Here is a 122,788-nt window from a genome sequence, read left to right as displayed (position 1 = left end):
TGTCTGGTATAGATTCAGGAACTGTGGTTACTATGTGAAACTTATTTAGTATTTGGTTCAGGGCTGTTTTATCTCTCCTGGGTAAAGCCCCTTACTTCCAGGAAGAGAAATCTTAATGCTACAGTACACACGTGGATATATTACTGATAGACAGTCACGGGGCCAGGTTTTCATTTGAAGTGATGAAAAATGATTACGAAGACACATAAAAATGACCACAAAGAGACGCAGAATGAACACAAAGAAACGCCATATGACATAAGACAATGATAAAATGATCAGGACCTGCTGTCTCATCATCTGTCCGTGAGTAAGGCCCTCTCCTGCTTCAACACTCAGCTCCACTCCTTTTCCTCTTTGGTGTGGAGGAGCCGACCTCTGCCCTATGCCTCACAGCAAAGTTGTTAAAAACTGAGGTGGATTTCTCTTTTCCATTTTTTTCCGTGTAGATTTTCTGAGCAGAGCCCCCAGAGACAGACTTATTTCCCGGCTCAGGTCTTAACTCAGAGTTTCTGAAGTTTCTGGTGGACTTTTCCCTCCCTTCCTCTGTGGATGGGGCCTTCATTTTGGCTCTGTAATTGCTTTGATGTAATTAAAGCTCAATTTGAGCAGAGTCTAGTCAGTGTGGTCAGGGGATTTACAAAGATTATGAAGGACAAAGACAAAGATAAATGTTCTTTTTGCTCTGCATTTCATATGAACTGTGAGTTTTTCTGTTATGTTTTATTGTCAGTGGGGACGTAAGTGGCATTTTCAGACTGTTGACAGAGCTACACAAACAGCCACATCTACTCAGTATGACAAAGGGAAATTAAAAGGTGCTGATATCAGTGTACAGCCCCGGTAGGCTCAGGACAGATTGCTGAATGATAGTGGTCGGATTAGACGGTGCATTTACAAGGCTCCAGTTTAGCTCAGCAGCTGCATGAAGGAAATGGTTTTATAGTTAGAGCAGCCCGTGATGAGGCAGTGGTCCAGTCTGCAAGGATCTGAGGGTCCAAGTCCAGAGTCATGCACATTTTGGCCTATATCACTAACCCACAACGTGCAGTGTTGTGACATTAAAATAGCATCAACAATGGGATTGTGGGTCGTAAGGAAAGAGAAAAATAAAAGAGCTTGATTGTATTATCTTTATAATACAAGAGGCCATAATTTAAAGTCTTCAGGACACATCAGAGGCTACGAGTCGCTATTAGAAAGTGACGATGCACACACACCTCAGCACTGACCTGGAAGAAAAATAAAATGTTTTATTATGATTCTTTATCATCATTATTACTCATATAAAAGTTTTTTTTATTCTCGTTTTCTTTGCTTTATTCACCTCAAGGACGAAGGAGTTTATTAGTTCCTGACTTCAGCAGCAAATTCTCACTTCATGTTTTATGTTCTGTCTGATAAAAAAATGTTCTTTTAAAAAGACTCGTGTAAAATGTACCACTTCTTATGCAACAACAAAGAATGAGGTGGAGGATGGTGAATGTAGTTCAGCTTTCAGGTGGGCAGGTTGGATAAAAATGAGGTTAAGTGTGTCTGTAACCCGTGCTGCTGTCAAATTCAGAGCTGGGCTGCTTTTCACTTTACTGGACAGAAAGGGTAAAATGTTTTTTAGTTTGTTATGAGTACCTTGAAATCTTTGAAAGTATTTTTTTGTACTATTTATAGTATTATTTAGGCTCCAAGACCCTGATTGGGAAATTTTCACAGCACAGCACTTTTGTTTTTGCTGCCATTTTCATGAGTTGAAATTAAAGATCTAAGCTTTCTCTTCACAAATGTGTTAAAATCCTTGTTAGTGACCGTTTCACCTTTGTCAAGATAATCCGTCCGGCTCACACGTGTGACACAGCGTGATTATTTCACAGCCTCGGGCCGGTCAGCCGTGGTCGCGCCTTAGATCCTAACTATCACCAGCCTCAGTCAGATAAAGGATCAGTGACTCAGACAAGCTGGATTTACATATCTGCCCCTGCACCCTCCCTGCTACAAGGGGATGGAGAGCGGGGATGGCAGGTTAATAAGGGGGATGGCAATCCCTGTCACCCCCCCTCAAATCGCCTCCTGTCTGCATGACAAGTGGAGAATGATAATGGCGGTATTAAGAATTGGTTGTAGACATGCTTTAAGAGGACTTTTGGTCTTTAAACATGCTCATAGGGGGTTTTGTACTTAAAGTGAATGTACTTAAAGATTTAACTGTGAAAAAGACACGAACAAAGAACCGACTGTTGATTCTCCAGGATGAATATAAACCTTAGAAATAATATTAAGTTGCTATTTTTCACTTTGAAGACACAAGACAAGACTCAAATATGGCTCCTTCACTGTTCTTTAATATTAAAACAGCCAAAAAATACAACAAGCTTCTTTTTTATTAATCCCGCATTCACAATACCCCCCCCCCCCCCAATCAAGTTAAACTCACAGTACAAACCCCAACAGAGACAATAACCATGACTTCACACACTGATACTTTAAATTGGACTCAGATGGTACGAAGCACAGACGTCGGGGCGCATGTTGATTTCTTAGCAGATAAATGTGGGATGGTGTTGCATCAGCAGCTGCTCGGTACAAGATGCAAAGAGCTCCATGTTTCATCTTTAAATGAATTATGAGAGGGAAGCTGTATCCAAGGATACCAAAGACGTTGGCATGGCAACCGATTGCTAGCCTAGAGTTGGGGGATTATCACCAGAGTTCATACCATCTCTTGTAGCTCCGGTTGTCCCCTGTTTTTGCTCGTGTTTGCTAATAGCAGTTATGAAAATGAAACTCCAGACACTGGACACAAGTCGTCCCCCCCTCAGCACAGAGGACATTCATCACTGTGATTAATGGCACTCGAGAGCGGCCGGCAGCAATCGCCTGGATCACACTCTTACCCATAATCACAGTGAAGAGCACTCCGAGGCTCTGCGTTGCCATAACACTTAGGATGCCTTTTAGTGCAATGCTTTATGGGAGTGTTTCCAAAAATGCACGGTGCAGCAAAAAACACATTTTCAGCAGCTGGAGATGCACAGACCCGACTGCAAAGTGAAGAGCAATTGCACTTGTAATAATTCACCCAGAACGGCGGTTAGACAAATTTTCAATTAACGACATTTTTACATTGAGGTGAGTCCATTACAGCAGAAATTATATATCATATCATCATGGAAACGGCAACGGACCTGCTGCAGATTTCTTTTCCCCTTGTTCCATTTTGAGGAAAAGGCCTGAACTGTGAGTAGCTAGTAGCCATTCATCAATAATCTCATTTAAATTCCTGCAACCGCGGAGCGACAAAGTTTGTGAAACTAGACAAACTTTAGTTTCAGAAGTAAATAAAAAAATAACGACAACAACAAAAACATTGAAATCAATATATTGATCTAGAATTGGTTAATGTGATTTTCATAATGCTAGTATGTAAACCTCCACACTGTAACACTATGTATGATCAGTTTCCTGATACTTTCAGACAGATGACTGTTGTGTTGCATCTTTACTACAAAGAACACGATGCTTAAGAATCTTATTTTGCCTTTTTGGGGAAAATATTAACTGTAAATTTAAATATAGATTCAATTAAATTAGATGTGCAGTGTCTGCAGGCCCCAACAACCTCCAGGAATAAGGTATGGCAGCCTGTACGTAGCCTGACAGGCAAAACCCAGGGCATTAAAAGCCTACACCCCTCACACCCCCTCCACCCTCAATGGAAATCATGTCCCTGCTTCAGGAAACAGAACAGAAATACCACTTCTTCAGAAAAAAAAGAAATAAATGATAAATATCTACTTTTAGAAATAAATAAATACAAAAATAAATTGGTTGGTTACACATGTTGTACTACGACGCTGTTGATATTAGGCCATAAAACGACAGTGAGGAGGATATGAAGGTGCCATAACAGTAACAATAAGCCACAAAACTGTCCTTGATGTCAGAAATGAGGAAGTTTTAGAGGAACAATGACGCCTGTGCATTTTTAATGGTTTCATCCCACTGACAGAGCAGATTAGGGCAATTTGCATGAAAACAGCATTTCTCAATACTTAGAGAAAGAGCTTGTAATTGATATAAAAGAATCCATTTAATAATAGGCAAACAACCCGTAGTGACAGGTGGTTTTAACCTGTCAATAGAACTCAAGGCTGACTCTGTTGTCTGTGGCAGAATATCAAATGTAGTTGACAGAGGCAAACACCAGGTAGGCTATGAAACCAGGTTTTAAGGGTCTGTAACACGAACTAGAACCACCTGCTGAATGCTGCTGGGCTCAAAGTCAAAAGCATCTGTCGTTCAAATACTGTGTTTCAGAAATTTGGTGCTAATTTCACTCAGTTTTTTGTCGTGGATGCTGCTGTAAGAAGTGTGAAACTCCAAACTCCACCTCCGCCAAACCTTACCCATATTTTGTAGAATTTAAATGTCTTGCCGTCACACAAAAGTGAAGAATTTGCTCAGCTCTGTTGGGGTGATAACCTCTCTAATCGACCGCTGTTAGATTGTTTGCTACCAAGCGCCCCCTACAGGTAAAAACTGCATTATGATATTAGACATTAGAGCTGACCGCAGGAGCTTAATTCTACTGAGGTGATGAGCAATGGAAACGAGTCTGATATGTTGATCAGAAGCTTGTTTTGTCCATCAAACATTGTGCTACAGGTATATAAAACACACACACACGCACACACACACTCAAACCAGTCTACCAGGAGCACAGATGCTCATAAACACACAAACAAACCGACACACGGTCCAGCGATAACCTCTCACTCGTCGTCATGCTGCTGGTTGAGCAACGATGATGCATCAAGCAGACAACCTCTGAAATAACCAATCAGGGAGTGAGTCAGCTGAATCCGGCTGCGTTTTGACAGGAAGTGTCCCTCGTCTGGATAAATCTGAAAAATAAATAAATAAATTCTTAAAAAATGCAAGGGATGAATAAGTAGAGAAGAAGATACAAAACACACAAGATCCTTTTTTTTTGCACTTTTCAGTGTTTTCATCTCAAACAAACTTTTCAAGTCCATCTCATGGTCCACTTACTTGCTCCGTCTTCATCAGCATATTAAGTATTTAACTGCAGACTTGAAATATCCAAAAGGTTTTAACACAACAACAGAGGAGCGTTTATCTGCAGAATAAGACCACGTGATGCGTTCAGGAGCATTTGTCAAATTCGTGTGTTGGTTTCAGATTCTTTCTCTGTGTCAAAGAAAAGACTGAAAATATCAACTTCTGCCGACACTATGACAAATAACCCTCATTTTCAGTCTGATGGCCGCCTGTTTTTGAGGCTATTCAGCCAGGTGTGAAATAAGGTTTTATGAGCTCAAGGATGGTAAAATTGATTTCGAGCCAAAGAGGAATGTCAGCCTTCAGGTAAAGTGAAAACCCATGAAAACCAGATAAACGGGGTCACAGCAATAACATTTCATTTGTGGCCTAAAACTGAATTTGTCAGACATTTGAAACTGTACATTTTCAGATATCTAAAATTTCTTTTTGTTTTCACCATTTTTTCAGTTATTTTTTAGGAAAACGTTAAAAATTGCCCTCGATAAAAAAAAAAAAAAAAAAGTGTTGCTTTAAACATATGGATAAATTTTTAGTTTTTACTTTAGCCAAAAATACTTCAGGCATTGTTTGGCCTCTATAGTACTTTATGAATAATTCAAGACAAGACACTCGCCAGTGTGTCAATCATTACTCACTCATACTGTGCGGCTAAACATTGTTCAAATTCCCAAAACTTTATTTGAAATACTAGAGAAAGATTCAAACATTTTCCAAGATACCAAATCTGTCACAGAGAGTTTTTTGAAAAAGAAAATGGAATATATTTCATTTGACTGACTGGTGCAGCGCTCACTTTAAATATTTCACTCAGTGTAAACATCATACAGCTTTAATGGAGATTTGGAACAAGCTGATACAGAACAGAGAGGAACAAGTTTATTTACAGTCTAATAGTCCAGAAGATTTTCTGTGTCAGAACCGGTCCAGATGTGGACGTAGCATCTGATAATCATGCTGGACCTGGGAATTTACTGGGCCAGAAGAAAACAAGCACGTGGCCAAAGTATGGGCCGGATTAATTTTGCTATCTGGGTTCCTTTAAGGAGAAATAAAGGGGAAAGTGTATGTTAAGGTTATTTTTTAATATTAAGTCTTAAAAAGACTATTTTTGCAGCGCAGTTTGGAACAGAGCTTTTTTTCCAGGTATCGTGATTGTAATTCAGGATTGCTGGCAGTCTTCTGAACATACAACAGTGTATGTACAAGAACTCAATTTACAATTTACAAGGAACCAGTTTCCCAAATCACACATATATGATAACGGATGATAATGTTGTGGTCACATCAAGCAGTATGTCCTTGCGAAATGTGCTTATTTTATGCTTATTTTGTCTCCAGGCCCAGCTGAAGTCATTTTTTGAAGAATAAATGTATTCTGTAGCCGGGCATAGTATTTACCTGCATGGTGTAGTTGGCTCCGATCTTTATTAAGTGTTTGATGAGCTCTGCCGAGTGCTGGAAGTGAATGTTTGCTGCGGAGAATAACAAAACATGCAAGTTAAGTGTCGGCGAGGTTAATTGCACTGTGAAGGTTTAGTGCTCTGCATCAGGAAGAGGCTCATTTCAAAAGGACACAAGCACTGAGTAAGAAGACTCACGCCTACCTTTACTCACACACATTACGGGTTACTATGAAAATGACATCTTATGTAGTATTTTGTGATGAAAGCTGTCAGGAAAATAAATGTTTGTACCGTCGGCAGTCCCATGGGCCAGGAACAGAGTTCCTCCCTGCAGACCTTTCATGTTGGGCAGGACTTTGGACGCCTGGAAACACAGATAAAGACAAAACACTCTATTGCAATCATTTAACATCCCAGAATTAACATTAAAATATAGTAAAAAATAATAATTATGATATATAAGATTATGAAATTGTTAACACTGATGCATGAACGTGTAGGCAGCATTTTACATGTAGCTAAAGTGGTTCCCAACATAGGGGTGAGGCCTCTCCAAAAGGTCACCACATAAATCTGAGTGGTCGTGAGATGGTAAATGGTGAAGGGAAGAAGAAAAAATAAAGTTCATTTGATTCTGTTTTTGTGAAATATTGGATAATTCAGCATCCATCTCACATAAGTGCAGAGTAACTTGCATTTTTCTCTGAAACAAGAAGCCAGATTGCATATTGATTCAAGAGAAGCTGTTAAAGTTGAGGATATCTCAGTCTCACACCCATTATTCAGTTTTTCCCTGCTGGGATTCAAACAGGACGATTTTCCGGCCACAGTCAGTCGCCACACACCAACACCCACACATTTTTATAAACCATTTCTTTCTCTGTGTCTCTTATAGTCTCTGAGAACAGGGCGAGTGATGACATCCTGCTGATTATTGTTTGATCGGATTGTGCCACATATCCTGTCACAAAAATAGCGTCCTCTGGCCCAGTTATAGGCAGCCCATTTAGGAAGGAAAACACACGCTACAAGCTGCACTTCGATGGCATTTGTGTATTTTTTTTCAATTTTTCATGTTTGTGTTTTTCTTTTCCCCGCTGTGGCAAAGGATCTGGAGCGTTGGCTAAAACGCTGGTGGCCACATTTTCTTTTTCATTTTCAACAGTAGGGGACTGTTTTGTTTGTGAGGTGAACCACAGCAGATCACATGGCGTGGAAAGCACCGTGACCACTGTTTAAAAACTTTTGAAGGAATCTAAAATGATAATTTGAGTCACTGCCCTGCAGTATTTTTATTTATTGGCCGTACACAAGCAGCCTCTTTGTTGTATCTCCATTAACATCAGCCAACATCTGGAAGGAAAATTAAAGTGCTTTTCTCATAATTCTGTTGACAAAACATTAGAGCAACTAATCCACATTTACAAACACACAGACTATACAGCTGATACACAGAACCACTTTATAACATGAGGCCTCGATTCAGTGAGACTTACACTTCCTGACAATATCATTATCTACAATATCCATTGTGATTGAATGTTCAGAAATCTGCTTAGAAATCATACAAAAAAGATGCTCCTGATAACTCCAGAACTTGCCTGAAAATCATCGTGTTTTTAAGTTTTCTTCCGTATCAAAAAAAATTCAGTGATGGTTGTCTGAACATCAGTGGGTACGCTGCAAACAGGAGCTGCTAAAGGCTAATTCGGCTACTTTTAATGATGAAAATGTCCCAAAATGTGTCTATCAAGTAGCATGGGAAATATATTGTAATTACCTTTACTCAATTAATTTCTGGATGAATTCAGGACATAAAAGAAATCCCTGGTTTCTGTGATTTCAGAGAGAGTTTTAAAGATTAGATTGTTTTTAATTTCTCTTGGCTGGAGGTGTCCCTATGTGTGGATAGCCCCAAACTCCCAATATCAAGTGCCCTGAGTGGGAAAACAACGACACACACGGGCAAAGTCTTTGGTAATGAAAGTGGATCTCACAGATTTGATGCCAGGTGGGATGAACTGTTGCTCTGCTGCTTTTTTAATTGGCTGACAGCGCATCTGTTTAAAGTAGCTGTTGTTGCCTCATCAATTTTTTATCACCTAGAAACACCACTGTGTATTTTCATGTCTTTTTTTTTCCTTTTTGTTATTGAATCAGACACACTGACGCTCATTCATTAGTTGCCGCGGAGCTGTGTAAGAGAAATTGTGTTTAATTGGCCCCTCAGCATAACTCCCATTTATGCATTCAAACAGTTTCAATCAATAACCGATACTGAACGGTTTGCGTCTCTGTCTTTGTCTAAAACCAAGCTGAGCAGCAGGTGGATGACGGGCAGGAGCAGCTGACCTGGTATCTGTTCTCCTCAGTCGAGGGCGAGCCGAAGTATCTCTCAGAAAACGCTGAAGCTGAAAGACAGAGATCAGAAAACAAACAGACAGTGAGGAAGAAGTGGAGCTTTAGGGGAGAAAACAAATGTTGGAGCTAGAGTCAACACCAGATACTTTATTTTACTTCCTTTACAGTATGCATGCTGTGTTTAAAATGTCTGTTTGAGGCTGAAATCTTCATTGCGTTCTGCTTTTGCTTGAAAAAAAGGAACTACAGGATTTAAAGACACACATCAGTCTATTAAACTCTAATCTCATACAGCAGGAGCTCCTCAGATACACAGAAGCCTCGATACTGGTCCCAGAAATGAAAGCTCTTCATCCTCAAATGCAATAAGCCTTTTTTAACATCCCTGCAGTGTGCAGTAAAGAGGAAGATGATGTGAGGACGTGCACTTTGCTCACCGTACATGGACCAGTCAATGACGGGAGCCTGAGCTGCAGCACATCTGATCAGCCTTTCCGTCGACTTCAGCATCATGAGCGTGAGGAAGCCGCCGTAGTCCTGATGGAGAAGCATTAAAACCGGTTTCATTTGCACCACCAGTCATTTCTGATGGCGAAATATTTTCTTTAGTGAATCTACCACATGTTAAAGAAGAACCTGCACCTACAATATTTCTTAGAGGTGTGTTCCTGCACATTTTTCTCACAGTTGACTTGACTTTTTGTCCTTTGCCAACTTTTACACCCTTCACAGCTGAAAACAACAAACCAAGGCTGTGACCAGGTTTTTGGAGGTTTCTGATCATGCGTTGTAAACAATATCAGTATCAGTACAGTGCACTCATGTCCCAGATTGTGGATTTACTATGATCAAATCCAGGATGAGACTTAACACCAGGATACTGTGTAAACACACTCAGTTTTCCTCTCGTCAGAAATCTCATAAAAATCCTAAAACAGGCTCCTGAAGTTCCCATGTCATTATGAATGGCCTCATAAATTATTGCATGTGTGTTAACAGCAAGTCAAACAGCTGAAGTAAGCCTCATTTAGCATTTCAGCCATCACAGATTTATTCAGAGGGCTGAGAAATCAGGGTGATTAATTCACAGGCCGGCGGACGAACCTCTCCGAAGACTCCGACACGAGTGCGATCGATGAACGGCAGATTCACCAGGTACCTGAGGAACACAGGGGGGAGGGGGTGTTTTCTTTAAATGTAATTTGCAAAAGTTGCAGCTGAAGCTCCAAAGAAGCTTCGATTTACAGATAACTAACAGTGAGGAGGTCAAAGGTTAAAGCTGCAGGGAATTACTGACAACACTCCTGTGATGCCTTGACTGGTCATGTGAGAGAGAGGGTTGCTGGGAAAAGAAATGAGAAAACCTGGTAGATCTCCACGGCACAGTGTGTGTCACTGTCTGCTGCTTGTTGTTTTAATTCTGTGTCAGTGAAGTGGAGGCAGGATAACGACCGAGTGTGATTTTAATTCTCACATAAAACCCAGTTTCCTTGAAAACACTCGACAGTCGGATGATCTGTACACACATGGAATAAACTTTTTTTGCATTTCCTTCAAGGTTTTCACACTGTAACTGATAAAAATCTATATGCATTAAGATGTTCAATCCTACTCAACTCCTCTTTAGCCTAAAATACCTCCTAAATAAACAGATATCAGCACATAACTATTATCTAATTATTTTTTTGATTAATCATTTAGTTTATAAAATGTAAGATGCATTTAATCAAATGTCTTGCCAACCAAAAATATTCAGTTTACTCACATAGAGGATGAAGAAAATTAGCAAATATTCCCATGTGAAAACTTCCGTCGATTGATGAATTGATTAATAAATTCATACATTCGGTTTAAGAAAACAGCAAACTGGCAAACCTGCAATTATTCAGAAATTATGCCAGGTTCTCTAAATTTTTTTTTGTCTCCTTTAATGATGTTATATGCTGCATTAATAAAATGCTGCTTCAGACACGTCCGACTCTGCTGCATTTCTCCACAAAATGGTTCAAAGAAGGCATCTCTGAAATTCTTATCAGCTTCATGGGCAGTCGAAGAAAAACACCCTCAAAACTCCCTTCTTTCCAAATGAATGGAAATCAGAGAGAGATACAGACACCGAGACACAAAGTCGATTCTCACAGAAGTCAATATTACACATGGAGGCTGGGAGGGAGAGGGTGTGAAGGCATATGTTACATACTCAAGAGCTGCTATCTGGTCCTCTGCGTCCACTGTGCCGAGCCTCAGATGGACCTGCTGTAAAATCCTGTGAGGTGACAAAAAGAAGAGAAGATCAGTGGAGACCTGAATGTAGCACAGAATCTAATCTGGAAAAAAAGTACTTTAAGGAAGAAGAGGAACTACAGCTACCAAGAAAATGTTGAATATTTATAGGAGCATTCGTCACCTTTGACCTCTGAACCCCGACCCTCTGCCGTCAAGTCGCGCCACAATGACCTGCTCGGAGCCCACCAGCACCCAGTCCCAATCCAAGCTGAACTCCTCTGTCACCGTCTGGTCTCCTAGCGAACTGCCACTACCAACACACACACCAAAGTACACACTTATTTCATCAACATTTACTGGAGAGGCTCGGAGCCTCTCCTCTGATTGGCTGGCGGTTTTCTGAGCCATCCAATAAAAATGTAAAACACTAAGAGACACCAAATCCTGCAAGGTTGGATGGTGGGCCAAGGTTGGCTGTGATGGGGGCGTGGCACATGGACATCTACCTTTATACAACATGGGACCTTTGAATAATAATCAAATGCTTTGTCTTTTTGTAACTGTGACATGGAGCATTATGATTATGAGTGTTATTGTTGTGCGTTTTATCCAGTTTCAGCTCTGTGTTGAAGGGTGTGGTTATGCCCGCATATAATGAGAACACCTCTGTCTGTTGTGGCCGGCCAGAGGGTGTGCATTATATTCAAGTGACCACTCGGCTCTGGAAGGACACCAGCTCCTGCAGCGTGAGGGGCTGCGGCTGCTGCGATGTGTTAGTTAGGTTATTAAATACAATATACAGCAAAAGTATGCGGACGCCCCCACATTTCATCCATATGTGACTTTTGACATCATGGGCATTAACCTGCTTCCACTCTTCCACAACTGGCTGCAGGGATTTGATTTAATAAAAAGCAAGCAGCACTTTGTGGGCGGACCTCAGTGTGTGTGTGTGGACTCATGCAGTCTTTAGGCTACTTGTCAAATTAGTTTTATCAGCATTTGTATTGCAAACTTTCCTTATCCCCCTACCTTCATATCCAGTTTGTAGACACGCCTACACAAACATGCACTTTAACATAAGTTCCAGATGAATTCAGATTTATGATACTATAGCAGTTTGAGCTCAAATAATAAAGAGAAAGAAGAAAAGTTTTGCATGGTGTGTATACAAAAAGGATTACAGGACATTAAAAATGTAGCTACGGTGTGAAATTTTATGCTAAATTTACATTTTCTCATCTAAAATCCTTTTAGTTTCATTTATTAGCACTGTTGACATGTAAAATGTGTTTGACAGCCTGCAGGTAAAGTCCTTAATGAATTTGGCCTTTGAAGCTCGCAATGCCGCACTGAGTGTAAATGAAAAAAATGTAAATGTAATCAAAGTGGAATGGGCTTACACAATGAGGAGAAGGCCGTAGAGGTAAGATTCAGAGAAGTTGGGAGGATAGATGAGCTTCAGAGGCAGCTCTGTGAGAGGAGAGACAGACACGTTAACTGAAGGACACACAAATCGACACTCGTGTCATTTGTTCTTCAAGTTGCTCAATTATCCGGTGAAGATCACACACAAGCACAGCTGTTAAGTGCAGATGATTTGTACCAAAGTTGTCATTAGTGATGATCCGGATATCAGCCTGAATCGCCCTCTTAGTCTCCAGCGCAGCCCGCAGAGGGAAGTTGTTCTCCAAGATGAAATACGCTGTGAAGTAAGAAATCACATTTATTTATCGCAGTGAGTGGAACAGCTTTTCATTAGCCCCAAATGAAACTTCTTTGTGACTAAAAAGACCAAGCAGAGTCTTAAGAGCACAACTAATACAAGCTACAGGAAACTGAAGCTTTTGTAAATAGATGTGAATTGTGTTGGTCGTCTTTCCAACAGCACTTAGAAATATCACTTAATATCTTTTAAACCTGTCCAATGGGTAAAACCCTGTGGTTAAATATGCATTTCCTAAACTGGAAATGGCGGCCATCTACAAAACAGCAGCAGGACACACAAACTTCTAGTCACATATTTGTAGCTTATATGTTGTTTAATGTGGAAAAGAAGTTTAATTCCCCCTTTTATCACAGTTTTTTTTTCCATATGTGTCCTGATCAGCAGGAAGTAAAATGCCATAGCATGTACTGCAGCGAATGTGAACTGTGAGGTCATGCAGAAATAAAGACAATCTACACAGCAGCTCACATCAAATATTCAGCACTTCATTCAGCAATGCAGGGTCATCGCTGCATTTTTATTTCATAACCACTAATCCACACAGAAGGCAGGTTTCCAATACATGTTCCTTTAAAGAATAATACCGTTCAATTCTTGCTTGTAGCTCAGCATTATTGAGAGTGTCAGTAAATGTCACATTATGAACAGAAAACTTAGATATTTGCTCAAATGAATCAGCACTTTTTCACTGTTTCTTTCCAATTCTTGCACATTTTGAAAAGTGTTTTCCTTCCTAACCAAACATGCACAGGAGCACTGACTGTTAGCTGCTTTATGGAGACAAATAGTGGCCATTAAACGTGTGATAACAAACACATTAAACATCTTGAAATGTACAAATTACCAATGTAGTCAGTGTAGCACAGCATCAAATCCAACAGCTGCTAATGTTTTCATACAAATGAAATAATGACGCTGAATTGCTGCAAACTATTTTCCATCTCATCACATCTGCACAAACTGGTTTCATATATTCAACATAATAAAGATGACTCACAGTCCACGTTGTCAAAACTTAGGAGCAGCAGAGCTGGAACTCCAGGGCCTGCAAATGGAAAGTTTTTATAAATGCAACAGGAGCTTCTGATCAATTCAAACCTAAAATGTTGACTTATTTTTCCAAAACACAAGGCCATCGATAAAAGTAGGCAGAAGAGAAGAGACCCTGAGCAAAAACTGAAGCTGGAGAGGCAGCATTCAGTTTTTGGCACCATATATCAGACTCAACTCACTGAAAAGTTGAGGTCTCGTCCTGCTTTTCAATTTCAAACTGGCTTTGTGTTTCATTCATACCTTGTCCAAAAGCCTTTCATGGCATGTGTAACAGACTTTGTCCCTGAGGGCTTCAATGGTGAGTTGTTATGATCATATCTAATCAGAGTTTGACCAATTTCCTATGCAAACTGGACAAACTTGATAAAGATTAATTGGGAAACAGCTCTCAATATAATATAATATAATATAGTCATGAGTTAAAGTAAAGAGTTTTTTGTCAACACATTGTTGCATTGTTTCCCATTCACAGAACCTAATACCAACCTACTGAATGAGCGACTGACTGCAGAACCTGTAAAATAAAAAGCCTGTAGAATATGTTTCAAAGCTGATAGAAATGGACATAAAACCACAACATCCCATTTTCACCAGAAATAAAAAATTGGTGAAGACTTAGAGCTATTTAATTGGTATTTCCATAACCCTTAAATATACTTTTAACAGCTTGTGAATCCAAAAAAAAAAAAAATCAGTTCTATTCATTGATGTTTCTTGTCAGGCTTTAAAATCTTTTTTTTTTCATCATGCAACTAAAGGAAAATTATTTCATTTGATGTTTCAAGAGTCTTCAAGGATTCTGGAAATATCTTCAGAGCAGCTATAAGTGTCTTCATGTTCTGAAGCCAGGTTTTTATTTTTAATTGAGTCTTTGTGCTGCTTTGTTCAGTGACTCTGAGGTGAAGACATGAGAGGCACAGAGTGGAGTACAGTCTTCCCAAAGTCTGGATGTGCTTTTAAGACTGAAACAACTTTATTCCATCTGGATTTGGTTAATAAATGTGGTGCTTTGTCTTTCTCTCTGACCTTTACAGTGCAGGACGGCGTGCAGAGCATCAGGGTTGGCGTCAGCGTCAAAAAACGTGCACTCCTCCTTTAGCCCGCAGGTGAGACATCGCCGAAGAAACAGGCCAAGGGTGGACACGCTGTCAGAGGACAGAGACAGTGTTTACTGAGCACACACACACACACAAACTATATGCAAAAGTGGAAAATAACAGTTGGAGAAAGACTTTTAACAGACAGCGTGGTTGACCTGTGTGTGTATGAGTGTGTTTTACCTGTATAAGTGTCTCTGTTGTGCAGACTCCTCCGTGCTCAGAAAATATCTGTGTGGAGAAAAGCAGGGCGGCTGAAGTAGGACAAGGTCAAGGATCCATTTTTAATCTGCCTTCACTCGCCAGCCATAAACCCTGCCGCTGCACAAAGCGCTTTAACACAACACAATACATGTTTTCACACATGGACCCTTTTCTCTCTGCATACAGAACAGAGAAGAATTAGTAGCAGTGGGAGAATATTCACTTCCATCTTCTGTTTTTCATTTGAGGCTGCAGCACGATGCGGAGGCACAAAAGTCATTTTTGGAGAATATTATAATCACACCTTGGCAACAAAGTGTCACAGTGAAATAATAGATAAATAATAAATAAAAATAATATGTTTTTTAGTGAGCGATGTCTTCAAAATTGGTTGAAAGACAAAAGAAAAAGTATTAGCAGTAAAAATAACAGCATTAAAACAATATTCAAGGTAACAGTGTCAGAAGTGGTGCTGGGAGTTGTAGTGTTTTCCCATTTATTTCTATTTTAGGTGTTTTCTATTTGTATTTTAAATGAGAAACAAAACTGAAACGTACACAATCTGGTTGGTTTCGTCGTACGCTACGATTTTTGTCACCTCCCAGTCCCCTGACGTCAGGTGGCGGACTTCGTCCTGGTCGCTTCGTAACTGAAAGAGAATCAGTTTGAAGGACTGGAATCAAGAAAATACTGTTTATCACTTAACCTTGGTAGATGTTAAGATGCAAAATGGGGCGCAAGTGACTTATTACAAGGCCATTTTTATGCACTAAGATAAGTAGAGCCAGGGACAGAGACAGGATGAAGAGGAAGGACAGGAGAGTCACCTTCTTGGTGAACATAGTGATGTGGTGGAAGTCTCCCTGACCTCCTTGTTTCACGGGCAGAGTGAGGAAAAACCTACTCCTGTCCTTGGAGAACAGCGGCTCCTGTGTCTGTGGGGAGAAACACAGACTTCAGAGGTGACACACTTTATGCATGAATGAGTTGGGCTGTATTCTGCCTCAATAACAGAACACAGTTCTGTATATAGCTGTGAGGATGATACAGGTCATTTAATATGTTGTGCTTGTGTGAAGACAGTTTGTTAGCAGGAAACAGCACCTTATTGTTGTTGAATAGTGTTATTAGAAAGACGTTTACCTGTCTGGAAAGCCACGTCTCTGAGGAGTCCTCATGTCTCTGAAAGAAAGAGAAGAAAATGAAATCCACTTTTCAACTTCCTCTGGAAGAACATATTAAATCACTTCAGAGATTTTAAAGAAGTGTTGCTCTTCCACCTGAATTTTATTTAAAAGGCAACATGGTTGATATCTTCCTGATCTCATCAGCTTCCAACCCAACACCCACCAAAACACCCACCTGCAGACAGACTCCTAAGGTGGCGTCACACACCGTCAGCAGTGAGGCGTTCTGGGGCCGGTTGAGCCACCGCACAGCGAGGTGAGTATTACTGATCCACTTCACCATGGTGATGTAGAAATCTCTGCAGAGGACGTGCAGAGAGGAAAATCAAACCGGGGGTGCTGTGTGCAGCGAACACTGCTTTCACGTGTGTGTGTGTGTGTGTGTGTTACCTGTGTCTGAGCTGATCGGGAGGCTGCAGCTCCTGAGTGTGTGTCGCTCCGAACAGGTTGACCACAGACAACTTGACTGCAGGGTTTGTCTGACCGGCCTGAGGAAGTAAACTCATGAATTTAAGACAGTCCTTCAAAATAAGAAAACATCTTTGTGAGAAAGTTATTACTATATATATACTGTATCACGATGACATCTGTGTGTGTGCAATAAAAGCAGATTTGTACTGAATAACAGTATAATTTTAGCTACAACCTTGCAGGGACTTAAATCTCCCATGCACAGTAAAAGGTTTGCACCATGTCATGTCTCAGTTTTCATCTTTCATCATCAGGTTTCAAGCACAAAAAAGCAAAGATATATATAATAATGATTTATTTGGAAGATTTTGTCTTATTCATAGCGAAAATACACATTTCCTTGTGAGAAAACTTAGTTTAAAGCCTAATAAATATCCAGTGATTATTCATTTATGATTTAAAATTTTTTCTCTATATATGTTAAACTGTTTGCTTGCATTGAGACACATTTCACATTTTTGCATGTGATTTTGTGCAGTGACTAAAAGTTTAAGGTTAATGTCATTTAACTGGAATTAATTATTTGGAAGTAAACCAATTGAACACTGCTTCCTTTTACTTATAATTAGTCCCAAATTACATTTTCTGTGGGATTCAATTAAAAAAAAAGTGCAGTTTGGTTTTCACCATCTGAAAACACCATGTGAGCTATGGGAGTAATTTTTTGTATTTTCTGGGACACAAAAAACATTTGAAACCGCGGAGAAAATACTTGACCTGACTTCCATTAGTGAACCTGATAATCCACGCAGCACCATGCTGCATAACTCTGCTCTGCTTTCTGTTGAGTGCTGCTGAAATAAATGACCTTCAGAGTATTTCAGGAAGCAGGTCAAGAGCATATTTGGTTTTAGTACATTTTGTACACACAAATCCTGCAGAAACAAGACATTGTGTGTCTTTAAAAAAATAATTATGGCACTATAAAAGCAGAAAAATGCCAACCGGCTGTGTAAGTGTTTTTTTCTTCTTAATTCAATGTAATTTTCTTCTGGTTTCCGAAGCAGCTGAAGCTGAACTGTGAAGGCAGATGATCTCATTCATTTGCTGTAATAACAACATGATTTTAAGACTCATTGTGCAACGTGTGCAACATCAGTAACTGCCCCAGGTCATCCAGAACCCCAAACAAAGACCACAAATCCAAAGCAGAATATAAAGTGAGAGGATGAGAGCGATAGAGATAGAGATAGAGATATTTCAGGTGGTTTTATGCTCACAAAATTCAGCGGCCAGTCTTACCATAGGATACGGGTACTGTAGTCCTCTGGGGTATGTGCTGCCGGTGAACTGGGGCAGAGGCATGTTGGGCACCAGGGTGTCGTCGATGGTGAGGAAAGCCAGACGCTCTCCGTCCGGCGACCACCAGTGAGCCAAGTGTGAGTGCAGAATCTCCTCTGAGGAGAAAAATCAAACCATTTTCTGTCTCAACACTTTGTTTTTCTTCCTTCTCTGCTTCTACAAAGCACAGAGGTGCTAATGGCCCAGGTCAGAAAATAGGACCGTCTACAGTCCTGATCTCTCTGATGCTGTAATATGTTGCCTATTATTTCATGTTGCCTCAAATCGGGTAAAAACATCGGGAAAAGCATTACTTCTGGTTACTCGTATACTTGCTAAAATAGCAAGTATTTTACAATAGGACAATAATACTTATCCTGCTCTTTCCTTCACTGTAAACATCTCCATGTAAATCAAAAAAGGGGAAAACACACATCTCACAGTAAAGAGACAAACAGAAATGATTCTTTAATGTTTCCCATCTGCCCCAGTCTGCCACTCTCCGTACAAACTCTGTGCACTACTGAATTTGTTTACACAGAGACTTAATGTATTGCAGAGGCTTGTTGTTGATTTTTCATCACCACCCTGCTCAGTTTGTCTGCTCTGCTCTGCTGCATTTTAATGTCAAAGACAAATCTTTGAATCATGCCTTGAAACTGTTTCCTCCACCAAAAGATCACAAAATATGTTTCTTTGTGCAGTTCAGAGAAATCTCAAAATCTTCCAAATAGAAACCCCAACATGACTAACTTGCACTAACTCTGCACTCTCGGTGCACACCTGAAGTCCTTGCACTTATTGAATAGATGTAGTACTTAATACATGCACCAAGGTCTTTAGTGTTGTCCCTCACTTTGGTTGAAAGTGTCTGCTAAATGAATAAATGTAAAACTGAAGCTTGATTGAATTTCGTAATTTTAATTTAACTTTTCCATCAGTCAGGAGTAAAAACGTTCTTTTTTTCCCATATTTTCTGCGTCTCCACTTGAAGGAGCTTCTGCCGACACACACCTTCGTACAACCAGTCGGCGAGGCCGTTGAAGATGACTCCCTCCATCCCAGAGGAGGTGATTCTCAGTGAGATGCTCCTCACGTCTGCCTGGTAGTAGATGTTATTCTCAAAGATGTAAATCTGGAGAGAAAGAAGAGAGATTGAGGGTATTGATTGCAAACTTGCACACATGTATAACCCTGGGTTCTTGAATTTCCTTCATTTGATTTTTGCCTTTTTCTCCTTGTCTTTAACTTTCTGCTGCAAAGCGAGTTTCTCTTTTTGATTTCCTCTCTGACGAGATTTTACTTTTTCATATTAAACCCACTGGTTTATCTCACCCTGCAGCAAACGACTGTGTTTGTTCTTTCCCTTCCATCAGTGTTTTAACATTTGCATTTGTAGAAACCAAACAGGATCAGGCCAACACGTCCTGCATGTCAACCAATATCCTGAGTCCACCTGAATTCATTTTGCTCCTGCACGGACAGCATTTTATCTTCTGCTCTCAGTAACAAGCTCTAGGGTACCTGCTGCAAATAGGAAAAAAAATCCATTAAATTGGAAAAATGGCAGTTTAGGAATAATCCTTCAGTATTCTTGGTTAATTCTTCCTGTATTTTCCAGCTAATTTCCTTGAAACCTTCTTCATTGCTCCAGAAGAGAGCCTCTCTTTTAATTGGCTCACCAACCTGTTGTTGCTAGAGCTCCAGAGAGAAGCCTGAGAGAGGAGATGTGAGGGTATATCTTCAGATGGATATAAAAACTTCAAACACACACTTAAAACAGTGTTAAACTGTAAAATATAGGACCTTTAACTGCAAAGGCCTCTGTTGTAAAAACTACTTGTTATTATCAATTTTATTTATTCATTTATGACTGCACATAATTGTCTAGTTCTAGTTTAAACGAAACATCAAAAATATGGAGCTAAATCATATCCGTGTTATAATGAAAGACATTTTTTTCTGTTGAGTCAGATCCTGAAAAGAACCTGTAAAATATAATTTCACACATATTTTCTCAGCTCAGCTAACAGCTCTGCTGCAGGAGTCCTCACGCATGTGTGTAAGAGGAACCCTGAGTGTAATGTAATGTAAAAATCACAGTAGGAATTAGGTCAGTGGCTGAGGAAGCAGACTAACAGAGAGACACAGGCACAGTATGGACGCAGACAGAGTCTATACTCTGAGAACTATCACATCATAGCAGCAGATGTCATGGATCAGATCCATGTGTTGAGACGAAGCAGCTTTAATTCATAAAAACACAAGCGAGGAGAGAGAGAGATTTAAAAAATCAATAGAAAGATGGCTCACGTAAACACACACATGTATACACTCAGCCTTACCAGCTGCTGCCCTTGTCTTCCCCACGCTGCGTGTTGGAGCACCGCGTTCTGAACCTCAGGAGGGTTCAGCTCCCAAACCTCCCTGATAAACACACACAAACACACACAAACACACATATACAGTATATCAACAACCACCATCTGTTTGTGAACACCACCACATGCACGCATCAGAGAGCATTTAAAAACATGAACGAAAAAAAACGGCCGGTAAAGGTGAAGCTGCCTACCTCGTGTAGATGTTGTAAACAATATAGGAAGCCGTGTATGAATATCTGTACATCTGCAACGACAGCACAAACCATCACATAATGCAAATATTGATCTACTGTATTTCTGATAATACCTCGTGCCTACAAGTCCTCGAGCACGAGACAGATCCACACGAGGAAACACAGTCGCTGGAGCAGCTAATAACTAACAACAGCAGGAAAATGACAAAGACAGATAAAGGAAATGGAAACTGGGTTCACGTAAACAGACAGAGAGCAAGAGTCCTGTGTACAACTTGTATCATTACTTATTTTCACACATTAACCACCACTCACCACCTTTCAGCCTTTAGGTGTGTATACATATATTTAGATTTGCAAGACAATTGCTAAAAATGCTCTGAATCCATGTCGGCTTTAAATTGTGTGAAAGAGGATTTATAAAAAGATAATGACTCCAAACCTTCAAATTTCATTTTATTCCCCCAGAAACTAGCTTTAAAGTTGGAAAAGTCAGGTTCAGTTACAGTCAAATCCAAAATTATTCAGACCCCTTTAATTTTTTCACATTTTGTTATGTTGAAGCCTTTTTCCTTCATCAAGCTTTACTCAGTTCCCCATCATGACAAAGTAAAACTGAATTTTAGAAATTTGTGCAAATTTATTAAAAATGAAAAACTGAAACATTGCATTGACAGAATTATTCAGACACCATTTCTCTTGATCATCTTTGAGATGTTTCTGCACCTTGATTGTAGACTGATGAGGGATGTTTTTTTTTTTTTGTTTTGGCAAAAGGCTGCAACATAAATAATACGAAAAAATTGAAGGGGTAAGAATAATTTGGGGTTTAACTATACATATATTCTGTATCAGTCTGTTCCAGCTCTCCATGAAAGCTATATGATGCTGCACCATCCCTTCAAATTTACTGTGCATCATTTTAGACACATTTCACCAAAATGAAGGCTGACATGTTTTGTATTTATAAAAACTTTAGGATATTCCCTTGAATTTAAAATAATTAAACCTGATCATGAACAGAGCTACGTGCATCCTGCACAGCTGACTTCCCTTCACACATGGCGGTGCACTAACTGAAAGAAATTCAATTGAGAGCCTCTAAAAACCACAGCATGTGGTGTTACCTGTGACTCAGGGGGGGATTTCACGTTGCCCCGGCAACAATTAAAACACAAGTGCAATCAATTAAGCCTTAACGTGGAGACGACAAGACGAGTGAAATGTTCAGAAAATATACAGAGAGGTGTTTTTAAAGGTGCACACATCCCACTAGGAGATGGCTTTGACCTGGAAATCGTTACAGGAATACACTACAGGACACATACACGTCCTCCTCCGGTTTCTCAGCTGCTGCAGTGTTTCCAAACCTGAGCCGGGTTTCATCTGTTTGGAAACAAATCTAAAAATCAATGCAAAAACCTTGACTGTGAGGAGAGAAGAAAGCCCTGTGGCGGATGACTGAATGTTTACACATAAAAAAAAAACCTCTGTATATACCGAGAAACCCAATGATACCACAGAGTCAAAACGCACAAGAAGCACAAAAGAAACCACACACATAAAGGTGAACACAAAACAGAAACACAACGGACAAATCCACTCCTGTTCAGTGCAGGTGATGCAATTTGCTTTCAGGGAGAAACAGAGTGTCAGAGTTTAATTTGAAGATGCACACAGTAGGTAAATTCACTTCAGAGAACAAAGGAGCAAAAAATAAAATCAAGCACAAATCACAAATCTGAAGAACAGGGCCAGAGCCTGTGTGAGTGTGTGTGTTTGTGTGTGTGTGTGTGTGTGTGTGCATTCAGATGAGTGAGTGACAGCACCTTTGGGTATTGCACAGGAGCACAATGTAAATGACAGCCTGCCAGCAAGTAAACAAGAGAGAGGAGAAAGGAAGAGCTGGTAATGTTGAGGATGATCCACAGCTCCAGTTGCAGCTCGTGAGTTTGTGAGGAGGCAAATCAAAAGAATTTGACGTGATTGTGATTTATTGTGTTGTGTTGAGGAGGCGTTTTAATTGAAACTCACCTGTTTGACATCGTAAGCGAAGAGTGCGTACTTCAGATCTGCAGAGAGCGAGTACTTTGCCACTTTGAAAGCCACCTAACAAAAAAAAAAAGAAACAGACCACAATGGCCGCAACACCCATAGTTAGACACATAAGAAAACATAAGCGTACTTCAATGCACAGAAACTGGCTCAAACACTAGAAGAAGAAGAAGTAAATGATGAGTAGATAAAGTAAATAAGTTATAGGTTTTGTATAAAGGTAGATTTCTAAGTCTTTTGCAAAAAATGTACAGACATTTTTGCTGCTTCCTACTTCCTGAACAGAAGAGAAGAAAAAAGAGCAAATCTTTGAGGGAAATGATTTATATTTGACAGGTTCTGATTGCTTTTTTTGTCAGCTAACATTGGTCATGCTGCTATTTCTTGCTTTAAAAAGCAGCAGGCAAAAACTAATCTAGCGAATAAAGGCCATAAAACCACGAGAGAGCCACAGCAGTGCTGATATGTCTGGGAGAGGACGCGATGAACAGATATTTTATAGATATTTCAAAAAATGTCCAGAGCCACTTCACCTTAAACCTTAAAAATCACATCCTCTTGTTCAAATCATGGTCAATTTTGCGAATTTAGTCTCTTTTAGAGCCTGAAATTGTCTCTAGGCAGTGAGAGACTGCAGCTGCTCTTTTTTTTGGAAATTTTCGGAGGGGGTCAAACCATTGGCTTCTTAACTCCGAGGCCACCTCTGCCTCTTTTGATTTTGCTCACAGAGTTATTGCAGGGCCTAAAATCCTCACAGAATCCCCTTATGCAACCATTAAAACCTCTGCAAAAATTCCTGCTAAATGACGAGAGGAAAGGCAGGAGAAGAGCCAAAAGAGGTGCTTTACAGAGAAGGTGACAGAGTGAAAATGAAGGGTTTAGGATTTTTCACAGTACATGAGTGTTATGGAGCAGCAGGTTACAACAGGATTATAATAATGCAATTAGAAAACAGCTAAATTTGGCATTGCTGGGTGGATTTGACTGTAACGGCATTTAGAGGATAATGAGATGACATAATTTCATATTCCTGGAAGAAACACGTGGGTAAATGTTCATTTATTTGAGTCGGCCGAAAAACAAATCTGACCATCCAGTGAAATATTATTTCACAAGCACCAGAACGCTCTCCTCCAGGCGAGTTTCGGTGGGGTGAGCTGAAGTGATGACCTCAAAGTTCACCCCGCAGTGAAGACAGCTGAGCGCACAGCCCCCTGAGCAGGATATTATCATATTCTGATTCAGGTAACACAGTGACGAGCCGCTGCCGGCAGCTCTGACATGATTATTTGATTCCTTGCAGCCTCTGGGGATCGAGCCACAGCAGTGAGACGAGGGGAGAATGGCTCTGTCTCTGTGTTATGGATTAGTGTGGAGGCCACTGTCCTACATACAATACACTACACCTCCAACTCTGTGGTCTTTCATGGAGTGTTTTTTTAACATGCAGACACAAGATGCTGTAGACAGTTTATGAGGAGTCATGTTTTTCAGCTAAAATCCCAATAATCAAAGAATAAGTTGTCAGTATTGATCAGTTTTTACAGCAGCGGTGTCAGATCAGGTGGATGCATATGAGCCTTGTGGTATGTGAGCTTGTGCGGCAGGTTTCAGGATGTGTTTTACTTATTTATATTATATGTTTTATATATATTATCATCTTTTATGTAGTGTAGTGGTTATTCAAGCCTGTGTGCACTGTCTGTAACACCAGACTGCAGGACAAATTCCCCTCAGGGACGTTTGGCAGAAACCACACTCCACTCCTACATTTTTTAAATCTAAAATATTAGATTTGTGGTAACAAGTGGAGAAGGCAATAAAACAAAAGCTAACCACAACATCGTCAAAAAAGAAAAAAAAAAAACTTACAAAAGTGTTGTTGCTTAGAATGACTTCCGTCTCGTTCAAGGCAAAGTTGAACTTGATGACGTGACCGTCTCGGTTCCTGTACACCACCTCTGAATCTGAGAGAGGAAAGCAGAAAAAGATGATTGGCTGAGGACGAAAACAGCCAGCAGCTCCTGAAACAGCTCCTGTGCTGCACAGAAAGAGCCACTGAAGTGAACCGCAAGGTGTTAAAAAGTGATCTCACCTACCAACAGCAAAGGTCAAGTTACTGTATGTGGGAATGAGGTTTGTCCAAGAAGAAGATGGAAAGTTAACACCTCAATGACGCCTGTACTTTTACTACTGTGAGATGTAAAAATGTGCAAAGTGTTTGTTAGAAATGCATCAGATAATCTTGTAGATGTATGTTCTGACTGCTGTGTTCATGTTATACACTTTGAAAGCTACTGTATTTACCTGTAAATATTTTAACAACCACTCCAAGACTGTAGGATTTTATATTTCTCTAAAATTTCAAAGTGTCCAGCTCTGAGCTAAAGTATCTGAAAAGTAAATGCCTTTGCTAAAGTTTATCTTTCAAGGTAAAATAGTTTTTATCCCCACAGGAGCAAATCTGCATCATACAATTATAAATCAATTATTACAACCAATGGTGTGATCAGTCCTGAGATGTGACATGAAATCTAATCAAATCAATCTTTATTGGTCACGTACATCTGCATCCAAAGTGAAATGCAACTCTGCCGTGTCAAAGCCAGCAAATCTTGGGAAATTATTGAAATATTGTTGAATAAATGTTGGGAATGTAAAAATGTAAGTATTGGATCAGAGCAGCATTCGTGGCCTCAAAATGTCAGAGTGAAATCAATTAGTTTCATTGGAATTGCTGCAATGTGGAGATTTACCTGCAGAGGTGAAGCATGTCTGCACAGCGCTTTTCATTTAAAGTTGAACTTCTGTGGGTTTTGACATGCAAATTTGTGCCAGTGACCAAATGCAAACTGTTCTGACAGCGCTGACCCTCAAAGTAATGAAGCGGAACAAGGGGAGTATCCACGCTGCTCAGACTGTTAGTGTTGCTGTGGTTTTCATCCTGCTCTGTCGGACAGACAGAAGGTGACGGTCTGACGGCAGCCTCCTGAGAGGAAACGTGTCGATTTGTCGTGTGGTGATTTATCAGCTGTCGGGCGAGCCAGTCGGGTCTAATTAGGCGGAGTAAGTGGAAACACCTGCGTGAATGGCCTTCGCTTCGACAGATCTGGTCATTACTGGTGGTGAAAGGCCAAATACAGCAACACATGACTGACAACCGGCCAATAATGTGCCATGTTAACGATAAGTAAATCCCTGTAACATTTATTCATTGTTTCTAATTGACTGAAACGGTCCTAAAGCAACGATTAACGTGTAACAGCAACATGAAACATGGAGTTGAATCCTGATTTCTAGTATCTACACAGCAAGGGATTCATTGTCTCAATGTGAATATTAAAAGTCCCATGTTGCATAAAGGTGGATGTCATGTTTTTCATGATTATAAAGCAGGTCTAGTGAAAGTAGCAAAGCCTCAGTCCACAGAGAAATGCACACAGCCTGTATTCAGAAAATGAGCCTTAAAACCAGCCGTCAGGACTTCTGGAACTTTGTGATGTCACAACAAAGCAGTCAGCCACGCCCCAAGCCCCACCCACCCAGACCCATCATCCAACCTTGCAGGATTTGGTTTCTCTGAATGTTTATATTTTTATCGGACCACTCAGAAAATAGTCAGCCAATAAGAACAGAGGTTCAGAGTGTGTAAAATATGGGACCTTTAAAATGCCGCCAATCAGCAGGCAAGGTCGGATACATGATGATGAATGTTATTTCTGTGGGTGTCAGCCCCCACCCCCTCGATTTCCATAACATTCAGAGTCTGTCAATTCATCAGTCGTCACTCTGAACTCAGCTGCCTGTCCACAGGGAAGATTTGTAATTCACATAAATAGCCATGCTAGCTGGCACATATCTACACACACACACACACACATTCATGCTTGTCCTGGATCTCTTCTATCACACTTTGGTCATAGCAGCACCTTCCAGACCTGCTGCTGTCACATTACTTCACCTTACGTGTGAGATGTGAAATCTTGCAGCAGATATTGTGGCAGTTTCAAACAAAAGCAGCGTCTCCTGCAGAAACTACAAAGACCCGCTGTCTCAGACATTTGCTGGAAATCATGAAAACGAATGGATTTTTCACTCCAGTAGGATGAACATCGCATTTATATGAAGTCACCAGCTGAAGCAAGAGACTCAAAACTTTTAAAAATGCATTTTTCTTATTTTTCAAATGTTATTATTAATCATTGTAAATATAATATTTTGGGGTTTTAGACTGTTATGTGTGTATTTTCTGACCTTTTATAGACCAACTGATTAATTCCATAGTCAAAAACAATCATCAAATTAATCAATAATAAAAATAATCAGTATTTTGTTACTTAAGTTGTCCTTAACACCACAGGATTACATGCGTTTATGGATGAAATTGTATATTTATTGCAGTGAGTGTACTATATTGAGAACAACAACAACTGCAGGTCATTAAAATATGAAAATACACACAACACATAAAATACAGTGCACAAAATTTAATAGTCCCTTCTTGTACACATGGGAACATTTTTATTTAGTTGTTTTCTTGCTTTCAATGCCCTTTCACTTTAGTTTACACATTTTCCACAAGCAGCAAAGCACCTGATAAACAAGTTAGATAGAAATAAATTTTGGTGCAAGTCAGCCTCCCTTGTTTCAGTTTTTCTACCCATCCTTGACAAACTGAACTAGGAGCAGCTGCGCTCCGCTCCCTCTCCTTCCTGATGAACTCCTACAACTCATTTGGAGAAAATTTGTGGCTGATTGCAGGGGAAGGCAATCACTCACTGCTGCACGAGGAGAGACAGCTCTCAGCCTGACTGTGCTTTAATAAAGACGCAGGAAAAAAAGGAAAACATGGACTCACGTCGTTAGAGGCTGATGGCAAACTTCATGTGGAGAGTGCATCAAATGAAAGAAAAAAAAAGAAACATGACTCAAATTCAGTAGAAACATTTTCTAAAGTGAGTGCCGCCTCAAATTGAGGGGATGTTTTTTATTGCTCAAGGAAAGTATGAAAAGCTGTAATAGACTGGTAGCTCTCTTGAGAATGTTTGATTTTTGACCAGTTTTTGGTCCTTACGTTTCCAAACTTTGTTTCAAAACTTTGAACATCTAGTGGCTCTAAGCTCAATAATTTCAAAGGTCCCATCCAGTCAAAAGGTAGATGTCCATGTGTTTTTTGATTACAAAGCAGGTCTAGTTTCTATATTAATACTGTGAAAGTATCAAAGCCTCAGTCCACAGAGAAATGCACACAGCCTGTATTCAGAAACTGAGCCTCAAAACAAGGCGTCAGGACTTCTGTAGCTTTGTGATGTCACAACAAACAAGCCACGCCCACCTGGACCCACCTTCCAACCTTGTAGGATTTGGTTTCTCTGTGTTTACTCGGGGGAGGAGGGTGTTTTGTATTTGCGGAAGCCGATGAGTCATAGAAGATTTACAGGGGATCTATTGGGGATATATTGTATATGTATTGTTTCCTGTCTCTATATGATTTATTTATTAAACATAGTATGATAAATAATGCATCACTCAGTTTTTCTTATTCATATTATTCATACAGGTCACTGCTAAAGACTGTTGTTCGTAGAAACCTCATCAGCCCAGCAGCCATAACACACTCTGATTTCATACACACACACACACACAACACACAACACACACACTGGCTATCTTTCTCTCTTATGTAAGTACCTGGATGTTTTCTTCACCCGCGGGTTAATCTGATGTAAACAAGCTCTATGTTACATTAACCATACACTAAGAACACACAATATAAACAACGACTCCATGAATAATTCGCTCACATACAGTTCAACGGTGTCCCTATAAATACACAGCATATAGGAATGTCAAATTAGATACAAGCAATGAAACCGTCTCCATATAAAAGCGGTTATATGGCTCCCTTTGTAACATGAAAAATCAGTGTAGCATCCATAATGAGGATGATGATGATGCAAGAAAATCATTTATAAGCAGAGGGAGCAGTGTGGAGCACCGACAGAGCTGCTTCTACACAGCGCTTCACCAAAGCCTGCAGAGACTACGCAGCATGACACACAGTATTTATCTGTTTTTTTTTATTATTCTGAAGTTCCTCTCTGCTGCGGAGCATATTTATCACTGTGGTTTTTCTCTGCTGCAACTATCAGACAATTCTGATCAATCAGCGTGAGCCTGCGACATTGATATCGTCTTATCTTTTGCTTCATTTCATTTTGTGTCTTCTTTTGAGAATAAACATAGAGAACAGCAAATTACAGTCTCAACAGACCAGAACAGAACAAAACCAATCGCAAGATGATCCAAAGAAAAAAAGGAAAATAAATGTCTACACTCCAGCCATAATCTGGACCCGAGAGACACATTTACGAAGTGGCCTCCTCCTCCTTCGATTCCCATGTGAAAACAGCAGTCTATGTTGTCTCTATTATCCATGACCGCTCCACAAAGTGAAGCTGTCATTACTGTAACCATGACAACAAAGATCGTCTAATGTCGAGGAAGTACTTATTTTAACCCAAATCACCATCTTTTCCTAAACCTAACCGAGCCATGACCTTTATTATAGTAACCATGGCAACGAAGTTCGGTACGCCTCTCAGGGTACAGTCCTTGTGTTTATTATTGTAACCATGACAACCAAGGGAAAAAAATGACCTATATGGTTCTTCAGGTTGGAAGACTTACAGGATTGATTATAGGAGGAATAAAAACATCATATATCTGGGATAGTGTACATTCTTTCAAAAAAATCCTTCAGTGATTTGTTAATCTGCAACAACATATCGAATTATTTAATTATTTGTGTGAAATCTTAAAATCTCTTAGAATAATGAACAACAATCTGATATATTTATAATGTATAAATCTATAAATGAGGATGAAATAAAAGGAAATTGGCTGAAATGGAAAATTTAATCCTGCTACGAGATGTTCAGCTGTTGGTAGATGAGATGTATATATAAAAAAAAAGTCATATACTGTTTAGTCCAAACTTTACAATCAAAACGTTGATAAATACTGGCCCGGGTCTGTTTGATTTTATGGTGTCACCCTGCTGCGTTCATGTCACATGGGCCGGTTGGTAGAGATGGGAAATATTCCCATGTTCACGACCTGTGAGCGTTTGCGTCATTTGCACATGTTGTATTGTACGTTTGAGTTGCACATGCTCTAAAACTATGGTTGTATCAATTTTTCTGCCAATACTCCAGATCTGATCCTTCTCAGACAACAGGATGTGAGCGTGATCACATTATTTATTTGCATTCATCCTTTGTGTGTGTGTGTTAGCACAGGAGGAACGTGCCGTGTGCGGTCAGGAAACAGATTTGGGCACTGATGTGTTTGATTGTTTTGCTCTGGTTTTCTGATGGGACTGAGATTAAATATTATCTTGATGATATTCAGGTCTTGTTTGGCAGGAACTGAACTCAAGGAGCTGCAATCTCAGATGTTAATTTTTTTATATTATTTCGTTTATTTTTTTAAGTGTTTGGGCGTGATTTCTGCATCCTGAGGGTATGAGAGGCTCATCATGAATTTCATTGCCTCTTCCTTTGTTTCACTCAATTTATCAACAGTCTGGTGTTTCTTGAAGTACTGTAATAAGAGATCTGATGTAAGTGTCCCTCATGCTATTAAATTAAGGTGGGCAGCTATTGAAGCCTGGCTCGGATGTTAGAGGAGAGAAGAGGAAATGAGTTGGGGGAGCTGTCAAGGAAGCAATTTCCATTACAGACATGTTTGAATTACACCCACTACACCTGCAGGAGGCCCAACAGTAAACTCGGGCCCACACTCTCAGCTTTCATCACACACAGTCGACGTTAGATTTACGCCACACAACATGTCAGACGGTAATTTCCCAACCTCGTCATCAATCTCAACAAAACAGCTAATGGGACGGCTGACCCTGTTGGGCTGAAAAATTCAATATTGTGGTGCTAAAAAACTCACCTCTCACTCTCTTAGGTGACGTAATGCAGCCTCTGTCACACCTGAGCTAAGAGCTACCTGTGATTCCTCAACATTACGGTTAATCAATCATGGCATCATTATTCCATCGGACCTGCATCCAGCATCCAGTGATAAAAAGACACTTTCTTACATTTTGGATTATTTTAATAGATGAGACGTTTCTCTATTGTAAAAATTAATGACTTTTTTAAATATACATCCACCTGACCTGTAGGTTTTGCTCAGCTTATAGGATGCTAAGAAGATTTTCCAGCATTTCTCTCTAAATAGAGTTTACAGGCTACTCGAATGTTGGATTTCTTTTCATCATATAATAATTTCTTATTTATTTTTGACAGAAAATATCTCTAAAATCTGTTGTGCGCTCATGACACACAAATAATCATGCGATCACTGTTTATATAAAATATTGATTATAGCAGCTTTTAACACAACGTACTGTTCAGTTTTTTGTAGTAGAACTGAAACAGCTTTGGTCAGATCAGTCGTGACGCCTGAATCATGTTAAGATCATTCATGTGTCCCCACTTTCAGGGAGTGAAATAAGGTCCTCACAAGCACATGTATACATACATCTGTGTGCATGTGTGTGTGTGTGTGTGTGTGTGTGTGTGTGTGTGTGTGTTAGAGGCCATCCCAACCAGCGCCCATAATGAGAAGCCACAGGCCACAGGACTAGTCATTAGTATTATCTCCCTGTGGAAGGGAAGGACACAGCAGGCAGTGGATCTCTGCCTCATATCCAGAGCAGGGAAGCCATCTCTCACTGTCTCCCTCTCCCTCCACTTCTGTCCTTGTGTCTCTCCTCCCTCCTATTATACCTTCTGTCACTCCCGGCAAATCTCCAGAAAGGTGTTATGGAGAGATTTAGTCATCTATGCCCCTGAATTTACCATTGAAACAATAATTTAGCTGTCATGCTGTCAACAAACCACTATGATTTTCTTTTTTTTTCTGTTCAGCTCTTCAGGCTATAGCTGCTATTTACTTTCTCTCTCTTCCTTCCTCAGATGCAAAAACAATCTGTCACACTGTCAAGGAGCCGGTTAAACAACACGGACAGTTCCGATTCTCCACATTTTGACTCGAACACGAGCGAGAGCATGTTGTACGACGTGGAGGGATGGTGCTCGGTCACAGATCAAGGTTGTGCCGTATCACCTCCGGCAGAGTACATCTTATGTAACATGGGAAGAAAATGTGGCGGGGTGTCAGCAATATGACCTGGAGCAAAGATTGTGGAGGAGAAAGGTCAGTGAACTCAAATAGAGGGATGTGATGGAACAACAACAGAAAAATATGGTTGGAGAGATGTGAATTTACTGCATTTCACTCCACTTTTGGCCACAGTGACTGAGATTCCTTTCACATATAACACATACAGTAAGGAGAAAATTGGGGTTCAGTGTCCTGCTCAAGGACACGCTTACAAAACCCTATAATTAATGGCTGACCGCTCTGCCACCTGAGCTACAGACGACCTCTAACAACCAGATTGGGACTCCGGTGACCGCGGGATGTGGTTGTGTCACTTTCCAGAGACCTGTTGCCCTTCTAGCCATTGTGCTGTCTAACATGCAGCTCTTACCAGATCTACTTGAATGTTGGACGCATTAAATTCACTTGTGGATGTATAAAAATGCAGATATTCACTGATAATTGGCTTGAAGTTAATGTTGAATCATGCATTTCATTTGTTACTGACTTTGTCTTACTCCAGAATAAACAACATCTGTGCATGGAAACTATGGTATGGTTACGGTTAAGGAAAGTCTGCAGTTATTGTGAATGAACTATGGTTAAGATATGATTATAGTCAGTCCACTAAAACTCTTGATAAGGAAATAATTGCAGTTAATGAAAAGGTGAATGTTACATTCGCATTTATTCATTTATCAGATGCTTTGTGGGTCTGTGACTGGGTACGAAGTCCAGTCTGCTGCAGATGTTTTTTCCTGCAGCTTGTACACATTATTCAGGAAATATAGATACAAGATGACGTGAGGTAGTGTAGTAATTAAACAGAGTAAAGCATCTGTTAACACATTTGCATAAACAGCAAGCATGTATTCAAAATGCTATAAGATGATAAAGAATGTTCCCTATTTTTTTTTTGTTCTTTGCTAATTTGCTGACAACTTGTCAACAAGCACTATATCATTATTATTATTATTGTTGTTATTATTATATTGCTTCAATCTGGTTTATCACAGGGTGGGAGGATTCTGACCCTGAGTAACTGTAGGCTGCCCTGCTCTTGATCAACATGACACTGTGAGGCCATCTGTGTTTGGATATGTAGGTCGGCAGGGGTCGCTTCACTTAGCTCATGTGTTTATGTGCTAAAAGAGAAACAAAAGATGAGGGGCTGTATTCATAAACAGAAACTCCTGAAAATAAGGGGTGTGTCAAATCATTTTAGCCTTAAAAGTCGTTCTTAAGTCTGAGAAAAGTTAGAGGCAATCCAATTATGGAACCCCCGAGTGTTAAAATCAAATAAAAAAGGATAAGAGTTAAATTGTGTAGAATATGTAAATGACCACCAATTCCTCAAATAACAAAATACAATATTAAAACTCTATTTGCAATAGTGAAATGTTATTTAATGTTATCTATTTGGATAACATTTTAGATATTATCTGTTTTAGATAACATTGCAATGCAATATTCATTTAATTTTAAAGCTGCTTTAGTCAATATTTTCTATTATAGTAAAATTATAGGATTAAAAAAAGCTGTGAGGACAGACACAGCAGACAGACACAGTTAAAGACCAGCTGGAGACATCATTTAGCAGCTAAAGAGACAGATATTTCCCTCAGGAAGTGGTGGAGACCAAAAAATGAGCTAAAAGAGTGGGAATATACTGGACTTTTCAACACCACTCCAAATCTCCCACTTATTGTGCGTGGTACATAAATGTAGCACTTCATCCAGAAATGGACAAACAGATTCTGGGAGACACACTGAAAATCCAGTTGAATTTAGGTATCGTTTTTGCCAATTTGAAGACCTAATTTTCAGCCTCCACAGAAATTCAAGGCATCAAGCTCGGAGCAAAAAATTACCCTCGACAAGCGCAGTTGTCTCAGTGATAAGAGGGGATAGACGTTAAAACACGCTGTGTTCAAACCAGCTGTCGAATCTGAAACTATTTTGAATTTCTGTAGGCGACAAGAAGCAGCCAGACACGAACAGCTGTTCCATCCAAACTAAACAACACCTGAAAAAAGAGCAAATTTGTTTCATTTTGAGAAGATTAAATACCAAACTGCGTCTTAGCCACCTTCTGGAACTCATATACAGTTCCTCAAACGTCACCTCCCTACTTTCTTCTCAAGGTCGCACTGTTTTGTTTTCCCCTGTTATACCGTCATCGCACATCATCCTCACCTCCTGATTCTCTTCCTGAGCTACATTAAGTTCACCTCCACATCTTTTTCCACACAGACATCAAATACATCAGAGGCGTTTCAGTATCTGAGCTCTTGCTTTTACGTCCCCATCAAACATCAAACTTAAACATCATCAGTGAAGCGTTTATACATGAAAAACTACTTTCACTGGATTCATTTCCAATAGTTTCACTGCACCGAGTTTTGGTGTCTCATTTTCTTCATGTCTCTCTTTGCACAAATATTCCACACACTGGAGGAAATCCATCATGGAGGAGGCATGGAGACCAGTCTCTACACCCACAATAGCCAAAAATCACACAGACTGCAACACAGATAAAAGACAAGGTAGCACCAGAAAAACCATCCATTTCTTTCTTTGCTTCACTTTTCTGCAGAGCTCACCAAGGCTTTTAAAAAAACTTTTTTAATAACGCAATTTAAGACCCTCTCCACGATCAAACCAGTGGGAGCAATGAGGCCTACTGTCATTTATTACGTGTATGAATTTATTGACATTAATATCACATCATCATTTGTCAGTACTCCCCAGCTGTATATAATATAATTCTTGTATAAAGATGATGGATACAGATCTGATGGTGCCACTGAAAAAGGAATCACGATTCACAGATTTTCAACATACCACAAATGTCTGTATATAAATGGACAGAGGAGAGTATGAGCGAGTGTCTCTCTCTGTTCTTCTATTCTTTTTATCACTGTGTGATTTATTTATTTTATTTTTTTGCTGATGTAGAACTCACCACTGATCCAAGAGGCCTCAGGGTCATGAACACTGAACTCTGGTTTATACAGATCTGCAACAGTCAGTCTGGATTTGCTGCTGCCAGGGACCTCCACTGGGAAAAGATACAATCAAATCCACTTTATTTTCACAGATTTATCTCTGAAGAAAAAAGGACAAAGCAAAGAGAAAGTCAAAAGCAAACACTGCGTCGATACGGTGCCTGAAAAGACATCTGAAGATTTGAGATTTTCTGATTAAAGTCAAACAAATAGGAGGAGAGAGGCAGGGAAAAATCATTGGTAAAGATGCAGCGATTATACATATTCATCTGTTTACTTGTGCATGAACGCACATATGACCATCACACAAACACAGACACACCCTGGAGTCGTGTAATTCACGTTTCATTATATTTCACAAGAGATTTCACTGCAGCATGTGACACTGTCATACATGTTCAAATGCATCACAGAGCGACTTTAAATGTATAAATTTAAGCAGAAATTAAAAAAACGATCAAACATTACCACTTACTAATATATAAAACATGATGAAGCATTGAAATGTAAAAACGTTTTTGCAGTGATATTTTGCAGGAGGCCCCCTTCCCAAACAGGGAATTGTGTTTTTCTATAATCTTCACTTCCTCTGTCTCTTGACAGCTGACATACCGGGTGTGAGGACGACCACAGACATGGTGATGAGTGAGCAGACCACCACGATGACCAGCAGAGAAATGGCGATGCCCTTCCAGTTCCTCTGCGGCGGGCTGACGTCCACAAACTCCTGCAGACACACACACACAGAAAAACAAACCATCAACACTGTAATTCTGAATTCATGCTGCAATAACAGTCTCCACTCTACTGATTTCAGGATTTGGGATTTGTTCCCATTAAGGCACAAGAGCATTAATGAGGCTGATGTTGGGTGTTAAGGTCCATCCTGATGGTGGGGGATGAGAACATTCAAACTCTTCCACACCAAACTGGGAAACCGTTTCTGTTTGGATCTGGCTTTGGCTGTAGCTCAGTTCAGCGGCTGCATCCTTTGGAGTGACTAGGCTGTCCCATTGCAAAGGCTCCTTCAAATGCGGCGTGCAGCCTTCTTTTACTGGGCAATGAAGGATCCGACAGGTGGATCCATCACCTATCCCAAGATTCATTGCGCAACAGTGATGAAAACAATATGGCAACAAACAATACCAACAGAGAGCTAACTCTGATGACTTTTTCCTCCAGGAACATGAAGAGTAGAAGTCCTGCATATTGTGTTAGTCCTGTCTCTGAGTTAAGCTTGTTTCAGGCGGGTTTCCATATAACTGCTTGGATGTATCACTCCCGATAGTGTACATATACATCTTTACATGACAAAACATGACAAGCCTGACCTTTTCCTCTGATGTGCCCAACTCCAGTGGCAGAGCCTGGTGTGTTCCCAGTCTCTGATTTACTGCTTGTTTGCAAACAATAAAATAGTCCATCACGAAAAAGCTGAAAGCCTCTGACAAAACAGGCTATTCTTCACAAAGCAGGTATTGACCTTACACTGCTGGCTACTATCATGACGCCACAGATAGGTCACACCTGAGGTCCTGTAACTCCGCCTGCCTCCCCTGCTCCCCTACCTGCATGTTCCCATTAAAATGAAACATGACGTTCAGAAACAGATTCATCATGTAACCTTATCTCTGGCTGTGCATCTGTCCATGTTCACACCAAACCAGAAATCATCTGCTTTGGCTGCTGTGTTTATCATCAGACCACTCCCTATCAGCAGCTGTCTACAACTATAATTAAATTACACTTTAATTATTTACTGTTCACTAGTGCAGTTAATAGCAAAGTTGAACAAGAAAACGATCATCCTCTCAGCAGTAACAGCGAGTTAGCACTGTTTGGTTTCTCAATTTTATTATGAAAGGTCCCATATTGTACAAAGGTAGATGTCCATGTGTTTGTGATTATAAAGCAGGTCTAGGTTCTATATTAATACTGTGAAAGTATCAAAGCCTCAGTCCACAGAGAAATGCACACAGCCTGTATTCAGAAACCGAGCCTTAAAACCAGCCGTCAGGACTTCTGGAACTTTGTGATGTCACAATAAAGCAGTCACCACTCTCAGCCACGCCCCAAGCCCCGCCCACCTTGACCAATCATCCAACCTTGCAGGATTTGGTTTACTGAGTGTTTACCTGAAATCTGCAATATTTTTATTAGATCACTCAGAAAAGAGTCAGCCAATCCAGAGACTCAGATCCTCTCTTCTGATTGGCTGACTGACCTGTTGTTACTAAAGCTCCAGAGAGAAGCCTGAGAGAGGAGATGTAAAACTACACTGAGATGGTTTTTGGAAATAGAAACAAAAGGGTAACAACTTTTTCAAACTAATTGCAACAGAAATCAGAAAACTATGGATTATTTCTACCATTATTGTTCATTGTTTGAACATACATACATGTTTTTATATGACAGAAGCTGTAAAATATGGAATATACATGAAAAATATTCTACCAATGATTCAAACAGACTTGTTAGCATTCGTCTCCAGTATCTAACTACCAGATGGATTGATTTTTGAATTTGCAGTCTGGCTCTTCTTTTAACTGGACAGTGAAAGGAGACAGACTCTGATGCAGCTTACACTCATCCTGTCTCCACAGCGGTGATTATCCCCCATCACAGAAAAGCTTTTGGTTTTACAGGAAAGGGAAACACTTTGGCTTGACGCAAAACATAATTTGAGGTTTTGATTTTTTTTTTTTTTTGCCACCTAGGTGATGCTCTTATTTGCAGCAAAGATAAAAAGTTTGCTTTAAGACTCTTGTACAACAAAAACATTTTTATGTGATGACACTGCCAACCTGGCCAACCCTACTGTCTCAGTCCTGCCACTCTCCATTCACCCACCACATGTCCCCAGACTTTCCTCCCTATCCCAGTCACCTGACTGCCAGAGCCACCTGCTCACCTGTCTGTTATTCCCACTTCCACACCTGTTTTTCCTCTCCCTGATCTACTCCCTGGTGTTTAAGCCAAGCCCTCTTTCTCAGTCAGTTGTCAGCATGTCTGCTGATGTCTCCCTGTGTCTCCCTGTGTGTCTGCTACATGCATGTGGTAGCATGTTGTCTGTCTATGCCTGCCTACCTGTCCATCCATCTGTGTGTTAGCCTGGTCCTCATCATTTTATCTATTAAAGTTCCTCCACTGTACCGGCCTGTATCTGTGCTCCTACCACCTGACACTATTCCAGGTCACATCATGTCTGATCTTTTCACTCTCCCTTCAGCTGTGGATGATGGAAGTTACCCTGAGCCAAGACTTTAATGGTGCTATATGTGAACTTTTACCTCGATTACAACTCATGAAAGCTGACTAGTTGCTCTCTTTTTTTGAGCCATGCACTCTTCAGTGTGATTGTGCTCCATGTGATTAAAAATTGGTGCCGTTACCTGTAGCTGCTATTCATGTTGCATTCACCACTGCTAGATGTGACAAGACCCAATCAGGAGGCAGCTGTCTGAGTGATCATTTCCAAAAGTCTGCACTTCTGCTCATCCAGACTACAATGAAAACTTCAAATGGGTCCAGCAGCATTTCCAAAAGTCTCTGATTTAGGGGCTTGAAAACTCCGGAGCAGTGTGGACACCAGGCGAACACGTGGCAAAAGTGATTTATTTCAGAAAGAGACAACTGCTATTTAAGAAAAAGGATAACTACTGTAGTGCACAGCCTTCGGTTTCAAACACTGACTGCTGAAGAACATCATACAGTATAGAGTATAGTACAGACTTTAGTGTAGATGAGGGATTATTATGATAAAACCGTTTTGAATGAATGTGTCAGACACTGCAGCTAAGAGGCACAAATGTGCCCAGAACAATCTGTATCACATGGACCGCTGGTGAGATGGAAACTGTTTAATTAATGAAGCAGGAAAAACAGATTCTCACACACGCAGACACACACACGCATGCACACACAGACACACACGCAGACACACACGCAGACACACACACTCAATGCATGCAGAGAATTAGCTCCGAGATGCTGAACTAATACTCAGAGAAGTCGATGGCCCAGTGGTGTGCAAAGGATGCTCTACCCACTGCTGTGCATGTGTGTGTGTGTGTGTGTGTGTGTGTGTGTGTGAGAAGCAGGCTTTAGCAGACACAGTTCACTGCAACAGTCTGTTGATCCGACTCACTTCAGTGGAAAGTAAAGCAAGCGGGGAGTTAGAGTGTGTGTATCAGTGTTTGTGTTTGCACGTTTGTGTGTCAGCAGTTGTGTTTGTGAGTGTGTGCTTGAGACAGTGAGAGGGATAAAAACACACACAAAAAAAAAAATCTTTCTATGGGCTCCGATGAGACTGAACAAACCCATTAGACTATGCTTATTTAGTTTAAGACTGAGAATTACAAATACAAGCATTTTTAACTTGGCCGTCACTGGTCTGGCTTAAAAAACTAAACAAATTTAACCAATTTCACTTCAAGAGGCTTCAAACTAAGACTACGAATGGGACAAAAACGTAATTGGAACTGCACATTGAAATTTCTGCTCACAGTCCACAGAAACACAATGGATCCAGGACAAAAAAAAATCTATTTAACTGTATCTGTCCGAACACAAAACATCAGTCTGCACCAACCAATTACAGCCAAACAGCCAGAAAAGTACATTTTCTACAAAAACTCAAAATAAACTGTGCTTTTTTGGAACAAATAGACAGTCCAAACTGGCAGAATATCTGGGCTCCATGGGCAAACAGAAAACAGGAAAGACTTCAGTACAGACTGGTGGACGAAGACAAACCTGGCAACCAAGAGAAAACAGGTAGAGCAGACACTTTCTGCCTCTCTGAGCCAAGTTCCTCACCAAAATAAATCTGTTATAAGTTCTCGGCTCTTTAACTCAATGAGACTAATTGAAAACACAAAATTCAATATTTACCTGAAGGAAGAACTGACACAGAAGCAGCAAAGTGTATCACAGCACAACAACAGGAAAACAACACAGCGAGCTATATAATAAAAAATATAATAACAGTGAAGTAGTAATCCAGTATATAATGTTTAATAATGTTCTGTATAAGGTAAATAGGTGAGTTACAAGGTCATTTTCTACATCCTGCTTTGAATTCTCACCATACAGTATTCTCCTGTCATGCTTTGCAGTGTCCAGACGCAGACTGCACTTCTTCTTCTGTGAGAGATAACGACTTTTATCTGAGCCTCACATCACACAATATGAGATTACACAGCTTCAGTTCTCACACCTGCTCAACACACACAACAGCAAGAACAAAAAAAAAAAAAAAAAAAAAAAGCCTCTGCAAAGGATCAAAATCTGACTTCCTGAGGACAGAAGTCACAACTTTGAGGAGGAAAACTGGAAACTGCTGAGACTGAACTAATACCTGAGAAATCCACTCAGTTTACAGCGAAAAGTGACAAATCCACACAGTTATAATCACTTCTGTTTGAATTCTGTTATTCTCATAAACAAGAAGGAATAAAAAAAGAAAACTGTCATTAATTAAAATTACATGTTTACATTCAACATGAAGCAGAAATACTCCTGAGTTGTCATGAGTTGTTGCCTTCACCTTACTCTACTTTGCTGTATTATATTTTTTCTTATTTTTTTATCATCTCCATAACATAATAATAATAATAATAATCCTGTAATAGTCTATTGGAAGTGAGCAGCATCCAGAAACACAGTTTTCACACTGTCCTTTGGGCTGACTGTCGCCTGTCCACGCAGAGCAGATTTATCTCCTCACAGCTCAACAAACAGGGAACAAACGTGTGATTATTTCTCTCTACCTCATCCTGCTGCGCCTCTTTCGGCTTCTTCTTGGTCGGGTCTTTGGACGCTGTCATTGTAGCCGGGTCACGGTCCTGTTTCTCAGCCTGAATCCAGCCGCTCTCCCCCCGGTAATAACATTCAGACCAGTCGGCGCGTCAATTTAGCAGAAGCAGCGGCAAGCTGGACGGGATCAATACGAGGACGGCTTTCCGGTGTGGCTTTCAAAATAAAGGCCACTTCACAAGCTGTGTTGAGGGTGTTTGTATTTCTTGTAAAAGAAATCAGTAGCCTATTGTAAGTACTGTTTAGTTTCTTAATTGGTTAATTAACTGTCTTGTCTTCGAAATGAATAAAATACTGAATACTGCCCATTATAATTTCCCAGATCCAAAAATGACGTCTTCAGGTGTAGTGTTCTGTCCAATCAACAGTGGGCTTTTATTTTTCTAATTACTACAAACATCCTGTGTCACATTACATCTTTCTGGCTCACTAAGACATCCATTGTCCACATTTTTTGCTGTTAAATTAAGACATAGATCTCTCCATCCCTGCATCCCTCCATCTCTGTAGCACTGTCCATGGTGCTGAAAATTACAGGAGGGGTCATCAGTGTTTTTCTATCTTTGAATGGAAATACTGATGGTACTGTTGCCTTTGAGAATGGTTTATTTATTCATTTGAAGCACACTGTGTCTATAACAGTGCTAGAGTTTTGTGTTTGAGCCCCAACTCATTCATTTCGTTTAGTCGTACACAGGCATGTTTCAAATATTTACTTAAAGTCACTGGGCCAGTATATTAAACAATTAATTAAAACTGTGGCAAGAAATTAAAGCAATCTAAAACTTCAACTCAGTCATTAGTTTAACTAAAAATCATGCATGTGGTTTAATTAGCACTCTGTTTTGCTGACAAATTATGTAACACATGCCTCCACTGAATGAAAAATTACTGCATTATGCCATTAGAATTTGCTCGTGCCTCTAATAGTGAACTGTGCAACCACATTTATGGTACTTTTAACTTAGATATTTTAAAACAATAACACACTGATCATTTTCCAACAGCCCAACAGGCTTCTATGCTAACCACTGCTATTTATAGTTTTCTAGTGAATTAGTGTTAGTAAAGCAGTCTAATATTCTCTTAGGGAGTGATAGTGTGACTGTGTGTAGCTCTTTGTGGTATTTTTACCTCTGATGATGTCACTTTACTATTTCCACTGTATCACTTCAGGGACTAAAAGCCCTTCTGTAACATCTAGTATTAGAATATCACTTGGAAATAAATGATAGGATTATAGCTCTGCATGTCATTGGACCGAGGCTTCATCTGAAATCCCTTCTGAGGAGAATGAGGCGAGACAATCAAGCAGCCCAGTAACCAGCTGGCCTTTCCCGCTGCCAAGTGACTGAATGCAAACTGATAGGTGTCACAGAGAAAGCCCCGAAGACACAAACCCCACCAGCACACACTCACACACACTGTGCCCACTATCCCATCTAAAAATAATGACCACAACAGGAGGGAAAAGAAAAGGCACACACAAACGAAGATGGAGGAGTAGACGCTAAAAGACAAACCAGCCTGCGGCCTGCGAGACCAAATGCTCTCTCGAGGAGTGAGAAATGACAATAACGGCAGCAAATTTACTACTTGAAATATGTAGCAGTGTTTTGAAATAGTGGCTTGTGTTGATGATCCATGCAGCATTGGTTTTGTCGGCTAGTGCACTGTATGAAAAGATCCTTGGCCTTGGGATGCTCAATATTGGTTGGGTTAGTTCTTACATGCTTTTGGTGCAGCACCCTCCAAACTCTTTATGTGGAGTATGTCTTTTACTACAGCCCCAGGCACACCACTCCCACATGTAGAGAAATCCAAAGCTTCACAGGCCTGCTGTGCCACCACATGATTGGACGACCAGTGGAAGGGTTAAGTTAAGGCTCAGGGTTAGGTTTCTGATTGTTATCTCTCTGTTTACAAGTGCAACAGAGAGAATCAAAGCTTTGCTCTACAGCCCAACAAAGCAGTTTTATTCTCCCGGCACACATACAGCATGATAACTGATCAGGTTGTCAGCTGATATGTCTGTTGGGTCTCCGCTCTGATTCACTAGCTTACTCCTCTTCATTGGAAATACATGACATTGTTATAGGTGGCAGTTACACACTGGTGCAGTGAGTGAATCATCTCTGCCAAACAAAGATTAATTAGTGCTTCTGTAATGTTAGAATTATGAGTATTATGAGTAGCATTGTATTATGGGAAGTGTGGAATTCAGTGTTTTTGGAGCCTGACCCACATTAAAAAGTTATGTAATCACTTTTCTCTGATCACTGACCACTTTTATTTTTTTAAATCTGTCTCTTGCAACTTTATGGAAATGCAGGACTAAGTAGTTCCCCCTTAAGACTCTGAGATTTTCCAATAAGTGGTTGCCTACTGCATGTTGCTGTTTCAAAGATCTTACTATGCTATTACAGAAACTAATCCTGACTCACAGCTTTATCTAATTTCACACCTTAAGAAATGAAATACATGTAATATTTTTTTGCAAAATCTAAATCTTATCTGGAAATATTTCATCCTGTACTTATGATCAGAACTTACACAAGGTGTCTCACCTTCAACTGTCATAAAGAGTGCACAAATTAAAATATGCTACTTGTTTTTCACTCAAAAAAAGGCAAGAAATCCAAATTAAGCTGCATCTGAAGAAAACTGGTTTCACAATCATTCCCTCTCTGCTGTCTCTTCTTCTTCACTCATTTTAAATGACTTCATCTTCATCCTCATCCTCTTACTTTGTTTTCTCCAAACCATTATCTCCAACTGCCTTTTAGAGACTAATGCAACTTCAAACTTAGAATTAAGATCTTCAAAGTTCAACTTCAAAGGTTAAGGAATGACACTAATGAGTTACAATCATGAGAGGTGCAGTTTCACAAGTGTGTGTGTGCTTGTTGGAAACTGAATGATGAAGACGGGAGGAGAGGCTCGAGGTCAATGAGCAAGGAGCAAGGCAGTTAAATGGCTGCAGATTGAAAATTCAGAGGAAAGCAGATATATATAGAGAGAAACTGAGGCTGATGGAAGTAGTGGAGGTGGTGAAGAGGGGTTGAGGTGAAAGAGAAAAGCGGCAGGGAAAGAGGAAGACGAAGGAAAAGATCCTCAAAGCTTGTGGCTGGACTATCTTCCCTTCTCCATTAAATATTTAACAGCTGGAATCAGAGACCACATGGAAATGATCTCTCTCTCTGACCTCTGCTGGTATTTGGGAAGTTCACTGATGCCCCCAAGGCAGAAATCTTCTCCACTATCCTTTCAGACCACAAGCTACTTTGTGCATCTGTGTTTGCATGTGCACACACAGTATTAGCTCAACCATTTGTGGTTGTTTGCACTCTCCATGCACGCGTATATTTGTGCAGCAGCCTTCATGCCTTTTTCTGTGTAAAACCCTGCAGACAGTTTTCATGTTTATGCTGCACTGTTCTGAACTCAACTACCATTGTTAATATGGAGACTGCAGAAACAAATTGTGTTTTACTGTCATTGGATAGGAAGTAATCCATTAAGCAAAGTTTTATGGTGTTATTGTTCTCTTTCATGATTTTGTTTCATTTGTGTGTGGTTTTTTTATTAACTATTAAGTAGTTTTAAGCTTTTCGGCCTCCTCCAAAGATTCAAGAACATCTATCACCAATTTAACTAAAGCATTTAACCAGTGGGATTAACACGAAAATGCATCACACAAAAAAAGACTAGAATGTTTCAACCAGCAACAGCGAACACTCCCAGAGGCTGTAAGCAGGCAACACTTTGTTTTAATGGGTCACAAGGCAAAACAATCGAGACCTCTTCCGCTCTGATCTCCCAACTTGTGTGGGTTTCCCTCCTGCTGTCTAATCGGGGACTGATTTACACCTGGGACGCCAGGTGAATGTAATTAACCTGCTGCCAGGATGGAAAGCCACAGGGCTCCAAGTTTGGCACCACTGAGGTTTGGTTGTAAAGTGTTTTTTTTGATAAGGAAAGGATCCTAAGTGGGTTAATTGACCCAGAAGGTTCTAAGGCAAAGTCCTGATAAGAGCAGGTTAAAGTTACAAAATACTGAGGAGAAGTACTTCACTGCTTCTCTTCCTCTCTGTACTACACAAAACAATCCAAATACACATCACTGTTTTACCATAAAACCATGTGCTACTTTAATTAAATGTGGTTGTCTTCCTTTCTATCTTTCAGGGCAATCTGAAGGGGATGAGTGTTTTTTAACTACTTGTATTCAAAATTCAGACTACAAAAGAACCCATTTATTTTCTCTTTTTTGTATATTTGTTTATTTCTAATTATTTTGACATAATGTGGTCTGTCATTTCACCCATTTGAGAAAGAAAAGTATCTGTTTTTCCTCCAGTTTCTCAAAATGAAAACAACTGCAAAAAGCCAACCAAAAATGCATGAGCTATAGCACACCATCTTTTATCTTTTCTCCATCTTCCCAGTTTGTCTTCAAAGTCATACCGGTTATAAAGGAAGGGAATTTACTCAAGGACCAACCTGTATGTAATCACAATAAAAGAAAGAAAAACGCTATACTCAGTCTTTAATGTCCCCTCCTTGAATATTAATTTATATTTCAGAGTGTTTTGCAGCTGAAGGGGCCTGAAACTCTGAACTGTGGGAATGCTTTAAAACCTCCTCAAGGCCTAAAAATCCATTTATAAAATTGTGAAATTGCAAACTGCACAGGCACAAAGACAGTAAGCTGTGAGTGGGAGTGTAGCGCTGCTGGCAGATGAAAGCCATGTACCTGCAAAACATATTAGTCATCTCCATGATGATACATATGGATATTTTCATCTATACACAGGGATTTCATAAGGTTTCCAGAGCTCAGCCATGCATAAATGAAAGAGTGAGCTTTTTAGATCAAGAATAAATAACCAAGAGTGTGTTGTTTTTACATGACAGCTATGAAAGCTGTCAGGACAAAGAGTTGGGCAAACTGGGCTGTCTGATGAATCAAGGCCATACAGAGCTGGGCAGCTTTTAGACACTTTTATAATGCATAGGATGATTTCACTGAAATATACAACTCCATTTTTAGAACTGAATTTGCATAATTTCACCCTTCTCTTTGTGACAGCATTCCTTCAATTTGCCTTAAAGCACATTTTACTTAACATAAAGCTGATGTTGAAATAATGTTGGGAATTTTTATTTTATCATCAGTATAATATTATTTTTATAAAAACAGTCAAACAAGCTAACAAATTGAAATCTAACACACCATGAACCAAGATACTATTCCAGTAGTGTATGAGGAAGAAAAACTGAATCCACTACCTTGACTTAGAAAAAAGTAGGTCAAGGTGTACTGACAGACCAAGAGTGCAGCGCTCATTAACCAGCCTGAGGTCCCGGTTGGGCTTCACCAAGCATCCAAAGACAGAAAAAAAAACCAAGTGCATGTTTTGATCGTGGGCTTTAACTGTATAATGCTTGGCCTAGAGAAATTCCTGAATCATTTTTGTTAAAGTGTTCAAATGAAGATATCCTCGTTAGTTCCAAAGTCTTCCAACGTCCAACCCAACCACTGATGGGTCTCTATTCAACGTAGGTTTGAGACTGGGTCAGACCTAATTTGGCACTGGGTCTTTGTACTCTCTTATCATTGAAAAGGACTGAATCATTTTCTTAAATTCATAATAATAATAAAAAAAGGAATTCCCACAGCCCCCTTGCAATTATGCGAACTGACATGTCATTGAACACAGTGCTGCTCACCTCCTTCTTCAGTTGGGAGTTGGGATGGTTCATTGGTATGGGTATGGGGAGGCAGGGCTGCTGAGCCTGAAGCTGCATCTGTTGGGCCTGGCACCAGGCAGGGGGAGGAACAACTGATTTAGTATTATTAGCTTGCTAAAAGTTTGCCTGCAATGATGAAATGTTAATTATATACGCTTAGCCGAAAAGCAGAAAGAGCGAAAAATCCATTTTGGCTACCCTGCCAAGAACGCTGCTGAAGCTCAGGGGCTGATTTACACCTGGGACGTCCTGTCCTGTTTGTTCTAGTGGCACATTTAATTATATTAAGACAAACACTCATTTTTATAAATTAGCAAAATTAGCATAACCGACTGATTTCCTAAACCTAAACACCAACTCACCTGGAAAACACAAAATGCTATTATCAGTTTCTCCTTCATTGTGCTTAGGAACAAATGTTTGATCGGAACTATAGTTTACAAGGTTGTGTTCTCTGGTGTTCTCTAGAGCGCAGCGCAACACTACACTCCGATTGGTTGCCGCCGAACCGCGTCATAGCTCATTAGCATAAAGTTGTCAGCTTCCTCTGACGCCCGGCCTGTTTCACTATGAGCTAAGCTAACAGGTTAATTTACACCACTCATGGACTACACCCACCTTTCTCAGAGAAATATTTGGTGTCATGTTTTCTCTCTACTTTCTTTCTTTTCTTTTCCTCCATTTTTGGAAGCCCAGTTTCTTTCTGACCGACATGTTTTACCTGCTCCTCACTCGTTATTAATTGCTAGCTAAGTACCGCTTACACTTGGTTTGGGTGTAGGACCGAACCATTTCATGTAAATAGGGGGGGCGACACAGAGGTTCTCTGGATGTTTACTTTTTTGCCAAAAACAAGAAAAGTAAATTAAAAATATTCTATTAATAACGATAAGTTAACAGTTAAATATTGAAAAAATATATATAATATATATATTTTTTAGGGATTCATCCCCCAAGTGCTGGCATGGTGCCCCTGCACTTGGAGCAGCAAGTAACTCAGACCCAAGCATCATTTTCTCAATACTACGGCAGGTGATGAGGTACAGGTGTCAACTTACTATTCAATTTCTGTTGGTCCTGCAGAGTTGGAACAGAATTAGAATATGCTGCCACCTTTTCCTGGAATGATCCACAGGGGGACCTGAAAATGTCAGAGCTCATTACCATGTGGGAAATTTAAGTCAGCTTTTAAGGATCAAGAAAATAGTCCTAGTATTAGTATTAGTAACTAGTTAAATATGATTGGATCTAAATATTTGCTGAAAGTGCTGACAGCTGTGTTTTACAGTTGTGTTGTTTGTGTTTATTGTTGTAAAAATAGATTTAATCTCAATGAGACTTTTTACGTGGTTCAATATGGAATATAATGATAACAATATTAATAATAACGATGATGATGATAATAATAATTTTAAAAAACCATATGATTTCTCCCCGAAATCCAGACAGGTGACTGTAGCTTTCACAGCCTGACACTGATTAATGCTACGAAGAAACGGCGTCTGGTTCTTGTTTTGTTTCGGTCTAATTAGTTTACTTTACCCTAGTTCTTAATGGATGTAAACTACATTATGGCTTTGTCTATTTAGATGAAAACAAAAAGCTGGTTTAGAGGAGTGTTTTCTGGTTTTCCATTGACCAAAATATGCACCATATATGCCCCAAACATCCTGTTTTCGAATCTCACAGAAACACACTCTGCAGCTTATTCCTCACTCATGCCTACAACAAGAGTCTGAGTCCTGACACACTTTGAGTCCCGGAGGGGCTGTTTCTCAGAGCCTCCACTCTTCCTGGAGGCAACAGACACTTGTGGGACTTTATGAAAAATCACATGCATCACTTTTTTTAATGGTCTATCATCTCGTCACAGACAACCTTATGTCAAACATTTGATTATATAATTATGCTTTATTAACTATGTATTACCAAGTTATTGAGTATCTAGCTATGAAAGAAACTTTAGGATCTTTTTGTAAAATATTCAGCCAGTGCTGAAGGCCCACATGTAATAACACAGCACCTTCCTTAAGAACCATAGTGTTATGGTTTCTATGAATAATATCATATTGACACCTCACCTCAAGGTACCTGAGCTCTGGGTCCATCATGTTGACGTCTCTCCGGTCAAAACACTGAAATGCGAAGCATCAAACTTGGGGCAATGGGATGATGCCTCCCTCCAATCCAACTGTTGCACAAACTCAAAAAAGGGCAGTGTTGTCCAAGAAGAATAAAAAATGCATTTGTTCTGCAATGCAATGGAGTAAAAAAAACAACAGTAAGCAAGTAAACGGTAGACTGTTCTCCCTCTCTTGCCACCAGCGTCTGTCTGACTTCTCTCTTCAGAGTAAACAGACGTCTGGCACACACTCACGCACACACACACAAAACCCCCCTGTTCTGATTTTAGGTTACTACATAAAAAATGGTGTCATTCATAAGTGAAATCAGTCAACCCAGTTTCACTTGGCATCATTAGACTGATAATCTAATTCTGTGTCAGGGGGAATTTGTCTGGTGGTGACACTGAGGCCCGACAGGCTGAATTGATTTCTGTGTTAAAAGGACAGTTGGGCTAACGTGGGTTTCAAAGAAGCCTCAAGGAAAAAGTCAAAAGATATTGATTTTTACAAAGTCTTTTTTTTATTCACCAGGACAAACAACCCTATTATCACTACTCTATTGTTTAACATGGGTAACATTAGACCTCAGCATTCTTTCAGACCTTTCATCAGGTAGGTGCATAAACTGTAACTAGATTTACAGCACATTAAAAGTGTCACATTAAAAACAAGTGTGGTTTTACTGTTATAGTGTTCATTACATGAACAAAACAAGCTGCCAACTGTCACATTTGTTATTTTAATGCATCATAAAATGGATAATTCTGCTTTATTACGCGTGTCTTACTGCCATAGGCATTCAGCCTGAATTTGTATTTGATATAATAAAATCCAACAACAGCTGAGCTCTGGGACTACATACAATACAAAGCCAGACAAAGAGACCTGAACAATCAAACACTGATGCCTTTTCCATTAGCGTGTTAGTGTGTGATGTATGTGCTGTATGTGTGAGTGAATTGGTGAATGTGGCTAATATTGTAAAGCACTGTGAGTGGTCGATACAATGAGAAAAGCGCTATGTAAGTGCAGTGCATTTAGCATTTACAGGTTGTAAACAAGCCGGCAATTCAGCCAGATTATCTAAACCTCTTTGTTTAGCGGTAAAACCACAGGTGAGCTTGGAAGCAGTCCCATCATTTCACAGAAAACTGAAGTCAACCTGTCAGCTCTGACAGTTGTTCACAATGAATAGTGTATGTAATAATTTTATCATTGACCCGATATGATTGGCTAACCTGTGGGTCTTTTTAAAGGAACACTCCACCAACTGGACAATTCATTCCTACAATACAGACTCAGGATGGGCAGTTTAAAAATGTATGAAAATCGATGTAGCAGAGTCAGAGATCTCGTTATTGTCGCACTCTTCTTTCCTGTCAAAATGTGGCGGTGCCTACATGAACCACAATGCAACTCAGTGCGGCTGGAGATTCAGGGGTGTTATAACAGCTAATGTAGCCTTGAGTAATTATATTCTCAATCAGGGACGAGGAGCAGCTACAGAGGTCTTTTTCCTTTTCAAACTTGTGGTCTTCAGCTCCAACAAACACTAACTCAAGTGACATCGTTTGAGGCAGACACAAAAGGCTTTATACTACTTTATTTTTATATACGTTATGCAGTGGACTGCTCCAAGACCTGAAAACAGCGAAGCTAAACTACTGATAAACCGGAATAATCCTTTAATTAACACAAACTAATTTGACCTCGTTCTGCCTTGTGTTAGCCTGCTTCAGCTGTGCATTTATGACTTCCCCAAGGTTTTGTTCCTGTGCTGAATATGTGGTAGTATTGCATGCGGAAAAAAAAAGCACTGAACCCTGTGTGCTGTGAAGGCAGTGCATCGTGGTCTATTGAGTCTCCTGTAGCTATTGAACATACAGTCCCTGGTGCATCATAGAGGATCAATAGGGGAGCCCTCTGTCAACAGAACCTCCCATTTCCTGTTGATTTATATTACTGAGATTTCTGATAAGAAACTCCACTGTAGTGGCTGTAAATGTCCAGTCATCTATGTTTGTCCACCACAAAATGCACTTAAAGACAAAGTAGATCCAGAAGTTTTCAGAAGAGGTTTGAGTTTGAAATTGACACTGCATGAGCCTTGAATTTTCCAGTAAGAAGATTAAAAACTGCAACTTTTATGACACCCATGAATCAAGGCATCAGCAAGAAGCAGGAGTGTTGACAGACAGCAAGGAAAAGCCTCGAGGGGGTTCAGTCTGGAGGGAGGGATCCAAACGTGAACATCGACTCTGCCGCGCAGCAGGAGTTCAAAGTCAACTCACACTGCTTAGACAGATTATAGAAATTATAGTAGGTGCTTCTGCGCTGGAGGGGACACAGTGTTTGACTGACGCTGACTGTCACAGTGAAACACAGTCTGAATTAAAGCCCAGGAGCATAGATAACTCTTTGTTAGTAATTTGCCTTGACACTATATCTACAGTTCTTTAACTTGTTTAAGTTTTTGCTAAGATCCTGAAAGGTGTGTAAATCTACTATATATCTACATCTAACAGATGTAATGTGAGGTTTTGCCTGTTTGCTATGAACACATGTATGTTAGGTTTTCAAAAACAGACTCAAACTATTGTTAGATGTAGCAATTATTAAATGTCACCTTTGCAGTTTACATTAGCCAATTTTCTTACTCTTGTACTTACAGTATTAAATGAGTTTTAAATGGATGATTGATTAAGTTGTTTGACTTAAAGTCCTTAGACTGCTTCAAAAACATTTTAAAGTCATCATTTCACTGAAAGGGAAATCTGCATCTACAGTTGGAGCTGTGTGCAGCCACCTCCTTTGGAACTGATGGGAGCCTCCTGCATAACTTGCACGTGACCGAGTTAATAACGGGAAGTGAAATAAATTTTAAGTAAAAATGTTGCTGTAATACTGTATTGTGAAGGGCTGCCTAAAATGTCCTGGTTCTGCAGTGGAAAGTTTATTTTATTGAGTATAATTACATGTTTTCATAGAGATGCCAGAGCCCACCTCAGACCAGTACCGCACCTTATGGTCCCCCACAGCCAGCAAGAAATGGTAAGTCGTGGCCATGACTACACCCCATACTTATGAGGGCTAAAATTAGGATCAAAATGATTTTGAACTTTCAAATCCTTCGAGTTATCCCCCAATTTATCCCCTCCTCTGGCAGCTAGGGGGTGAGCAAGCTGCCTCCTCCAGCAGAGAGGGCGGCCAACTTTCTGTTGTGTGATTTAAGAAAAAAAAGTTCTGTTGAACTGACATAAATTTCAGCCAGACGATCATGTGATCCAGTTATTTTTTGTCAGGTGTACTCAAAACTTTGATGTTACTGTACTAAACTAGAAGTTCTGTGTACAATCCATTTTCAATTATAATAATCAGTTGACACCCAATAATGAGGGGGGAGGTGTCATTACAAAACATAACAGTATGTGTCTGGCTGTAATGGCGCTGTTGGGAAGCAAAGGCATCACATAATTCTTATTATGTGGTTATAAAGGCTGGTTACATGTAGAACAAACTGAAGTTACCTGCTGAAAAAAAGAATTGTATTCATTATATTTCTGGAGCAAAAATCATTATCAATTGTATGTATGCAAAAAGTATAATTATAATATCGTTATTTCTATTTCCTATTTTACATTTATATTCACATGCTGCATGACTCATCAGGATAAAGTAGTTTCCCCCCCAACATCAGGAAGACACCTTCATATGTGGACATCTGCAAATAATGGCAGGAGACTTGGTTGTTTGCTTTTACCATTGAATTTGGTGTGTAAACATCACCCTGTCTCCAGACCCGATGTATCTCAGTGAAGAGAAATGCAGTAGTTTCTCGTTGTGCAGGGCTGTGCAGCCTATGGGCTGCTGCCCTTTCCGCAGCAGTGACCTTGGTTTGGGCAGTTGCATTTCAGAGCAGTCTAACCTGACATTATTCCTCTGTGCCATGTGAGCCACAGTGTGACTCACTGACCCAAAAATAAAACTAAAATATAATGTAAATAAAATATCAAATAAAACCTAAAATCACAATAATGAATGGTATGTAAACATTGAATTTGAAGAGGGAAACCCTTCTTGCTTTTCTATGACTTGTGTAAGGCTGTCCTCTAGTGACAAAGAATAGACTTGCATTCATTTATATGCTAACTACTGCATGCACCATACAAATACAGTCTGTTGTCTGTTATCCAGTCCCTGAGGGGACACAAAAAGCTGCAGACTTCTTGTGAGTTTGTTTGGTTTTGGCAATTCAATTAATTGAAAATGCATGGGAGTAATAATGCCAATATAGTAGCAGTAGTAGTGGAAATTGCAGTACTGTTTACTGTTTAGTTCAGTACAAGTAGCAGTGATAGCTGCATAACAGCTGTTGGAGTAGTAGTTGTCTATATGGATTCTAACTGTTGTATAATTGATTAAAGGAAACAAAAAAGACATGGAAATCTCACTATATACAATGTGGGACCTTTAAAATCTTAGTGACATTGGCTGTAGCAGCAGTTTGTCATGCAGTAATACAAGTACAAGTTAGTACAAGTACTGTGAGACCTTAGAATAGTAGTGTAAATGTAAGCACACACAGTGAACTTATCAGTGAGCGTTAGGTTGAGGTTATGACAGTTCTTCACACTTTTCTGTCACACCGCCTCAGTTTGAAATGACAGTATTCTTGTGTCTTACGTAGCTGGAAACTTGGCAGTGTGATTCTTCATCTCTCACACAGCCTGGCTTTCAGATGACAGTGTAGGCTGTGCAAACAGCTCAGCTCTGCATTTAGGATTTCTCAACAAAAATCTTGTTTGTGTGAATCTGTTCAGGCAGCAGTAACTCAAAGTGCTGCTGTTTGCCTTTGTTAAGTGACATAGCGCACTGAAGCGTTCAGTATGTTTGTGATTATGTTGTTATGCTGTAGCAGCTTTATTGAGTGAGTGGGAGATGTTAAAATTAGCAACTGATGCATATCAGTGTTCAAAGGTCAACATACTAATGACAGGTTTATGAGCCTCTCCAGCACAGTAAATACAGTTATAATGAGGACAGGATTCGTCACCTTCCTCCACCTCTCACGTGCTATTGTGTCCATCTCCACGGTAACAGATGGCAATGACGACACCAGGCTAATGTTAATATTCACTGATTTTGAGTGCGATTGGGAACTGCACAGGCTGGTTAAACTCTGTTATAGTGGCAATCTGTTCAGTTTCACAGGTTTTAGGGTTTGGGAGTTCAGCCCAGAGCAGGTTCCTGAAGCCCAGCTCCTTGCTATTAAAAGCACATTAAAGTTTCAGTTTCGCAATCAGATAAATCCTTTATATCGCAGGTATCCAGCCTCTCTGGTTTGTGACCCCTTACAATGGAGAAGCACGCTGCTTTATGCAAATGAACTTGGTCAACAGATGCCTTAAATGTGCTGCTTCAGTTCATGCCAAAACTGCTTAACTGAGCTGTCTGAGGAGAAATGAATGAATTTTAGTAGCACAATATTATTGTAGCTCAGTAGCATATGAAATCCTTCTAAACTGATGAAAAACATAATTAAAACTGTTAATGTCTTTACTTCAGCAGGTGGCCGGTGCAACACTTGTTCTTTAATTTTGTTCTGGCAGATCTGTGAATCCCTGCACACACACACAAAAAAGGAAAAATCTACCTGCTGTGATGAGAGTCAGTCTTTGTATTCACGGACAGATTCATTGAAAAATGTCGATGTACAAGCTGGATAAACAAAGAGGAAACATACTACATACTCTTGATGGTGAGCTATAAGAATGTCTCGTCATTTTCAAGTGATGCTCGGCGCTCCTACAGCTGACTCACTGCAAACTCTAGAGCATGAACACACTCCCACTCTCCTGACCCTGTGCAAATAGGATTTGAGTGATTATATATATGATAAAAATGTCCTGGATTAACATGTTACTTAGCAACAGCCAGCAACTGAAGATGAGGAGACGGAGAGGGAGTGAAGACCATAATGATGATAAAACAGCCGAAAAAAATCCAAATTAAAGTAAAATGAGCCTCTGTTTATATTTTTTTCTACAACAATGTAATAAATATGCATCAGAATCGAACAAGGATTCTTGTGTAACTCATAGATAAAGTCCAATTTACCAACTTCTCCCAGCTCTGAGGATTAAATTTATATCCCACAACCAACCAGCTGCACATAACAGTGAATCAGGCTCACAGTTAAACTAAATTTTTGGTCTCATGTTTCTTATAAAATCCTCCAGGATGTAAGATTCACATTTGACCTGCCTCCATCTACGCACTCTCCATTACATATTAGAGGAGAGTAGTTCAAATATGATTATTTTAATTCAAAAACTACATTAGAAAGTACTGCCACTGCTGGGAAGGTCTTTATAATATCAATGAATCAGAAGATAAGAGACGCTGCTGAAACAATTCAATCAGCTGATCAACAGAAAATATTGAGATTCACGTCTCCTGTTCCCATTTATCACTGACTTGGTCATAAAAAACAACCCAACTGGACCCAGGGGAACCAGCTGGAACTGGTCTTAGCTCATGCATGTTAGAGATGATATCCAAAAACTGGACACCTTTGCTTATTATGGGTCATGTTGAGAATGAACCGGGCCAGAGGAAGTTTTCTCTGGTCAACTCAGATTTAAGTCACAAATTTGAGGACTTGAGACTTGCTTGACCAGCACTGATAAAAAACCTCGACTTGACTTTGACTTGGTATTCATGACTTTTTTAATTAAATATTTGCATTTTTCTAGATTATGACAAGTCAAATTTTGTTTTTGAAACATGATTGGATGATTTTTATGGTGATGCTAAACCTGGCAATACTAGGATGTGGAAGACCAGCAGAGGCAAATGCACAAGGGAGCTATTACGGGGAGGGACTCGTCCAAAAATACTAAAAGTTGGATTGCAGCAGGAAAGAGAACATGGCATTCTGCAGGTTCCACATAGAGATGTGTAGTAAGACCACTGATACATGGCAGATAACAAAGACAGGCACACAGAAACTGCTGGCATTTACAGCGTAACAGCTGCCTTCTAACAAATTTACAGATGCAACAGACAGACACATTCAAAAATACTGACCAATCAACACACAGGAAACAGAGGAATTAGAAGAGAGACCTTGACACTTGAAAGATACACAACACCCAGAAAGTCAGGTTTTTAGTAACTGGTCAAACTGATGCTGTTAAAGTCGTGGAGTTGAAACAGCTGAGCACAATAATCATTAACATGCCACTGCTCTAGATAAGCAGATGTTGACAGTGAGAAGAGATGCTATCAATGCATATATGCATGGTTAATGTCTGTAGTTAGTACAGATTTCTGCTTTGGCAATGACTATGTTTAGATTTCACGCCTCTGGTGCACCTTCGATTTGAGACTGCACGGAGAGTGAGTTGAGTGACACGCTCTCAAGCCGTCTGGTGGCTGTTTTGTTACAGATTATGAATCAAGGGTGACCACAGCCGCTCCGTTAAGGCCTCTGTCTCACAGGCAGTGAATTTCCCTCAGCTGCTTGTCATCCCAGCAGGTCCTGTGTGGGTGGACAGTCCAACACATCCTGTACGAAAACCTTTATATCCATTGTAAATGCTAATCACAGCTTTTTCTTTCTTTTACTTATTTTTCTTTTAATAGATAAGATACATCTTGAAAGACAAAGTATTTAAGCATGAAATGTTCTTGACCTTAGGACCAGTAGTTTGACGTAATAATTTTCTACTTACAGGCTATTACCAGAGCTTTCTCTGCACCTCTCAGTCTCCATCAGTACATGGAGTTTGTTCATTTGTCACCGTGTTGGTTGTTGGTTTTGACATGAAGGTCTGTACCTGGTAGGTTATACTGTATGACGACGTCTAAACCATGGCAACTGTGAGAACTCGATTCACTCTTCAGGATGTGATTGTAATTAACTCGACTTTTGAGCTAATGTTAGCAAACTTCAGCTAATGCATGACCCCTACTGTTACACCATGCTTTAGTATATACCATTATGCTGTGATTGGCGCTACTGTTGCACTTAGGTGAACATTTTTTTGTCAAAAGAGGTAAATCTTTTTTTTTTTTTAAGAAGAGCCCATAGAAAATGATTCTGTTTGAGCACAGAGGTTTTGGTGTCCTCCTATATTTTATTTCCCCCCTGAAAATACTGCACTGTAATGTCTCTGAACATCACATACATTCATTAAACAATTGCAGATGATGCTGCTAATTTGCTAATAATCCACAAATTTACCAAAACAAATCCACCAAATAATGGAAGTCTATATCTCTCCATCAGCAGCACGTTCATGTTGCATCTCAAGAGGCAGCAGCAAATTTATGAAGCAGCTAAAACCAGGTGGCACATGAGGCTGGATTACTGAGCTATGATTTATGACACAATTAAAACCACCCAGGCTAAACAAGGCAAATGAACACATCCATGGTCATTTTATACTGTTGCCATGTTGTTTTATGTGATTTGTACTAGTTGTAAAGTGACTTCTGGACTGGATAGCTACTGGATAAAGGGGGAAAAGTCAAGCTATTGGAGAAACAACATTAGCAGCATTAGTTTTCATGCATCTGAGAAACTACTTCTTCCTGTGCATGGGCTGTGGCTGTTATCGAAGCTGCCTCCTGCCAGATTACTCCCGTCCTGCTGCTATGGGGCCACAGCAGCACAGGATTGCACGGGATTATGCTTTGGCTGTTCGTCTCGCTGTCTGAGGGATCTGCTCGCAGCTAAGAACCGCTTTGCATAAACCACGAGCAGTAATGAAGCTCTTTAATGTTGGAACAGGAGATGCAGACATCTACTAAACTTTTACTTTTAGACCTTATGGCGGTTCGTTTTAGCCTGCAAGTGCTGAATGATTAAGAAGCTTTTAATCTGCTTTAAAATTTCTCTATAGAATCTATGGATAAAAACACTTAAAAAAAGAAATGACAATGGAAACAAGACTGAACAGGCAAACATGACCTAAATGTCTGTCTCTCAAAAGAAAAAGAAAAAAATACAAGATGACAGACAATATTTTACATCATTAACCCTAGTGTAATCTTGACACTGACTTTGCTTCCCGTCCAACTGCCCTGTGTGTAAAATTTGTATTCATATTTCCAAAATCAACCAATTTTCTTCCTTAAAATGTACTTTAAATGTATATTTCTTTTCCGCTGACCTCATTACAACTCAGGATGTGAAAATTACTGAAGTGGTAACCTTTTACTTTGCTTGTACATTCATTAAATTCATTAAACTATAAACATTGTTATCATACTAAATGAGGTCTCTTAAGGGTTAAAAAAGAGTCAAACACAGATTCTTGTCAGGCACGTTTGCGTCCAGTTTTGGAGGTTCGTCATCATTCACACTTACCAGGGAGAAAAAAACCAGTGGATTCTAACAGAAGTTCAAAAAACTCATTGTTATCCAAATTTATGCAGCAAGGCACACCAAAATGTAATCACATCATCTGCTCCATATGGGTGATTAAGGATGAAGTTTCTACTATGTTCTGGAGTAACTGTCTTCACAACAATGTGTCACAGACGCCAGCATAATGACATAATGTCCCCGTGTCCCCATGACATACCTCAGGTCTCCAAAGACTGTTTCAAGTTTTTCAGAAAAAACAAAAAAACCACAGAATATTATGATTTTCATCAGAGACACAAGAGACTGCGAAAAAAAAAATGTTAATGTCATGAATTAAACAGGGTGTAATCTAGTCCTGCCTCTCTGAAGATAATTAAAAGGTAATAACAAAAAGAAGTGAAGGAGAAAAATTGCATTTTCTCTCATATTTATAACTGCGTGAAGCCATTTAATTGTGTGATAAAGCCTCAAAGAGACAAAGACGACATAACTTTCATTTAAAAACCAAATATCCACCTTTTCAAGTAGATTTGTGGGGCAGTTGCTGCTGACACAACCAGCTCACAGATATGAAAATGATCAGTCTTGATCAAAGAGAGTGTGGCCGCTAAAATAAAGTACTCAGTGCTTAAAGATGCAGTCAAAACTTTGGCAGATCTTAAATATTAATATGCTGGATTTACAATAAAACAAAGGGGATGAAAAACAAATCACATCATGAACAAATCAATCCTACCTTGGTGTCCTTGGCGGGCTGACACTCAATCTGATGAGAGACAGATGCAGTTTGATTCATCTCTGCTCCTCACTTTTACCGAATGCTCCTTTACCTGAAACACTGGATATCAAAATAAAATCCCCCGTCAGTCGCAGACTCCCAGCTGCTCAGTTCTGAAGTTTCCTGCAAGCAGAAACTGATGCCACTGAGCGCTGAAGGCTGCAAACGCTCTTCCTCGTCGTTGCTGAAGCTTCACCCGAGGCGACGCATTCAGATATACAATATGCTTTCCCTCCTTTGTTTCTTTCTCTGGCAGAAAACGCTCTGAATGCCACATTTAAACGCAGTCCCTCCCTCTCCTCTCTTCCCTCTCTCCTTCCCTCAGTAGCGAGTACGTGCTGCTTCATATGCAGCTGACAGACAGTTCATAAACCAGGATGTTTGCCAGTGCCTCCCACATGCGAAGACGTTTCTTGATCAGAATGCAAATTTGCTCGAGGCAAAGATATTGCAGGCGTTTGGTTTTTGTGCTTTTACATTTAAAGCATTCCTTTGACGCTTGTGTTGAAAGCATCTCACAGCAGGGGTCTCGTGTTTGCATGAAAGGTATTTTGACAGGAGGAAACTTCGACCCCTCGTGAACCAACTGCTGTTTGTTTCAACTAGATGTGGAGAATCCTACTTTTTTCTGTTTACATGGTAAATCCACATTATTCAAAATGAGTAGAGATAAAAGAAGAGACGCAGGTGGAAAGAAACATCACTTGCTGCTTTGAGAGAGTGAAAATATTCTCCTTTTTTATCCAGCTGACACTTTTAGGAATTTCATTGTCAAAGATTTTATCATCAGTTTTTATCCTTGATGTCATTTTTACAGTTGATCTTTTGTTTGTCCAGCTTCAACAGCTCGTAACAGCTACACAGGAGAAATTGCAACATACTAAAGTAATGTAATCATATAACAAACAGATTGTTTAATTAACATTTTAATCCGTTTAATTACACATTAAGAATAAGGTTGTCAGTTGTGTTTCCCAGTGCTTTTCTCTTTAGGTCCCCAGTGTTTACAACCTGTCAACTAGAAATTGTGTTTATATACTAAACTGCATTAGTAAATACATTTTGTAGTATGCTGTTGCAGTTTAGTTGTATATAACCATGATTTACATGGTTCCATATAGTCTTATTTACTTCTGCTGTACCTACTGATATTTTACCTGACATTTTAATTGATGTCATTTTACTGCAAAAATGTTGGCTCAGGTTTTAGCAAACATAACTAGACATGACGTTGCTCAAAACGGAGAGAAGCTGTTCTTATTTCTGTTCAAAACTCCTTTATTTCCTTCAGCATTTATGCCCTACAGTTATTTATTGATGTTTGAATTTCCCAGAGCATTCATCCACATTGACCAAGAGAAAATGTCCATTCTTGTGTTGATCATTTTAGAATGGAGAAGGTGCAGTGGATTTACTATCACTTACCAAACACATTACATCGCTTTAATTTGGTGCCATCGGTCATTTTGTAAGAACTAATGACATTTATTTAAAATATTAGATGTCTGTTAGCGTAGTAAAACCCCACATGGGTGGATCATAAATCAGTTCCTGACAGGATGTGAAAGATTTATGATGAAAGTTGTCGTAACTAAGCCTCATATCCATATATATACTTGTCCATGTTAAATCTTCATCCCTCTTCCCAGATTTGCTGTTATACGTTACAGTAAACTGTGGTCCCCATTAAAAATGTATGTCCATGATGCATATTTGATGAGCTGGCTTTTTTCCATGCCACTAATCATATTTATTGTCCAGTATAGGATCGCTCTCACTGAGCATGTGCAGCTTTTAACATTATAAACTCTCACCGGCCAAGTTTCCAGTGGATTTCCATTTTAAGGTTATAAAGTGCTGCAGCCACGCCGGAGGTCAGCTTCCAGCTCATGCTCCTTATGAGTGATACAGTAAATCTAGCAGTCTAGTTCATTGGGATTTTTGGGATATTCTGGTGAAGGTTTGACCACGATGGGTTTAAAAGATGGCGGCGAACTCGTTCTTTTTCACAATACTTTGCTTTACGTCCCAAACTTTCAAAGAGCTTTTCCCTCAGGATGGAAAACAACAGAAAAACAAGCCAATACTGAACCACCACCATATGGGTCGTTTTTTTTTCACACGACCCATACAACTGACTCCTGAAATAGCACCCTCACGGCAGCAGGCGTACCGGACCTTGGTTGTTATAATAGTTATTATAATAAAAATGCAGACTGTTCCGATAGTGGTGTGCTTACCTCTGTTGCCATGGTTACTATAGCAACAGTCATGGCTTCATTAGGTTTAGGAAAAGATGGGGATGTGGTTGAAATAAGTACTTCCTCAACATTAGAATGATCTTTCTTTGACATGGTTACAATAATAACAACGAGTGGTCATTGATAATAGAAACATGTCATTGCTCCATTTCTGACCAAAGAAATAATGTAGAGATTTATTGAGATTCCACCAGACGTCTCTCATGTTTCCTGAATCCCAGTCAAGCAGAAGTAAATAAAGATACAAGAAACCCAAATAGTGAGTAAAAAAGCCACAAATTATTGTCTAACAAGGATCTGTGTGTGATCACAGGTTTGTATTTAAACTAACACTAACTCCTCTCCTTTAATTAGTCTTCATATTTTCACCATATTTATAATTCACCCAATTTGTTTGCTAATTTTTCTTTGCCCATTAGAAAAATTGTTAATTTCATACTGCGGTGATTTTCAGTAAATGATGAAATGTTACTAATCACAGTGGAACATCTTTAATTAGAGAAGCCGTGCCGGAGGCAAAAAGCCCTAAGTAATCAAGACAAACACTCTGTGGTGTGTAATGAGCCTCATGGCCAGTGTGGAGGATTTACAGTCAGTTATATGCACCTTGCTAGTTAATGGAGACGCTTTCACTGTAAATGCCAACACATTTATAACAGTCATGAGGTTTTTGTTGCAACATTTTTCTTCCTACCGTACTGTAATTTAACTGCATATCTATTTGCTGACACAAATGAAGATAAAAATTACTTGAAAAGATGGAAATTTGGTGCCGTTTTAAACAAAATCTTCAACTCATTCTTGAACATTTCCTGCCCTCTGCTCCCCATGTGTCAGCAGATAAGTTACAGGCAGCGAGTTGTTTGCAAAATGCAGTTTTCGTGGGACTTTGAACACCTCGTTCTGCCTTTTCCTCCTCCTCCTTTTTATTTACTGAATTTCAAGTGGAATCGAGTTTCTTCAGAGCACCTTTAAGAAATGAGATTATCAGAAAGCTCTGTGTATTTTATAGCTTTTGCTCTCTGTGCCTGGCAGATATAAAGACGTAAACTTGAAAGATGACACTGGGTGAGGAAGGCCGTCAGAGAGTCGGATGGCCTAATAAAAGAGGACATTAAAGCAAAAAGGAGAGAGGAGATAGAGCACTAAACAATCTCCTTTCAGCTTGATAGTACCTGTGGGTCCTCTACCCAGTTTCAAATGCATTGGTTAATTGGCAGAATACAATAGTGTAATCTTACTCCATGTCCGTAAGTCATCAGGTTATGTAAGTGGATCTATATCCTGAAGGAAGTTGCTACCTCAAGTCTTTTGATGATGGGAGAATGGTTTGCCATGATACTACAGCCACGTTCACATCGATCAAAGCTTGACAGGTCTTTGTTGCCTTATCACAGCTGCGAAACCAAGCTCGGACACTGGTCATTTCTGATTCTAGGTTTTTAATCTCTCCTCTTTCAGAGGAAACTTGTGTGAGTGACTTCACTGAGTTATTGGCTCAAACTTCAAGCTTAACTTGCAGCTAATTTTAGCCAACACTGCAGAGGCAATGTTGCTGCCATCTGTTTCATTGGATAGGGAGGTTGTGGTAAAATATAAATAACCAATAACAACCTGAAGAATACAGTTTTTTTTTTAGCAGAATTGGTCATTTAGTACAAATATCTCTTTCTAACAAATGTATACTTACACATACTGTATGGAAGTAACTACGAGGCCTGCCCTGTGTGGGCTTGATTGACAGCTCAGTTAATCACTCATTAATCCCTTTGTGTTCGTGGCTTTGGAGTGCAGGAAACTGTGCTATTTTTACTAGATGACAACAGGGATCATGTAGAGCTAACATTTAATTAGTGTGTATTGCACAGATGGAAAGGCGACATCAGGATGAAGAAGGGAGTTGAGGTTTGTTGTATTTATTTTCATACATTTTGTCATTAAAATTACTCCAGTGCATAGAGAAAAATAAAAGTAAATAATAAACTTTAAGCTCAATTTAAATATTACAAAGTCATTTTAACTACTGACCCTCCTTGGCCTGAATAGAGGATGGGATGTGGACACAACTGCCTCTCTGTTGGTTGAATTAAAAAATAATTGGCAAAATAGCCAAATTTTATTTAGAAAAGACAAGTAAAAAAACCCACAGAATTAAGAGAACAGGAATGTCAAGACTTTTTGTGGTCACCTAGCATATAAACAAACTCTAAACCATGGCTTCTGTTTTGAAGTTCAAGCTCGTAAATTAGTTTATTTGTCTTCTGTTTTTTGATGTTCATCTCAACCAAAAAGACTAGTTCGTCCTCCAGAGCAGCCGACCTGATTCAAAAGACTTCCCTCTGTCCTTCTCTTCCCGTCATGATCTCCCTGAGCCTCGAGACCCCTGTGATGAGTGTCTCAGTAGGGGATTTCCTGCCCTATTCTCTCTGGGATCCTGGTTTTCAGGTACCCAGCCACGAGGTGGTGGTAGCTGGGGAGGATGCACTGGTTCCACCCCTCCTCTTGGATGCTCAGGGTCAGCAGGGTCTTCGTCTTCTTCTGCTCCATCTGAACTGTGTCTCCTGGGTGCGGGAACTGGTGCTCTCCTGACTCTGAAGCTGGAACCACCAAGACTTTCAGGACCCCTCTCGTCCGAAGCGTGTACTCCCGGAGATAGAGAGTGTGAGTGGTCAGAAGCGTCCGGCTGCACCCCTGCACTCCTAGACTCCTTGATGGTGTTCAACCTCCTCATGGGAACCAGAGAGCGGGACGAAGAGTGGGGCGACAGACCAGAGAAATGGAGACGAGCTGAGAGACGGTCCACCTCACTTGCACCTAATAAAAACACTATTATTTGAATATAGTCCTACCAATGGTAACCTCTCTGTGATTTATTCATCTATGGAGACAAATCAAATTTCTATTAACCTACCAAAACTTCGTCTTCTGACGGCTGACTCCAGATCTCCACCGGCCCGGAGGGAGTAGTACCTTTGAGACTTGGGGATGTTTACTGTAGGCTGGAAGAGGATGAAGAATGAAGGTCAGGCAGGTCGAGGAAAAAGGTGGCAACATCTTTTATATGTCTGCCAAAACAAAAACCCACCATCTCACGGAAACTTCCGGCACGGATGCTGCGCCTGACACTTGCGTGGCGGCGGATTAAAATCTCCCTGGTTTGGCTTTCGTCAGGCAGATTGTACTTGTTGGTGTATCCCATCGTCTGGAGAACATTGGGAGATATTTGGTGAGGGTTGAACAGTTGAGCTTCAATACTGCTCCTTTAAGTTTTTCATACTGTCAACAAGTCCCATGAAAACACCAAAACAATGAATGGATCCTATTAACAAGCATTCTGTGTATTCAAAGCCTGATATATCTTATTCCTCTGAGCCATTGAGCTCCACTGTTTCCAAAGACTATTAAAAACACACCAGTGAGTCACACTGTTGCACTGGGTGACATGTTCCTTCATCATCAGCAACACACACACTAAAGTCGTGCTTCTGAGAATACAAATACAACAAATGCACTATTTCCTCCTGTTGTAGTAATGTTTGCTAAAAACTTTTTGGTAAATTAAAAACACATGTTTTAAAGATAAAACAATATATTTACATATATATTACTTTACAATGAGGCTGAGTGCCACAGACAGGGTAGGGAAGTCACAAAGTGTTGAGAGACAAATTAACACATTGATGATTTTGGTCTTTTCATGGGATTTGTTGACAGTGAGAGAAACATAGAATAATACCAGTCTTATGTTTCAAAAGTTCAGAAATGACAAAGTCCTATAGAAATAAACTTAAAATAACAGAAAATGGGATGTTTGATTGCTCTAAGGCTTTAAAATTATTTTAGCACATTAAAGTTATCACTACTACTTTAACCGAGTGTTTTATTCAAACTTTAGAGAACTGTCAGACTGCAGGTTTCAGGTTAAAGATACCTGAAGAGGATCATTTCCAATAGGAAAAAAAGGCTAGAACCTGTAGTCATGATTGGGAAGAAGTTTTTAAAATGGTATTAAACCAAACTTCACTTTAGTTTCAGACCATTTAAAAGCAAACTCAAAACTCATTTTTGGACAGAGGCAAATGATGAAACACATCACAAACACAGCCCAAGAGAAATACTGTAGAGAATATAAAGTATTCTGGAACATATCCCTTCGTAAAAACGGTTTCTCTGCAGCATTGATAGTACCTTCTGTCGGATCTTGTACATGTTCTTTGAGAGGATGTCGTGCATTTTCCTCACGTCAGCAGCCAGGAACTTCCTCTTCGGTCGAGATGCCTCCTTCATCTCATCACTGATTAGAGGCGAGAGCAATGAACAGTGAATTAGACACTAATGAAGTATAATGCTTTATTATTACTATTGACATTAATGGTTTGCAGTTAGGATGGAAAACAGCATCATCAGCTGGAGCCAAATTAGATTTAGTATAAAGGTTTCATGCATTTACTTGATGGACTCATCCTGATGAGTGAGCAGATACAGTTTCACTTAAAGACTTTGTTTATCAACGCACACACTGATTTAATGCTATAACTTTTGGGTTGCCAGGTTGTGAAGCTATTAGGTATCTGGGTCAAAAACATTTATTCATGACTTACTGACATTTAAAACTAGAGACTTTATGGAGGAAAAACAGCTGTTATTGAAAGTCTTTGGTAATTTTCCACTTTATAGTAAGAAAAGATGTCTTTTTTAATAAACAAGGCTGAAACCCATCAGTCTGTGGAACTTACTGCAGAGAAACAATAGATGGGGCTGCACTAAGGTCTCCCATAGGTGTGTCCAGCAAATCAATGGCACTCTGCAATTCCAGTTTCTTATACAGAGACACAATACTGGACTCAGCCCTGTTGTCTCGAAGCAAGATACGCCTCAAAACACGATCGTTGAACTTCTTAAATCTGACACACAGACAAAAGAATAAAGATTATTAGCATATCAAGATTTGTGTCTGCAGGAAGAGACCTGCTGGTTCACATTACAGGAGGACAGATGGCAAGAAACAATTCTACAAAAGAGAACTTTACTATCATTTCAATCCATTCGCATTAAAATATATCATCAGAGAGAAAATGACACAGCTCCTACTTGTCTTTCCAGTAATAGTGACTCCACTGGCCACACAGGTCCTCAATACCACAAACAACATGCTCCATCACCTGGACAAAATACAGTCAAACACAGGGGTGTAAGAGAAATCACAAAGAAGAGTTGAAAACGGTGCACAGGAGAAAAAGAAATCTGTTGAAGCTGATAGTTACCCTGGTGTGAATCTCTACATTGATGGTGTTCAGGTCTTTGTTGGTCCTTCTGATGTTTAGATACTCTATTATAGGACGAATGCTGATGCCCTGGAGAGAAGAACATTTTTTCTTTGTAAAAAGGGTCTGAGTGATAGTCTTTAAAATGCTTCAGCTATTGAGATGCAAAGCCATGTGACACGTGCAAAGAAGCTGTTTGCTGGAGAGTACGCATAGATAGTTATGAATATGCAAATTCAATTGTTTCATCCTTATTCATCTGACACTATTTATAAGCACTTGTAATTAGTGGTAGGCATGACATTCAAGAACAGAAGGGGCTTTAAGTCAGTAAAAAATATTCTCCTGTATTTAATGAAATGCATATATAAAAAGAAAATACATATATCAGTGTACACTGTGCTTTACTTTATGTCTTTGGTTTGTTTTTATTTGGGCCTTTTAAATCCACAATCTACATAATATACCACACAATAATAATAGAGAGCACAAGGTGAATATGGACTGTGCAGACAAATGGCCCACCTGTATGAAAACTGTGAATATAATCATGGCAATTGAAGCTGTGACAAACAGGTTCCTTCTGTTGATGTTATCAGGCAAGGTGAAGACCAGGGCGAAGCAGATTGCCCCTCGCAGGCCTCCATAGGCGAGTCCAAACTGGTCCTTGAAATTTAACTGGATGGTCCGGAAGGGGTTGATGATCTGGGTCAACACCAGAATTCCTGCAGGAAGGAAAAAGACTTAAAAACCTGTTTGACTGATGAAAGTGTTGGACTTAGAGCAGGAAGGGGGAGAGAGCTCAGTCATGATCTCCCTGATGAACTGAAGCTCTCACCCAGTCCTCTCCAGACGAAGGCAAAGACCAGCGTAAACAGGATGTAGGCCCAGTTCCACTCATGTTCAGTCGTTATTGTAACAACACCCAGGAAGAAGAAGATGAGGGTTTCAGAGATGGTGGCCATCATCTTCACAACGTGGCGAATGGTGGTGCAGGATCTCTGAGATACATTCTCCTCCACGTAGTACTTCATGGTTATGGCACATGTGATAATGCTGCAGGGAGGGGAAAAACAAAAAGTGTGAGACTCAGCTTTTGCAATGTAGAGGTTTGTTTTTAACCCTGCAGCTGAACTGAAATAGTAGTCGTAGTACAGACCCCTCCTCTTGTGGCAGTTAGGAGGTAGTGCAGGTTTAAATGATCAGATTTGTTTTCACCTAATTTAAAGGAAAAATACTTTTAAGATTCAATAACTAAGTGATAATTACTTGTGCAAAATATTAATGAAGAAAAAATTAGTTTGTTCTGTTTTACTTTGTGAATATTATTGGATAATAATCTCTCTCTCTCTCTCTCTCTATATATATATATATATATATATATATATATATGCCTTTTACTTGCCTTTTACTTGCAATGGAGTATTTTTATGGTATTGATACTTTTACTTAAGTAGAGGATTTGAATACTTCTTCCATCACTTTCTGTCAGATGCACGTTAGTCAGTGTTTCCTCACTCAGCTGTGTGGACTGATCTGGGTTTGGTCTTCACTTACGCCAGGACGCTGGAGATGGCAAACAGCTCTGCCACCAGGTACGCCAGGTAGCTGTACATGAAGACAAAGAGGGGCTCGATCTGACGCACGTTGTGGGTGAAACGTGTGGTGAACGCAGCCACGAATCCGAACAGAAGGCCAAAAAGTACACCGCCGGCAGCCACCACGAAGAACCGGGCCACTCCCAGGAACACATCGCTGGATTCAACGATGGGCAGGTCTGCCAAGAAGGAAAACATGCTGTAAAGTACCTGAGGAGAGAAAGACAGAATACAGATGATCTGATAAAAAGTCTACCACAGATATTTCCATATACTTACTGCATTTTTTTATGCTAAATAACACACAGACAGTAAACTGGAAATCTCAGGTGGCTGTTGTCAAGCAAGTTGAGCCACTCCAATACTTGATAATCTCCTCTGATTGAACCACTGTTAGGACTGTTTAACGTATGTTTTGGTCAGGCTGCCGATCATGCACCAACCTGACTTGACAAAGGCGCTCAATTAGTAAAACCCACATGTTTTAATCACACCTATCCTTTGGCATTTCACTTGACAGTTTGCGAAGGTAGACAATCAGTGCCAGGAGGTGTTGAGTGAAACTTGCCTCTCAAGTGAAACTCAGCCAAAGCAAAGGCGGACTCAATAAGGTTGACGTTCCCATTTAACAATGGGGAACTGGCCAAACTAGACCGAGGGGAAAACTGCAGGGGCACACAGTTCTGTCATCCCCTCAGGCATTGCTGGCTTTTTCACAAATTCACAGTGGTGAGAAATTAGCAATTTACTCATGTAATGTTGCACCCTGATGGAGTCAGATATGAGCACATAGACATGTTATACATATTTTTAGATTCACTGTGACTTGTACTTCAAGAGGATGAGATTATCTCTGATGTCCAAGCTGGATAAAAAATCCATAAAGCCACTTAAAAATTATAGAAAAAATGCTCCTTAACTTGCCTCAATATCATCACATTTTTTACTTATCTTGAGTACTGTCAGAATCAAGTTAATCCAGTGACAGTTGAGCTAATTCAGGATGCCTTTAATGGTTTTAATTTGCCAAACTGTACACAAATATAGGCAAAGAAATGAAGCCTTGTTTATTATAAGGTAGGTTTGCAAGGCTAACACGAAAGCAAAAAAGAAAAGACATATCCCATATACTCACCACAGTGACAGCATCATTGAAGAGTCCCTCTCCAAATATGACTATGTATGTCTGCTCATTGACTCCGATGTCCTCAAACACATTCAGAGCAGCCACTGGGTCCACGGCTGAGATGATGGAGGCAAACAGCAAGTTCTCCTGCAAAGTGAAGTGAGTAAAAAATAAATCATATCACATGACCTTCATCAGCAGATGGAGTATGCCCAGTTGTCATTGAATTGTGGATGTAAACATATTGATTTTTTTTTCTAAGCGCTTTAAGGACTTTTTGTCCATGTTGGCTCCAAAGCTGGGGCAAATACTGTTCCTTTTATTTAGGGTGAGTTTCTTAACCACTGTTCCTCCATTATGGTTGTAAATCTGTAATTCAGTGCCTTGTTTGTGAGTTCTAAATCCTAGTAGTGGTTTACAGTAGAAAAGCCTTTTTTGAACAATTTGATGTGTTTAGTATAAAAACTATTCAAGTTAAACAAGGAAAATTACTCTTTGATTAAGCAAGGGAGATATTGCTTTGTTTTAAATGGTATTAAGTCAAAAAGACTGGGAGCTGTGGCCTTACATTACATAACAATACTGCCTTTTTTATAATGGGTGGCTCCACTGGCAGACAAATGCTTAATACTTGCAGTGATTCTGCTGCTCCCTGTCCACTGAGCATACTCATACCACACTCTGGTCTGAATGACAAAGTAAAATTAACTTTACTGTAAAATGTCACAGTCACATGTGTAAATATTACATGCATTGCATTAAGAGACATACACATAAATGTCACCTTTGACCTTTCAATCCTAAGAAACTCAATTTTAATCTGATACACACCCCCCGTCCTTCCTGTGACTTTAACTGACCTGCAGGTTGAGATCTTGAAGTTCAAACACCTCAAACTGGCAGATGGCGAACAGAGAAATCCCAATGCCGATACTGTTCCACAGGGTTCCCACCACGGCATACCACAGCACCGTGCCAATGTTTTCGAAGAATGGCCTTGTGGGCATGAAGTAGCCGCTGTCGAGGACGATGGGTGGGAGCATGTAGAGGAAGAAGACATTGGAGCTGAGCACAGCCGGGGGCTCCTCTGCAACTGAGTGCATGATGGCACCGACAATGAGGCCGATGGCAATAAGGAGGCAGGACTCTGGGATCCAGATGGTGATTTTGTGGTAAATGTGGAAACCTGGGGAGAAGACCATGAAAAAATTGGACTCTGAGCTCATGTGCTTACCTGCAACCACAAAATAAAGGCTGCTTTCATCCAGAGTAATGTTGCTGCCGTTATGCTGGTTGCAAATTATGATACAAGCCCTGTTACTTCATGCATGAATATAAACCTAAACACGGTGGTTCATCCAGACATACCAATTTTGGCAAAGGAGGCCAACAGTATCCATAGAGTAAATTCAAAGGGGACCTGAATCCGAGGGTAGTCCATAGTAAACACAGGGAGGCTGGTCCTCTCCTCTGCGGGGAAGGCCTGAGGTTCATTGAATTGATTTTCGAAAGGCTTGACAGGAGGGGAGTTGGTTGGCTCTGAAACTTTTGATTCCTGAAGCTCACATTTTCCACCAAAGAAGCAGAGCAAGAGGAGCAGAAGCATGACCAAAACTCCTCTCTGATTCCTGACGTCAGATAAAACCGAGGTCCCCATTTCCACTGGCCTGGTCAACAAGTATTTCCGATGTGAGTTACAAAAAAATCAAAATATGAGCTCCAAAACATTGAAAAGTGTCTGTTGTGCACCTTCAGCAGGCTGTAGCAAGTAAAAAACTACATAATTTAAAAATACTTTAGGAATTAGGAATACTGTTTAGCTATATAAAGCTTAACTCCAGTTTAAAAAATGCCATAATGGAGTTTTTCTTTGATTAAATAAAAGGAACAAAGACCTCCTCCTAAACTGTCTTAACACGATTTGGTTTGAGGCGCAATGCAATTCTGGTTTTGTTGAAGTGTTGCTAAACCTGCTTGTCCAAGTGTCATGCCTATGGGGCGGAACCCTGTGGGACTGCATGTCCTAAATAACAGGAAAAGAAAGTGTTGCTGCCATGTTGCCGTCGGTTAAATACACCTGCTGTTTTGATTCAGTATAAATCAGTGCTCATATGAACCCTAACAAACATAGACACAGGTTTGAGGGTGTGATTTGGCTACTGTGTGCAAAGTTGGAGCTGCAGGTTTAAATACTTGTGTTGAACCCTGCAATAGCACATAATTTCCACACGACGGCGGTAGAAGGCAGTTTTACACTGGAATAGTGGCTTTGCCTAAGGAATGGCTGAGTGCAAACAAGTTTAGGGGGAAATCACATTTTTAAGAATCATTATTATCAATTTCATTATCATTCTCACTCTCAGTAGATTGAGTAATTAATAGATATATTGTGGAGTATATGTTGAGCCTTGGAGTAGCATAGTTTAAATACAGTGGCAGCAGCATTATTGATGTTGTGAAAGTAGCAGTAGTAGTGGTTGCACATTTCTTTAATCAAGTTTTGAATTAACTATGAATTTGTGAACAGTTGGATAACAGGCAGTACAGTAGATAGCAATGATTTGTTTTAGATTACATTGCACTATGTAGGTCACAACAAATAGGCTCAGTCACATTTATTACCCATTTGCAATAAATGGGCAACTGATTATCTTTAAGTTGCATGTTTCAGTGTTTCAGTTTGATGGTAGCCTACAATCAGTGTTATGATCATTTACATTCATATGAAAGCTTCTGCCAATTATGGATACATTTCCTGTAAAAGTAGAAACACCACAATGTAAAAATACAACGTCATTTACACCAATTAAATAAAAGTAATTAGTAAAAAGTACAATATTAATTAATATAGTCGGTTGCGTCATCACGCCGGTTGCGTGATGACGCAACCGGCGTGCTACGCAGCGGGGGCGTGGCCAGCGGCTGTAGCTGCTGCGGACACAGGCTCGCAGAGACTCTGAAACACAGTGCGGCAGTTTGAGGATTCACTCCCCACAGCAGTTGTTTCTAACACCAAATCAAATAAAAGGATATTTTTTTATCATAACACGCAACTGAATCGGTAAGTGGTGGACAGTCAGAGTAAATTTTAATTCAAATGACGCCGTGTAAGGACGGTTTTATCGGCTGAAGAGAGCTAACGGCTGCAGCTTTGTCAGCGTTAAGTTCGGAAACAGAGACTAGTTACGTATGTTAGCAAACAAGACGGTGCTGACTCATATTTTGGTCACAAAACTTTAAGACAGGAAAGGACAGAAGGCATTTGAGTGCATAAGACTTACGCCAAGGCATGATAGGACGTAGGGGGTCAGCAACAAGGACAGTAAACGCGCTTAACCAGGCGGAATAGTGATTAAAATTGGGCTAAAGTACCTAATAAACTGAACAGTTATTCATATTAAAATGTGTTGCTAGTTGCTTAAGTGTGGCAGAGCCTGAGAAACACCGCTGTCGCTAGTATTACGTAACTTAGTTAGGGAACGGTGCAATTTCCTCCAAGCCCGTGTCTTGACACAGTGTGGATGTAAACACAGGATTTATTGCGATGTCAGAACTAACATGCATACAAATCATCCTGTTAAAGACACACTATGTGTATGATTTAGCAGTGTAATGTGTGGGTATACTGATTCTGCTGTGTGCATATAATTGTGTGTGTGTGTGTGTGTGTGTTTAGCATGCCGGGTCTGGATGCTGACTGTGGATGTACACATGTGCTGAGTCTGTGTGTGAGTTTGCATGTTGTCCTCACAGCTCACTGCAATCCTCCTGCTTTCCACGGATGGTTTTGAGTTTCGCTGTGCAGGAGTCAAGGTCAGCTGGACACTGGTTTCAAAGAGCTGATGATGCTCTTCATGAGGAGGAGAGTAACCTGTGTGAAAATGAGGAGGCACTGAGGTGATGTGTACAACCACATTTTGCATTATGATTCTGCAGATGGCTTAGTTGGAAGTGTTGTAAAGCTTTGCCTTTGTCCAGGTGCTGGGAAACACACTTTATGATGCTTGGCAGTTCTTTTATGATTTGCGATTTGAATGTTTAAGTTGGCAAGCAAATGACAGCTAAGTCAAGATAACTTTATTATGATATAAGCTGTTCATCTAGTAGGTAACATAGTCAATATTTAAAAGTGTGATAGCACAATCTTAAAATATAGTCGAAGAAAACTCACTTGAGAGGCAAAACTCACTGACAGATTACGTACATAAGTGAATTGCAAACTCATCTCTATTACAGTACGATATTACCATTTAAATTCTTTAAAAAAATATAAGGCTATTGGTAGGTCGGGGTATCAAACCTCAGTACTTTCACTGGGTCCAATAAAATGTATTTGTAGCACCAAATATCAAAAGCTTGAATGTCTCGTTAAATTTGTGTTTCTGTAAGTATCGGATCAGGAAGTTCCTAATTCAAATCAAATATGAAAAAACTTCTTATTCTTCTGCACCTTTGCTTTACTCCATCCAGTGCCACTTTTTCTTGTGCTGGTTTTTACTCCCCGTAGTCCTGCAAAACCTCACTCTTTCCATTTCCTCCTGCACTTCCACATAAATCACTGCTTGTCACTCTCTGTCTCCTCAGCCCAAACATCAGTCTGTCCTTGGCTCAGACCTGTAAGTTTAAATCCTGACACAGGATGACTTTAGCAGCCATGTTTTCAGCAGGGAGAAACAGATTGGATGTGGGAACTGCCACTTTGTGAGATGAGGTGAATGTTTAAGAAGCTTTTCCTACTCTGACAATAACATCATCATGTGTCAGGATTTTCTTGCTGTCTATAGCGTATAGTGGTTTGAATCCAGTTGGTGACTTTTTCCATATAATTAGCAATTTCCACAAATATGTCTTTTCATTTACTGGCAGCATAACAAAAAGTAAATGGTTTTGATATCAATTACTCATATATGTCCTCTGTCAAGCATAAATGCCAAAAATTAGCTGGTTACAGATTCTCAGGTGTACGAATTTGCTACTTTCTCTATTTTGTACATACCTTTGCTGTTTGTGTTGATTTCACAAGTTCGAGACGGAAGGTGAATTTTATTTAGTTGCAGAATTAGTATAACAGGCAAGTGACACTGTCAGAGCTGTATTGATGGATTGTGATTTGACTTGAAATCATATGGTTAGTGTTTTCCTCTATGCCCATTTTGTGTGTGTGTGTGTGTGTGCGTGTGTGCATGCGTCTGTATGGTGACTCATCACACTCTCCCACTCAGCTCCAGCAGGTCCAGCAGAAGCCTGTTGATTCATCCTCATCTGTGTCTTCCTCTGCTTCAGCCTTCCTCTCGTACATGCGAGCCTGCATGTGGCGTTAGTGACAGATGTTCGCCACTTTCTGCATCTCATTGCCCGTCTGTTTTAAATGGAGGAAGGAGGAGAAACATACAGATTACATAATGTGGAGATTCGGGCGTGTAGACATTCAGTAGGTCGTTAATGAGCTGTATCATCCTCTTCACCAAAATGAATCGCTCCATAACCCATCAGTCTCATCAGGTTATTTTTAACACAAAACTGTTAACACAGTAGTTCTGCAATAAGGGGGACAGATAGTTTCAAACCTATACATATAAAAACAAATAAGTAGAACCATAATATTTAAACAAAATATATTTTTCTTAAAATTTGACGATAAACAATTGTCAAAATTGTTCTTTGATTCATAATCAAATAATAATCATGGATATGTACATTAAATGATAAGAGAAAATTGAGACTTAAATTCTTAAAAAATAACCTGAAACATAGCTTGAATTTTTGATGGCGATATAAATATGTTTGGCAACTTTATGTTTAATTATTAACCTTTTTCAGTCAATTTGACTTATCTTTAGCCATTTAAAATGTAAGCCCAAGTGTTAACACACTCTCAAAGGGATGTTGTGTGTGTGTGTGTGTGTGTTTGATGCTCTTTTATGCACAACTCTATTTTTTTAAGTGTCTTGCACAGATACACACAGCTTGTTGAAGTGTACGTGTATTCAGCTGAGGTGCTCAGACCAACAGTGCATAGACACAGTGGTCTGCTGATTCTGGGCGCTCATGCAACTGTCCATTTAATTATTGATGAGCACTGGGGAAAATGGAGAAGCATCAAAAAGAAGAGTGAAACCTGTGTGTGTATGTGTGTGTGTGTGTGTGTGTGTGTGTGTGTGTGTGTGTGTGTGTTGCCAAAGATGGGACCACCACATGGAGCATGGCAAAAAACGTGATCTGTCTCCCTACGGCTTCTGTGTACAAGCCAGCTCCACACTGCAAAAAATGTTTGTTGCATCAAAAAATTTTACTCCTGCAAAAAATGTGACTGATGTTGCTTCATTGTAGTTTTAACTACACAGCCTTTTTATAAAGCCATGTATACATATGTAAAACACAAAAAACAAACAAATATTTAATTCTACTTGGAACTCCACATTTATTTCCACTCTGCTCTGGTTTGTGGTGCAGTTGGTAGTGTGTTGCGTTATACTGACAGATGTTTCCAATATTTGTCCACCCCATGAGGACAAGCAGAAACATTACCTCGTCCCAGAGGGATTGATGCATCCTTAGTGGAAGAGCTGTTATTGCTGCCGACTAGGCAGGGAAAGAGTTAATTGCCTCGATTGTTTGGGAAGCAGCAAGCTGGCTGAGAGAGAGGGAGGGAGGGAGGGAGGGAGAGAGAGTAAAGGGTGAGGAAGAGGAAAAGGGCGAGAGCTGGCTGCAGTCTCTTTGCCTCGTGACGGCGTCTGCGGCGTGAGTTTGTTTACATCCATCGGCAGCAGACAGAGCAGAGCAGACGTCCTCGGGTATGTGTGTAAACTCGGGCTGGCATCATCATCACCCTCAAACACACACGTTTGGACTGTGATGCTGCTTTTATGTTGTGACAGTGACATCTGAGTGTTTGGGCATTTGGGAGAAAATGCACCATCATGCTGTATGCTAATCGGTTGTCTTTTAACCAGTGGTGGTATTACTTGTTGGAAATAATTGCAAAACGATGTTTTACTGAGACATGAATGATACAGGATGGTTTCACTACCACAGTCACTGCTGTGGTCCAATTGTGGTTCTATGTAAAGGGGCTTGCACCATGGTTTACAGGGGTTTAGTGTCAATGCAGTGAAGAGGCAGGTGAATGACTTCTAAGGTGACTTTCACTTTAGAGAGATGTTGCCTCCTTTTTCGATTTAAAGTGCTGTCATTTTGCAGACAGGCAGTTTATAAGCCAGGAGAATGTGAGATGAATGAAAATAAATGTTAGAGCTCAAGCTTTTGTACTAACAGAGGGCTGCAGTTGACAGTTATTTACATGAAGTCGCTCAGTGATTATTTTCTCAGTTAATTAATCGTTTGGTGATAACATTTCTGAATTTTCTTTGGGCATGTTTCACTTTTTTCTAATAAACTGCTTTTTTGTTAGAACAACAGTCTAAAAACCATTTATAAATTTGTAATAAAATCACATGTGAATTTTTGGCTTTAAAAATGTCTTAAACAACTCAATTTAGTTATTGACATGCTAATAAACAGTTTATCACTACAGCTTTGACTTGTGTTGTTGTGCAGAGCAGCCATCTTGGATTTTGAGGTTGGGTTAGCGAGCATCTTTCAATTTTTCGAGTTGGAAATCAAACTTATGGAGACGTTCAAGTTGAAATTTCTGACTGGGAACTTGCCAGTTCAAATGAAACAGTCAGTCAGGTCAGAACAGGTTGCTCACGGTCTTTGCTTACCTGAGGCTTGTGGGGTCAACATGATGCTTAGGGCTGATGGGGAGTCAACTAAGGTCTGTGTTTGGAATAGACTTGCAGAGACCTTTCTATGGGAATACAAGTGTATTTGTTGCATCTATAATTAAGGTGTGATCACCTCTAAACCCTTTACCCTATCAATATTTTTTCCTGGTTGTGTGAGAAGTATAACATATTTTGGAGCTACTCTCCACATAGTGTTTGGTCAGAGACATGTTTACAGTGTGAAGTGAAAGTGTGACCAAAGACTGGGAAATTCAACCAGACAGCAAGTGTCCAAAAAGGCTGTGTCACACTGACTGGTCAGCTTGCCAAGGCAGATATGGGTGTCCAGGCCTCATTCAGACAACAGTACAGTCACAGCGTGTCTCTTTTTAGTGACAGCACCCTGCGGCCTTGTGATGTTAAACACGATGCCTCAGACAAATGAGGCAGACAAATGTCCATCCTGGCAAACAACATCACTGTGACACAGATGGCAGAAACTCGATCACTGGCCTCTCGTGCGAACCAGGGACAGAAGTGTGAACCTGTTACATTGCATGTTTGACTGCTTTCATTGCCCTTTTCTACGTTATTTGCCAAAGATCCTCTTTTTTGAGGTTTTACAAGTGGCATTTCAGGCACATTTTATAATTGTCCTTTCACCTGAAGCGTTTTCTCTTGCTGTAAAGCCGAACAACAGTTTCCTGCAGTATTAAATACATATTTAAGCGACTGGAGAGAAGCTAGTCCTGCTCGTCCTTTTCTAATGAGACTGCGTGACTTCATCGCGGTGACTCACTGGTCAGAGTCACATTTTGTTTCTTGTTTTTTTTTTTTTTTTTGTCTCCTGATTCTACTGAATCAGACCAGATGAGGTCATGATGATGTGGATGTGTTTGGTGGCATTTTCTCCTTGAGCGAGAACAAACAGAAGTCCAGGCGTTTCCTTTTAGTTCTGGTACAGCTCATGCGTCATGAGCACTATGTGGACCAGTGGAGAAAAGTTTTTATTCAGTCCATCACTAGAGGAAATGGAGGAGACTAGCAATTACCCAACAACATAATCATCTGCTTAGGACAAAGAGAGTGAGCATCTTTGCAGAAATGAGACTCGGAGGTTCAAAGAAAAGACAACGGTGGGAATGGAGGCGTCCTTGACTTTATCAAAATGAAGCCTTGAATATATTTTGTTTCTACACATCCCAAAGGAGATAAGAGGGAGCAATGCATTTGGGACTCTTGTTCTTCTAACTCAGACTTGGTGAACCAGTGTCTTAAACCTTCTGTCCTTCATCAGCACGTCTTCATTGATTACTTCCTTTATACTGGGGGAACTGATGCTTGCAGTTTTTCCTCAGAGGCAGTCAAAAAGAGACTTGTAACTCAATGCTACCAGCTCACTTCTGCTTTCAGCATTTCTCTGCAAACGCTTCAGACTGTTCGACCTTTTTTCTTTTTTTTTTCTTTTTGTCTCCTGCGTCACGTTTGACCGCGAAACAGGCCTGTCTTTTATTAAACCCACGCCGACTCTTACAGCTGCACCAGAAATGGTTGGAGCGTGTGAAAAACCACTGATCCTCACTAGCACCCTGCACATTTGCTTTCAATACGCTTGTGAAGTTCGTTTTTGTTACCAGGTATGATGTAGGAGAGGAAATCCCCAGTTATGAGTGAGAACTCTTCAATTTCAGATCTTCAGATCAAGTCAAGTTCAAGTCTGTTATCTATGCAGTAGCTACCTAATGATGCCGCCAGTGAGGAGATAATGTCTCATTATCGTAGTTGATTTTATTATGATTTGTTTTATTATTGAATTCTGGGAAGAGTGAGTTTGAAGAGTGGTTTTGACTTTTGTAGGTGGCTGCAGAGTTTCTCTTCATTGGGGAACTGAGTTGTGTGTGTGTGTGTGTGTGTGTGTGTGTGTGTGTGTGTGTGTGTGTGTGTGTGTGTGTGTGTGTGTGTGTGTGTGCGTGTGCGTGTGTGTGTGTGTGTGTGTGTGTTGTACCCGTTTCAGTTTCTGACTGTAAGAGTGAGGATATTTGAGCGGTATTCTTCGGGCTAAGACTGGTTGTAGGTGTTTTTTATGCTAATGGTTGTACTTGCTGTAGCGAGACATAAAATATCTGCAGCTCAGATCAGACAGAGGTTATTTTTATTCAAAGGTGTTCTCTCCCATCAACACAGAGATTTGCGTGCAGCCAGCAGACAAAAGTAGACTGAGGGTTACCATTCTCCTTAGGGTTACTTCCTGAAACAACAGAAGGAAGTGATGCCAACTTGAGTAAGAAGCAGTGTTTCTCTCTCACAAACACCTCTCTCTCTCTCTCTCTCACACACACACACACACACACACACACACACACACACACACACAGACAGAGTGTGGTTTGTGCGTGAAGTGAGGTTTGTAATGTCCTTTTGTCCCATTTATCTTTTGCGGTTCACAGATGATTACACGTTAGTGTCTCACTTTGTCTTACTTTTACTTGAACATTACACTCAAGACTTTGGTCCTGGTTGATTTGGTGACACCTGTGGTTACCATGGTAACAGCAAGTGAAGTTTAATAATGCAGGGGCCGGTTACAACAGCTGTTCATAACATGATGATTTTTGTGAAGAAGTAGCTTGATTGGTATTTAATTTTCTGGATAATTAAAAACAGACTTTGCTCTCGTTATTCTATTCATGAACAATATCTGTTTATCTCAATATATATATATATTAATATCATGATATCAAATCTAAACTTTAACAGAAGTTTGTATTTCTAACAGTTGTGCAATATTAAGTAAATCTTTTGGATAATTGATCATGAAACCATTTTAAATCACATATCTTGACGTAATACATGCATCACATAATATTGGCATTCTTCAAAATAATAAAAATGGTATTGATATCTTTACGTTATATCCACAAAGGGAAGAGTCCAGGAAGTTTCTCAGTTTACACTTAATACTGGGACACAAGTGATTTCTGAATTGATTTCCCAGCATGCTTCACGTGAGGTTTTTCAGCCCAGCTAGAAGGTCATGGTATGGTTGCACGGTTTCTGTGGAAGATTATGAATCATTTCTTCAGATTGAGAAATAGCTGGTGGTGTGGCAAGACTGACATGGCTGAAAGTGAGGGGGAGAAACTCAATATAGCCCTGTGTGTGTGTGTGAGTGTTAGGGTGTGGGCAATGCTCATTTTCATGTGAAAGGGCTACAGCTGCTCCGTCCCTCTAAAGAAATTATTCATGCTTTATTCTAATGCTGATCCCAGAGAGTCCACACACACACACACACACACAAACACACCATGTGTCTATTATAGGCACAATCAAGCAACATTGGGGTGAATTTGAACTGTTCTGTCTTTTCTGTCTTTTAATTTTGGTGCTGTGATAGAAAGTGAGCAATAACCCATTACAACTGCACACTGAACAAATACTGACTGGACCCATCATGTTGATAAAAAAAAAAAGTGTCCAGGATGTGAAAAGATCCATCTCATGTCCCTTTTTAGTTTTATAAAAATCTGGACAGTCGAACATAAACAAGTTTGTAATGAGCCATAAAAGACTTTTTATACCAGCAGGAGACATATGTTCTGTAATTCTAAATGTAAAACCTGCTGTTTTATGTATCTTATCTGTTTTCAGGTTGTGAGCTTCTGCTGCTGTTTGGAAGATCATCCTCACTGAACCTGGATCAGCTTACCTCCCCGTTTCCATCCCATCTATAGACTGTGAGTAGACATGAAATTATCCTTACAGAACGTAACAAAAACAAATAAGTTCTTTTTTTTATCACCAAATTTTCTTGAAATCTTTCAACAAGTTTTAGAAATATCCTGCAATCTAACAAACAGACGGGTTTTCAAGCATATCCACCTGGACGCAGGTGAGGACGAAGTGTGTTTCACTGAAAGGACATTTTAATACTAGGACTATTTTCCTGATGAACTTAGGATACTTTTTTCAAAAACTGATGTTGATGAAATGCATTCATTTGAACTGGTGTAACTCGAGACACCAGAGAGAGATTTGATAACTTATCATAACTGTAATCAAATACAGATTGTTTTGATTTAAATCCCATCATATCACAATACACTGTAAACTAGTCAGGCAGCAATAAAGGTAATATTTTGACAGTCTTGTCATTGAAGGTTCCTCTAAACTGGCAGTGAAACCTAAGATAAAGGACAGAGGTCAGACAGCTGCTGCACAGTCTCATCACGTTTTGCTTGTCTGTCTGAGCACAGTGGGCGCACTGATTTGTTGGTATGAGCACACAAGGTCTTTGTATCTAAACTGATCTCTGTGCAGAACTTGGAGCTTGTAGAGGCAATGTGGCTGAACTCGACTACACTAGGTAACAGATGATCCATGATGATCACGGATTGGAATATAACTTCTGTAACATTATTACAGGTTGATATTTATGTAGGTTTTCATACTCCCAACAGATCTTGAAAGTTCTACATTGTGTTTGCATCCTGCAGGACAGTGGGTTGCAACAGGTTAAAAAAGGGCAAATGTCAAGATTGTTTGCTTTGTCTTGTGTTCCAACATACAGTAGGTTCAGTAGGCTTCTGTCTGACCTTTTGTAAGTAAGTAAATTCTCCTGCAAACCTGTTTCAGTCTGGTCTTAGCCTGATACCTGCCAATAGAGAGCTGAAGTGAACTGTCAGCCTATGGAAACTCTCATGAGGCCACCAGTTCTCTCTGCTATGGTCTCACTTAGCAAAACATCACAATTCATTTGTAGGGAAATTATATATTCAGATACCATCAAAATGAGATGTGATTTCACATAAGCTAAGTAATTATGGAAAACTGTCTCCTTGTATTTCTGTACTACAGACTGTGAGCTGTAGTAAAATAGTTTTGAACTGTACAAAGGCATTAAGATTACTGAATTTCAGCCATAATCCCTTTAAGCACTACTTAAATTCCAAGCTAACCTTGTAGCACTGATGGATCTCAGTCTCAGTAATGCAGTGCAGATTTATCATGACTAGGCAGTGTAATGGAAACTTGCTCCTTCACAGACCACAGGTTTGGTTTAACTGTTATGGAACCTGTGAAGTCGCACACGACCGTACTGACTGCTTATAGCCAAGTTCATTTTCATTCCTACAAGATACATTTTTGAAATCCATACACGGCTTTGAACCAGTTTGCTGGGCCTTGGACTCACAAAACTTTAAATGAACATGAAAACACTTCACTGAAGTTGAAAAAAGATGAAAGTCCTGCGTATTGACCACAAATCCAGCTCTCAAGAGCCAAACAGATTTTTCTATCTCTTCTCCCACAAAGCTGCTTGCTCCCTTTTGAAGTTAAGTCAGGATCAAATATTATACCAATACTGAATATTCCGCAAGAAACAACATAGTAGAAAGCTGTTTGAAATATTGTAGAGTGGACTGATAATGGGGTTGACAAAGTTTAGTCTGTGCTTTTTACAGCATATGTACAGAAAGCTGGGAGTTTGTAGTATTTTTAATACCCTCAGTGTTGCCTGCAGGTCTGAGTTTCCTTTCTTTTTGTTGCAGAAACAGTGGTATTCGTTTACACTGAGAACCCATATGCTAATTCTAACATCTGATATAATATTTAGGTGTTAATAAGCTACTGTGCTTTTGCTCATAATTGCAGCACTGGTTGCAAGTCACAATTTCTGTTATGTTATGTTATGTTTATTTTATTTTTCATCTGCTGTTGGATATTTTGTAAAAAAGGGTCCAAAAAGAACCAAATTTAGAAGAAGGTGTCGTCCGTCTGAGAACAGATGTGACCCGACACACTCACACACTTAAGCACAAAAAAAAGTGTGATGTGATGCCTTGATTTCAGTGTGTGAAAGGCCTCTTGGCAAAGAGGAAGCTTGAAAATGGGGTTTCACCATGTATGGTCAGCTGGACTCTCACTCTCGTGTACGCTCTCTCTCTCTCTCTCTCTCTCAGTCTGTCTTTTCTTGCCTGAGGATGAAACTAAGACAGAAGCTTCAAACACATGGACATCCACACAGTCAGTCTCCTCTATTGGCAGCTTTGAGGAAAACAAAAACAGATTAGAAACTTAAACCATTTTGTAACTACCTCCTATGTCCTTCACCAGAAACAGTGGTGGCAACAGGTTGGCTTACTGTGAACTATGTACTCAGTTGCGTTGTGTATTAATTTTGATTGGGTAGTGTTGTCGTCGGCGTCAGCGTCATCGTATAGAGGTACTTGATGGAAAAAAACACTGTCTAGACATATATAACTTCAGTTTATGCTGCTGTGTTCACAAGTTTGAAAATAGGTTGGTGGTGTCTGCCCGTCTGCCACGTAGCCAAGATGGCAACTTTTGAAGGTGAGAGGTGACCAGCGTTCGTCACAAAACTATTTGACCATTTTGAGTACACCATCCAGCTACTTATTGTGTGCTACATGTTGCCAAAATAGTCGGTGATAACATATTTATGCACTCAAAATAACACGTGTAAGTACAGAAGAAAGCAAAATGAGACGCTGAAGGATTCAGATAAAACAAAAAGTGAAACTTTTTTTGTTTTTAGAATAAAATTAAAGCTCCTTATAACTTCTATTGTGAATGGTCTAAGTCTGTTTAAACCGCAAATAAACCAAAATCCAATTTGTCAATCCTGGATTTGGGTTTATGTGTCAGGAGCTCTGGCATGGGTTTACTGAGGCCTATGCAGCGTTTGAGTGTGCGTGTGTGTGCGCCCCAGTTCATGTGACTCACAAACCTACACAAACACAGACTAACATGCCATGCTCCCTTATATGGCAGCTTTTCACACTCAGTGAAATTTCTGTTCAGCCATGGATTTGGAGAGCAGTTTGACTTCCTAATTTTGCTGCTCTTGATATTTTTACTAAGCATCCTTATACTGTTTTGGCGAGTTAGTAAATTCCTCGACCTGCCAAATGACTTAATTTATTTGAGGTGTTAACTCTGTCATCTGTTGCAGGTCATACACAAAGGGATTTGCAATGAATGTGTGGTGGAGTTGTCTTTTTCAGGATGTATGCTGAAGAGAAAGTGAAGAAGGAAAGTAATGGATTTACTGTGATTTCTGAAGGTTAACAGGGAAATATATTTCTAGATATCAGCTCTATGTGATATAGTACATAACCCACAGTTCCTTCTTTGCTGCATTCTAGTAGAAGTGCTGAAAATATGTTTCTCGATGCTGAAAAGTTTGACTGACAAACCAGTAGCTTAAAATAAAACCAGGAAGCGAATATCCATAAAAAGCATGGGGCTTGGAAATGGATGATGTGTAGGCCCCCATTTTTGATAAGGAAAGCTGGAAGCAAGTCCACATCTTAAGCCCTCTAAAACCATGGTGTTTTTTGGCTTTGGGAATGGAAAATGTGAGTCCAGTTGGCTGAGAGGCTGGAAATTTCATCCTAGGTTTGGGAACAAAGACCAGAGATGTACTGAGTCTGGTAATTTTTTGTGAGCATTACATTTGCTTGAGTGTAATTGGAAAAGCCAGCGATAGCAGCGCATTTCCTATTTCCATTGTTAGCTTCCTCACCCCCTGGAGCTAATGCTGCCTTTATCTCTTCATGTTTGTCACATCAATGCAACATTTTCAAGCTTGTGAGCTGGAAGGAGACCAGAATTACACAAGGCAGGTTCAAGGACCGGTTAAACATTTCTGTGTAACAGCACTGAAAAAATTCCTCTGAATTTTCATATAACCCTGAAAACTTCATGTGACTCTCCAGTACCTCCTTTTCTTTTCCTCATTCTAATGTCCTGCCTTTCACACGAACACACACACACACACAGTGGCCTATGATTTTTCAGACACAACTCTTTTCTGTTTACTTGCTAGTGTCTCTGCTCATCAGCACAACACTCATGCAGCTCAGCTAAAAGACCCAACAGGCTGGTTTGTGTCTCTGTGTGTGTGTGAGTTGTATGACATCTTGCCTTATGAGATAGCTGTATTCACCCCAGCATGAGTGTGCTTTGCCTCTAAGGGCTCAGACAGAGCTCATGTTGATACATTAATATTGAATAACTGCAGAGATGTCACAATGCTCCTCCACGGACAAGGCAGGTATGTGTCCTGCTCAACAAACATTTTATCTGTGCTGCTCATCCTGTACTGCAGTCTTCACATTTTTCTGTCTTAGTTATTTATCCTCCTCTGATGCTGCGTCCTCGACTTTTCTTTCTCCCGTACATTTACATTTTAGTCATTACTTCTGCCAAAGTGTGTTTATATACCCCAAAAATCTTAAGTCGGAATCTTCCTTCTCTTTTTGAAGAAGTGAAGGAGTGACAGGGATGAAGTCTGTAGGTGCAACAGAAAGTTGTGTGTTTGCAGAAGTTTGTGAAGCGAAGTGGTGAGTCAGAACAACCCTGAGTTTAAAGTCGCTGGGGGTTTCATTGTAATACTTGCAGACAGGATTTTACAATTTGGGAAAGTTGCCATGACAGCAGTTATTTTATCTGTCATCATGACAATCTCTAGAGAGGAGCTTTGTCAAGGACTCAAGTCTGTTCATGGACTCAATCAAAATGTTCCTGGGAAACTTCCTGCAGTGGAAACACTTTAGATTATATATTTTTTCTGATATGTATTCTATGAGCTTCTTTTCTTTCTCTTTTATGTGTATGTCTTCAACTCCACTGATTCCTGATGGGTTCAAGATGTAGACCATGTAATGGCACTGTTTCCATTTCAAGTCCAGATATGAACACGTTACCCTCTCTCTCTCTGTCTCCTTGTTTCATGTCACCTCTCTGCTTTGCACTTCCATAATAAAAAGGAAAGAAAATATTTGAAAAAATTAAATTAAATTTAAATTAAATATCGTGGATTGGACCTGAAGGCAAGAGACAAATGCAGACTTGACATTTTATTTATAAGTGCCTTTTAAAACACCTATAGACACTTAACAAAGCGCAAATGCACATAGATTCTCCTCCTTCCAAAAAGGACTTCAGGTAGTGCTCCAGATGTTTGCTCTGACTGATGTAGGGCACATATATCTGAGCTGACCAAAGTGGGGCATATCCAGCACTGCCAGGAGATCAGTGCTGGACCATATATGAAGAAGTAGGCCACCAACTATTAACCCAGAATCACAATTAAAATGAGATCACTCTGTGGGCCCATTTGTAAAAGAGGTAGAGGCAGTTTCAACGAAACCTCATAAAAAAACAGTGTTTATGGCATGGTTATTTCTTAGGTGAATGGTTCTAGAAATTACATGTATCTAAAAAAAATGTGCGTTTTTTTTTGTCTTCAGTAGGTGGATCATGACTGTAAGTGAGAATGAAATTCATGTGACTTGTGTTTACTGTAACTTTGACCTAAACCTGAATCACTGAGACACATTTTCTGCAATAAATAGAGCACAATTCTACCAAAATAGACCACAGAGATCTCCATTTGTGTATTGTCTAACTAGACCATGGTGCTTCTCCATTTCAGCCCGCTACTGTCCCTTGTGCTTGCTGCTTTGCTGCAAATAGGCTAATTGCTCTTTAACAAAATGGGACAGAGGCAACGAAAGCAGGAGAGACTGCAAGAGTGGGACAGTTGCTCAACCACAGGCTGAAGCCTTCAGGGAAACAAATCCCAAAAGATTTGGATGGGCAGAGGAAATGGAGCGAAAAAACTAGTAGATTTGGGGAGCACAACAGTAGCCGAGGCAGATGATAGACCTCAGTATAAGGGGAAGGATGTAGAGGAGACACTGAAGGAGAGACAGATGGATGTTAAGAGAAAAACAAAGGAAATGAGGAGGAAGAGAAAAAGAAATACAAAAACTGCAGAGGACCTCATGAGAAACCTACAGTCTCTTAGCAACATCAACATATGGTGATTCTTGCTCTTCTAGCATAAAGCATAAAATGCAAATTGGTGCGACACACACACACATGCAAATAAACAACTTCCTGAAGCAAGCAGCTGTACCACAGACACATATATACATATACTCAGTTCATTAGGTCCACTTAGTTTAAAATAATGTTTCCTAATACAACAGCCTTGCAATAAATTCTACCTTAGTGAAGGTTCAACTGTTTCACAGAGCTGTTGATTCAAGTGCATGATAAATTTAGAAGCTGCAGTTTGTGGTGCTGTTGAGTCTGCCCTCACTGGTATAAATGGGGTGGACAAAATAATATAAACACCTGTCAGTTTAACACAATACAGCTCAACAGCACCACAACCTACATCCTCCACGAAGACCATATAGTTGAATCAACACTTCTTTAAAACAGTGTCAACGAAAACTGAACACTCCCACGTCTCCTAGAAACTTGCAGTGATGACAGCTTCGTTAAACTTTTTTTATGGTCTTAGCGTTTCCTAATAAACTGAGTGCATATGTACAAATAAATGCATAAGCATATACACAGACACACACACACATGCTCTTCCACCAAAACTGATAATGAGAGCAGTCAGGGACTCAGGAGGCCGACAGACGATGCTCAGTCGCATGCTAAGACACGTGCCTCTCCATTTTATCCAATCTATAAATATACAGTATGGAGGGGTATTTGTATACATACAGTACATAAGCTATAAATGCATATTTGCCCTTCTATTCCTCTAGCTACCCATCTTGCTCTCTTTGAGTCACTTTCCTCATCTTTTCTTGCATCTCTGTTGAGAGAGATCAGCTGGGAGCAATAAATGTTATGATAGAAAAGCAGACGAGATTGTGTCTGATCTCTCACGTGCTGATGGACTGATTGAAGCTTTAATTCATGACTACTGCCAGCACGAGGAACGCTCGCCCACCTCTCTGTGAAGCCTCTAATAGACTTTTCTTCATTTAATGTCATTAGAGAATGAATTCTGAAGTCTGATTCTGAGCACAAACACTGAATCACTCTCATTTCATTCATATTTCTTCACAATACAGTGTTTTGCTGGATATCCCTTTGTTTGTCCACAGAGTTGGCACGAATGGAAATTAAAGACTCACATTATTTGTGTCTATGTGAGTTTGTCCTGGTCGCACGATAAGGAGACATGAAATTGCAGATGGCAGTGATCTTAGAAGATGGAGCAGGCATATTTAATCTTAAAATGTTATTGGTTACATTTCAGTTGTGGCTTCCGTGTTAAAGTCACTCCTCTGCTTTTTCTGTCTCTATCTTTTCTCTTTTGTTTAAGATAATAAAATGATACATTATTGATCCTTATCAGTGAAATTAGATGTAAGTGGAATATGAGCACAGAAATAAAATGTAAATTATGTTTTAAAATGTGAAAAAAAAGTAGAAACAGTGAGGAGGAGTTACTTGGACATATCCTGTTGAATATGTAGGTGGGAAACTGTGGTTAAAAGACTGCATTGCTTAACCTTGAAAATGTTTATTTGGTACTAGACAGTTTGACCTTAGAGATGTTACAAGCTTCTCACAGTTACTCTCTGTCTTCTCTCTCTCTCTAATGTCTGCCTTGTGTTTGTTTTACTTTCTACATATTGTTCCTTATTTCTCCTCCTCACTGCTGTTGGAGGCGTTCACATTAGCGTCATGAACTGAAATTCATGTGTGCAGCTGAAACCACAGAGTTAAGTTTTCTTTTCTCAGCCAAGCCTCCTTTTGAACTGGGAGATTGCCTCTTGTTTTTTTTTTTCAACAACAGCACATTGCATGATAATGTACTGTAGATACAGATCTGTATGTTGGGTAATACTTTGATGCCACTAAAGTACTTGATATAGATCGTTCATTTTGCACATAAACAAGGCCTCCCACTTCTTTGTCTACTCTCACCTGTGAATGCTTCATGAAAAATGAGATGTTAGATACAGCTCAGTCTTTGCCAACTTGTCAGTTTCTTTTATTGTACCAATATCAAAGCAAACCAAAGAGTGTAAACATGAACTAGAGGAGTAGATTTTGATGCCAGTGTTGAGCAAAAAATCAACATTAAATAGTTTTTCTTCTTCTTCTCTGCCCTCCCGTCTCCTTCCATTTAGAGAGGTAAGCCGCTTTCTGGAGCAGCTGTGGATCGACGCAGAAAGAGGGGCACATCACATGGGAGTGCGTGACTGTGTGTGTGAGGGTGTGTGTTCAGGCCTCCTGCCGTCGCCCGCTCTTCCCGGACAGGCATGGCGGGGGGCAGAGAGCGCGGCTCCCGGATACAGAGGCCGTGGTCGGTGTACCGGGCCAACACATTCGAGCTGTCCAACGAGATGATCGGCCTGGCCCTCGCAGGTGAGTGAAGGGTGAATCAAAAGTAAAACAGAAGCTGACAAAAAGCCATTAACTGTCTAAAGGTACAGATCGAGTCTGGTGCCATTTAATTATTAACAACTTTATCTAAGCTCATCATGAAACTGAGAGGAAGCTAAAGCCAACGGCAACCTAGTTACAAAACATAATAATAGGAACAATACTGACTGTAAAACAACAAAAAACTGCTGTATGGATAATGGGCAGAAAAGAAATCAAAACATTAAATTAATCAGACTTAATATGATTTTATATAATTTTTAGAAATCATGATATTTTCATGAGTCATTTGTTCTATAAACATTCAAAAAACTGTGACAGAATATCTATCACATCATCACATTTGAGAAGCTGAAATCGGAGAATTTCAGGCGTATTTTTGCTCAAAAAAGAAATAATCATTAGTCGAATATCAGAGTAGTTGCAGGCTAATTTCCAGTTGATCTATTAATAAATTAATTTGAACTCTTGCCTTACCTGTGTTAACGATCTTGTGATGGTTGTGCACAAAAATAAAACTTACTTTCAATTTAATTTAGTAATTTGATGCAAACACAAGCTGCCCAGTATAACCACAGGCTGCCACTGATGTGGGCCAGTGCAGCACCACTAAGACTAAAACTGCACACTTAGTAGTTACCACCCTCACACTCACACAAGCTCACACTTTCTGCTGGCAGTGTATTAAACTTGTGTGGGAGCCAATAGCCTCTTCAACCACAATTGTTCTGAAGCCAGCCACAATGAGGCCTGAGGGCTACTTAAAGCTTCAAATGCTGTTTTTTGAAACCTCATCTTTAGGTTACTGGTTGATTGTGTTGCAGGAAATAGTCAGGACCCAGATGAACCTGTGCTGGAGTTCAGCGTCGGTGAGTAACACAAGCATTCACATCTATTTTTAAAAAGTGAAAAATAATTAAGGGATAGTTTTCACAGTTTTTAAAGTCTCTGCCTGTATGTACTCTGCACCCTGTCCGCCAGTCTCTTCCTAATAGAATGCTGGACTCAGATCATTATTTTTGCTCGAAGATGAAATCGCTAAGATTATTTTTCTGTCCATCAACTAATGGATTTATGAACTAATCATTTCAGCTCTGCAAAGATTATGATCATCTAGTCACAAGGCAGTCAGTATTAAGACAGCTGTTTATGTTTCCTGTTTGAGGGATCAAGCTTATGACTTAAGCTGTAAGACAGTTTGTGAAACCATGAGTTACTTCAGAACTCCTCAATGGGTTTCAGAAAACCTATTTGCATGCTTCTGGGCTCTTTCAGTACTGACTGTAAAACTGTGTGTTCCTGTCCAGCCTGCACAGACCTAGTGACTCCTGCTTTGGATCGAAAACCCAACAGCTTTGTAGCAGTGAGCTGCACGACACCACCACAGGCCTTCTGGACCAAACACGCCCAGACTGAAGTCATAGAGGTCAGACTCCTTCCGCTCTTAGTTGATAAGTTGTTAAATGGCAGCTCGAGCATCTTTCTGCCATAATATGACGCATTTCCACGTGAGAAGCGGCTCATTTTGAGAGGGATCTGATTAAATGTAGGTGTGACTTGGCCACCACAGAGTCTCTGGTGGACCTGCAGAGGAGTGTTTGCCTCCACCCTCACCTCCCTCGCCCACATTATTGGATCAGGAGGTGGAGCACGAGGGAGACATTAATAAATTAAACTGCAAGCACACACTTTTGGAATAGTTTTTGCCAACTGATGTGCAAACACACACCTCTGACCCATAATATCATTTCATTAGCTTTTACAATCCATAAGCTAACAATCAACAGCAGTTTAGGGTGGGTGAGTTGCTCAAAATGTGATCTTTTGATAAATTTAGTTTAGAATAACTCATCAAATGTAATTGAACATATTACAGGAAGACCAATAATGCATTTTATTTATTTATTTTAATGTGTCTTCAAAATTTATTTTTATACACTACATGCAAATATCACAATGACCATGATTAAAGTAATGTCATTCTAAATAGGGCTGAAACTAGTGATAGTTGTGATTCACTGTGTGCCTGCCTCTGTCCACAGGGCACCAGTAACCCCATCTTCCTCAGCAGCATCGCCTTCTTCCAGGAGTCCAACATCAACCAGCAGACACAGGTGAAACTGGCTGTCTATGACGTCAAGGACCGCTCGCAGGGCACGGTACGACTGACACCAGAGCAGCTTATTCATATTTAATGTTAATGTCAAGTTCAGACCAGGTGAAGAGGAAGTGTAAACCTGTGTAAACAGTTGTCTGTGTCTCTGTGTGTCCAGATGTACATGTTGGGCTCTGCACTTTTTCCTGTGAAGGAGTTGTTGCAGGAGAGGAGCCACAGATTACAGCTGGAACTGAGGTAACACACACTCACACACTCACACACTTCTAGTTTCTGGCCGCTGTATTTAAAAACAATTTTACATATTGATAGATATATTTTAGATATTCTTTAAAAAAAAATATTATTACAACATATTGTACCAGGTAGTGGCACACAGATGACAGATCACTCTGCTCCTTTACAAAAAATCCCAAAACTAACTGAGGGCTTAACTGATAGTAAAGTAATTTTTAGTTGCAGACCTAATCCATTCATATGAAAAAAAAAATCCTGTAAAATTGGTTTCGATGGACAGATCAGCGGAGAATGAGCGGGTGGGGAACATCACCATCGCAGCTTGGCAGATGGAGGACAGAGCAGATCAGAGGATGCCGGGCGGCCGTCTGCCAGACAGCATCAACGGCCGGGTGAGAAACTCTGGCAGCATTTTGTGAAGTTGTGGGGGCTGAAGATTAAATTTTTATGCTTTGGGAAAAAATATTATTGTTGTGATGATCAGTATTCCCTACAAAAAAAAAAAAAAAAACTTTTACCTCAACATCAAGTTTTCCCCAGGTCAATCATAATGATTTATAATAAAAGATAAGGATTCATTCATGACCACTGGCTCCTTGTGCATTGTTTTTAAAGGGACAGTCAGACCAGATGATGCTTATTTCATTATTTTTTTAGCAGTGAGTCAGATTTCAGTCACCTGTCACAGATGAAAAATGTGTTTCCTCTGTGTCTCTGTGGCTTCCTGTGTCTATGTATAGTGCTGTATAATTTCAACAAAACTCACTTAACCTGCTTTATGTCGTAATAAACATGTCACAGAGCCATACATGTGGCAGCAAAATGGTTTATCTCAGTGGGTTTTGGTTTGTGTAGGAGCCTGATGTAGGTGAGTGTAGGTTTGAGAGTGGACAGATTGGTGGAGGTGGTTGCTGCTGCCCACCACAGTTGACTTTGTGTGTAACATCAGTTCACGTGTGTGTCCTGCAGACGGTGCTGCCTGTTGACGAGAGCCTCACAGAGTCGATGGGAGTCCGAATCAAGTACGCCTCGCTATGCAAAGACACCCTGCTGCGCTCAGGTATGACAACACGGTTGACTGAAGGTTACCTTTGTACATAAATATTAATCTTCTTATAGAATAACCCACAACATTTAAAAGGCTGCTTTTCTTTGTGGCAGTGTATCTGCAGTGTGCAGGCACATCTGGGAAGCTCTTCACTGGTGTAAAATTTTCTGTGCTTCAGATCAAGATGATTTGCCAAACTGAATTTGACCTTTTGCGCTCCATCCATCCCTCTGTTATCTTCCTCTTCCCTCTTTGTATTCTCCTTCTCTCTTGCCCACATGGCTCCATGTTTGCCGATACATCAGACCGTGAATCTTGTTACCAAGTAGAAATATATTGATTGCCATCGTGGAGTGGAATGTATCTGTTTACCTCAGGGATAGATTACAGACCCAGAAATAACACATGCAATGTCTGAGAGGGGACGATAACATTTGTATTATTAGAGAAGACAGAAAATAAACTCAGATCAATCTAAATCAAACCGTAAGATTACACGACACACAGAGCACGGACATGCTCAGATAAACAGTCTGATCTAATCTATAACAATCCAATCCAGGCTAATTGAATTTTCTGTGGCTTCAGTGTTTGGAGGCACGATGTCCAGGATGTACCGTTTCCCCACGACTGATGGGAACCACCTACGGGTGCTGGAACAGATGGCTGAGAGCGTCCTGTCGCTAAACATTCCCAGACAGTTTGTCAAACTGCTGCTGGAGGAGGACGCTGCCAGGTACAAACACAAATCTACATTTCTAACTTTGATCTTGGGTTTTTGTTGCAGCAAAATTAGAACAGAGGTGACAGGTGGCGGAGAGGATTGGATTAATAATAGATAATCTATTTACAATCAAATAAAATAAAATAAAAAAAAGATTAAAAACTGGAAATCCCAACATTGGAGAATCTGAAACAAAAAAAACTTTGTCATTTTTGCTTGAAAAATTGCTTAAAAAGCCAAATAATTTGAAATGCATCTGCAGACAAGTGTAGTACATAATGCACACATCTCTTCTTCTCTTTAATCTCTCTCTTTTCCTTAACGACTCTCTCTTTTTCTCCAGGGTCTGTGAACTGGAGGAGTTGGGAGAGTTATCCCCCTGCTGGGAGAATCTGCGGCGACAGATTGTCTCTCAGTACCAGACCATAATACTCACATACCAGGAAACACTGTCTGACCTCAATGACTACAGAGGTTAGTGTCCTATAGGGGTTTGCTCTTTCTAAGTGGCCTCTTGTCAAGTGAGTTTTTAAATAAGATCCAACTAAGCTTCCTGTTGTGTTTGTCACACAGATTATTCCCATTTTCCCCATTCTCTTCTCTTTCTCTGCCCACTCCACACCAGGTCCATCTTTCAAAGCCAGTAACCTGAAGGCAGAGAGGAAGCTGGAGTTCATGCCAACCAACCTACACGTTCAGAGGATGAGGGTGCAGGATGAGCTGGGCTTTGGTGAGATGCATACACGCAAACATACTTAAAGCTCTCACTATTCAGGTCGCATTCTGGTCCTTCCTTATTCTAAACATCTGGTTCCGTCTGCATTTCTTCTCCAGAACACACGTATGATGTGGTAACAATTGGAGCTCCAGCTGCTCACTGCCAGGGTTTTAAAAACAGTGGCCTGAGGAAACTCATCCAGAAGTTTGAAGAGGCAAAGAAACAGTAAGTTCAGAGGAGACTTGCTTGGAAGAAAATGTACAAAAATGACCATCTAATAGAGAAAAGGCATTTGCATGTTTTTTCCTTCAGTCACAGTGATATCTGCTCTTGTCTTGAATTTTATTCTTTGCGTCATTTATTATTTAACTTATATTGTTTCAAATAATTCAGGTGATTCATTTGAATTTGATCCAAATGAACTTATTTTGTGTGAATGTTAAACCTACTTTAATTTTTACAGAAAAATTTATACATTGTTTCATCAATTTTTGCCTCAAATTCTGTAGTTGAGTTTTATGGCTTCCTCTTAATTTTCTTTTTGTTACTTTTTTGATCAGCGTATATGAGGAGGGATGGTGAGTTGTTGCACTGCTTTGCTTGTTTTCATTCATTTGTACCCTGTTTGCCTGCCACTGCTTTGTACCACCGCACACAATCACATGTACAGCTCAAAGTGCATTGCAGACGAACAGGTGAGTGGGTTTAGGGTGAATGAATGTGATTTGCAAACACCTGAGACACGACTTCGGTTTGCAGCGACACATAATGACACATAATGTATTGGCATTAGCAGTGTTGTGTTTGAAAGTAACTAAAATGTATGTTGTCTTAAACTAAGCACACCTGTGTGTGAACCCCAGATATTTTATAACACAGTAAACAAAGTTTGTAAAAATACCACTCATTTTGTGAGTTCAGGTATTATTATAACAGTAAAAAACACATATCTACAAATAGAAAATTGTAAAGCTGACATTAAAAAATTTCTGAAATTGTCATGAAGCTGTTTCTGAATTTCTAAAGTGAGTGGTATCACCCCAGCCCATTTTATTGTTAAGTTAGTGTCATGTTGTCTCATGTTTACCTGTAGCATTTTTCTTAATACCAGTTAAAAACATTGTTAAGAAAAGGCATGTGCATGCAAATGCTATGTTTATGTCTGTTAAATTAACAAAGTGGTATTTGAATTTCATAAAATGGCCATGTAATAAATCATCCACATGGGTATGAATAATTTAGAAATAGACCTTAGATGGAGGAGTTAAGACACAACAGACCTTTTACATTTTGAGGATATAAAAGACAATCATCTGCATACAAGGAAGCTGCTAAGACCTTGTGTCTTTGCTTTTTACAGCAGCGCCCTCTCCAGCTCGCAGTCCATCGTCTACATTCCCCAGGATATCATCCGAGCCAAAGAGATAATCGCACACATCAACACACTGAAGACTCAGGTCAGCTACTACGCCGAGAGGCTTTCCCGAGCTGCCAAGGACCGATCGGCCAGCGGACTGGAGAGGACGCTCGCTATTCTGGCTGATAAGGTGAGGGACTGAAACAGAACAGAATAAACAAAAGGCAATAGGCAGGTAGAAGAACACATTCTGTGTTCAAGAAAAGGGTAAACTGCTAGTTATGGTCACCTTTTATCTCAGTGCAACAATCACCATGTACATAAAGGCATAACATTTTGGAAAAGCTATAATAATAGCATAAAATTACTGATCTAATTCAAATCCATAATGTATTTAACTTTGACACCGTGTAGTAATTGTTTTTGATAATTATATGTTGTTTTGAACTCCTTCACCTCTCCCTCTCAGACTCGTCAGTTGGTAACAGTGTGCGACTGTAAGCTGCTGGCTTCAGCTATTCAGGCCCTGAACGCAGCACGGCCTGAGTACATCGCCTCCAAAGCTTCTCCTTCTGCCGACTCAGAACAAGTGGTCCTCCGTAACGACCAGGACACGCTGCTAGCCAAGTGGAGCGGTCGCAACAGCCGATCATCACTGCATGTAGACTGGCATGAAGAGGAGTGGGTGAGTTAGTTATCAGGACCTAAAAAACAAGCTGACCGTGAGAAGATGGAGATGTGAAGCTTTGACCTTCGAACTGTGATTACATTGTTACACAAACTGATCCAAAAAGCCTTGTATGTTTAAATCACAATATTTGAGTTTATGATTATTTTTATTATAGGTTTTATCTACTAATATACTCTTGTCCAAAGTTTGACTGAAGTTCAGAATAGCCAGATGTGGGATTTACATTTATAAAACTGCCACTATCACTTTTAGTCATCCATTCATTTAGTGAGTCAGCACACAATATGATAAACTCATTCAGTTAAAATTTTATGCTTGTGTTACTGTTTTTTTTCTTTACATGGCTATGAATTAAATAAGCTTCAGTGTTTGCCTCCCTGCACAGTTTAAGATCAGAGTTTGTAATTATGTAATGAAGTCGACATTTGCAAAGATTACATAAATATTTGTCAGGCAAAATTGTGGCGTGCTATCTCATTTGCAAACTAATGTGATTCATCTTATCTATTGTGCATCCTTTCTCACCTCAACAGGGGAAAATGTGTTCTCCTGCTGATATTTCTCAGATTTTTTTACATTTGTGTCTGATGAATTTTAACATTTACAACAAAAAAACGAGTAGATTTTCGTTCACTCTTTCTCTTCCAGGAGAAGGTTTGGTTAAATGTGGATAAGTCCCTGGAGTGCATCATTCAGCGTGTTGACAAGCTGCTTCAGAAAGAGAGGAGACCCAGCGACGCCAGTCTGGACAGCACCCAGAGTGACCTGCAGGGCAGCGGCAGTAAGAAAGGTAACAAATGTTCAATCTTACTGCATCTTTTTACTGCAGTAATACGACAGGTCTTTTATGTTTAGACGTCCGTTTCATCTGACAGCTTTATTTTAAACATGTAATGTAATGTCACTGAAAGAATTTTTAAAGTGAAAATCTTCTGAATTAACTTTTTACTTTCCTTTGCTTCCTGCTGGTTTGTTTCAATTAATCATTTTATTTCTGTTGAACCCCTTTAGATCAATCATTTAGATACATTTCCTAAATTACCTGAACAAAATAAAATTTTCCCAATAAAAACTAGAAAAAATATATATAATTAAACCTTATTCACAGCTAATTCTGATCATTTTGTTGTTGCAACATTATTTGACATTTAGACATGACACAATGTTTAAATGTGTGTGGCTATGAAAAGGTGACGGAAAGAGAAGAGCTTTCTGGATCAACCCAGGAAGTATGTCACAGGGATCTCCATCATTACCATCATCATCATCATCATCATCACCTCCACGATCATCATCACCACTGCCATCCTCATCCTCTCCATCTGCACATACTCCCAGCCCTGAAAAAGAATCCTGTATGTTTATTTTTTTTGTTAATTTCTTGTTTATTTTTTCTTCTGTTGCCCCTCCCCTCATCTGTTTTCAAGAAAGTTTTTATTTCATTGCATCATTTTATTGAGTCGGGGGAAATTGAAGTTATTGCTTTGACAGCTGTTTGACCAATGGAGATGTTTCATTTCACAAATTGGTCCGTTGAGAGTCTCCGTTTGAAGTCATATCATGAGCTGGTTTTTCTTTCACCTACTCAGCTGACAGTATTCTATGACAATATCAAGGCACTTGCTCTGAAATTTTTCATCATTACATGTTGTGAGAAATGTTTTGTGTGCAAACTTTGTTGTTGTCTTTTTGGTCTGTCCGATGTCCACAGTGGTGCAGCATTACTGTAGCTATTAGCAGAAAATCTTAAACAAACTTTTCACTCTCTCCAGCTCTGCAGGTGTAGTTGCTGCTGTTACTGCTTCATGGCTAACGCAGCCAGCCCGTCAACCAGCGGCTGGGTCTTAGAATCTGTGCTTACTGTACATGTTGTACTGGACCAGGGTGAAATATCTTTCCAATCCTGCTCTTTTCAAAATGCAGGTGCATACAGGAATAAGAAGGAAAGAAGAACCAACAAAGAGGTTTTTGGTGCCTGGTGGCCAGTCAGTCTCTTCAGTTTGAATTAGCTTCACTTCTTGTATTCTGAGTCTCTCCACACCGAACGCACCTCAGCTCCACCCTGTCATCACAGCTGTGGCAGGAAGAAATAGACATGTGCAGGCAATGAGGTGACAAAGACCCTGGTGCTCTGTTTTTCTCAGCAGGAAATCTTGAACCCACATCCTGCACCTCAGGGTGGGCTTGTGCTCGTCTACAAGAGCAAGCATGAGCTAGTCAAACCACTTAGGTGGCTTTGTTTCAGAGCAGTGACAGAAAAACATCGTCCACTGCAGCCAAACAAGCTTTGAGTTCTCATATGAGGTTGAGGTTTTTGAATAGATGTTTCACCCTGGTCTGCAGTGTTTTCTGTGTGTGTCTCTGCTGCCCTGTGTGGCTTGCAGCGCCCGCTAATCATGCATGTTGCACCTCCATCCCCTCTTCCAGATGGAAGCCCCGGTGCTGAGGAGGCCTACCCAGGTAAGAGCTGCCTCCTCTGCCCCTGCTTCTCTCCCTCTTCCCCCAACTCTCCAGGACTCTGGTTCAACAATCACATATGGGATGTGGGCAGAGATTAACCAAGTAGTTAAGTAGGTAGTTGAACATTTTAAATTTGAGTCAGTTTATTTCAACTTAAGTGGCAGTAGTACATTTGAATATCATCATAGGGCTGATATTGCCTCATACTTAGTGTGTGTAGTACAAGACAACACAATTCTGTAGCTGAAGAGGCTGAAATTATAGGATTTTCTGTAGGAACACTCAAAGAATGACAGTTGCAGAGAGCACTATAGATTGTGAGCTGGAACTTTATGATTTAATAAAGTGAAGTAACTCAGGAAAGTAGATTTAGTGTGATGTTACTCTTCAAGGTGTCCTCACTGGTTGATTTTTGGTTTTGATTCTGCTGTGATTTCCCCTATGGGATTCTACAGTTTCATTTCTTCTCTTTATGATGGTTTGTTAGAAGTGGTGGCTTGTTATATTAATGGTAAATGTCAAGTCGGGAAAGTGAGGACATCTGTAGTCTAAAATCAAGTTAGTTTTTTTCCCTGCAGCTAGCTTCTAAAGAAACTATGTCTCTCAGTGCTTCTGCTTTCTGTGTGGCTTTTCTGTTTCATCTGTTTTCTGTTTCTGTCTCAACAAGTCTGAAATCTAACTCATAGATTCACTTTAAACGGCATTAATCGTACTAAATGTCACATTAATGAGCTAATGTTGAGATTGTATTGTGTTCAGTTGTGTGCTTGTATATTGGTGCTTTGTCTAACCTCTCTAATGTGTGTACCTGCACTTTATACGTCTGTGTGTGTGTTTCCCAGGCGAGTGGAGCGAGGCGTTGTACCCTCTCCTCACTACGCTCACAGAGTGCGTCGCCATGATGAGCGACAAGGCCAAAAAGTCCATGGTCTTCCTGCTGATGCAGGACAGCGCCCCAACGATAGCTATGGACCTGTCCCTGCAGTACCGCCGCGATGTCGTCTTCTGTCAGACGGTCAGCACTCACACACAAACACACAAAGTAACATGACATTTACTCGAGCATGATTTCTCTGACACTCACCCACACACATTTACATCAGCATTTACATAAATGTATATTTTCAGCTTTTAGCTAATGTGCTTATCCTAGAATGAGTCACAGCGAGGGAGTCAATAAAAAGTTAATAAATCTGTAAATATTGCAAACATGAGGAGCACAAAGGTCCAGCCCTTAGTGGCTTTGCAGTATTTATATGTGTGTTAAACGCTTGTGTAAAAAGTGGAGGCAAGGAAAGAAAAAATAGAAGAAAGTGAGACAGATAAGGGATTTCTTCACCTTCAGACCTACACACTCCTACTCTCCTGAGCTGCCAGCACAAACCTGAGAGACGTTTCCGCTCTTTGGACCAAAGTTAAAAAGAGGACGTGTGCCCGGAGGTAGTGGACTTCTTCTTACAACTTGTTATTTTTATAGCCTCTTATTTTGTAGTTTTGGCAAACGTTCTTATCCGCTACAATAGAAGTTATCTTCACTCACTTGTTCGCTGTAGATATTTTAGGTGTGGGATCTCCACAGGCTCTTTTTCAGTTTCTAAGTTCAGGAAAAGGACGTAAACGCACACGTTTCAGCTTTGGCTTTCTGAGGGTTTGGCACTTAATGTGCAACACCACACTGAATATGAAACAGCAAAAAAAAAGCAGACAGTTCTTGTTTTGGTCATGAAACTTACATTGTGAAATTCTCCTTCAACTTCAACTTGCATTATTTGTCCCAGATAACTGGGTTTATACCACATCTGATCATCTCACACTTCTGTTGTTTGTTGATCTGTATTCAGTAATGACACTGAATCAGCAGCTCAGACAGTTACATAAAACCCTTGCATATAACGACAATCACAGGATTTCCTTCACACATGGATGCACAGAAACCAACAAGATGCATCCACTTATATAATCTCATAAGCGCTCAAGCTTTACTGTGTCTAAATATAAAAGCATATGTTGGGTTGAATCATAGGACATTATGCAGATAAAACATAGAAGTTTGTGTAAGAACAGGGTTTCATCTTGTTAATGGACAGTTTAAACTACAATACATGACAAAGTTGAAGAGATAGTTTAAGTCAAAATGCCCCACAGATCATTTTATCTTAAAGCAGGAAATTGATGAAATATAACAGTATAATATATAAACAATATAAACAGGTTTCAGCCTCTCACATATTAAGATTTTCTGCTCTTTTTATTGTTTGCAGACCTTTTGTCAATTAAAGTGATTAATCAAGAAAATAATCTGCAGATGAATCAATAATGAAAATAATTGTTAGTTGCAGAAAAATGTGATGTAATAATAAATTATTCAACATTATATCATTCCTATTGATTATCCTTCATACTCTGGCCAGTACAGCTGTGAAATAAGTATTAAATGTAACTCTTTGAGGTGTCAGAAGGTGTTGGAGAACCAGCAGAAACTGTGTTGATAGTTGATCTGAATCAGATGTAATAAACACTCAGGCTTACAAACACCTGCAGAGAATAACAAGCAGCTTAACCCTTGTTGTGAACTCATGTTAATGCTGATGTGTGTGTGTGTGTGTGTGTGTGTGTGTGTGTGTGTGTTGCAGCTCACCGCTCTCATCTGTGGCTTCATTATCAAACTGAGGAACTGTCTCCGTGACAACGGATTCCTCCGACAGCTCTACACCATCGGCCTGCTGGCTCAGTTTGAATCCCTGCTCAGCACCTACGGTGAACACACACACACACACACAACCATAGGACGCACACACAGCACAGGCCACATCATCCCCACTGGTTTTCTGTCATACTTTCATGTTTTAGCCTGACTGTGAAACATGTCTTACATTTAATTTGGTAAACCATGCAGAAACCATTGATCATGAGTGATGGGTTATTCCTCTTGACAAGTATAAATGTGTGTTTTAGGAGAGGAGCTGGCCATGTTGGAGGACATGAGTGTCGGCATCATGGACCTGCGTAATGTCACCTTTAAGGTAAACATTTAAATGTTTGTCCTCCTCGTTTTTTTGTCTCTATTGAGATTTAAAGGCACTGCAGCTATTTTGACAACTAACTAACTTTTTCAGGTAAAAATGTTTCATTTGGTTTTGGTTTTCAATACTGTCATCATGTCCATTTAGAGTAGCTTCAGCTCCTGGTTTTAAACTGATGTTAAAAACTGAAGCTGGTGTGTGTGAGGCAGCATAACTTTCTCAGGAATGAATAAAACATGATACATGTGCATATACTTAACCTCACTTTAAGGTGACCCAGGCCACCGGCAGCTCAGCGCCCGACATGTTGCCGATCATCACTGGGAACCGTGACGGCTTTAACGTCCGCATCCCGCTGCCAGGAACCATGTTTGACGCTTTACCACGGGAGATCCAGAGCGGCATGCTGCTGAGGGTTCAGCCGGTGCACTTCAACGTCGGCATCAACGAACAGCAGACGCTGGCTGAGAAGTGAGTGAGTAGGAGAGGAGGAGACGGGTCAATAAGTAACAATCAGTGACATCATCAAAATCAACTTTTATGTAGGGATGAATTCAGGCAGGTGTGCAGTTTCATCTAAGAAACACTGGTTTGTTTTTGTTGTTCAGGTTTGGAGACACATCCCTGCAGGAGAACATAAACTTGGAGAGTCTGTCCAGACTAAATTCATACTACGAACAGTTCAAAGAAGTCCTGCCTGAAGACTGTAAGTACTGAAATGCACTGGAGCTCAGCAGGATAATTTTGTATATATGTACTTAACCTTCATTTATCCTCTTTTATACATGCACTACTTTTCTCCATATTTATTTGACAGATGTTGTTGCTAGTTTTATCCAGATTTTACATTGATACAAAGCATGATAATCTTATACATTTATCAAATAAATATCTTTATTTTTAAACAAACAGATTAGTTTGTCTGATATTTGACAGAAAAGCAAAGATTCAGTCCAAATGTAAGAAAAGAAAACAGAACTGTGGAGCAGAACGTTGTTTTTTCTTCTTTCCTCTTGCAATAATCATCTCACGACCTCTCAGATTTATTTTGTGACCCTTTGGAGGCGCCTGACCCCAGTGTTGGGAACCACTGGATCAAACTATGTAACTGTATATAAAAAAGATAAAACTACAGCTCCACCTCAACGGGCTACAACAGCAAATACTTTTACTTAAGTAAAATATTTTCTTCCACCATCTTTCCACAAGAACAAACAACCATCTGGCATTGGCAACAGGGAAATGGCTACCAACAAGTCTTGTTGTTCCTGTGTTTGAACTTCATTCATATTTCCCATCTACCCCTCCAACCCCCCAGGCCTCCCAAGGTCTCGTTCTCAGACTTGCCTTCCTGAGCTGCTGAGGTTTCTGGGGCAGAACGTCCACGCCAGGAAAAACAAGAATGTGGACATCCTGTGGCAGGCTGCCGAGGTGAAGTTTCTAGCAAATACGAGAACGAATTTCATCCAGTGTTGAACCTAAGAATCAGATTTTTCTGAAAAAAAAAAAAAAGACGGCATAGGTTATCTGAAAACTTGACGCACATTTTGAGTTGTTGGAATAGTAGTCATGACAGTCAGGAGCACACTGGATTGGTGCTTTAATGTCAGTAAGTCTGTGTTGCTTATATCAGTATATAAATCGCATGTTAATCATATTATACATCATATTTTTACATTTATATGATGTTGTTTTAAGGCAATACTGACCTCCCGTATTCATCCATAACTCAAACATTTCCTCCCTCCTTACCTCAGATCTGTCGCCGGCTGAATGGGGTTCGTTTCACCAGCTGCAAAAGCGCCAAAGACCGCACAGCCATGTCTGTGACCCTGGAGCAGTGCCTGATCCTGCAGCATGAACACGGCATGGCGCCGCAGGTCTTCACGCAGGCCCTGGACTGTATGCGCAGGTAGGACACCCTCACAGTGAATGAATGAAAAACACACCACTACAAATCGCACCTGGGCAAAAAACAAAGACACTAACTTTGTTTTAGCAGAGTGTGAACCTCCAGATTCCTTTCACTTACTGCCTGTCAGCGTTCCTATAGAGGTCTGAAGACATCTACTGATATTTTTTATTCAAGTAAAGCCCCATTCAGATCTCTACACTTCCCCTGGAGGAGTGAATCCAGTCTGAAAGGGGCTTTATGCAGCTATATAAAGCTATTGATTCTTTACAAATTAGAGATATGTTATAGTTTTTTAATAATCTGTTCTCTACATACAGCAAAGGTCAGAGGGGAAAAAATGTATCGAAATGTGTTGCCCATGTGCGATTTAAAAAGTCATGCCATTGCCTGCTTCCTCTGTGAAACAAACTGAACTGGAGTTTCTGGTACATCTCAAAGGGGATGCTTGAATATATTGAAATTCAGTTGGTTGACTCTTGTCAAAAAAGCTCAAATTCAGTTGATAACCATTGCTGACCATGCTTTTGGAGACTCCAGAGAAGTGAATCTTCCTTTGATTGTGTATACTGGGTGCTTGTCGGTCCGTCTGTCCGTGTGTGTCTTTTTTGTTTGTACGTTCATCCGCACAACATTTTCTTGTCTGTCTCTTCTGTCTGTGTGTCCAAAGCTAGCCTACGCTGTTTCAGTCTGAGTTGCTAACAGGCTGGCTGGAATATTTTTCCTTCATTTGTATTATCGAACCACTTGACCAACCATCATCATAAACTTTTTCTTTTCTTTCATCCTTCATTTTTTCTTTCCTTCAATCATGTCCAAATTGTGTCGGTCACCCACCTGTTCAAAGGGGATAAAGAAAGATTTAGTTTACTTCCATTGCAGTTAAGACTGAGGGTTTTAGTAAAATGCTGCACTTTGCAAGCTAACTAGCAGCACTTCACACATTACAAAACATGTCTTCGCACTTTCTCACCCCTGATGGTATCGAGCCAGTTTCACATGGGAAATTGTACAGTCATCAAGAAAACAGAAATATTTCACATTACCAAAAAAATAAGACACAATGACGGTTTAAAAAAAAACAGTCATGATTATTAGAATTAATAGTTAAAAACAGGAAATTGGAACAAGTTTAAAAGCAAGAAAGTAAGACCGACGCTGTCCTTTGGGTCCTAGTTTTGACATATATGAAACTACTGTGTAAAGTTCCTTTAATTTGAAACTACAGGAAGGAAACAACATGTTCCCTGTAGGTTTGTTGTCCACAAGCCTTTGCAAAACAAAATATGTGGTCTAGAAAAAGACATTAAAAACAAAAACAAGATAACCTACATGAAATAAGATGGGAAACAGTGACAGGAAACATAGTGGCAGATGAATTAAGGTGTGCTGGGAATTTATATTCCCAAACAATACTGATATTGATACTGATATTGATCCACAATGTTGCAGCCTCCTGAAAATGTGATTTTCTGCTGGAGGACAGTTTAAGTTTTTATTGCCTTTAAAAGTCTCAGGAACAACATGAAAGAATCTAAGTGTTTGTAACATTGTGTCAGAAAATTTGTGTCTTCAGAGTGGAGTTTTATGTGACTTCATGTTGTAAACTTTTTGCTGTTGAGTCCATGTAAAAGATGTAACCACACCTGTCTCGCTGTACTTGTGCTCAATAAAAGTTGCACTCCCGCAGATACTCGCATGATACAATGTCTCTTCACCTTTGCCTCCCCCTTTTTCTTCTCCTCACATCTCTCCCTTTTTCCTCCCCTCTGCCTCATCAGCCGACGAGCATGAATACAGCTCTTTGGTCATTTTCAGAGTTTGCGTTATTTCTGTTTGGAATGGTTTTAAGCTGTGATGCATGCAGCAAAAAAGCTTGGAGATATTGTACTCCTTCCCTCCATCATTACTCTTTCCCTTCTCATCCATAAGTAGTTGCAATAAATGGACAATACACCCTTAAAAACATTTTGAAGTTAAGTCTGTAACTTTTCTGCTCCAGGTCAAAATTCAAAATTAACTTTATCTCTTTAATGTAAAGGGTGTTTTTCCAGTGCACACCAAAAAGTTTTTCCCACCATTTTTCCTTCCTCCTCCTTCACCCCATGTCTTAGAGTATATAAACATGGAGAGCCATTGCTGTATTTTCTTATCTTCTTTCCTTTCTGATACAAACATCTTTCTTAATTTTCTCTTTTTTTCTCTCCTCCTCTTTTTCCTCTTCCTCTGTTTCCTGTGGCATATTTTCTGTTCGTACAATCGGCTCATTTTTTTACGGGATTGTTTTATTCTGGTTGGCCGTGATTCATTTCCATTTGTTGTGACCTCAATATGATTTTTATTACTTTGGAATATTCTTATTATTTTTCTGTCACGCCATGGAAACTGCTGTCTGTCATTGGTGCTGTGACTTCTTCATTTTTATTGTGATTTTCTGGCCATTTCACCATTTCACCTCTGTGCATGCTTTGTTTATTTTGGCTTTGATGCAACACTGCTCCTTCCTCTTAAATCTCCCTCTCTTCCTCCTCTTCCTCCTTCCTATTATTGATTTTTCCTTCTAACTCTCCCTCCTCCTCGTCATCTTTTCCTGTAACGTTCCCTCTCGTTCTCCTTATACTTTGTCTTTATCTGTTTCCGTCTCACTCTCTTGCTTTTTTTTCCTCCCTTTTTCTCCCTCAAACTTCCATCCCTCCTATCTGCCTTTCCTAACCTTTCCCCCGCCACCTCCTTCCCCTTCCTCCAACCTTTTTTGCTGCTCCACACCTCCTCCTCCTCCTCTTCTTCTTCCTCCCACCCCCGTGACTCGGCAGCATTGGGACGAGGGAGGGGGTGATCCAGAAGAACCTGAGCGGCTTGCTGCCGGTGCGTGACTTCCGGCTGGACCCTAGCCTCCTGTACTCGCTGCCCCTGCTGGCCCTCAGCCCCAACCTCCTGGTGGTGTGGATCTTCCTCAGCGTGGCCTATTTCCTGGCCAAACTCCGCTGCAGCTGAACGGCCACGAGCGGCTCTCTGTCGGGAGCAACTGAGTGAATGCAAAACATAATGCACGTCCACGTCTGAACGTTTATGAGGAGGGGTGGGAAAACTCCACACTGACTCCTGAGGGTGTTTCTGAAACTGTGCCACTGTCCTGTGAGTGTGTGTAATTCATGCACACTAATACTGTTCAGTATGTACACACTGTCCCACCCTGACTAAGGGCTTTACGCATCTAATGCCCCATCGATTGAGGGCCACGCCCTGCCCTCTTTTGTTGTTTGTTTTGTTGATTTTTTTTCCTCTTTCTTAACATGGTTAGCGGAGGGTGGAAGGTGTTGTAAACATATATATGATCTCAATATAGATATGATGATTTATTTTATGAGGCTTCAAACCCTCCATAGATTTGACACTGAGACTACATCCACACTAAGCTGGCTGAATGTAAAAACTCAGTTCACATGAATGTGTGTTTAGGTCGTTCTGTGAAGACTGAAAGGCAGACTTCATTGGAAAACCATGAAATCTCTTTCATACTTACTTCAGTCTGCAAACAACAGAACTGAGCATCACCACCGACATTGTTCAGTCTGAATATCAGCTGGCTAAACCTCCTGTTCTCATACTCACTTATACTGTCTCTCAATACAAACTAATGATGTAGTTGGTCTGATTTACACATTTCCTGTTTCTGTCAGTGGTGGAAATACAGTACATTTACTCAAGCACTGTGCTTAAGTACAATTTTAGGTACTTTACTTGAGTGTTTGCATTTTATGCAACTTTATACTTCTATTGCACTATATTTATCTGAAAGTTACTACTGTAGTTACATTGCAAATTATGGTTTTACAAAACATATGAGGAACTAACTGAATATGCTGCATCATTATATGATTAATATAATGATGATTAATCTTCCCCACAGTGTTTGAAGCAGTTAAAATTTTCTCCATCCAATAAGCTGTGACATTAAAGTGCTGCTTACCTGTTAAAGCGTCAGTAATAATATTACAAAAATATGATACATATAATAATATAACATTCTGAAAGGGGCCATTCTGCCCAATGAGTACTTTTACTTTAAATACTTAAGGTACATTTTGCTGATAATACTTTTCTACTTTTACTTAAATGACGTTTTGATTGCAGGACTTTAACTTGTAATATTCTTACACAGGACTGTTTCTACTTTAAGTAAAACTTTACTTCCACACAGCCCCCAGTCATGACTGAACATGGATGACATCAGCCTTTTCCCATCCACACCGAAGCATTAGGCTTTTTTAAAAAAAAAGCAAAATTGTTGTAGTAAATGCTGAGTTTTTGTGGGAGAAAGACCAAGACAGAGAGAAACAGCTGTGTCCAAATTCAGCCGGCTTAGTGTGAATATAGTGTATAGAGTCATTTGATGTGAATAACCTTCACATATACAACATTGTGGCCTATGTAACAGCTGTATTACACACCTGCTATCAGCATGCATCTGTTGAACACAGACCAAAATTGATGTAGAGACGCTGAAAAAAGTCTGGGTGATTCTAACAGTGGTCAGGTTCAGGAGGACAAGGATAAGGATGTCAGGCCCTGAGGAAACTTCACATCTGACCTTCACTGACGTTGGTGAATCTTAACATTTTTAGAGGATAGCGCCCTCTAATGGACAGATTTTGTGCCACCCTTTTATGAACTGTGTTCTGCCTTATTCCTCATCATTACAACAAAAAACACTCACTGACAACCAAACAGAAACACAATTTGACAGTTTGTATATTTATGAAATTACCCAAGTTGTCAATATGTATAAAATAAGCAGATTATATATAAATTTGCTTTCAGGAAAGAGTTATTGTTGATAGCTATCATGATGGAAAAATATCTAATTTATAATTTAAGCTTTGCACAAACAGCTGGCTTGTTTCATTTGTGCGATACACTTTATCATTGTCTTCCATGTGTTTCTGCACTTACCTTTGCAAGCTAAAACTGAAGAAACAGAAGCTTTTATTTGGTGCCAAAATAAGCAAGTATACTTTGGCTTGCATATAGATACATATATATATTTTTTCAGGCAGTGTTTGCCCATTTTATTTCTTAAGGTCTTCCTTCTTTTCTAGACAGAAGGAGGTTGTTTGCTTCTGCTTCAGCCTGTGCACTTTCCAGCAGATCTGGGTCAGTTATTACTTCTCAGTGACTTATATGTATTTTGAATACAATTATCCAGACTTTAGCCTTTATTTAGGAATTTCAACAGACAGTATTGCAAATGATAGAATAGTTTAAAAAATTAATTATTCTAATCAATTATCTCTTCTTCCCAATAGTGGATAAACTGAGGACTAAAGTACCTGAGAGTGTTTTATTAATAGTCCCGTTGGTTCATATAAACACATCAGCCAAACTAAGATGAGTCCAATGAAAACTTTATTTTTTAACATTATTTTCTTTCCTTTGCTGCTTACAATAAGCCTCTGCATGGCATGTTTCATTTGGCACAGAGTGTTTTAAATTCCTTGCATACCTTGCATAAGAAAATAAACAGGTCATGAAACCCAGGGATCAGGCCCCCGTGACAACATGCATGACTCATTTCTTAAAGATAAGGAGCTGTGCGATTGAAGGGCAGTATGTGCATTTTCCTGTGTAGCAAGTCGTAGCAGAAACAGCTTTACATTTGCACACTGTGTCTGCTAATCCTGTATGCACTGCAGCAATTTAAAGTGTTTGTGTGTCAGGTACAAACGTTGTCAGAGCTCATCTCGGGCGGTGTTCAGGTCTTATCAACCAGGAGTGAAAACACATGTGGCTGTTAAATATTCAGAGTCTTTTATTGGAACATCTGCAGCACAAATGAGAAAGCAAGTAAAAGTTTCCAAGACACCGAATCTGCAAATTAATTAGTTAAGTTTAAACGTTGTTTCCACATTATTCACATTTTCTAACTCCAGATGCCCTTGGACTCCTAGAGCCTGGCTGAGGTGTTATTTATGGGTTCAGTTCATTTGTAAAGGCAGTGACATGTTTAATGTAGTCATTGCTTTTATACCTTTTACTTCCTGAGATCAAGCGTTTGCTTTCTGCAACAGTGGCGTAATTTTGATGGGTGTAAGTCAGTAATTCAGCCCACATCTGCTCTTTAGCTTCCATGCCAGTGCAGTGAAGATTAGCTCTGTCTTGCCAATTGACAAAGTTAAATCTTTGTGTTTCGTTAGGATGCAGTTTCTAATTGGCTCATGTTGGAATGTATGTCTGTAGGATATTCAGGGGAATTGTGTTTGATTATGCAGTGTAGTACTGTTGTTTCTACACCCTTGAGAGCATTTATCTGTACCTGTTTACATTTATCCAGATGTTGACTTTGTTGTTATAACTATTACACAAAGACAAACTGGTACAGATTGCAGCAATTGCAGTTCATATTAGCTTTACAGTCGAGATGTGTAGAGTAAAAAAACTGATTTTATTGGATGGATGATGTGACTGGTTCACTTTGTTGTAGTTAAGCTATAAGATGAATGAATGAGGGATGTATTCAGGTTCGTGCCAAATGCTTTAGTCAAGTTTTTATCAGGTAAATTCAGGTTTGTAGGATCTGTGTTTGCAAAGAGGCCAAGTCACAATGCATGTGATGTTCTCATCTGAATCCAGTTCACTTCCAGTTAAGTTTATGCATCATAGAAATGAAAGTATAGTGATCCAGGTGGCCCCATGTAAGAGTCATGTCTAACCTGGTATAAAGAGAAGAAGAGAAAATATTTAGCAGACCAGTTTTGGATACCTTCTGGATTCAATGGTTAGAAGAAACACATGTTTGCAGATTTTTGTTATAAATGCATCTCTGTTTGGATTATTGTGTAGCTTAAGTACTCACACCTGAAAGAGGCACATTGTACCACACAAGACTTTCCAATAAACAGCAGAAAATATAAGTAAAATAATTTGAGTAGAAATGCATCTAACTGTGCTATGCTTTCTGTTTACAGGAACAGTTTGACATTATGGGAATCCTATGCTTTCCCTAAATACAAAGCTAAAACTTTGCTAATGAAGAAAAACCAAAGTGTGAAAACCACAGTTTACTTGGCTAAAGTAACATATAACATAACATAAGTGTAACGTATTTCCCACACTGCCAAACTATTCCTTTAAGTAATGAATCACTACATGTTATGTTTAACATTTTTTTGAGGAATACTGTGTATGTGTACACTCTGGTTTAGAGCTACCTCTGTGAGACAGACATTACAGAATAATGTTGAACTTAGAATATAATAAATACATCAAATATACTGATATATAAATGCATAATCAACAACAGGGATGTGAGGAAGTGGTAATTATTTTATGTAAAATGTTGAAAGTGTGTTCAAGAAGAGGTCCCAAGGAAATCATAATTTCAATTTTGGATACATTTATGATTAATTCCCCATATTTATACGTGTAATAACACTAAAGTGCTTCCTAAAAATATTTATAAAAGACATTATATCATTGACCTTAAAGAGAAACATCTCACTTTTGCCATTTTTTTTTTTCCTTTCTTTAATTTTTTTATTCTTAGGAGTCCAGATATATCAGAGAATATATTTGTACCGCTGTACATGAAAGTTGTATTTAAATGCTTGTATTGGCTAAATGCTAATGTTTGCTATATATATTGTCTTAAGTTATTCCAAAGCAGAGTATAAATATATATATATATATATATATAAATCTATTCAATGTGATTACTATGCTTGTGCCATAACAGTCATGCTGGCGTCACTTTATACCACACCTCAGTATCTGTGTGATTACTGTAATATGCAGTGTGTTGACATACTAACAGTTTGCATGTACCGCGCGCCCCCGCGTCCCCCCCCCCGCCCTTCAGTTAAAACTTTAGATGAATTGTGATGTTCAAATTAAAACTGATTATGTTAATAGACTCATAAATACTAAACGCAAACTGTTATTATGTTATTGCAGGTTATTGCATTGACAGTTGTACCTGTTAAGAAATGTCCATGTTGTGCCGACCAAACTGATGAATTTCGTGGTCAAATATAATATTTTTGTTAAAAACGAAATTCTTCCGATCTGCAAGGTTGAATGGTCTCTATATGTTTTTCCACATTTATTTATAATCAGCGCTTTCTGTTCAGACTCAGCAGCAGTTCAATGTCAGAAGCTTTAGTCTTGCTGTGTCCCACGCTACATGTTGCACTAAATGGGCCACAAACCTGAGAAAGCCTCCAGTCTGTGTCCTGAAAGCCACTGTCCTGTAATAAATGTTTTCTGCCTCCACCTGCAGAATATAAACACACTCTCATGATATTTTGTTGTCTTTGCATCTTGTATCTCTGACAATTGCTCTTCTTCTCATTTTGTCGCTAAATTTCTGGTATAAAAAGAACAAAATCTTTTTCCAGGTCAGTTTTCCTTAACTTACTTCACCTGCTTAAGATTCTCACTGGTCACATTTCAACATTTCATGTTTCAGCTCTCTCTCTCCATGTATCTTCTTTGTTTGTATCTTTGTTTGTTTGTGTGAGTATGTGTGCATTGTTTCCTGTTGTTGTTCCTCATTCTGTCCAAAGTTGTTTTAAGTGGGACCTGCAACAACACCAGTAGCACTCATTCTGTTGTTATAACTAAACAACACATGATTATTGATTGGTTCAGGCCATTTTTGACAATTAATGTGTGTAGTATGTATGATGAACGAATAGAGAGTTGGCTGTTCACATGTGACACACTTCATAATGATGCTCAAGTGCAGTTTGAAGGCAGGGCTTTAATTCAGTCATATCAAAACATAATTAAATGTCATTCACACCAACCATCATCTCTCCTTATTTTTTTCTCTCATTCTGTCTGTGAACGCCCTCCCCTCTGTCTCCTCCTCCCTCCTTTCTCCTCCTCTGTCTCCTCAGTGAGGGCTGCAGACGAGAAAACACAGTGAAGAACGTCGGATGCCGAAAGTACGCCTTTAACTCGCTGCAGCTCAAAGCCTTCCCCAAACACTACCGACCACCTGACGGCACCTACGGCAAAGTCGAAACCTGATTGGACCGAGGAGAGCTGCACGTTGGGATGCTTCAATATGATTGGACTACTGTGTTTTTGGGGAGGCCAAGATCAGACTGGGTACAATCACATGTTCAGAAACTGTTTAATTTGACCGTCATGTCACCTGGTTACTGTTTGACAGGTTTTAGATTTGATTTGTATGGAAGTATACTGAGTGATTCAGAGTCGCACTAAACCCACAGATTTCTACCACCTTAGTATAATAACTGATTTTAGGTACTGTATTAGTAGCTCATGTCATTTTATGCATAACACGTGTTTGCCGTGGTAGCAGAAGTGTCAGGCTCTTGGGTTTTTATTTCATTTTTACAAAAATGTACATGACCAGCACTGCCTCACTCCCGATCAAGCACTGATATAATCAATATGAACTATAATATAATAATGATATTTATGTTCTACAATGGAAATCAAGAGAAATTGAAAGTCAGTGAGATGAATCATTAAAACCATGTGTTTAAAATTAGTTAAAAACAATTATCCACTGTCAACCCAGACTGTAAGGACAATTTTTCTCTATGCAGTTAGGATGTCTTCTACAGAAGCTTTACATTAAAAATTTAGGATGTGATAATATTGTGGGGAAAAGCTTCAAAAGACTCACTGCACTCAAAGGCTAAGGTTTACATTATTCTGTTTTTATTATTGTCAACTGATCACATGAAAATACAAAAACATGTTAGCCACCGCTCAGTAGTTTCTGACTTCCCTTCCCTGTGGCTCAGCCTGAAGCTTGCTCCTACTGAAGACGTTCATCTGTAAAAATCTATATTTTCATCATTACTAAAAAATTGTCTGTAAAGCACCTGAGCACTGTAGATTTTAGCAAATGCTACTCAAACGAGAAAATAGTGCCTTTGGTGACTATTTTCAGCAGTGGATGAATACACATTTGGTGCTGTAGTGAGTATTTGAGGCAGCAGGATGGTGTATGTGGGATTGAGTCATAATAAACTACTGTTCGTGTAAATGAACGCTCATTAATGCGGTTTTAATGACAGAGGAATAAGGTATCAAAGTGTGATTTAAGGTCAAGAAAACTGAACTAAAATGTATAATATTGTTAAAATATTCCTCAGAAGGAGGCAGGAACATGAAGGACAAGATGTCAAATTTGAAAACAAAGGTTAGTACAAAGTTGACTAATGACAGTTGGAGAAAAGAAATCCCCACAGCAGCACAGACTGACACACAAATAATGTAAAAAAGTAGATGTGGAGTATCTTTAGGTTGCAGGTTTCACTTCTTTATTTCACATTTTGTTTCTATGCAGTTTGTTTTCATTCTTGTTTTTAATTTTAAAGAAGCACATGACATCTGCAGATTATACACAGCATTTCAGAAAGCAGGTTGAGACAGGTGTCTTTTCCTTCACTGAGGGCTAAATAAAGACGTGCATTATTTCACTTATTGTTTAAAACTGCCACATTAATCTGCGATCATCTCTCTGTACCACAAGGGGGAGTCATTGCTCTTCACTGATTTTACTGTAAAGACACATCGCAGCTGGTTTTGTGCATATTTGAGCAGTTTAGCAGTTTAGTTTTTTTTAATAAAATGCATTTTACTGTGACATGAACCACACTGTCAGATTCACTGCTGGTGACAATCGTACTGCGGTCAACTTAGAAATACATTTATAACTGTATTCACGTTTTTCTTTGTAAAGCAGTAGTTTTGTTCTGTCAGTTCAGTTTGCAGTACATTTACCATTTTGTTTGCAGTAGTCTGTCAGTGCGTTCTCTGGCACTTGGGAACAGCTGTGAAGATTTTAATGCTGTATATTACAACTTGATAATGTCTGATATCTAAATAAATATAAAATGGGTTTGTGTTGGCTTTTTTGTGTTAATTTATATTAACATGCTGAATAAATAAACTAATTTCCTCCTTCGTGACAACTGTACAGGGTTGAATTTGTGCATAACTCACCTGTTGAAATAGTTTTGCATAATTTAGAGCTGCTTTGCATCTGCACCTAATCCCAGCTCCCTCATTTTTGGATGAGCCAGGAGTCAGACGCCACCAAGGTGGCGACGGTGGAGCAGCTCACTCTGAGCTTCAGTTCTTCTGCTTCTGTGGAGAGAACCTGTACCCAGTAAGGCTGTGTGTGCCCCTAGCAATTTTTAATCCTTTTATAATTAATTATCTGGATCAATCTGGATAAAATGTCATAGTCTTCGTCATCTTATGAGAAATTTTCCATGAAAGGAAATTCAGCAAACATCTCGACCCGATTTGCATTGATAATACAGTTTATGTGCTTTAAAGTCACATGAAAACCTTAACAAATTGTGTAAAATGCACATTAACACGTCTGAAGGAAAATCAAACAGCTCCCACCATGAACTCTTGCTGTCTTGTGAATGGGCAGCTGATATATTTGTGCAGTAGGCAACACTTAAAAGAGACACAGTGGTTGACAGACACTTCATCAGCATGAACATGATTCTCCTCATCGGCCAAATCGTCGGCATCATCCCCATGTCTGCCATCCTCATCTTCCTCCTTGCCAAAATGTTTTTCCACCACTGCTGCAGCCATGTGCAGGATGGTTACGGCTACGCCGTGCTGATAACAGGCTGCGACAGCGGCTTCGGACACCAGCTGGCTCAACGTTTGGACCGTAAAGGATTCGTGGTCTTTGCTGGGTGTTTGTCCCCAGAAGGAGCTGGAGCCCAGAGCCTGGCCAGACAGAGCTCCAGTAATCTGAAAATCCTCAAACTGGATGTCACCAGTGATGAAGAGGTGGAGCGGGCAAAGATGATGGTCCAAGACAACCTGCCAGAGAAAGGTGAGTTTAGAATAGGACACAATTTCTATTGGATTCAGCTTTCAACATCTGTGGAAGCTCATTTCTGCCCCCCCCCCCCCAAAAAAAATTATATTATTACTTTGACTTAGAGAGTAAAAATTTTGTCTTGCTACATTAAGACTATAAGGCTTTAATTTAATTCTCATAACTGTAAGTTTTAAAGATAACATTTCTGAAGAATAACCCGTGACCTTCACTCTTCTCCAGGTCTGTGGGCAGTCGTAAACAACGCTGGGGTCTCAGACTGGGCCGAGATCGAGTGGAGCACCATTGAAGATTTCCGCAACATGGTCAACATCAACCTGTTTGGCTGCATCAGGACCTCGATCGCATTTCTGCCTTTGGTCCGAGCTGCTAAAGGTACAAAAACAGGATTTACTGCACTAGAAACACATTCTTACTGAAGTGGTGTTGGGGGTAAAAATGAAGGTCTGCTGTTTCTGGCTGCCACAGGTCGGATGGTTTATGTGTCAAGCATCTTTGCCTTCTTCAACTGCCTGAACATGGGAGCGTACAGCGTGTCAAAGAGGGGCCTGGAGGCATTTGCAGATTGCTTGAGGGTTGAAATGGCCAGTTTTGGTGTGAAGGTAAAGTCACAAACAAATCCTGTGATTCTGAAGCTGAGGTCGAGTGCAGCGCTGAGCGTGTTTATATCCTTGAGGTTGAAGGTTTTAACACTCACTTGCTTTCTTGTTAAGAGGAAGATAAGAGGATTGATACTGTCTGTGCAGTGATGTAATGTTGAGTGAAAAAAAGCAGAAACAGGAAACCTTCCTTTGTCTAAAGATAATAACATCCACCTAACAACACCTAATTACCACATAATGAATAGGTTTTTTATTAGTTTTAGTATAATTTAGCTTTAATTCATACAGAAGCTGATTTCCACTGAAAAAGAATGAAAGAAGAAAAGTTCATTATTTTGAGATAAAGATTTTCTCACCTTGATCATAATTTTGATGGAATTTTAATTCACAATCATTTTGCCTTTAAAAAATAAATTTTGTTTGTCCTTCAGTCAAAACTGTGCAAATAAGTTAAACTCGACATACTACGCTGCCAAGATTCGGACTTATTTTGACTTAGTGATCAAAAATTTAAACTTTGCAAATGACTGAACTACTAATTATTCTATTATTTTAATGTCTAACTCGTACTTTTCCCACCGTCAGGTCAGCATCATCCAGCCGGGGAATTTTGGCAAAGCCACCAACATCTTGAAGATGAAAACAGGTTTGGACATCTGGGAGAAACTAGATGACAAACGAAAGAAACACTTCAACCGGCAGTACTTCGACCTGGCCAACGAGTACTTCATGTCAATGTGCAAGGAGGGATTCAAGGACGCCGGCCTGGTCATCGATGCAATGGTGCACGCAGTCACGTCTTCCCAGCCCAAACGCAGATACCTGCTGGTCTCTGCGACAGATTGGTTTTTCTTCCGGCTCTTCCCTTTTCTCCCCACTGTCCTCACTGATGCTGTGTTTTCTCTCAGCTCCATGTACAATAAAAGAAAAGAGATGCTTTACGCTAAGTAGGAAAGACAGTTGCTTCACTGTTTCTCTGTCTCTGAATAAAAGTTTGACTTGTCATGAATCGTTCTTTTGTGTTGGTTTATCATAATACATTCATTATTAATCTATTTATTCTATTATTGCTCTTGCATACTCTCTGCCACTGCAAAAATGAAAATAATACACATACATGTGAACATACAGTACATACCCAATCATATTCTGGCAGAAGGAGAAAGAGAATGCACAGAATAGCCCTTCTGAATTCTCCCAAGGGATTAATAAAGTATTTTAATTATCTATTATCTATCTTTTCCAACTGAATAGTCTTATGAAAATTAGTCTTATGAAAATGAGTTGATGATTAATTTTCTACCAACTGATTGATCAACTAAATAACTGCAGCTCAGTCAGTTTTCTGACTTTGTCTCTTGACCACTGCTACTGTTACACTATGTGTTTTAGTATTTATTATTATTATTATTATCCCATCCTGTCATTGTCACAATGAAGTTTTAATAGACTTCATGTACGTAACCTGTAAATAAAACTGCAATATTTACTGTGTATGATAAGCTCCCTGCCTTTATGACTGATATACAGAGAGAGCCCTGCTGCCAAGTTGAGATAGAGTAAACTCTAAGTACAGTCGATAATTCTGTCATCCAAAACACTTCATTTAAACAATCGAAATGCAAAAATACAACATCTTTCAATCCCAAAATGTTTATTCTCTCATTTCAAGTTTTGATCTGAATGTCAGATTTTAATTCTCGAGAGGCAGCAGCCAGGGTTTAAAGAAGGGTTGGAGGGTTGAATGAGTCATGAGTTTTATAGCTTGTGTTGTTCCGTGTTCTCAGCTGGTATTCTTGAGCTTGACGTAATTTCTCAGAACTTTTTTTATATCCCATGAAACCACAAAACACCCTGACTTCTCACACTTTCTGCACTAACTTATTTTGCTTTTGCCAACACGGCAGCATAAGAAAGAATGAATTTGTACTTTTCTCTAATCTGGTTTAACGCACAAAAACATCTGAGCTCTGTGTGATAGTGTCCCGTCCTTTCCTCAATGACACACTTGACTTGTAGTTTTAAGAAAGGTTATTTAAGTGAGCACATCTTCTGATGCTCAGCATGTAATAACACTGGCCCACAGTGGTTTTGAAGAAATCAGTGCAGGTTAACCTAATCAAATTCAGCTCTGACGTACTAAAACTACACCGACTCCCTTTCATTCCTGCAGCTGCAGAGAACAAGAAGCATGTCTGTTAATCTGAGGATCCTGATGATGTGTTCACTCATAAGCTCGGTGTGTGATGCGGGACGATGAGCAAACATTCGCCACAGGTTTGACCTGGGCTGACACCAAGGGAAGCACAAAGCTGTCATGGTGCACCCGCTGCACTTCTTTCTTTAAGTGTCTTTTTGACAAAGAACTGAAAGCACAACTAGAACAAAAATTTGCTGACTCATAACTCCATCTCTTCTGCTCAAACACTGTTATTTCACCAACAATAAACATTTTATTTCCTTGCACATAAATCTTCACAGATGGATGCATATGAACAAACATTTTGCTTCATAGCAAATGTATTCAACAGAAAATCAGATTGTGGCAGCAGAGTGAACTCCAGGCAGCAGGCAGCTGACTCAGACCTGTGCCACTATCCAACAAACACAACTTTACTGTGAAAAGACTTTTAGAGAATAGTGTCTGCATGGTGTTTTTTCCTGAGGCTTTTCATGTGAGATAAGATGTGTGATGCTGCCGCACCCAGCTGGTGAGTGTGAATTGCTTTTATATTACACTTTAAAGGGTTAGTTCATCAAAGATTTCCAATTAGATTGTTTTACTTTTATTTGCAACCTCCACAGCAAAACTAGGGAGCATAATTTTACCTCTAAACCTTTTTATTAATCTGGTTTCAGCTTCCTGGAATTCGTTTTATGTCTAATTAGACTGTTTTTTAGGTAGAGAGTGGTTGCAGTTAACAATAGTGATGTGTTTTCTCCCTGCAGGCTGACATTCAGCAGTGTTGGGTGGGTGCGACACATTAAGGGACTGTTCCTCATCGCTCAACCTTCCACGTCTTCATCATCTTCTTTGCTTGCTCATAATCAGACAGGATTACGTGTTTTTTGACGCCTTTACCTGACGTAAATTTTGGTTTCTAGATGATGTGGGAATCCTCTGACCTTGCTTTGAGGACTAGTTGCATCAGATCCTTTTTCACTGTCAGTCTTCCTCACTCCTTTTGTCACTTTGCCGCTTCTCAATATTGGCTGACAGACGTTGACATCTTGGCAAGTCAATGTCATCAGAGGTAAAGCAAATTCAAACGCGTCTCAAGGAAAATTCTGCAGAAATGAAATGAAGAGGCAGTTTAAGAGAGGACATGAGGGCTTTCAAAATGACACAAAGGATGTTTTAATCATATATCAGCTTCAATTTCAGCAGCTATATTCAATTAATCATTTGAACCATTTATCAAGCAAATTACCAAACATTTGCTGATGAGTATTTGGCTGCAAATTTACAGTTTTGCATGTACGGAGAGAGTTGCATCACATTTGTGAAATTGCAAAAACAGAAGAAAATCAGGTCAAAAACGTTCTCTTCCTTTGTAGCTGAAATCTCTCTTACAGAACACACCACCCCACCTTCTCTGAATTAATTATTCATTAGTTTAGTAGTTTTATTCATTCTTTTGAAAGTAAGTGTGGATCTAAATCATCCCAGAGAGCCACGGAGGCAGGAAGAGTCCCACTGTTCCCAGCAGACACACGATAATGAACATCCACAGGAAGATCCGGTCTACAACCATGGCGACATACTTCCAGTCCTCCTGCACCTGGAGAGACAATATACAGGAAGAAGAAGAGGAGAATAAACGTCTGCATATCTACAGAACAGTCCAAACGTCATTATTCCTCTTGTCAACAACAAGAGGCTGCACTTGCCGAAAAGTCTGCATCCTCCGCTCTCAGATGCTCTGCGATGTAGGTGACCCCCTCCAGGGCTGAGGCCACTGCAGGAGACACAACAGAGGCGGGTGGGCTCTGGGTCGAACCACGCTCCACCGCAGGGGTGTCCCAGTCCAAGCTGAGTGTGGAGTGTCTCTGTGGGAGGAGGGTGTACCCAAGAGACGGAGGGGAAGGAGGAGAGAGGGAAGAAAGCCTCTGCACCCCAAACCTCGCCAAGTTGTCTGAGTGTGCGTAACCGTGGAGATCGCAGTGGTGAATTTCATTTCTGGTATCCAAGGAGTCCAGCTGGTGGCTGCTGTAGCAACCGTTGTCATCCTGGTTACCGTGGAGATCGATGTCTGACTCCGCAGTGATCCAGGTGGATGTGAGGTGGGAGGAGCCAGTAGTCCAGACAGGGAGGAGTTTATCAGTCACGTGGTTTCGCCTGAGAACAAAGTGAGTTTTGGAAACTGATGAAGCCTGAGCAGTTGTGGGGACTAGTGAATGGGGGAGATTTCAGCTGTGGAGTTGTATTTTTCCCAATTACATAAACTAAACATGCAAACCTTCCTTGTTTTCTCACCTGACAGGCCTGAGGCCGTGATGTGGACGCTTCATGCACAGCCAGCGTGGCACTGCAGAGAGGAAAAGCCTCCGAACCCACCGAGGCATGGTGTGGGTCGCCGACGACCGGTGGTGCACGTTCAGCACGAACACGGTGATGACGATCGACAGCGTGACAAAAATCATGGTGAAGAGCAGGTACTCACCAATCAGTGGTATGACCAGCGACGTGGACGGGATGATCTCTGTGATCAGCAGCAGGAAGACGGTGAGCGACAGCAGCACAGAGATGCACAGCGTGATTTTCTCGCCACAGTCTGACGGCAGGTAGAAAACCAGGACGGTGAGGCAGGAGATGAGGAGGCAGGGGATGATGAGGTTGATGGTGTAGAACAACGGGAGGCGGCGGATGACGAAATAGTAGGTGATGTCGGGGTAGATCTCGTGGCAGCAGTCGTATTTCTTGGTGTTGTAGGTGCCCACAGCGTTGACAATCGCCCACTCTCCGCTTTCCCAGTAATCCTACAAATTATATTTTTATCAGCCATGCTTGCTTGGGGTGCCCATATTGGTCCAGACTGAAGTATCTCAACAGCTGTTTGGTTACCATGAAAGTTTGACATTCATTGTGCCCTGATCTAGGCCAAAGTGGTGGGCCGACTGACCGACTGATCAACATCATCATCCCTACATGTGTGAATCTAGCAAAACACCATAAACAAACCTGTAGCTCTTTAAACTTGAAAAATCTCTTCCTTTCACTCTTTTGCTCATCTAGAAAAACTAACCCGTGCATTCTGTTTTCCCAGAACTCAACGCTGCAATGCAAGAAATCTCCTGTTAATTAAAAAGTGAGCAGCCAGAGTGGGTAGTTGGCATCCTGCTGCAGAACAAAACATTGAGATACAGCATGTGTAAACCTTAGACAAGAGGAGGAGAAGAGGCAGAGCTGGCATTAACTGGCAAATCACAATAGAACAAAGATGCCAATTGTGACAAAATGGCACAAATTAAAAGTTAGAGGTGAAACAGAGAAAGGAAGAAAGAAATGATGAAGGAGGAACAAAGAAAAAGTCCAACCCCACATCCACCCAGTCCCACCTTCAGGTCCACTGTGTTCTCAAAGGGCTCCAGGTCGATCTTGGCTTGGTCGTACGTCCAGGAACCAAACTTCATCTTGCAGCTCTGCTGGTCGAAGGGGAAGAAGGTGACGTCGATGGAGCAGGACGACTTGTAGATGGCCGGGGGCACCCAGCGGACGCGGCCAGTGTAAAAGAGATGGGCCTTGGTCATGTGGGTGACGGCAAACTCCCCGTCTGCACTGGAAAAAGACAAAGATGGGAGGCGGAGAAGACAAAAAAATTAGGTCGAATTTGGAAGGGAGGAGTGAAAACTGACAAAAAGAAAGAAAGAGAGAGCACGCCAACATTGGTGTGTTGGGAGAACATTTTCATCATGACCTTTTTTCATTCAGCAAGGCCCATGTTTCCATCTCATTATGTTTCAAACTCCAAAGGTGACTCAATGAACCTGGAGCTATGCCCATTTACAGAGGCAGTGTTAAATAATTGATCACTGAATGTTGACGCTGCATTCGTGATGCAAGCTCGTTTAAACAAATGCTGAAGGAGGGAAAGTTTCATCTCCTTCCAGACAAAAGTTCAGAATTAATGCTTCCCTCGAGCCCAGAAGGGAAGAAGCTAGACGTTGACTCCGACTGTATGATGCAAGATCGCTGTGCAGCCGCAATCGAATCAGGGTCATTTATTCAACAGGAAAATTTGCATGTATCATAAATTGGTGTGCAGGAATATGCAGAAATGCTGTGGCATCATCGAGAGGTTTGGCTCCACAGAAGTGACCCTCCCTCCTTACACGCTCTTCAGGCGATGAGGATGCTGTTATGGATCAAGCAGGTAATTGATCACTTCAGATAAAATCCAGCTCCACCTACATTCAGGCTGAGTGTGGTCGTCTGTGCATGTTCGTCAGTGTGTGCACAATGAAATATATCTTCTATATCCAGAAAGAATAACAATAATCTGCATTTTCTCAGGCTCTGATGGTTTTTTTTTTTTTTTTACTTGTTGTACAGCACGATGTCAGGCACCCAGATGAGCTCAGAAGGAACTCTGATGGACGTCACGTTGTCATAGTCGGAGGGACTCCACTGCAGCTTATAATCCGTCCATTCCTGTCAACACACACACGTTAAGATTTCACACACAATTATTGTTTAAACCACTTTTTTCAGGGAAGAAAGTCCAAATCGGGAGACGGTGAATATCGGTACATATAAAATAGCACATATACATATTGTTTGCCCTGGCTGAGCTTCTACAGGGGCAGATACACACAGTAAAACCAGCAAACCTCATGCAGTTACAGGTCAGCCTCTTCCCTACCTGCTTCAACCACACGTTGGTCGTCATCATCTGATTTTTCTCATCCTGTTCACAGAAACAGTTGATGAGTGGTTTTTGGACATCTAGTGTTAAATCTCTAAGTGCGTGTATATCTGTGTGTTTGTACTGGGGGGGGTTTCCTACCACATCGATCAGCTGTGCGATAGAGAGGCCAAACTTGACGATGACCACGTCTGTGATGTTTCGTGCCGG

At 40.0% G+C, this 122,788-nt stretch overlaps 5 protein-coding genes and 1 long non-coding RNA gene across 19 annotated transcripts in view; 3 read left to right on the top strand and 3 right to left on the bottom strand.

The window, feature by feature from the left end:
• Positions 1 to 2,412: 2,412 nt before the first annotated feature.
• LOC139609772 (inactive dipeptidyl peptidase 10-like) lies at positions 2,413 to 47,264 on the bottom strand. Of its 3 annotated transcripts, XM_071464738.1 has the most exons (28): positions 47,102 to 47,264; positions 46,463 to 46,549; positions 35,525 to 35,639; positions 34,870 to 34,965; positions 24,597 to 24,691; positions 22,704 to 22,778; positions 20,667 to 20,719; positions 20,437 to 20,518; positions 19,106 to 19,226; positions 18,053 to 18,207; positions 16,730 to 16,827; positions 16,515 to 16,638; positions 16,296 to 16,334; positions 15,980 to 16,087; positions 15,710 to 15,801; positions 15,132 to 15,179; positions 14,878 to 14,996; positions 13,796 to 13,843; positions 12,676 to 12,774; positions 12,473 to 12,542; positions 11,251 to 11,379; positions 11,044 to 11,109; positions 9,948 to 10,002; positions 9,281 to 9,380; positions 8,835 to 8,893; positions 6,774 to 6,846; positions 6,478 to 6,551; positions 2,413 to 4,898 (listed from the first exon to the last, which is right to left on the bottom strand). In XM_071464738.1, the coding sequence occupies exons 1-28, from the start codon at positions 47,126 to 47,128 to the stop codon at positions 4,767 to 4,769; spliced, it is 2,439 nt and encodes an 812-aa protein (XP_071320839.1). In that variant the 5' UTR covers positions 47,129 to 47,264; the 3' UTR covers positions 2,413 to 4,766. The 3 variants fall into 3 exon arrangements, with proteins under 3 accessions (XP_071320839.1, XP_071320840.1, XP_071320841.1); XM_071464739.1 differs by lacking the exons at positions 46,463 to 46,549; positions 47,102 to 47,264 and adding an exon at positions 40,684 to 40,958; XM_071464740.1 differs by lacking the exons at positions 34,870 to 34,965; positions 35,525 to 35,639; positions 46,463 to 46,549; positions 47,102 to 47,264 and adding an exon at positions 25,481 to 25,959.
• On the top strand, positions 46,597 to 67,985 carry LOC139609773 (uncharacterized). Its single transcript, XR_011685351.1, has 4 exons — positions 46,597 to 47,069; positions 47,425 to 47,523; positions 51,396 to 51,660; positions 67,851 to 67,985. It is a non-coding gene; the product is annotated as an uncharacterized lncRNA (long non-coding RNA).
• Positions 62,927 to 70,953, bottom strand: LOC139609771 (sodium/hydrogen exchanger 2-like). The gene is made up of 13 exons (XM_071464736.1): positions 70,381 to 70,953; positions 69,873 to 70,198; positions 69,022 to 69,159; positions 67,846 to 68,096; positions 67,127 to 67,344; positions 66,814 to 67,013; positions 66,289 to 66,378; positions 66,116 to 66,186; positions 65,761 to 65,928; positions 65,213 to 65,318; positions 64,110 to 64,226; positions 63,936 to 64,023; positions 62,927 to 63,838 (listed from the first exon to the last, which is right to left on the bottom strand). The coding sequence occupies exons 1-13, from the start codon at positions 70,667 to 70,669 to the stop codon at positions 63,381 to 63,383; spliced, it is 2,520 nt and encodes an 839-aa protein (XP_071320837.1). The 5' UTR covers positions 70,670 to 70,953; the 3' UTR covers positions 62,927 to 63,380.
• Positions 70,954 to 71,917: 964 nt separating this feature from the next.
• On the top strand, positions 71,918 to 114,138 carry LOC139609474 (inositol polyphosphate-4-phosphatase type I A-like). Of its 11 annotated transcripts, none has more exons than XM_071464112.1 (28): positions 71,918 to 72,073; positions 72,689 to 72,825; positions 80,388 to 80,473; positions 88,715 to 88,952; positions 89,795 to 89,839; positions 90,278 to 90,396; positions 91,013 to 91,129; positions 91,244 to 91,323; positions 91,604 to 91,715; positions 92,293 to 92,383; positions 92,960 to 93,107; positions 93,439 to 93,569; positions 93,721 to 93,825; positions 93,930 to 94,038; positions 94,374 to 94,391; positions 95,174 to 95,360; positions 95,640 to 95,855; positions 96,510 to 96,651; positions 97,052 to 97,216; positions 98,289 to 98,321; positions 99,164 to 99,336; positions 100,955 to 101,078; positions 101,277 to 101,344; positions 101,616 to 101,815; positions 101,953 to 102,050; positions 102,663 to 102,775; positions 103,102 to 103,256; positions 112,154 to 114,138. In XM_071464112.1, the coding sequence occupies exons 4-28, from the start codon at positions 88,847 to 88,849 to the stop codon at positions 112,284 to 112,286; spliced, it is 2,988 nt and encodes a 995-aa protein (XP_071320213.1). In that variant the 5' UTR covers positions 71,918 to 72,073; positions 72,689 to 72,825; positions 80,388 to 80,473; positions 88,715 to 88,846; the 3' UTR covers positions 112,287 to 114,138. The 11 variants fall into 11 exon arrangements, with proteins under 11 accessions (XP_071320213.1, XP_071320212.1, XP_071320211.1 ...); XM_071464111.1 differs by having other exon boundaries at positions 72,689 to 72,909; XM_071464110.1 differs by lacking the exon at positions 72,689 to 72,825.
• Positions 114,139 to 114,287: 149 nt separating this feature from the next.
• On the top strand, positions 114,288 to 116,721 carry LOC139609476 (D-beta-hydroxybutyrate dehydrogenase, mitochondrial). The gene is made up of 4 exons (XM_071464124.1): positions 114,288 to 115,104; positions 115,333 to 115,485; positions 115,579 to 115,712; positions 116,298 to 116,721. The coding sequence occupies exons 1-4, from the start codon at positions 114,750 to 114,752 to the stop codon at positions 116,661 to 116,663; spliced, it is 1,008 nt and encodes a 335-aa protein (XP_071320225.1). The 5' UTR covers positions 114,288 to 114,749; the 3' UTR covers positions 116,664 to 116,721.
• Positions 116,722 to 119,056: 2,335 nt separating this feature from the next.
• Positions 119,057 to 122,788, bottom strand: part of LOC139609475 (neuronal acetylcholine receptor subunit alpha-2-like) — a 5,979-nt gene continuing 2,247 nt past the window's right edge. Inside the window, exons 2-8 of one of the 2 annotated variants that reach the window (XM_071464123.1) lie at positions 122,720 to 122,788; positions 122,576 to 122,620; positions 122,255 to 122,364; positions 121,272 to 121,491; positions 120,190 to 120,692; positions 119,604 to 120,051; positions 119,057 to 119,494 (exon numbers count right to left, since the gene is read on the bottom strand). The exon at positions 122,720 to 122,788 is cut by the window's right edge and continues 83 nt beyond it. In XM_071464123.1, the coding sequence (XP_071320224.1) occupies positions 119,369 to 119,494; positions 119,604 to 120,051; positions 120,190 to 120,692; positions 121,272 to 121,491; positions 122,255 to 122,364; positions 122,576 to 122,620; positions 122,720 to 122,788 (1,521 nt within the window). In that variant the 3' untranslated portion in view covers positions 119,057 to 119,368. Of the gene's footprint in view, positions 119,495 to 119,603; positions 120,052 to 120,189; positions 120,693 to 121,271; positions 121,492 to 122,254; positions 122,365 to 122,575 lie in introns of both variants that reach the window. The other variant, XM_071464122.1, reaches the window with a different exon arrangement.

This window comes from Trachinotus anak, unplaced genomic scaffold (assembly GCF_046630095.1).
Source record: "Trachinotus anak isolate AG129_WGS33_773 ecotype Australia unplaced genomic scaffold, CSIRO_AGI_Tana_v1 ptg000026l, whole genome shotgun sequence".
NCBI lineage: Eukaryota > Metazoa > Chordata > Actinopteri > Carangiformes > Carangidae > Trachinotus > Trachinotus anak.
The sequence above is the reverse complement of the archived record's forward strand: the minus strand, read 5'-3'. Positions and strand labels throughout refer to the sequence as shown.

Excerpts from the sequence above, each read along its gene's own strand:
- LOC139609476 (XM_071464124.1), top strand. The coding sequence starts at position 114,750 with ATGAACATGATTCTCCTCATCGGCCAAATCGTCGGCATCATCCCCATG. Across the intron at positions 115,105-115,332 it reads AGACAACCTGCCAGAGAAAG|GTCTGTGGGCAGTCGTAAAC; the intron begins GTGAGTTTAGAA and ends ACTCTTCTCCAG. Across the intron at positions 115,713-116,297 it reads TGGCCAGTTTTGGTGTGAAG|GTCAGCATCATCCAGCCGGG; the intron begins GTAAAGTCACAA and ends TCCCACCGTCAG.
- LOC139609771 (XM_071464736.1), bottom strand. The coding sequence starts at position 70,669 with ATGGGGACCTCGGTTTTATCTGACGTCAGGAATCAGAGAGGAGTTTTG. Across the intron at positions 69,160-69,872 it reads TTCAAGATCTCAACCTGCAG|GAGAACTTGCTGTTTGCCTC; the intron begins GTCAGTTAAAGT and ends TTCACTTTGCAG. Across the intron at positions 65,929-66,115 it reads CACTATTACTGGAAAGACAA|ATTTAAGAAGTTCAACGATC; the intron begins GTAGGAGCTGTG and ends TCTGTGTGTCAG.
- LOC139609474 (XM_071464110.1), top strand. The coding sequence starts at position 88,847 with ATGGCGGGGGGCAGAGAGCGCGGCTCCCGGATACAGAGGCCGTGGTCG. Across the intron at positions 91,324-91,603 it reads AGATTACAGCTGGAACTGAG|ATCAGCGGAGAATGAGCGGG; the intron begins GTAACACACACT and ends TTCGATGGACAG. Across the intron at positions 93,108-93,438 it reads CTGGAGGAGGACGCTGCCAG|GGTCTGTGAACTGGAGGAGT; the intron begins GTACAAACACAA and ends CTTTTTCTCCAG.
- LOC139609772 (XM_071464738.1), bottom strand. The coding sequence starts at position 47,128 with ATGACACCAAATATTTCTCTGAGAAAG. Across the intron at positions 18,208-19,105 it reads CGCCGACTGGTTGTACGAAG|AGGAGATTCTGCACTCACAC; the intron begins GTGTGTGTCGGC and ends TTTTCTCCTCAG. Across the intron at positions 4,899-6,477 it reads GAGCCAACTACACCATGCAG|ATTTATCCAGACGAGGGACA; the intron begins GTAAATACTATG and ends TTTATTTTTCAG.